Raw genomic sequence first — 101,463 nt, forward strand, 5'->3', positions numbered from 1 at the left:
CATTTTTATTAGATTTCGGTACTTAACGAACATTTAAAGGTAAGCAGAGAGATTTGCATCGCCTTAACATCAAATGAAAAGGCTTAGAAATCTATCTAGCTGCATCCCGACTGCAGGTGCACGGCTTCTCCCGCTTCTGTTGCTTTCTCTGGTCATCAATACCTTATTTATAGCGCACGCATGACCTCGATACAGAACTTGCGCTTCCCTCTCGCAGTGGCTGACATAAGCAGAGCTCATAGTGTCAGAAAGTGGCATCTAGCAGCTGGGGTTCAAGCCTTGCGGTGTAGTGTGAAGTTGGGAAAGGTAGTCTCCTGAGGACAGACGGACGCTGGTGGAGTAAACAAAACATCCATCAGTCCCGTCCTTCTGATTTCCTCCCTCTGTCTCTCCAGACTCGACAATGGGTGATGAGAGCAGCCTGTCGCGGCAGATAGGGAGCGTGGAGAGGAGCATGGTGTTCCTCAGGCAGGAGCACCTCACTTTACTCCACGGCCTCCACCTGGAGATCCTCTCCCTGCAGAAACGATGCTCAGGTGAGGGACAAGCTGCTGCTGCTACTGTGTACGATGTGCGTGTGTGTGTGTGTGTGTTTATGTGATCCCAACGTATACTTAATGTATGTCACTAACACCAAAGACTTGTTAAATCATTTATTAATGCTTTACAGATAGATGAGCTGGAGGAATATATACTTTTACTGATTTGTCACCAGTTAAGAGTTGTAGCGCTGCACCTAAGTATTATCTGCTAATTATAATAAGTGATGTTTTCAGACTGTTTGTATTGTCCATGCAACACCCCAAAATCCAAAAATACTCAATTTATTAACATGTATGATGAAGAAAAGCAGAAAATCGTTGCACTTAAGAAGTCAGAACCAGATAATTGATTAGCATCATTGTTAAGTTATGGATCCCTTTGGTTGATCCTCTCATTGTCTTGCTTTCTCTTTTTTTTGCTGCTACAGTTTTTTTTATTAATCAGGACCCCAAGGACCCCTCTCATTGACCCCCTACCCTTAGAGAGAAGATTTACAAAGATTTCTAATTACAGACTTTTACATTATTGGAAAGACAACAGTTCCATGACCTTTAATTAATTGTTTTTTGTTTTGTTTTTTACTTTATAATAATCCATTAAGCATGCACCCAGATGTTCATATGATGCTACCCACGTAGAGCCTTAAATAATCTGAAGCTCATTTTTAACGATTTCGCCTTGTTTCGGTGGACCACGTGACCAATATTTAATTTTGGAGGGAACATAAGCAGCTGTTGTGACTGTGTTTAGTCACAATCAGCAGTGCAGTTATTGTCATTTTCATTTCAAGTACCCCATGAGCCTGCAGGCCTCATTGTTCATCTAATGTGTGTGTCTGCACCGTCAATCAATGCCAGACAATGACTACATGGTGATGTCATGCTACAATTCCTGTAGATTGCATCATTTCCTGTTTCGGCCCTAATGGATTTGCCGCCCATTTAATCAAGCAAGCGAGTGCATATGAGCACACACATGTTTGCATTACTACATTTGTGTTCTGTTTAATTTCATTTATTTCTGGCTGGAGGCTTTCCTTATCCTTTACCGGTTTTGTTAATGCCTAAACCGATCACTCACCCTAACCTAGGCCTGGTCATTATTTTAACCTAAAACCATAAAACCATGTGTTTACCTTAAAGTTAATATTTAACGTTGTAGGGTGCAGCTTTGTTTCCAAAGAGTGGAGGAGAATCCCCTTATGTGACTGAATAAAGCATTTTTGGGGAAAGAATAAAATGTATACACACACACAAACACATGTCTTAATTGTCACACTCACAGTAGCACTTTGAAAGATGCATATAAACATATCCATCATGGTTAATCCATAGATCCCACAGCTTTAGTAATCCATATGAATGAGATTGTGGTTAACAAATACAGGATGGGAGAGCAGGGGGGGAAGGGGTGCGTGTGTGTGTCTGTGAGAGAGAGAGAGACGGAGACAGAGCTAATGTGACCGGTTGTGTAGAAAACGACCCCCTCCATCACTTTGTAGCTCTATTGCATGATCACATCTGGTCAATAAAGCTATGCTTGATGGTTACTGGTGTGTGTGTGTGTGTGTGTGTGTGTGTGTGTGTGTCCATATATTACGTTGTGGGGACATACATCAGTTTATATAGTCAGATTATGGCAAGACCTCATATGATAAATCATTAATTTTAGGATGAAGACTTGGGGTCAGGGTCAGTGTTAGGCAAGTACTGGTTATGCTTATGATTAGGGAAATGAATGCATGTACTGTCCCCAAAAGTGATGGAAACATGCTGTGTGTGTGTGTGTGTGCCGTTGAGAGACAGTCAGAAAAAGACACTAACACACCAACAAAGAGAGTGTGTGTATTTCTCTCAGTTTACTCGTCCTCCCCTCCTCTCCCTCTGTGTGTGTGTGTGTGTGTGTGTGTGCCGTTGAGAGACAGTCAGAAAAAGACACTAACACACCAACAAAGAGAGTGTGTGTATTTCTCACAGTTTACTCGTCCTCCCCTCCTCTCCCTCTGTCTCCACAGGGTCTCCCACTGTGAAGGCAAAGGGCAGCCCAAATGGTGCTGTTACAGATTGTTTATAATTTCTTGCCCACATGCAGTTAATGTTGCATTTGTATGCCATCAACATGTGACCAAACCTTCAGAAAGACAGTTCTTTTCATTATGAAAACGATTTAATCAATAAAGAAGTCACTGCAGTCTCTCTATGGCAACAAACAAACATATTCCTTCCTCAGAACTCATCAACGCAAATGTAAATCTTCATCCTGCAGCAGCTGCAGTCATTAATCTACTCTCCAGTTTGTATGTGCCTATAATGCCGCCTTTCATTTCCACATTCCTCTGAGGTTTCTGTGGGCCTGCACACGCAGGGACATTATAGCACTACACTCACTACAAACACACATCTCTTTCTGCTGGGTGTCTTTAAAGCTTCTTATGAGTGAAAAATCTGTTAAAAGCTTTTTTTTTAAAGGCAAAGTAAGATCAAATGGCCACTAAGCATCTTCACAGTTGCCACTATGCATGGCAAAGCAAGGCAAGTTTATTTGTACAGCAAAGCAATTCAATTCAAAGCTTTACATGAGATATAAAAGGTATTAAGAAAAGAAATGCAAGGTAATATAAAAAACAAACTAAAAATTCACTTTTACATTTATACATACAATAGAAGAAACCCTGATTCAAAGGAATTGCAGACTTTATGTTCTCTGACAGTTCGTTCCAGATATGTGGTTCATAAAAACTGAATGTTGCTTCCCTGTGTTCAGTTTCGACTCTGGGGACAGTAAGCAGACCTGTCCCACACCCTCTGAGAGGTCTGGACAGCTCATAACATCAGTTCACCACATCAGAAATATATTCGGCTCCTGGTCTTAGTGAGGACTCTGCCATCAGCATTTGACTCAGCTGCAGCTCCACAGACCTGTAATAACAGCGTTACAAAAGTTTCTGCATCCTCCTCCAATTCTTGATGTATTCTGAAGGTGATAGTCGGCTGGTTTTTATAAATGTCTTAAAGGGGAATGTTGAAATTTAGTCCATAACAACACAAAGAAATTATGGCTCGGTTTGTGGTCTTTAATGTCAGCTGCTGAAGCTGAGCACTGACCCACGGCTGTGTCCTACTAAGAGCAGGGTTTGATGAGGCACTCCGACTGGATGATGGTGCAGGCCAGCCCGTAGCGCTGCAGATCTCAGCACACCGGGATCTGGCCACCACTAGTTTCCCAGGGAAATCACTTATTCTTAGGCTTTGCACCAAGAGAGGACGACGACTTACAGATTGACAGGCAGCACCCCTTTTTCGGAGAAGTCTTTTTAGTGCTGATTATCCCTGTGTTAGTGTCCTCTTGTTGTCCACTGCTTTGAGTCGGTGGTAAAGTGGCGTCACTCCCACATAGTCCAGTCATGTCAACATTCACCTCTAATCAGTGGATTTTGGTTTCAAGCACATGTTTTCTGGAGAAATTTGTGAAAGTCGTCCATGGAGAAGGGGGAACATCTTGCTGCTAATTAAGTAATTAAGCTAAGCTCCTGCTAAGTCCTGGTCGCTGTGGTTCAGGCAAATGGCCTATGCTGTTGGTTGGTCACGCTCGCGTAGTACTGAAGAAGTTATGAAGATAAAGTGTTGAGAAATACTCCACTGTCCTTTATTTCTAGCAGAAAAAAAATACATTTGATGAACAGATTTAAACAGCTTCTGTAACGATCCACAACAGACGCCTGAAATCTTTCTTGTAATTATCACCTAGCAGCTTGCCAGGCCATGTTTACACATTTTAGATCATTTTCAAAGACAGACGCAGAATCAAATTGAGGTGACGAAGAGTCTGGAGGATGGCTGTGAGGCTGCTGATAGGCTAATGCAGTTTGCAGGTGGGATAGGTGATTGCTGCCAGCTCACTAATGCGAAGCCTGTAAGGGCAGAGCAAGGTTGAGCTGACGATGCCGCCTTGCATATTAGCTCTGCCTTTTTACTGCCGACCTCTCTTTTATTGTCCTAAACTCTCAGCGCTTCTTCATCAGCATAAAGGCGCTTGCGCTCCTTCAACAATAAGCTGAATCAATGTCTCTGCTCTGTTTTTGAAATAGGGGGGTTTTCTGAAATATAATGCATTTACTGTGTGCCATAGAACTTAATTAGGTGTGTGTGTGTGTGTCCTTCAGGATATCTTTGCAATGCTCAAAGTCGAGCCATGAAACAAAAGCCTCGAATGCTCAGCGAGGCTGTAGGAGATAAGCCTGACCTACAAAGCATTACACATTCTGGATGTGCTGAGCTCCTCATTTCCATTGTTTGACTGTTGATTTAAGAAATAGCTCCAAGAGCCGAATCCCTGCAGTTAACATAACTTCATAAGTGCTTCTGGCTGTTGTGAATGAGAATAATGACTTGATAACAGGGGAAAACGCCCACAAGTCTCCCACCAATAGCAGTCAGCTCAATAAGCACTTTGAGCTACAGTGCTTGTATGGACGATGTTATACAAATAAGGTTTCTTCTTCTTCTTCTTACTATTATTATTATTATTATTATTATTAATACCAGCAGTCCTGTCTGGGGTTGCTCTATCCTTCCTTCCTTCCTTCCTTCCTTCCTTCTTTCTTCACCCCCTCTGTCTCGCTCTCTTCATGCCAGCTGCATGGGTGGGCGTGTTATGCTGACTGCAGAGGGAAGGAGAAAGGGTGTGACAGAGAGACCAAGAGGAGGAAGAAAGAAAGGCCAAGACTACAACATGTGCTGATCTTTTTTTCATCACAAAATGCAAAAGCTGTTTTATTTACAACATTAGCTTATTTTTACCACCACTGCTTCTACTTCATATTTTAACAGACATCTGTGCGAGTGTTATGAGACAGTTGCGCGGCTGAATGATAGCTTTCTCCTTTTTTAGAATTAAACTAGTTTACGATCATCACCCACGGCTGATTGAGCAAGCCCATATTTCTGGCTATGGGAAAATGAAAAAGGACAAATCTATGCCGCGGCCATCTAAAAATTATTGGAGCCACACATGCAGACACACACATTCCTGTGTTTGAGCGTGTGCTGAAAGCTGACTGTGGAGATTTATCTGCAGTCAAGCCTCCCTGAATTACCATCAAAGTGACTGACAATTTGACCCCCACAACCCCGCCAGAGGCTCTAAGCTGAAATATTTTTAACAGGGAAAAATCCAACACTGCTAATAACCGGTCTGATGCATTATCTCCTCAGAAGCATAAACCATTAGTTGCAGTGTCGCACTGACATGAGATATAATCCACCCAGTATCTAAAAGTGCCAGTGTGCCAGATATCATGTCACGTAATATTTGGATAATCCTAATCATGTCGGTGAAGCGTCTCCCAGTAACACCATTCAGCTCTATTGCTGCCTCCTAACACTAAAAGAAAGTCAAGCAATCTTGTTTGTGATCAGAACTGTTTATTGTCCAATAAAATTCAGACAGGCGAGCTGCTGAGCGCCCAGCGCCTGTTGTCCGTCTGTGTCTTATTGGCGCGAGACAAATGGATGTAAAGGCCATCCACTAATGCAAGGCATAAAAGCCATCTATAAAGTGATACAGAGAATATAATAGTTATGCAGAAAAAAACACAAACCACACAATACACACCAGAGAGTCAGCCTCTTTTAGGTAAATGTGAAAGGAATTACTTGACCAGTTCTCCAAACAAAATCACACGTCACCTTTATTACACATCAGTCTGCAGAATGTTACTGTGAGAAACTGTGAAAAAATCCATCTGCCAGCACGCAGGGTAAAGGGCTACCCAGCTACATCAGATGTCTTGATAAATGCAGCTCTGCTTACGTTGCGTAACGGCAAGCATTTTCGACTTTTTTGGGGCTTCTGCTCGTTTGGTTTGCGTCCCCCTCCACAACAGATTGCACAGCCAGTAGTTTTTAATTTAAGTGAATATTGATTTCAGTGAGGAATGCTAACAATTCTAATACATCTTATTGAGGTTACAGTAAAGGACGGTATAACATTATTGGCCGAGTCTCTGACACACAGTCTTTGATGTAAAGTTTCAGATTTTTGCTTCATAATTTATGTATGAGCTCACTGAAAATGTGCTAGAAAACTGCACTGAGCATCTGTTCTGTTAACCAGCAACAGCAAACAGAAAACGTCAGCATACAGCTTTAATAAGACATTTCAGCACCACTGAGCGTCTATACTGAAGCTGAACAATATGACGCCATGTTTTTTCATGTGTTTTTTGCTTGTGTCTCTTTCACTTCTCTTTACTGTGTTTTGCCTTTTGTGGTTTTCAGAGTTGACAAGTGAGCTGAAGGTGAAGCCTCCAGGCAGAAGCCAAATAGGTATGTTAAAAGAAACCTTTCAACGTTCATATCCTCCTTCATAAATCTGTTTTTCTTCCTCACCAAACTCCATCATGAATCAGCTCTCTGCCCGGCTGTATGAAAGACAGGCACGTCCACCACAACTGCATCCCCCTCTGCCTCCCTTTGTCCTTCCTCTCCCTCAGGGGGATAGATCCCCATCAGCCGCCCTCTTCCCTCTTCTCACCCATACCTGCAGGCCTCCAGACCACACAGGCCACATTATGGGTGCAAAGTGTACCTGTATGTATTTTCCACACATGTGTGCAGTTTTCCTGTGTGACAAGAATTGGCCACAGCTGTATGGGCTAAGATACTAGCACTGCTGCAAAAGCAGCATGCCTCAACATATTTGGCTCATAGCTGACAGTTGCAGACCGTTTGCGCTGCCTGGATATAGTGATGCGGAGATAGGAAACCATTTTGTCACAGCGAATTAGAGACAGATCAGGCGAAGAGAAGTCAAAAAGCTGTGTGAATTTGTGTTTGTGCATGCAGAGAGTAAGGGGGGAGTCGTGCTTGGTTGCATTACTCAGCCATTAGCCCTCATCTCCTTTTCCAGGACAGGTTATCCCCTGATCCATCAATACGGCACGGCCCCCTGTTCGCCTCCCACCCTGACAAATTGATCCATCCCCATTTGCTTTTCCTGCTCTCGTTTTTCCCTCGTCGTCCCAGCGGGGGTGTCCACTTACAGACTTTGCTGAGAACAAGCAAGACGTAGAGCCAGGAACAGGGAGAGAGGGAGGAAGAGGTGGAAGGAGAGAGGTAATGAGAGGTAGCAAAGACAGCGATTAAGGGGAAAAGACAAGGCGGCAGGATGCAGTCAGCTGCAGACATGGAGGAGAGGAGAAGGCTATGGAAGGGTATTAAGATCACATTAGGTACTGTAGTCTATAGTTAGCATATGAGCTCAACCTGGGCGTGGTGATGGGCGACAGCAAACCTGAGACTGATCGGTCCTCGGAGGATCCATCCTGGAAGACAGAGGACTGAGGAAATAGAAGGAAGGGAAGAGATACTCGAAACAGAAAATCACAGATGAAAAGGAGTTGGTGTGATGAAAGAAGTGTTAGTGGCAGAAAAATAAAGTGAAAAAGACGACTAATTGGAGAGAAAGCTAGAGCAATGTAAAATGTGGGTCATAATAAAGCGATAAGATGTATCAGCTTCAGCCTCAAACCCAAAGCTTTTATCAATGTTTCAAGCACCCTATTACATTTAAGCCTTATATGGATTCTAGGCTTTATAGTTTCACCTCCAGGACTCACCAAACCTCCCTCCGCCCTTTGGGATTCTCCTACCCAGCTAGTCTGACCTATTTCTATGGGCGGAGGCATCAGTGCCGGCCTCTGTGGACGTAATCTCCTTCTCCTCTGGCAAGCTCCAGCTCAGTCAGCCCTGAGGCTGCTGCGCTGACTTTTCATCCACACCTCTCTCTCCTCTGGGGAATTTCACTGGAATGAAATAGTGCGAAGGTTGTCTACAGAAGCAAAAAATAAAATAAAATAAATTAAAAGCAGTAAGCAGTATACTGCATTAAACCTGACCTTGGCAGAGAGGTTGAAGTCCATGTGGAGGGGAGACCTCAAGTCATAGTGTTTTATCTCTTGGGAAAGAACAATGCCTAAATCAGCACTAGCTGATATTATAGAATTTAGCCAGTGGACTGTTTTGATGTGAGAATATATCAGATTGCAAGGACTGGCTTTGTGGACAGTGTATTATGTACCTGCCGGGCAGCATGACTGTGTCTCGCTCGAACCAGTAAAGGAGGGTTCAAATCAACATTGTTAAGTGATCTGGGCTCACTAGTTGTCTCTCTTACATATGTACGTACCGATGATTGATTAATCTATTAATCCAGCCTTCTAATGTAAAGAGTTGCTGCTTTTTTTTGGTCCATATTAAAATAAATGGACATGTCATCCCCAGCTACTGCCTGGACCAGCTCTAAAGCCACCGCACTGTACCACTTTCTAGCTCACAGATTATCCTCATCAGACTTTGAAAGAAAACTGGCGATTTTCCAGATACTCAGACGTGGTCTCATCACCCACTTTCATATCTATTTAACTGAGCGGATCACAGCCTAAATGCTGAATGATCAGCTCGATCCCTGAGATGTACCTCTCTGGTCATATGTGCTGAGGATTAGAGCTGGTGTGGCCCAACAAAGGCTCAGCTCTGCTTAAAGGGATGAGATCAGCCATACTGCCTCTATGGTAATGCATAGTGTGTATTAAACTGTGTGTGTATGCTATGTATGGTTTATAGTCTATTGTAAGAGAAATGGTATATGTGTGCTGATTTTGTTGAACAATGTAAATGTGGAAAAAGCATTCAGATTATTTGACTTATTACCCCTACAGGTATGTTTATACTTAACACTTGCACTTTTCGTCTCTGTTTCAGAGTTACAGGAGGAAGAGGAGCTCCTGGAGGCCAGCTGTCGGCACATGGAGAAACATCTGGCCGAGCGGGACTGCACCTTAGGAGAGCTTCGCAAGGAGCTGACTCACAAAGGGGCTTTGGTGGGAGCCCTCAGAGCTAATCTCAAGGAGAAGGAGCGCCATTTCCTGGAGGAGCTCAAACGCCGCAGCCACTGTTCCACCATCCTCAACACAGAGCTACAGAAACAAACCGAGGCAGCAGCATACCTCTCCTTCCAGCTGCATGCTGCCAGGCAGAAACTGCACCACCAGCGGATGCAGCAGAGGCAGGGACTCCTTGCCAGAGCCAACAGTCAGGGGGCCCAGTATGGTGCCGAGCAGAACTCGGTTTCTCCACAGATGCCATCAGGAGCCTCGCCTTCCTCTCCAGTGGTAAAACCCAAGCGCAAAAGTGCTCGGGCCTCTGCGAGAGTGGAGCGGGCGCGGGAGTGTGTGCCCATAGAGAAAGTGCTGGGCCCTGCAGAGCCCACAGCGATGCCGGACCCTGCGCTCTTCCTCCACCCTCGACGGCACAGGGCTCGTTCCAGGCAAGCTGTGGTGCAAAGACAGCCTCCGCTGGGCCTGGAGAAGGAGGATGAAGAGGACGGAGGTGCAGAGGGGCCTGTGGAGCACCAGGACGAAGCTGCCAGACTCATATCTACAGCTGCAGCGCCCCCTGCTGCTGAGACGAAGGCAGATTAGCGACTACTGTGACCTCTGCTTTTAACTGCAGTTTTATCACTCTATGATTATCTTCTGTCAGACTGTTAATGCTGTTAACTGTTGTTCTGCACCTTGACTGAATTGATATTGAGACTGGTTTTAGCTATTGAACTATATTACACTTATCGTAGATACTTTTTTAATATGGACTTTGATATAACCTTAAATAACTTGCAAAGCAAAACTCAGTCAGCGTCACTTTAAGTCAGTCTTTAATGGAGTTAGATAAATTATCTGTTTACACTGGTGCCACAATATACTGTGGAGCCTTATCTCAAAGCGACCCCTGTTTGGATTCATGCTGAGGTTAGGGATGGTAGCGGCCATTTTGGGTGGATCGGGAGCACTGCTGCGTGCCCCCACCAACTGTGACCTTTCAAGGCCAACCATAAATCAGCCATGTGACCAAACGTTTGTGTGGCCCCTGACTGAGTCACATCTGAAAATATCTGAAGTGGTGTGCAACGTCTGTGTGAGTCCTCCGTATGAAGAAGTATAGGTTGGAAGGTAGTGTGCTCCAGTTACTTTGAGGTAATTAAAAAAACAACAACAAATTTAGAGAGAATAACTTCATATCATTGTATTTTTTGCCAGAATTTTAATCCATGACTGCTGCAAATCACTGTCTGATTTGCTGGAAAGTGTCCATGGAACTAATTTTTTAGGACACTTCTGTGTTGTCCCCCACTGATTTGTGTTACCTTAAACCAGAACCCAGAACCTCAGCCAGTTATGTCTGCAACAACTGACCGTATGACCTGACCCCAGACAGAGGGCAGCACCTCAGGAGACACTATTTGAAGGGGAAATAGACTTTGACACACGACCTGAAACAGAAATAATGAAGCTTCAGTTGAGGTTCCCTGGTGCAAAAAAGCTAACCATGGGTGCAATTGACTAAACTTTAGAATTAGATCACAATTTGAAGTCTATTAAACTACATGCTAATCCCACTCCATGTTATGTATTAATGTAAAAATAAAACCGTTTATACATCCAAAAGGAAAATGCTCAAGATAACACACACACACACACACAGAGAGAGAGAGAGAGAGAGAGAGAACGCTTTAAAAATATAAATACATATCACAAGAAAACTTTATTAAAACAGTCAAGTCTCCACATCTCATTATCACTTGCAAAACAAACATGCTGGTGATTATCTTAAGAATACATTGCAGCCTAACTTGTGGTTAAATAAAGCAGCTGTCAAAGAGAAATAACTTCAAACTGCAGTGTTTGCTGTTTGATAAATGCCCGTCGGAGGTGGAGGACAGACCAGACAGCAGGACTGTTGGCAGACTTCGTGTCTTGGAGCAAACAACACAATATTTAGTGTCATGACTGCTTAGTTTTGACTTGCGTCTTGGACCGTGTGTGGGTGTGGTTTGCGTACTAAACACACACACACACCCACGAGACTACTACAGCTTCAGCTGACTTCTGTTTGAGGCTGCGGTGTTGGGGTTTCTTTTCACCTCAGGTAAAACGGACAACCGAGGACACGACCGGAGGTTTTGGTGTGTTTTTAACTGAGGCTGGGTCTGATTTGGGGGGTGGGCTGGTTGCAGTGTTTGTTTTTCCCTTTTACTCAAATTCCCAAAGTAGCTGTGACAAAGTGCACACCGAGACAGTGACTGTGTACTGTAAATGACAGGATGGTGTGCTCAGCAGAAAGCTGTGTTTGTGTGTGTGTTTGTGTGTGTGTGTGTGTCTGTTATCCAAACACATGCACATGGTGGCCCCTAGTGTAACAAGCAGCAAATAGCATCTTAAAAAAAGCAGTAAAAGACAGGTCACTTTAATTGACTATATTTTAATGCAGGACTCCCTTTTTGTGTTACTTCTTTGTTACTTTTACAGTAATTGCTGCCTTATGATAGAGGAGGCGTGGACATGAGAAATGCAGTGTGGAAACTTAGGACATTTCTTTACTAACGTACTGTGTCGTTTTGTTTCTGAAACACTTTTATAAGACTCGATTTGCATATAAAGGTATACTGTTCGTAACTTGGCACCTCAGTTATTTTTGATTCAAAGTCGCGTCACAGTCGGCGTGTACTCGACGTGATGTAACTGAGCATCAGTAGCTGCAGCCCTTGTCTTTGAAATTAGCCTTCCTGTAGGACTGAATTTAACAGTGATTAGCTGCTGTGAGGCTTTTCTCTCCTTCTGCAGCTACCGCTTAGAAGTTTAGCGTTAAGTTTTTCCCAGTATATCTTCAATAAAGCAATATATCGATATATTTATACGTTATTAGTAGGTCATGTCAGCTGGGTTAAGGACACTCGAGGTGTTTAAATAGATTTTATGATTAACTTTGTATTTTGTAAATGTTGAGCTCAGTATGTTTTGCTTAATATTTTTCTGAACTGTGTAATGGATTTGTTTCATTTTACAAAGTTCTGTTGTCCCTGAATCCCTACATGATTAATTGTTATGCTATGGTTTATAGGAAGCATATCCCAGTGAGGACTGGATGACATGGGATGCAGCATGAAGCAAACAGGCATATTATTATGCCGCATGAGACTGTTGGGATGAAAACGAACTAAACCTGTCTTCTTTTTTAGCAAAAATGCAAATGGGATGAGGGTTTTCATTCACCTCTCAACTGGTAAGCCATTAGCATGACTGTGTGCACTATTCTTCCTCAAGTTTCATGAGGCAATAGGGGATAAAAGTACAAAGCTGTCTTGTTGAGAACTGTTTTTTCCCCCCTAACAGGAATCCTGAACTTAGACTGTTAGACTTCATGTCTTCATTTCTCCACATCCTCCAAATGAAGCGGCAGGTAGATTTAACTCTCCGTCCACCTTTCATAATCAAGTTAACATCCTGCATACAACATCATAGAACCATCTCACATTTTAGGTGATGTATACTCTGGTATTATGTAACAACTGGGACAAATAATCAAATTACTGCTTGTCTGCATTGAGGGAAAATGCTAATGAGCCAAAGAGGCCCACCACTAAAATTAACATGAAGTCAAATGGTGTGATGCCTTAATGAAGATGTCTTTTCATGAATATTTCAGCTGAAGAGAGTAAATCTTCACCGCCCGATTCGCTTTTTCTACTTTACAGAGCGTACAACCAGTAAATCTCGCATCACTCAAAACATAGCAAGAGAGTACCCAAAGGCAAGTGTCTTCCATCTTTCTCAACGCCTATATAATGACCCAAATCCTCATGATAATAATGATAAGAAATGTCAGCGGCAGCCTTGCCTCGAGGTCTCATCTTTGTGGTCAACCCTGATTGAGGTCAAAATAAGTTTCTTCAGTATCTCAGAGGGACATTTCAGTGGACTACATGTGGCAACGCTAGGCATCTTGTTTGACATGTAATGTGGTCTGTAGCAATAATGCTGCGTGGTACTCAACATGAGGATGTTGCTCTGGGTTGTTGTCTGGTTTGGTCCTTGGGTGAGCATAACCTACTGACTGATTACCGCATATACTGTGTTAGCTTCCTGTAGTGATCTACTGTACACATAACTGGAATAAAATGAAAGATTGTCCAGTCCGCTGCCTGCTCCTTATTGTTGCTTGAAGGTTCAATAATTTGAAAGAAACAGAATAATTGATTAAATGATTATTCTGATTATTTTTTTCACCACTTTTTATGGATGAGGAGCCAAAAGTTCATGTGGTTGGAGTCTATACTATAATATCAACAAATGTTACGGGAGTAATACATAGTTACGATTGGTACCAACATTTATTCATCAAGATCTTTCCTTACATAAATTACATAAATTGCCGAACAGTAATTCAGTGTGAATGATAAAATATTAGTCAGGCCATTTAGATATGTACAATTTACCACTCCATAACAATAAAAGTAAAAGTAAAATGCACTGGTTCCTTCTGAGAAAGTAGAAGGACCCTCTATTTCCTAAAAGACCCTGCAGAATTCTTGTTTATAACTTTAAGAAAAGTACATTTCAAGCACACACTCACTCCACACTCTACCTCACTTTCCTGGACCATATCCTGTCTGACAACTTGCTCCTTACGACATACATATCCTGCATAAATATCCTCAGGGACCCACAAACTGCTTTTACCGGTGCTGCTGCGCTACCTCAGATCTGAGACAATACAGTCCCTCTTATCTCTTATCTTAACAATTATAAGACATAAAGATCTCAGAGCCAGTTCTGCTATATTGCCTGATCTTGAGGCTGCATGCTGAAGAGGGTCTCAGTGTTGTGTCCAGATTTTATGTGTGTAATGTGTGTTGATGTGTTTGATCACACTAGCACACAGCAAATCTAGACCTAGTTAGTGCAAAGAGCAGGAGGAACAGGGGTTTAATAAGGGCCATAGAGCCCCATAGCAGAATAGTCCAGCCATGGATAATTATCCAGAATTTGCTCATGTATGAGTTGTGTGCAGGCCGCTGCTCTCACAGTGTGGGGGTGACTGACAGGAGCTGATGACATCTAGCCAAACTGTCAAATATCACTTAAGTCAAAGTCCTATCTGTTACACAGTAACAATTTCGTGACACTTTGGTTCTCCACTCAGCCATTGTTCCCATTTTATCCTCCAGTGCAGTAGAAAACAGACACTTTCTTTTTAAAAAAAAATGTCCTAAGAGGAGTTTGTAAAAAGCGATTTGTCGCACTTGGCTTTCCGTAGCGCCACGCTTAGTGGGTGGGGAAGTGCAACGCAAAGGCAAAGAGGTCAAGAGGAGGGGAGGAGAAAACCACGTGTGATCACCACCATGTACAGCACTGTCCTTCCTCGGTAGACTTGTTTTTGTAAGCTTGTACCCTTCGCATGTAGCCAGCTAGCCTGCGTTAGCCGGAGAAGCAGACTTTTTTGTATTTCTTTTACTGACTCGTGTATTCAAGCAAAACTGGTGGAGGATTTCTTTTGCCACACTGACTGCCGACCATGGTGAGCAAGACAGATGACATCCCGGCGTCAGTGCCCAACTGTAATCCGGTTGATCTTGCGGAAGCCGGGGATGGAGCCCAGGACAGCAAAGCAACCAGCAAGACAAGTCTGAAGGAGTCCTGCGGCTGTGGTGAGACTCTGCAGCAGACTGATCGTACCATGTCTGCTGTTATAAAACCTAACGTACATAATAAATACACTGATTACACCGATCATACACACAGCACCAGTACAGCTTCATATAACCAGCATCCCTGTGCATTAACTGTTCAGTGTGGTTTTTTTTTTAAATGTTTTGTTGACTTTGTCTCTGCATAGCATCCACTAAACCTGCTAACATTTACCTTCATGCCGCTTTATGTGACTTAAAAGTCCTCAGACCCAAGGTGGTGGTCTGTGGGGTTTACCCCCTCCTCCTCCCTAACATCTCCTTGGTAGCCTCTCCAAGTCTAGAGGGTCCACCTGTCAGCATCTGCTAATTAAACTAGCTGCCCAGGGTCAATTATGGGATGTCTTGACTCGTCTGAGCTAATTGGCACGCTAGCAACCTCCGCAGTATCAAATTCATTTCTACATCCATGAAGAGTTAGACTAGTCATAGCTTTTAGCATGTAGCTTAACCTGACACTGCAGGCACTCAAGGCTAACCCAAACAGCCGGTATGCTAACATTAGCCTCCTCAACGAGTATGCGGCTAGTTAGCGCTCTGCTAAATCAGCTAACTAGCAAGTAGCCGCTCCCGTCACTGTCGGCGTGTCATGCACAAACGACGAGCACAATAAACGGGTTTTTGTACATAAAATACATCCGAGATGTGTAGCACATGATTTGTTCATTTAGCACAGTGCAACAGCTTGTATTGTGCTCACTTGTATTGACGCACATGTTCGGTAACAGCATGTCAGAGGACTGAACTGAAGGTCACCTTCAGTGGAGGAGCACACTGCTCCCATGAACACGGGGGGTTCGCACACATTGTGTAATTTTATCTCGGGGACACATGTCCCACACGCTATGTTAAATATGCATTACCTCGTGTTTATGTTTATAAAAGTGAACTTTTGAGATGACAGTTGGATGAAGTGCCCGGTGGTCGGTGGTAATACTCCAAGCGGTCTTCCTCTTCCTCCCCGCCGTCGAAGATTACATCGAGTGTCCCTACTCGACCGGGAAGCGGAAGCTGGTTGTCGTAGAAAAAAAGTCATGATGGTGCGTGCACAGTGAGAGGGAAGGTTACGCTAATAATACATGAACAGACGTGTAAGCTGGTGAGTATACTGTGAGATAAAAGAAGTGGTAGCGGCTCGCAGCGAAGTGTTGTCGGCGGAGGAGGATTAAACGGAGACGCGGACTGTCAGCCGGTGAAATTAACGTTACACAACTTAGAGAGCACCAAAAGGCACCGCTGCAGCCCGTCTCTGTGTCACATGTGGGACCTTGAATTGTCTCTGCTTGTGTCATTTCACTGGGAAACACAGGCGGGAGTGCTGACTGCTTTGGCTGTCAGAGGATGAGCTTGTGCAGCCTTGTCGTTGATCCTCTGTGCTGATCGCATGCTTATTCTTCTGGTTATTCAGCTGGATGATGACTTGGGCATGTGCTGCCCAGTCTTTCAGTCCTCCCACAAGCCCACGTAGAACAGTGGATGCTGCATTTTGGAGCTGAAACATATAATTGATTAATTGAATAGTGAATCCACAGAGCAGTGATTAACATCTGTTTAGATAATTGCAAAGTATCACATTATTTAGTTCCTGCTTCTCTTTGTCTTTATTTGTTCAGTATTGCCTTTGTTCTGACCTATGTGTCTGTTCATGTGGTGCTACATTGACAGCAATAAAAAAAAAAAGCAGCCTGATTCCTTGTAAGTGTACAGATACTTGGCCAATAAAGCAAATCATGATTCTTTTGAACACTTTTTCCGGAAGAGAATAAACTGCAGATGGACTAAGGGATTAAACTCAAATGTATTTTATCTCAGAGCTGTGTGATAAAGCTGTAGCCTCATATGCTCTCACTGCATATTATTTAGAGTTGAGGAATGTTGTTCGTCATTGCTGGCGAGTACTAACTGATTCATTTATAAAGTCAATCTCAGACAGACCTCATGTTCAGTCTTTGTTGCCATGAATTCCATTGCAGATGCATGACTCAGGGCCTGTCTGTCCACCAGGAGGTTGCCACCTTGTGGTGCAGCGATCATGATTACAGACAGACCTTGTCAGTTGTTGTTGTGTTTTTATTTTCAGGGTTGTCTGGCTGGTTAAAGTTGCCATGGCAGCAGCCAGGGTCCCACTGAGTGGGACTGGCTGTCAACTGGATTTGTTATTTTGTTGTTATCAGGAGAAGTGAGCTGCGTTAACAAAGTGAAAATCTTATGAATTATCACCATGAGTTGGCAGTTTTGATCCAGAGAAAAGTTTAGTGGGTCAGTGTTTCCATTTGTCTGTTTTTTGCTTCTCTGCTTTATCTGATTGGTGTCCTTGTTTCAGTGATTGCTCACTTCACCTCGTGCCCTGCAGGTAACTGTGCAACCACAAGTGTGTGTTTGTGTGGGGTCAGGACAGCATTCACCCCGCTGTTTAATGATTTTGTGTTGAAAGACTCTCTCAGATCTGCTGTTTTGTGTAAAGGTTTTAACTGTTGCTAACATTGGTGGTTTCAGATGTGAGTTACTGACAGGGAGTGGGTCTAGTTTTGGTGTGAAGAGGAGCTGGCCAATTGGGTTTCAAACTCAGATTTAAGATTGCAACATGAGTTAAGTTTGTGTAAGCAGAATGGCTGATACTTCAGGCCCTAAAAGTCTTTGCTTTGAGTGAGATAAAATTAGATATTGATATGATGGCAGTAGGGGTGGATGATGCAGAAGAATACCTTTAGCAGAGTGTGTGGTTTCAAAAATGTATGTACATCATGACAGACAATCAAGTGACATATAAACTCAACTGATTAGTGGTTTATTGATGGATAAATTGATAAAATGGGGGGATCTGTTTGAATTAATTACCTGTGATAACTGTGATCAAAAATCCGATATTACCTTAAAACAATTCTGGTCAATAATTTACAACATCAGCCCAATACAGCCAGATGTTATGGGAGGCCCCCTCAGTAGAAACTGTATGTGAAATTGTTCCTTCAGAAATCTATATTTGCACCTTTTAATAAAAAAAACAATACAAATAACTACAAGAAATTAAGTTCACAGCACTCCTGCTTCTCCCGTCAAATGAGATTAAACTGCTGTGTCACCCAAACGTTCACCACCAGCATATAATTATGTCTCACCTCTGTATGTCATTTCAGCAGGAAATGCATGGAGGGAAAATTTGGATGCCTCCTAATATCTGCTTTCTTCCCCTTAAAGCAATAGCAGACATGACATTTGTCATGTTTAGGTTAAACTGTAGCCTTACCAGTCACTTCTCTCCTCACCCCCTCTCCCTGCTGAACTGTCTTAGTTTCCATTACTGTGGGGAAAATTGGGTCAGTTTTGTAACACATAGGCGACTGGATTGCCTCATCAATCACAGTGCATCTGGCACTTTGCCCTCCTCCTTCTGAATGAATGAGTGCTACTAGCTAACAGCTTGGAGCCACCTTTTTTGGATGTTCCTCATTAAACACCACCTCCACACTTTGTTGCTTTATAACTGAAGTACAGTTTGTTGGAAGGAATTTAAATTAAAGGGACTGTCCCAAAAAGATCACTAAAGTATGGCAATTTTGTGTGGGAATCAAAGGTGAAAGCGGTTGCTGGCAGTGATGAACCTACAGGTAATTATCACCTGGATCCTCTCCACATTATGGAGCTTTTTAGTGAGTTGATGCTCATGGTTTAGCTGTCCTGCTGCAAATTCACTGTTTTGGTTCACTCTCACAGCTGCTTTAAATGAAATATCTTTTAAAAACCACCTGCTCGCCACCAAACGGCAGACAGACACAGTTGGCGAATAGCTGGTGAACACAGTGGAGCATTTAGCTGTAAAGAGTCAGGTAGTTCCCCCGGCAGCTGGGAGAGATCAACTGATCAACAAACCCACTGTGACATCAGCCATTGGTTTGGGTCTGCAGTTTTGAAGCCATCTTGGATTTTTGGAGCCAGAAGTGGCCATATCTGGATGAGAGGGTGGAGCTGGGGAGGATTTGTATTGCTATAGTTCTATCCTGATCTAACAGGCAGCGTTAATTAAAATAGCAAAGGCAATGGAGTTAAAAAAAATATACAAAATATGAAATAAGAAGTTGACCGTATATGTACATTTTATACGAAGGACTATAGAAAATATATTGCCAATGGAAAGTACTCAAGAAATATTTAAAAATAATTGCATGAGGATTGAAAAAAATTGCATGTGGTTACGGATAAATTAAGTACAGTATTTGCTCTGTTGCACAGTAGATAAATGTAAATATATATGTGTCACAATGTAAATAAAAATTATATACAAACAGTTGTTTGCAAACAACTTATAAGGTGATATAACTTGTTTCCACTGCCCCCAAGTGGCCAAAAAAATCAGGTATTGCAGTTTTTAGAAGGAGAATTACTGAAGCAGCTGTTAACATTGTCTCGACCTGTCAGATCTGTCAAGAAATGGAATGTTTCCGTACTGAAAACTAAGACACTTAACACAGAGCCCGTATTGTGTTCTGGTGTGTAACATTATCAACTTGCGTGTCTGCTCTGCAGACGTTGTTTGTTGTTCAGAACGTGGCCATGCTTCCTCCACCATTTCAGCGTTCCTTCCTACCCGGGCCCGTGCTCCAGTTATGAGGCCCTGCCCCTCCCTTTGGCCCCCTTCTCTTCAGTAACCCTAACGCCGTTTACCCTTGACAGTGAGCAAGGACACGCTGGCTGGCAGCAGTTGTGTCCCAGTGAGAAAAAACAGGTGTCCGGCATCCACACACTCAGCCCTGCTCCTTTGAATTAATGTACCCAAGAGCTTCATTTTTATTCATGTCGTTTCTCCTCACCGTCGCTGTTGCCTGCTCTAGAAAAAGTGGGAGCCATAATGCCTGCATAGTTTGTATAATGAGTCCAGTTGTCTTGTATCTGGCCCCTCATTCATTAGCTCAGATTTTATGTCATGCTTATTTAATAAAGATAATGAGTGACTGTCATTTTTGAGAGCCCGAATGTGTATAAAAGAATAAGAGCAGCTGGTGAATGCTTACTCGCTAATTTACAGATATTATTTGCCACAATCAGTCATGCAAGTGAGCAATAATTCCCTCTTGTGAAGGCTGAAATCTTTTCTAATCTGTCTCTCAAGGCTGCCTGGCTAAACTCCCTCCAGTGTTGCAACAGTGTTGGTTTCAGCAGGTTAGTGTTGGAAATGAGGCACTTTCTGTCCAGATAAGGGTTACTTATTGTTTAATGTCTTGGTACAATCATTAGTGGTCTGTGGTTTGTAGTTTTGTGTTTGTTTGTTTTTTTTTTTTTTTTTAAAGGGTTTCTTTTGACAGTGTGTCCAGTTGATGATTGATGAAAGGCTTCAGCCCCTTGCTCATATTCTGTTGTTTGTGTTGAATTCATTTGTATTGGAATTAAACCACCACAGCACTAGCGTACTGTATCCAAGCTTTGTCCGCTCTGTTCACCCATTCATAAATGTTTCATGAGGTTACTGGTAAGGTCATCCAGCCTGTGGGTCTAAGTGCTTTGTTGGTGACCTGGCTGCTTGGCAGCATCTCTGTGTCTTTATGTTGTAGAAAACAGTCTGGTGATTTTGTTGTCAGGATGACTTGCTTTGCATGGCTGACTGTCTGACGCTGGTTCCTTTTTGAGCAGATTATTTATGAACAGGGCTGCTCGATTACGGTAGAAATTCTGATCGCGATTATTTTGGTCAATATTCAGAACATGATTATTAATCAGTTACTCTTTTAATATAGTAGGTGTGTTTTGTTTTTTGCTATATAAAATGAGAGAATCGGGATGTGCTGGATTTATAACACAAGACTAAACAAGAGCATCACTGCAAAACGAACTGAAGAACAATAATCATTTTATCTCAAATGTGTTGTTTTTATAATCATTGGAAGGCAAAATCATAATTAAAATTCCATTTGATTAACTGGCCAGCCCTGTAGAGTTGGAGAGAACAGAGCTGTTTGTCCACAACACATCACATCAGATAGTAATTTAAGAGTTTAGGGTGTGGCTCTCTGCTTGTGTAGCATCGTGGTTTTAATGCTTGTAAATGCATCTTTGTTCAGAGTTGTCAAATCCTCCATCACCACATGCCGAGCAGACTGATGACCTCTGTGTCTCATCCATCGCAGGGCACAGCGCAGATACAGCCATGGTGAATGGTGACGGGGCTCATGGGCACACAGAGGAGGCAGAGTCAAAGCAGGATGGCAACGGCGAGACAGACGGAGGAGAGGAGTCTAACGAACAGGAAGTGATCGTGATCCAGGACACAGGCTTCACCGTTAAGATCCAGGCACCTGGAACAGAGCCATTTGACTTGCAGGTAAGGATTGGTGCTTCACAAGCTGCAGCTCATTGGGAGTGTTTAGACAGATGATAGCACTGCGTGCAAGATCTGAGCGTGGATTATAGTATACTTGTCTGCATCATCTCATCTCATCTCTCTCCCTCCCCGTCTGCACCAGGTGTCTCCCCAGGAAATGGTCCAGGAGATCCATCAGGTGCTGATGGACCGCGAGGACACCTGCCACCGCACCTGCTTCTCCCTGCAGCTGGATGGAAACGTGCTGGACAACTTCGCCGAGCTCAAGTCCATCGAGGGCCTGCAGGAGGGCTCGCTGCTCAAAGTGGTGGAAGGTGAGAGCCAGAGGCTTTTCTTCACGCTCGAGTTTGTCTCGCTGCTCTTGTGGTGCAAAGAGGAAAGACAGAGGCAATACGTTGCAGCTTACTTCATAGTTAACAGCTTGGAAAGGACACACTGTTATCACAATGCTTATTGTTTGTGTCTGGCTTTTACCTGTGTTAAGAGCCAGTAGTCACAGTAATTGGCCTCACCACAAAAGAAGAGAGCTGGATCAATTAATAGTGTACTAACCTTCAAATAAGTAATGCCAAAAGACTGCAGATTGTAACCTTCTACACACGGAAACTAAAGCAAAGACGTCAAAGCATGTAGTGCTGCATTTCACCTCATCCTTGTTGCCGTGCAATGTATATGTCTTTGACTAACCTGGTCGTGTGAAAACAAACACACTGTTAATGAAAGTCAGACATTGTTGACAGGTGAAAGCCAAGAAACCTGATCGACATCTCTCAACATCAGCCACATGTACCTGCAGGCAGCGACAAAAGCAAACTGAGTTACAGTTCATTTCATGCAACCGTTAGACTCATCTGTTACTTGTCAAACCACTTGCTGCTCGCTGTTAATTTATTTTCTTTCCTTCCAGAGCCCTACACAGTACGCGAGGCCCGCATCCATGTGCGTCACATCAGAGACCTCCTGAAAAGCCTGGACCCCTCAGACGCCTACAATGGAGTGGACTGCAACTCCCTCTCCTTCCTTAGCATCTTCACTGATGGCGACCTCGGAGGTACGGCGCTGTGTGAGACCTTTAGGTTGGATGCACAGCCGTGTTCAGCCAGCTGGAGCGTGCATGTCAATGTGCATGCAGGTGGACCGCAGACTTTCACCTTGCTTGTTTTTGTGTGACTGCAGATAGCGGTAAGCGGAAGAAAAAGGGCAACGAGCTGGAGCAGATTGACTGCACCCCCCCAGAGCACATCCTGCCAGGCAGCAAAGAGCGCCCACTGGTGCCCCTCCAGCCACAGAACAAGGACTGGAAGGTGAGGAGCAGCGTAGTTTTGGCCTTGATATCTTTTTAAAGATGCGCCCAGTACTTGCAAACCATTTATAAAGAAAGCCAAACTCTAAATGAAAGTAGTCAAATGAGATACTTAATTTTAAAAATCTTTCCTTTGGATAATTTAACACCCCCAACAGCCTATGCAGTGCCTGAAGGTTCTGACCATGAGCGGCTGGAACCCTCCGCCTGGAAACAGGAAGATGCACGGTGACCTCATGTACCTGTACATTGTGACAGCGGAGGAGCGCCATGTCAGCGTCACTGCCTCTACACGCGGCTTCTACCTCAACCAGTCAGTCAACATCTTCGTCTCATATCCATGTTTTCACTGCAGCAAACTTGCTGTCGTTAAGCTTCATAATCTCTTGATGTTTGTACAGTTCACATTCAAGATGCCACGAAGTGAAGATATTTGGCAGAGTGCAAACTATTTAAAAGATTTCAATAGAACAGACATACATATAGTTGAGTTTTCTTTAAAGATATGATATGTGGCATTTCTACATTATAATGTGTAAAAATGACTACTTACGAGTGCGTATATTTACCCAGATGTTTTCATTTGGTCGCCTGTCAGTGGCAAATGATACTTCAGAGAATGAAGAAGGAAGTTGGCTAATGTGACTAAACATAACGTTGATAAGACTTTAAAACACTACCTCGTTAATGAACATCTCTACCTGAGTCCTGTCAGATACATTTTAGTGGTTGTTTAACCAAGAAGACAACAACTCCAGTGATCCCACGCTACTTGTCCTCAAACTGCAGGTCTTGTTATTGTTATAATTGAGAGACTCCTTCCCCAGCGGCAGAAATTACACACCGTGCTTTTAAATAGAGGCCAGTGAAGAGCTGATAGAGATGCAAACACAAGCAGTGGTGTATTCATAGTTTCAAAATCCTTTTTTTAGATTTTGTTTGGATGCCAGCGAGGACTTAACAGTCAAATTAATGAGGTGTAATTGGATTACATTGGAAAATAGAATTGGTGTGTGGAGCAGGCTTATCTTTCTGTTTCCAACAACTTGATCACAGCTGTTATAAGTTCCTTTCATGTTGTAGTGTCTTATAGGGCATCTGTTGGAGAAAATTTGGCATCTCCCGACAGGAAAACTACTTCCTATCCGGGTTTTAGTAGCCATTAAGGTTTTAAGTTTGTAGACTTTGGCAGTCGTGGCAATAGATAACTTCTGTCCTCCACTCTCCGTTTTCAGTGGCAGAGATATGTGATATTTGTTGCAAAAAGCCATTATAACAAACCATAGTGGTAATGTGTGTGTTTCAGATCTACCACCTACACCTTCAACCCTAAACCAGCCAATCCCAGCTTCCTGAGCCATTCACTGGTAGAGCTGCTGAGCCAGATCAGCCCTGCCTTCAAGAAGAACTTCACTGCCCTGCAAAAGAAAAGGTACAAGCGTCTCTTTGCCTTGAGCTTACCTCATGTTTCCCTTCACCCTCTGCGGTAGGATGAAATACCTCAGTATCTTTCCGCTCCACCACCTCTGTTTTCCTCTCAGGCTGTACTGTACAAAGGTTTCTTCTCTTTACTGTTTACCATTTCTCTAAGATCACTTTCTGCCACCATTCTGCTCTCTTTATTAAACCACATTGGTTTTTTTTTCTCCTGTTTTACTGTTTCTGCTGCAGAGTCCAGAGACACCCGTTTGAGAGGATAGCCACGCCTTTCCAGGTGTACAGCTGGACAGCTCCGCAGGTAGACCACGCCATGGACTGTGTTCGAGCTGAGGACGCCTACACCTCCCGCCTGGGTTATGAGGAGCACATACCTGGACAGGTGAGCACAGCTGAAGATGGCAGCACATCAGGCAGGTAGATATTGTAGCGTTTTGCCAGTATTAATCAGTGTTTTTCTGCTGATTTGTCTTCAGACCAGAGATTGGAACGAGGAGCTGCAGACGACCAGAGAGCTGCCCCGGAAGAACCTGCCTGAGCGCCTGCTGAGGGAGAGGGCCATATTCAAGGTACTGCCTCCTGGTCTTTGTTTCCTGTTGTGTGAACCGGGTTATAGCGAGATCACATGTTAAAACAGATGACGTTAGCTCAGCCTTCAAGCACCGAATCTGCTTTAACACAGTCTCAGTGAAGAGCAGATGATACAGCATTGTTTTTTTTCTCCTGCAGGTCCACAGTGACTTTGCAGCTGCTGCCACTCGAGGCGCCATGGCGGTCATCGATGGCAATGTAATGGCCATCAACCCCGGTGAGGAGACACGCATGCAGATGTTCATCTGGAACAACATCTTCTTTAGCCTGGGCTTCGATGTGCGGGACCACTATCGTGAGCTGGGTGGAGATGCTGCTGCCCACGCTGCGCCCACCAACGACTTGAACGGGGTACGGGCTTACGGGGCAGTGGACGTGGAGGGTCTGTACACTCTGGGGACGGTAGTGGTGGACTACAGAGGCTACCGTGTCACCGCCCAGTCCATCATCCCTGGTATCCTGGAGCGTGAGCAGGAGCAGAGTGTCATCTACGGCTCCATTGACTTTGGAAAGACGGTTGTGTCTCACAGCAAATACCTGGATCTGCTGGAGAAGACCAGCAGGCCACTCAAGGTCAGTAACACCACTATTGTCTCTACTCAAGGGATTGTTTAACTTCACTTACTGCACAGTACTAACCTTTTCTCTTATTTGACGAGTCTGGTGATATTTATACATTTTTGTATTGTCAATAACTCCAATGAAAAGACCAAATCCAATAATGAATTGACTTCGCAATCACAGTCTCAACATTACACTGGGCAACATAATAAACTACAATGTCCGTGTTCATGAGTCAATCCCACATACACATCACGCTGCAGTAAATACTCACTAGAGCACCAAATGTGTACTAATCCCCGGCTGACAATAGTCTGCAACAAATGAATGATTTACTCCTGTTGGAGAAAACTTTGCCCAGACCTCCAGTGGCCAGATAGGAAGGAATATTCATTGAATTAAAAATAAGTCTGTCTTCCAACAAGTATGAAAACAAGATAATCGAGACAAGACCATTGTTGTGCTTCATTCCGTTTTGCAATGATGTTCTTGTTCTCATGTGTTATAAATCCAGCACACCCCTTTCCTTTACAACAACCCCTCCCTAAAAGCCTAAACTCACTCCCTGGCCGGTTGTGGCCTGTTTAGTTCAGCTCACTGCGGTCAAGTTAATCATTGTTTGCCACTGCTTGGATTTTGATGCACGACTATGCTGTTATGATACTGGTACTTGAAGTGGCCAAAGAGGACGACAAAGCAGGATTTCAGCAGTCCTGTCTCACTTTTTATATGCTAAAATATAAACAACATTATAATACACATCATATATGAAGTCTTAGTATTTATTATGTGAACTAATAGTAAGAGGAAGATTTATTTTTCAGGTGAATTCTATTTAAAGTACAAGGAGATATAAAAGTTCTTTTTCAAAAGGTCAATAAATGCTTGATGTTTTCAAAGTCAACAAGTGATTCCCATAATCAATCAACCCAATTAAAATTGTTACTATACATGCTGTGTATTCTGATCCTTTGTCTCTGCGGCAAGTAACCTTTCCATATACTGAATGAACTGCAGGTCCAGAGGCACAGCGTGCTGAACGAGAAAAATGAGACAGTGGAGCTGTGCTCCTCCGTCGAGTGTAAGGGCATCATTGGAAATGATGGCCGACACTATATTCTGGACCTTCTTCGTACCTTCCCTCCTGACCTCAACTTCCTGCCTGTGGATGGAGAGGAGCTGCCTCCAGAGAGTCAGCGCCAAGGCTTCCCCCGCCAGCACCGCCACCGCCTGGCTTGTCTACGCCAAGAGCTTATCGAGGCCTTTGTTGAGCACAGGTGAGTGAGTGAGTGTGTGTCTGTCTGCATGCATCATCACACTTTCATCATCAGGAGGGTTTCTGCATGTGTTAACCTGATTTTGTCCCTCCCCCCCAGATATCTTCTCTTCATGAAGATGGCAGCATTACAGCTCATGCAACAGAAAGCAAACAAGGACACTAAAACTGACACACCTGCCATCACAGAAGCCTCTGAAACAACCTCAGAGAGCAATGCTGACACAGCTCAGACACAGACCACTGAGTCAGATTCTTCCAGTGCAGCAGAGGTCTCCACGGACAACACGAGCCAGACAGACAACAGCACCTCTGCTGCCTCACAGGCGGTGACTGACAGTGAAGAGAACTCCTCGAAGCCCACCACAAACGGGCCTCTTGACCTCACAACCACCCAGAACGGGGAGTGCAAGAGCCCACTGGAGGGTAAGGAGCTTGAGGAAAGTATTCCAGGATTAGCTCAGGCCAAAGAGCTGGCGGAGACCTTAGTTGCCGAAGACGGATCTTGTATTGGTATGTCCCAAAATACCCCAAAACAATATGACCAGGACGACGCAAGGAAAGCTACTCTGGTGGATAATAGCGTAGAAAATGTAGTTAGAGCACTAGTATTTGTGTCTGTCTGTAGCATTGCAGCAGTCAAGTACTGGGTTGTAGTGGCTTCTTTCCACCAGACTAGCTGCCCCTGCTCTGTCCTCAGCCTGCAGTGGGGGACAGTGTTGGCCCCCGATCAGCCCGTCTCTCACTGTCACAGCCTGCGGTGCCCTCGCTGTGGGATTTGACTCAACAAACTGACTTATCATTTGCTTGGGCCATTAATCCAAATGTGCAGAAATGTGAACGCAGAAATAATCTCCTGTTCACTGATTGGTGTGATGCTCCATTGATCCAAAATCAAACCATAATCTGCTTGTCTAACAGAGTGACCTAATCTGTGGCGTTTGTAGTCCTTTATCTACAGCTTTGAAATGGTGGTGGTGTGCTCGATTAAGGCCATGTCTACACTAAGCTCATCAGATCGCTGTTTTATGATTGAAGCAGTCTAGAATTACAAGATCAGTGATACTATCTGTATTGTTTGGTCAGCTGTACCGACTCATTAACTCTTACTGTTAATGTGTAAAATTGCCTTCTTTATATCATGGAGCCACAGCTGCATCCAAGCAGCTCTGTTTCCCCCAAACAGATTAAAAAGAGCAGCTTTGAACAGCCTGGTTTTTGGGAGGACTCTGGCTTAATGTGGACATGGTTTAAAGTGTCAAACATGATGCATCTGCTGTCATCACTTTTAACATTTTTGCATCTTTTCCTTGTCTGCGATCCTCATCACAAACAGACCCCAAAAGCCGCGAAGTGGTCCTCAATGCCTGCAAGGCAGTGGGCTCCATCAGCAACACATCTTTTGACATTCGCTTCAACCCCGACATCTTCTCCCCAGGTAAGCACGAAGAGGATGATTCATCTTATGTGGACTAGGAAGAAGCCTGACAGTCGCTTTACAGTGTGTGATCAATGAAAGCTATATATAACATTGTTGATATGAGCTCAAAAAGAGGAAGCAATCAAGAACCGTCATATGTTCGAGACATTTGGATTCTCATTCTTCACAGGCATGAAGGACAGAAACCAAAAGAAAAACCACTCTAATTTTAGACCACTAGTTTCGTTCAGTAGTTTTTGTAGATTATTGTGGTTGTTAAGTGATGAAATATGTCAAATATTTAAAAAAAATCCAAAGATTGTTTTCAGAGCAATGAATTAGACTGCTGACCAGGGCTCAGCAACAAACACTGTTCTGTATATAGAGTGTGTCTGTAAAACCATATGAAACTGCAGTGGATAACCTTAAAAAATAATTCAACTGTAACCCTTTTAGTTGAAGAGCAGCCAAGAGAACTGTAGTATTTCATCCATTTTCACTCCCTGAACCGTCACTGCCTGCTTTCCTCCCTGACTGTAATTATTTTTAGCACATTCGCCCCCAGATTATTTTTGCAGCAATAAGAGAGAGACACTTGTTCATAGGAAAATATAAGCACAGAACCAACTGTGTGTGTGTGTCGTTGAACCAGGAGTACGTTTCCCAGACGACAGCACAGATGACGTCCAGAAGCAGAAGCAGCTTCTCAAAGATGCTGCAGCCTTCCTGGTGTCCTGTCAGATCCCGTCACTGGTCAGTGACACAGATCCAGATCATGCAGCGGTTGGATTTTCCGGCGCTGTGTCTGAGTTTAAAGCAACGTATGTGTGTTTGTTCCAGGTTAAAGACTGTTTGGACCACAGCGCGCTGCCCATGGATGGAGTCACACTGACAGAGGCCTTGCACCAGAGAGGCATCAACGTCCGCTACTTGGGCTCTGTTCTGGAGTTTGTGGACAAGACCCCCGCCAAAGCCCAGCTGGAGCACTTCTATGTGAGTCGTGAATCCAGCTGCTGCCGTGGCATACTTTTGGCTCTCGTGTTTTGTCGTTCTAATATCTCCTTTTCCGTTCCTCAGAGAATAGGAATCAGTGAGCTGATCACCAGATGCGCAAAACATATCTTCAAGACGTACCTCCAGGTTTGTAACATTCAACATGCATCATCCAGCCTCTTTACAAGACAAACCCACATTTATTTTGATGTTCACGCTTTATATTAAGGTACACATATTTACCATTAACTGGCTGCTTGTTAGCATGCATATTAGTACCATATTGGCTCTTTATTAGTCATTATAAAGCACTTATCAATGCCTTATTCTGGGGGTTATTGAGGGTTAATTTATTAAGGTTGAATTCATGTACAGCACCTTCCTTACTTACTTTCAATAAGCAATAATTAGGAGGTTATTGAGGGGAAACTCTTAGTTAATGGCCTTGTAGTTGTAGAATATGGCCATGCAGAATAAGGCACTATCATGTGCTTTATAATGACTAATAAAGAGCCAATATGCTGTTATTATGCTTGCTGATAAGCAGCTAGTTAATGTGAATGTGTGACTTAAAGTGTGAGCATTTTAATTAATATTATATGATCTTTGTAGGGTGTGGAGTTGTCTGCCCTCTCTGCCGCTGTAAGCCATTTCCTAAACTGCTTCCTGAGCTCCTTCCCTGACGCCGTTGCCCACCTGCCTCCCGACGAGCTGGTGTCGCGCCGCAAGAGCCGCAAACGTCGCAACAGGGTCCCCGGCGGCGGTGACAACACGGCGTGGGCCAGCCTGACGCCCAGCGAGTTGTGGAAGAACATCGCCTCCGAGGCCCAGAGCTATTATCACTTCACCATACAGTGGTAAGCCCCCCATCTGTTAATGTGAAACTAATGTTACATTTCTTCTATTTTATTTTTTTTACTTTTCCATTTTGTGTGTTTATTGGTGGTAAATATCCTGTCTTGAAATGTGTTGTTGTGCAGTGAAAGCGTGGACCAGGTGGTGGAGAAATACGGCCTCCAGAAAACCACTCTGCTCAGAGAAATTTCAATCAAAACTGGCATCCAGGTAACGCTCACTTAGTCTGTAGTGCCTTCCCAACACTTCTTAACCAAATGGCCTTTACGATGTTTCCTTTATACTTTTCATTTGCCTTCTAGATCCTGATAAAGGAGTATAACTTTGACAGCCGCCACAAGCCTGCGTTCACAGAGGAGGACATCCTGAACATTTTCCCTGTTGTAAAGCACGTGAACCCCAAAGCCTCAGACGCCTTCCACTTCTTCCAGAGTGGACAGGCCAAAGTGCAGCAAGGTGAGACGTTTCAATAGGTTGAGTCACATAAACATTTACAGACCCAAACTCGTGAGTGTTTTAGAATGAAAAATCTGAACTTTCAGGCCTCTTCTTGCTGTTTTTTGATGAAATGTATCCATCTCCACTTCCTTTTCATTTGCAGGTTTCCTGAAGGAGGGCTGCGAGCTGATCAACGAGGCTCTAAACCTCTTCAACAATGTGTACGGAGCCATGCATGTAGAGATCTGTGCCTGCTTACGCCTGCTGGCACGCCTTAATTACATCATGGGAGACCACCCTGAGGTAGGCAGAAATATGGCAACTACTGCTTTGTCAGCAACTTGTACGCAAGCGTCCTATTGGTTATCTTTTTTTTTGTTGCTGAATGATATTTGTGCATTTACTCGCAGGCTCTCAGCAACCAGCAAAAGGCTGTTCTGATGAGTGAAAGAGTCCTTGGCATTGAGCACCCCAACACAATTCAAGAATATGTAAGTTACCACGCCAAATGTGGGAAGTATTTAACTCAAGCTAAAAATGTTTAATATCCCTCTGACCTGTTGTTCCCCTCACTTCTCAGATGCACTTGGCTCTCTACTGCTTTGCCAACGGCCAGCTGTCGACCGCCCTGAAGCTGCTTTATCGTGCCCGTTACCTCATGTTGTTGGTCAGTGGGGAGGACCACCCAGAGATGGCACTGCTGGATGTGAGTGCTGTCTTTGCTGGAGCATCGATACTGATTTAAGTTCATGGTAAAACCCAACCTACCGTGGGAACAAAGAAGTTTTGGTGTACAGTGCTGTTGACTGCTGTCCTTGCTCTTGCTTCTCTTCCCGCAGAGTAACATCGGGCTGGTGCTGCATGGAGTGATGGAGTATGATTTATCACTGAGATTCCTGGAGAACGCCTTGACAATCAACACAAAGTACCATGGACCGCGGTCCCTCAAAGTGGCCCTCAGGTGGGGAGAGCTTCTTCATCCATATGCATATAGTAGATATATTACTGATGACTTATGTTGTGCATGCCTTTTTTCTCCAGCCACCATTTGGTCGCCAGAGTTTATGAGAGCAAGGCCGAGTTCCGCTCCGCACTACAGCACGAGAAAGAGGGTTACACAATTTACAAGAACCAGGTGGGTCCTGAAGGACTGCTGGGAACTGGCACGCTTTTCTTCTTCAGTGGGGAGGAAGTGGCATCTTCAATATTTCTTTTCTTTTCTCAGATGGGTGAGGCACACGAGAAAACCAAGGAGAGCTCAGAGTACCTGAAGTACCTCACCCAACAGGCTGTAGCTCTGCAGAGAACCATGAATGAGATCTACAAGAACGGCTCCAACGCCAGCATCATGCCCCTGAAGGTGACTGCTCAGAGTTGAGACATGTTGTTATCCTTCCACCTGTTTCATCTCCAGCATTCAGCAGTGATGCTATGTTGTTATTTCCTCCTGTATTCCAGTTCACTGCTCCCAGCATGGCCAGTGTCCTGGAGCAGCTCAACATTATCAACGGCATCATCTTTATCCCACTCAGGTAAAGCTAGAAACCCGCAGGGACTCATTATTTTCAAACCCCTTGAAGTGAAGAAACACTGTGATGGACATTGTAAGCTTCAAATAGAAGCTGTAACTCCTCCTGGTCCTGGACAGCTTCCAGCACTGCTTATTTTTCCATCTCTCCCGACTCTGCTTACACCTGATTTAGAGCCTGATTCACATAACACCTGAAAAAGATAATTGGGTGTGGACAGAGCATGCAGAGATGAGAAACGTGCAGTGCTTGGGCTCTTTTAATAGATTTGAGACATGAGTGACAACATCTTTGAATGAGGAAATAAGTAAAAGAGTGGTCAAGCCATAGCATAAATCCCTCCTACACAAAGTCACGTTTTGATTTTATTCATTTATTTTTTTGGTAATTCCCTTTCAGCCAAAAGGATCTGGAAAACCTGAAGGCGGAGGTGCAGAGGCGGCAGCAGCTGCAGGAGCTGGGAAAGAGTGAGGAGCCCATTGAGGACAGCCCACTGGAACTAGAGGACAAAATTCCCATTGATTAATGTCTGAAGGCCCTCAACACAGCTACTTTCTGCTACTGGGGGGTAGGGAGAGGCTGTGACGCAGCAGCCATGTCACTGAGCCTGTGGGACCTGAGAACCAAGCAATTGATCGAGCATTGAAATAAACAGGGGGAGGGATGGGTCAGGGCAGTCCAGAGAACAAACTGTATGAACTGTAGGACGAAGGAATACAGAACGAGAGTTTCCTACAAGGTAGGAAGGGAGGGAGGAGAAAGTACAAACAACATAGAGTCAATGTAATGTGCAATCTGAAAAATCCCCAGCCCGAGAACCTGATGATGGAGGTGTTAGCTGCCTTGAAGTGTGATTGCATATGAAAGAGTGCTTGCAGCCTGGGGAGGGGAGACCAAGGATGACCATGACATTGTATACCAGAGCCTTATCCACTGTACCATAGTCCCCCAGTAATGCTTCTTCTCAGCTCAAACTTCCCACAGCACTTTTAGCCCAGGACCATTTTTTTTCCCACCATTCCCAAAAGAGCCTTGAAGACCCCCGGACATGTAGCCACCCCCGCCACTCCCCTCCCCGACGGTGCTCTAAATGACAAAGCACCTACCCTGTCCTAGAACTCAGGGGTACTTTCTACTGTGCACTAAGACCAGGATACAGTCACTAAATTTGAGATTTTTCAAGTGGGTCTTCAGAATGTAAATTCCCTTCTTTGTGGCTTCTTTGAGCCACTTTGCAGCAGTCGCCCATCATTCTTGCACAGCCCCCGTGGTTAATTAATGCAACCGTTCTATCATTTGTACTTACGACATCCCAGGTGGGTGCCTGCTGTGTCCTATGGTTCCTGTTTCTCCAAGCAAGCAAACAATACAGTGACACATGAGTGAGCTTTCAACCGGTTTGATTTCATTTGCTGGATTTGTTTTGTGTTTTTTTTGTAGTAAATAAGATGGATTTTGTAAAAGTGCACAGCAGAATTAAGAAGGTATTTTAGGCCTGTTGATCATCAATTAATTTAAGCCATGTCTGTTTTATAGAAAATGTATAGAAGTGGAAAAAGATGTATAAATCTCTATCGGATTTAGACAGATACTTGATTGATGTTAATGGAACAACGCAGATTTGAAACGTCCACCTTTAAGCAGTAGATTTATCTATCTATATACTAGCTGTGTTCAATCTTCTATTTTTACACATTGAAAGAATATGTGCATGTATGTTTGTATGTGTGACAGTGTGTGTGTCTTTGTGTAGTCCAACAGAAAATCTATTCGCCAGGCCTGTTGCTGCTTTTGCTGCTGCGTAGTTTGAATAGAGGCTATGCGAACATTGGCTTTCCAAATGTTTTATTTTTCTACTCATAGTAAACCTGTTGGATGGCTGATGCCTCTTTTCTTAAAACATTCATGGCCACCAATGTTGTAAATCTGTTTATGTATGAATTGGTACTGAAATGAAGCTCCTCTCACCGTTGGACAGGTGCTCAGCATTGGCAGTAGTGAATGATTTTTCCTTTTCCTTTTTCCATTACTGGTTTATCTTTTCATATGTAACTGAGACAAAACCCAGCCAGGAGTGTCTGTTCATTGAGCAGTGTTTAGTGCACTTTCTCATGCTGTTTGGGATGTGTGAGCATGTTCACAGCACAACCAAAAGTGAGCAAAAGAAGGGCTGCCTCAGTGTGATGTACCAAAAAAGACTGATAAAAGGTTTGTTTGCGCTTGTATACATGCAATGTATCCCTCCCATGGCAATATGTTACTTAATTGTTGCCGTGTCTAAATGTATGTGATTAAAGCAATAGAGAGATGGTGCTGGAACTGATTGTTTTTCGAAAAATGCTGTTTTTTCTTGGCACAAGATGTGCAAGATGGACTACTAACTGCACTGGCTGAAATGTGTGAAAATGCGAGCCATTTAGAGAAAGAAAAAAGTAAAGGTGCGCTCTTCAGACTGAATGATTCAGTTATTGCAGCGATTTTCCTCTTTGTGCTCCTATAACATGATGTCATAACATCAATAGCAGAGCGTGGTGTGAATTGTGCCTATTATTTATGCTTCTGAATGGAACCAGGGTGATAACTGATAATAACTTAAAAATTTATAAAGGTATAAGCTATGCTTCTTTTCTTGGTTTCTTGTATCATAATTTTTCAGTTTCTTCATCCCCTCTCCTCCGTAAGTGTTGCTCAACAGTAGTACCAAAAGTGTCCATTAGGTGGCACACCAACATTTGTCTCATTGTGAAGGATTTGCATTGCCCTAAATGACAGAAGACGTTGCAGTGCAAGTGCACACAAATAAACACCTGCCTCATTTGATTTAGATACATGTAAATTAGGGGGATTTATTTTCTAACATTTTTCTAATAGAACGTTTGTCCTGTGGCCCAAAATTACAAAAACTACTGTTGAACATTTTCTGAACCTGTTGAAATCCCAACAGTAACTATTGTTGGGGTATTTAAATAGTTTATGGTCTCGAATAAACTCACTGAGAACTATTTATCTGCACAGATACTCTATGTTGCTCTTTTATGCTCTTTTAACGGTGCTTCCGTATAGTTGGGGGCACTAATCTCACTCCACTAGAGTTCAGTGTAACATTTCTGTTTTGAATAGTTGAGCTTGTGCTTTATATGTCATTTCATCTTATTAGATGTTAGCATCAGAAGTGGGAAGAAGCAAGAAGATGTAATGATACAAAACGAAGATCAAAGCGTTTTCTTTCACACATCATTTGCACACATAACATTTGCAATTAATTTGCAATTTAAATGTATAACATGCAAAACGTGGTGTGTGTGTGGAATGTGAATATTAACAGAAAATTGCCTACACATACAGACAACGGTTGAATATTCATTTAATTTTCAGATATGGATCCTGTGCTAAATAACTATTAAAGGTATGAAAAGAGTAATATCTACCCCAAAATATTACGCATTTTGCTGTCCACCACTCATTTTGCATTTTTTGTCTGTGTGTCGCCTGAAATAATGAGAGTTTTGTGTTTTCTCAGCTAATGAAATTTCCTCTGCTCAAAGGCTTCTTATGCCAAGTGTTTGAGTCTGCTTCCCCCGATGATGTGTGGTATTTGTGTGTTGCTCTTTGCAAAATTACAAACTAATTATATTTTGGTCTGAGTATGTTTTTTTTTTACATTTAAATGAATAAAATTAAAGTATTGAAAGGTTTCTTTGGGGTTTTGATAACTCATTCAAGTAGCCAGTAGTGTAACAATTAAAGGTCTTTTACTTAAAGTAAAAAGTAGTAATACCAATCTATATAAACACTTGAATTAAAAATTTGATTTACGTGGAATTACAAAGTATAGCTGTAAAATTGATTGATTTAAAGTATTAAAAGTAAAAATACCATAGGTCATATGTTACATTTTTGTATTATTACTGATGCATTATTGTGTAAGCAATGTTTCATTGTTTTTGCTGGCTGAGATGGAGGTATTTTTAGCTACATGCTACTCTAAACTGTTGGGTAGTACACATTCTACAAGCTGATCACAAATTTTACCGGCAAATTATTCATTTGTAAAGTAGCTATAGCTGTCAGATTAGAGGATTAAAAAGTACAATATCTACTTAAGAAATGTAGTTGAGTGCAAGTATTAAGTATTATAAAATGGGAAAACTCAAGTGATATACAAGTAACTGAAACAGAATGCAGCAGTGAGGTACTCTCACCACTACAAATTGCATTTAGCATCGTGTTTATTTTCAGTATAAAATGTATAACCCTTATATTTTTGCTCATACAAAGATAGAAGTAATGCGTAATGTCGAGTCTCATACAGCATTTAATGTTGCCGTACTTAATTTCTGTAGTTCAAAGTGTACGAATGCTCGGAAGTCACAAAAGAGTTAATAAAACCACCATCGGGTTTTTTTTATTTGGTCGTTTTTGATATCAAGGGCGTGCGCGCTCCCGTCAGAGCGTGAACGCGAGCTTCGTGCGCGTGCCCGACCGAAGGCGAATGCGGTAGCCTACGAAAAAACAAGCAGGCGGCACTGGAGAGGCAAGACGGGCACAGTTTACCTCCACATCACAAGATCATATTTTGGAGCGGAAATTTCACGCCCTGTCGGGTCGTGTTACCGTTGGAGACGGCTGAGGCTATTCACGGGCATAAACAATAGGGTGAGTTGAAGGAGTTTTCAGTTGCGAAGCCGGTCAGGGTCGAAGGAATCTGGCGTTAGGTTGGGAAAATGACGATGTGGCTGTAATTTTTGCACCTCCTTTTTATGTCTCAAAATGGCGGACAGGCCGCTTGGACCGGAGCAGCAGGTACCTTGTCAGCGGAGTTTATCCTTGTGTCCAGATTAACAATCTTGTCATCATCATTTACAGTTTTTCAAGTCGGCAACCTTTAGATAACAGTATAATTTATTTGCGGCTAATTAAGCTTGATTGTGTATCATGAGCTTGTAGTGTGGAATGTAGTGAACGTACCAGCTAACTTTCTGGCTGCATCGCCGGGAAGCTAACTTAGCTAACGTTAACTTTAGCTAACATTAGCAACTGGGCATAGATAACGTTAAGCCACCGGCTGGCACCGTCGTCAGGTCAATCAAAATCATTAGCGTCCATGGTCGGGAAAACATGTCAGTGTGTGGGGTATGGCAAGGCCATCGTCAATTACAGTTACATTCAGCCTCTATCCCAAGTTAGTAATAACCAGTAATTAGCATAGTTTGAAGCAGCGTTAGTGCAGACACTCAGCTTGTTTGTACAAGAAAAAGAGTCGACAACAAAATCAAATGTAGGTCACACGACGTTACCGCTGACATTTAACATCAGCTCTATTTCGGTTGACTCGTTTTAATTATATTGCTATCATCGTGTGGATATATATTTTTTCATAAACCGGCGCAAGCGCTGCAGCTTCGCGTCATTGCTGTATCCAGTGTTAGCATTTGGAAAGGGCCTAAGGCGATATTCGTCATCTGGCTTGCGTTGTGTTTTGTTGTGCAGATACATTACAATTGAACACGAGACAGCCGTGTTGCAGCTTTCTAACACGACATGCTCCCCGTAGTATCTGCTCTGCTGTTTGTCGCTGTCATGCTGGCGGATGCTCGCTGGTGGCTGCTGCCATGCTCCGCTCAAGCTCTCATCATTTCTACGACTGTGTGCTTCATGCGGTTTGTTGGCACAGTGTTAGAAAATCAGGGTGGAGCACATCGGAGGCAGTGAGTTTGTATGTATTGCGTCGACCCAGTGCTCAAGTGTCTGCCTTGTTTTCCGTTGGTGCGTTTTCTCTCTCATTATGTGCATGTGTGATTGAGCGATTGGTGGACCGAGGCTTAACATTGGGATGAGCCCCAATCACGGCTATGGTGGCTCACAAGGTTGTGCACTGAGTCCGACAAGTAAGTCTCCCTTGTCCTTTTGAGCAGCATTGTCGTGATAGCTGATATAAAGCATCGGTTAAAGCCAGGATCCTTCGGTGAATTAACCTTTCCCAGCCACGCCTATAAGGACCGCGTTGCAGCTGATCAACTGGATTTCTAGGATATTGATGAAATTATCCACTTTTAAAAACGGTGTTCATCTGCAAACATAAACGTTGCTTGTGTGCTCTCCTCTCAGGTAAGGGGATTAGTATGTTTTAGTCTGTGACTTAACTGACTCAAATGCAACCATTTTGAAAAGCAGTGTGATCCGTGGATCATCTTGTAGTTATTTTGACAGCTAGAATCGAACAGATGTTGGGGCTTTTGTGAAGCTACTGTGCTAACATAAACACAACTTAAACAAATTAGATACTTAATTGATTCTACTCAAGTAGCAGTGGTACAGGCTTGATTTTTTTAAAAATCTTAGTGAAATGAAAATGCTATGCAGTTTGGATATACTGTACATTGTAATGAGGTTCTCTTCTGTAGCACCATTTGATGACATTTCACTTCTGAAAAGCCAGATTTACTGACTGACCATGATGTTGAAATGGCTCAAATGTCAAACTACCATGTACAGCACATGAAACAGACTCAAATTGTGTGTTGCTAGACATGCTTTCAGTGTGTTAAGCTACTTGGAATAAGGTGCACACACGAGAACAGCAGCTTTCAGTCTCCTAAAATACAGACATGCTTAATTTCTCTAACAGTAACAGCAGGAGCCAGTAGATGTTGTCTGCTGGTTTTTACTTGAAAGCGTTCTTAGTCAGTCCTGAGTTTTATCAAAAGTTGATTTGAATAAGTGCATCCCGGCAGCCAGGCTCTATTCGGCGCCGTCAGCAATGGAAATACAGCAACACCAATTGTACAAGCTTCATCCATTACAAGTACTGCTCTGCTGGCACTTGTTGCCGGTTCAACAGCAGTAAAGCAAAGGACAGTTACGAATCTTGTAGGGCGGGCACTCCTCTCTAATGTCATTTGTAGTTAAAGGTGGAAGTTTTAAAGGGAGCAAAATGTACAGTTTTGCCGAGGGGGCCTCTTCTTTATTTTGTGTCAACAGACAATGAGAGTGACACGCTGTTTGTCTTTGTGAATGTGGCAAGCCGAAGGGCAGATACCCATATTACTCTCCTTCCCTGAGCTGACAGTAGCACAGAGGTTGACCTTCCAGACAGGCTGCCCACCCGCTAGCTGACTTGTCATTACTGACCTGCTGCCAGCAGCAACTGCCTGTCAACCTACACATGACCACTTTGACACTGTTTGGACAACTGCTTTTTGCAAACTTCTGACAAATGTTAGCATGAAACTAACAGCACTGTCAACAAGCTCAGGAGGCTGTTGAATTTAGTTTTAGCAGCCAGTTATGGTTGTTGCCAAAGTAGCTTGGAAAATTGAAAGGTTTGATTTAACACATTTCATACTTGGCAGAATGGCAACAGCAACTGATGTACACAGCATACACCTCCAGTCTAAATTTGGAGCCATCATTATTTCAACCAGTAACTTGTTGGCATTAAGTGCATATCCTGGAAACATTCAAATCTGTCAGAGATAAACAAGTATCTAACGGCTGCCAAGTGTAACTTTGCTTGTATCTGCAATTAATTCAACCACGTATGAAGAAAGGAGGCTGGCTAGTCTTTATTGTGTTGCTCCCACCTGTGGGTGCAGGTTGGCTTAGGCATGTGATTGATTTGTTGTTTCTGTGTACTTCCTGCCTCTTCAGTCCCCTGTCCCTTTGTGTGGGCTTCCTCAGTGAAGCTGGGTACTGATCTACTAATCAGGCCTTGTCCATCAGGTAACAAAACTGTCAGGATAATGGCCTGGCAATTTGATTGGCAACATATAGTCGGTATGAGAGGCAAGTCGTTTTTCCATCCGTTGAAAATAGTGTTAGAAAAAAGGAACTGGCTGATGAAACTGAGTTTTGGTGTCCCTCACAATGACTTACATCTGCTGCTGTATTTTGTTAATAGATCCTACTTTTATTAGCCACTGAAGAAAGAGGTCGCTAGCTGTGTGATTTAATAATGTTAGCTGATTGTAACCAACCCACGTAGCTGACACAGGCACCTTGTGGGTTGTAAAGGCTACAGATTGAAAGCTGAGCCAGATGTTCACTCAGTTTCATCATCAGTTAGTGATAATGCCCTTTGGATGAATACTGTCTGAGTGCTTTACCAAGAACAACCATTCACAGAAACTGGAGCTGATTTACAGAATAATAAGCCTTTCATTAAATTCTCCCAGTTCAGATTATTTCAATTATCTGTTTTGTTTTTTCTGTTCTTGTTTTGGCTTTTGCTTATTTCTTGTACTGTACAATTAGTGATGAACTGGCTGCTACACAGACTAATGACAGAGCTGCACGTACTTTATTGCTTGACATAATAAATGTTCATGTTTCTCCAGCTGATACAGGACAGTGATGCACTGTTGGCAGACAGAATGATCTTAATAAAAATTTTAATAGTCTGGTTGTCACTGCTGAAACTGTGATGTTAAGTTACCAATCAAGAATAATCTCACTCCACATTTCAGTACAATAAATGATCTCCACTCATCTGCTTGTATCTACTTAAATAGGTAAACATGTCAGTTAAGCAGTGTTCAGATCACGATGACTGCTCTGCTTTTGTCTTGGTTAGGAAGTTTATGATATGTCAGCCAGTGTTATATCCTAATAACCTATATCACAAAAGAACAAGAATCACAGAAGAAAAAATATGAAGTAACTACTGCACAGCAACAGTTATTTCCTTTCCCTAATTTAAAATATTGTGTCAATCACAATTGCATATTATATATACTGTGATGAAACGTACATGGAATTCCCCCTTTTCTATTTATTTCATTCATCTTTTGGCAATTTTGCAGTCAGGAATGATACTGTAGTATTCTGAGGACACAGGTGACAAGAAGGTGAAGTCACCAGCAGAAAATGAAGTTGCTCTGGATTCCAGCTGTTTGAGAAGACTGCTTTTGAAAGAGGATGGTGACATAATGATGCTAGCAGAAGTGTGTGACAGTGAGGTGATAACTGTCAACATAGCTGTGATGGTATGTTTTGTGATGAGCTGCAGAGACATGGTTTCACACCAGCTTTTAGACACAACATAGACTCTGGTGATTTATTTTCCTCCTCTTGCACTGCATACCACAGGGGCGTGTTGCTTTGTACAGATTATCAAAAATGTTGTACACATACCTCGTCTTGTACACATACCTCATCTTGTACACATACCTCTTCTGTCATGGGCAGAAAGTTGGTTGTTATGCAGTAGAGCAGCGAATGGGAGATCAGGCACAGTCCTTAGTTTGCAAAGGTCTGACACACAGTGTTTGCAATGTGCTTGGCCCTGATGCTAAAGACATCTAGTTGTTCTTAGGGCTTTCCGCTGTGAGGAACACCATTTGCTGCCAGCTGGGTCGCAACAATGCCGGGCTGCTTGTACACTGCAGACAGCACTGCTTCACCAAGACTGTTCTCCTTGTGGTGGCAGGTGGTGTGATGCAAAGCTGTTGAATTTGTACTACTGTCTGACAGTGTATGTTCCATTTTGACCAGATTCCTTATTTGTTTGGATTTTTACAATTCTCAAAAATGGTCAGCTTCTGTGTTGTCACATTCATTTGCTATCAATTGAGTTTTTGAGATATTATCTCAACTGCTTTTGTAGTTAACAGCTTTTCTGTAACAACCTCCTTTTAAAGATTAGCTGACACATTGCTCTCAATTCTAACACGGTTTTTCCTGTTTTAGTTGCTTGGTTTGTTTTGACTGAAATCTTATGTCTAATGGTCCACATTTTAAAAATATTCAGTCCATATGCCGATATATGAAGACATCAAAACAGAATTTAAGCACAGGGAGTGATACAGTGGGTGTGGTTCATCACAGTTTGGACTTGGCACTTGGTTGTTGCATATTGAAACAGAGACAGACTTTGTTTCCCATTATTCATTAAAAATGTCATTTTAACTGAAGCTGTCGGCTATGTCCTGCTCCAAACTATCGTTGTTATGTTGGCCTTTATCAATCCACTGTCGGTCGACCTCTAATTTTTACAACAGATGACCTGTTAGGACTCATCAGGAAATTAAGCATCATCTCTCAATGCAGTCAGTGCCATGACTGTTTGGGGCCCATCATTGTGCAGTTCCTGCTGCTACACAAAGACACGCAAATCAATGGGAGGAAGACACATAACCATTATTAACCGTCATTGAGCAGATTTATGGAACGACTGGGGCTGTAGCCCATTCCCCCTTCCAACAAGACACAACCACATTTTGTGCTGAAGCAATTAGCCTGATTACATGATTGTTCAAACATTATGCTCAATACTGATGCCACAAATGAGATTTGCAGAGTGGGGAGTCTAGCACATTAATGGATACACACAGTGATGACAGCTGCCAACAGCACAGAGGGAAGTATCGGTATATAGTAGATGACCTCGTTTCACACACCACAGCAGTTGTACGGGTTGATATGGTGGGCGCATGTTTTTGGATGTTGAGTTATAGCAAGAGCCATTTTTTTTGCTTCATTGCAAGTGACTTATTCTTGTGTTATACTGCTGTGACCCTGAACCATGGCAGAGCAATGGCAGCAGCCAGAACCTCCCTGTGCAGTGTAATCCTCACACACTCAGAGGTTAGCAGACATTTTGACTGTTATCAGATGATGACATCAGGGTCCAGAGGTTAGCTGTTGCCTGTGTTTGGTTGCTCTATGTCGAGTAGTTTTTCTGCAGTGTCAAGGTGTTTAATTAGCAAAGAAATAAGCACACCACACCTTGTTTTTATCAGTTTGGCAGATCAATCTTACATCTGCAGGCTTCATGTTTCAATATAGATATTAGATCCCTAAGCTGCTGTGTTCTTTTTCTGAAAACAAAAGCAGGAGTTAAAAGGAAACATTTCCCATGTGGTAATGTCACTCCTGCATCAACAGCTGAAATAAAGAATGTGTGAATTTTCGGTCATTGCAGCTTCCTGGGTTGTTTCCAGTCCTCAGGATACTCCAGACGCATCACTGTTTCCTTCACTGCTCCTTTGCCATGCAGCAAACCTCATGTCTGACACACAGTGTCTCTTGTACATGGTTCTGGACATCTGTGCCTTGTTGTGGTTTTGTCCGTTTGTTGCAGGTCTCCAGGAGGAGGTAAATTGGCTTTGTTTGTTCCTTTGTTTACTGGTCTGGCAAAGATTTAGTCGGGCTGGTCCCAGTGGACTAAGAGGCTTATTGTAGCTCCCAGTTGATATTCTGGTGGGTACCTGCTTTTAGTAAAATGCTTTTCACAACTTTGATGCAGTGTAAAAAATAGACTTCATCATAGTATTCTTAGCTGCATTGCATTTTGTTGACATTTATTGTTCCTCACACCAGTACTGAACTTGACACTTTATTATTTTTCACACTAACACGAACAAATCTTTTGCTGACCCGAACGGCCATAGTGATTTCATCTTGCCATCAGTCAGACCAGCAAGCTCTTGAAGAGGTATCATAATGAGACGATAGGGTTGGTGAGTTTGACAAGAGCACTGCCGTTGCTCGAGCCTGCTTGGCTGTGTCCTGTTTTTTTTCTTTTCTGTTGGCAACCTGGGAGTACGTTGCTTGGAGAATGTGGGTCAGCTCTTGTACGTTCATGGAGAAAGGAATTTGCTGCAGCAGACCAGACTGGTGACATGACAGACGAATTGTCAAGGTAGATGGGAGTGGAGCTAAAAAGCAAATGAAAGAGTGGTTTATGGAAAGAGGTGTTTTTTCTGAAAAGTCTGATAAACAGGTTTATACTGTCACAGCTCTGCTAAGCAATTCACACTGTCTTTCTGGAGGAAAATAACTGTAAATTTATTTTGTGCTTCTGTTGTTTTTTCCATTATTGACAGATCCTTCAGCCATTTTATTTGCGTCTAAACTGGTGCAGACATTGATGCAGTAGTCCTCTGGCCTATAAACATTTTCATCCCCACCCACTCGTCATGTTATCTGTCATGCATACATAATGTTGACTTTTCCCTTTTCTCCAGATGCAGTGTAGACTTGGCTGGTGACTGGTCTACAGGCTCTCCACTTCTCTTGTCCCTGGAGTCAGGCAGTTGGGGGGCAGATTCCTGCATTCCCCTTCACTCAGTCTGAGTCTTTTTGTCTGGACAAAACCAACTGCCTGCCATTGGAGTACACAGCTCATCCTCGCCCGTGTTGCTTGGATCAGCACAGCTCATCTCCTGACTGAGGAGAGCGCAGCAGCTGCACAAGATTCACCTTCTGCCAACTGATCCCTCCCGGCCCTGCCCACACTACCCCGTCACCATGGTGCTGTCACAACGGCAACGAGATGAGCTGTAAGTCGCCAACACACCTTTCATAACATGTAGCTGAGATGACGATGTCAGATTTTAAATACATGGATTTCTACACTGTTGAAATGATGCGCATCTGTTGCTGTTTCATCATGGGATGAGACGTGTTTCATTTCACCTTCATACTAGATTCACTTTTATGTAGTCACACACTCTGACACTTGCACAACGGCCCAGTACAACCACATTCTTGTGATGTTACTGTGCAACTTGGAATGAGCATGGTTAGGTGTTTTTCTCAAAGACGTATTAAAGGTGTTTCTCCAAGGAGGGAAGAACAAGATTCATTTCAGGACTGCAACTAAGAATTATTTTTATCATCAGTTAACCTGCTGAGTATTTTCTCGATTAATGAAATAATTGTTTGATCTGTAAAATGTCAGGCAATAATGAAAAATGCAATGCACAGTTTCCTAAAATCCAAAATGAATCCTCACAAATGAGAACCTCGAACTGGGGAAAGTTTGGCATTTGTTCTTGAAAAATAATGCAACAACTTATCTATAGCTGTCCATTGTATTTTCTGCCAGTTGACTAATCTTTGACTCAACTAATTATTGCTCCTCTAATCCATTCAGAAATGTTTGTTTTGTATCTGTATATTTCATCCTAAACCAGACTGTTGGTTACCAGAAAATGAAATATGTCAGCAGTTGTTTCTGTATAAGAAAGCAAAAATGTTGGTTAAAGCTATTAGTTATACCAAATGCCAACAATTCAGGCTACGTTTATTGCCCCTTAATCAGTGCTAAAAACCTTGGCTAGTCAAGAATAATGTTTTTGATTTAAATATTTTGGGGGAAATTTTATACCCTTGTGTTAAAGAGTAGATAGTGGAGAGATAAGAGAAGAGAGAAGGGAACTATGTGCAGCCCCTGCCAGACACAAATTTCTCCATCTTCATAATCTGCTTGCTTACATTTTTGTTGATACGTTCATGTTTTTCTGACTCATCTAATCAGATGTGAGGGTCCAAGGAGCTAAAGCTGCATCAGATGTTTTTTGAAGCTGCCCACTGACATGATTGCCAATTGCAGTATCAAATAGCTCTCTAAATACAGGAGCTTAATGTGGGCCTCTTCCAGTGAGCACTGTTTATATGCCTAAAGCATAAAAGGAATATCACCTGTTTGAATTGTCCTTCCTATGACACTATAGTGTTTGTGTCCAGACAAGAATGTGTATTGCTTACTAGAATCAGTTTAAATGGGGAAATATTTGTTATTCTTTTGCTTCAGGAGGAATCAGTGAGTGGTTGAAGTTTCCTGATCTCCCCTGAGGTCTTGTAGCACACATGTACTGATCCTCCATCTATACTCCCCACCCATGAAAATGTTAAGTATTCACAATTTGCCCCATGTGGCCTTAGTAGTAAGCTTAAAATGTCACCTTTGGCCTCAAAATAAATGCAATGGGGAAAAAACCAGGGGTGCCAAGTGTTGTTCCAACACTCGCTTTGTGCACACTGTCAGTACTTAGTGATTCCTCAGGGAAACTATGTGCCCAAGATGTCTGAAATCTGCCTACAAATTGTCTGGCTCAGGCACAGGAGCGGCATACAGACAAAGAAATATCTGCACGTGTGCTATGTAGTATATTTTGAGCAAGTGGTAAAAGTGAGAGAGACTGCGATAATGGGGGAGCTGTAATTTGGCCCTGCTGAGTCTGTAGGTTTGGTAATTAACCCCTGAGGCGGGGGGATAAGAAGTTAAGGCAGCTCGATGGCAGATACAAGGTCATGAGAAAGAGATGAGATAATGTTTCTGAGCTTTAGTCCGTAAGAATTCCTCTTCACTTCAGAAGTATGTCAAAACTGCATATTTTAAAAAGGATATGGTCGAGATATTTGCCTCTGAGTTGAAATGAGATGAGGACTCCGTTGATTGTCATTTCACTACAGTGGCAGTGATTAGTCAATTAATAGATGAAAGAAAATGAATCACCAAACTATTTTGAAAATCGATCAATTGTTTCAAGCAAATATGTAAAGATTTGCTACTGTTCAATGCCGTTTATCATAGTAAATGATGAGTCTTTTGGTTTTGAACTGTTGGTTAGACAATAGAAAAAATTGAAGATGTCACTTAGTTCTCTGGGAAATTGTGATGAGCATTTTTCACATAGTTTTTTTTTCTTTAATTTTGCAGACTAAATGATTAATCGTTTAATCGTGAAAATAATCTGCAGATTGTGAATAATGAAAATAATCGTTTGTTGCAACCCTAATTTTTGTCCACCATCTGTTACTGTGTCGTTAAGAAATGCATCAGCGTTCACATGACATGGCTCTTAACATTCCCAACTATGTTTCTGTGTTTTTAGAATAAGCACTATGGGAGGGGTCTGTTGGTATGGAGAGATCTATTGGAATGCTAATCTTTCAAGCTATTTGCTATTCAGAGGAAGCTGCCAAGGTCCCCCCGACCCCCCATCCCTCTTTTCTCCTCTGTTGCACAAGTCTCTGGCCCTGTAGCTTACAGGAACTGGTGTCCCACTGGTGTGGGACCATCACACCATTTGAATCCCATTCAAGCATCTGTTGCATTCTTCCCGTTGGAGTTGTCGCTTGGCTCAGTTGGTACTCTCATTGAGTTTGTCGGCTATGAGGTGGCCCCAAGATCTTATTTCCTAACTGGCAGCCTCATTTTGGGAAACCCAGCGGCCAGTTTTGAATCGGGCAAAATGGCAGAGAGGGGGAATGGGAACAGTGACCACCTGACTGTCTGCTAGTCACGCTAGTTTTTCATTGGGCCCCCTCCTTTCTTTGTCAGAGTCTTGTTTACCATCAGCCTGCAAACAAATTTTGATTTTGTTCCTGTTGCATTCAGACTTCAACCTCCTCTTCCACGTTTTTAAGCTCAACTGTCAGAAGAGATCAAATAACTGCAGGGAAACTGTCAAATCTGCGCTAACTTTGCGGTGTGTTCACTCATCACAGTGAATTTTTTTGTCTGTTTGTTTTTTACGTGAAATCATGAAAACAGAAAACAAGAGAAGGCTTGTTGTTTTTGTGTTTCCAGCAGACATTGACCTGCTCTTTGACATCGGCCAGAAAGACAGCAAAACAGTTTTATTATACCAGTGTGGAAGAACATATTCTAAAAAGAGAAATAGTCTTTGTCCCCTAAACTGGCGCTATTGTGTCAGCACTGCAGTCAGATGCTGTGATTGCGTAGCATCTTCACAACAACTCTATTTTTATGAGCATAGCTGATGAAAAGCACATTTGTGCTTCTTTCCAGGGTCAGGGGACTTGTTCCCGCTGGCGGGTAGTAAAAATAGATACAGAACACAAACTATCTGCTCCCCTGAAAGACCTGCAGCCACCCATGTGCAGATGTGCCTTTGCTTTTCAACTCTCTCTTTGCTTTACAAAGTAAACCCTCTCATCCTTCTCCATGTCTTGGGCTACAAGATGGTTCATGTGATTTTTGTCCTTTTTCCATCGCCCCTTGGCTGTAATTGTGGTGACATAACAGATGAACTGCCAAGACTTCTGCCATTAAGAAGACTTAAAGGTGACTTAAACAAGGTACAATGAGAGAGTGCAGTATAGAAGGCACATAAGCAAAGCCATGACATGAGGAGTACAATGTTTAGTTAAATGTTTACTGTTTAATCCTATGGCCTGAAACACTTTCTTTCTCTATTCAAACATATTGTGTGTATCATCTTATGATATTATGATGGATGATATGCTGTTTACCAGTCCTCTAATATTCCTTTGATCATGCACATGCAAAGTTGTAAATTTATCTAAATCTAAAAAGACAACATATATTGAAATATTGCTGTTAAAGCAAAATCAGACATTGATTTGGTGTCTTTTTAAATCAGTCGGACAATTTCAGTGCGCATACCTTTATGAAGCCATGATTGCATCGTCAATTTTAAGTGTCAGTGACCAGATTTGAGGATTAAAAGGTCAAAGCTTATACCTTTTTCTTTAATTGCGCCGATTGCATCGATTATTCCTTAGGTGAGTCCAGAGACGCAGTATATGAAATGGTTGCTATGAATCTAGTAGCGCCTTAGAGGTTTGGTGTGACAGGTGCCTCCAGAGGGGGATTGCACACACATTTATTGCTAGCACACACATACAGTTGCATGTTCTGTTCCCGAGCCTCTCTGTTGGTGCTCAGGGTACTGAACATGGCCGGGTGCATCTGCAGGGGGTCTATCAGCACTGTGGGTCTGATTTTGCCTCGGGACGAACACACAGATGGATTGGCATGGTAGCATGCTCTGTGGTCTGGACCCATCATCCCATGTCAATCATGCACTGGCGACAGTGTAAAATGAGCTTTGTTTAAGGAAGAGGACCAGTCTTTTCATGTTTGACTGCTGCAGCTCTACAGTAAATGCATTTGTATTGTCAGCTGATTGACTAGTCGATGAACAGAAAAAGAATAAGCAAATATTTTAATAATTGATTCATTTTTGCAGCCATTTTTCAGGAAAAATGGCACACATTTATTTGTACCAGCTCCTAAAATATCAACATTCATGCTTTCTTTTGTGCTGTATGTTAGTAAACTGAATAGTTTTGGGTTTTGGACTGTTAAATAAAACAAGCTATCTGAACCACATTGGACAGTTGAAAATGATAAAATGCGTTTTTCACTATTTTCTGAGTTGATGATCATTATCAGTTAATCAAGATAATAATCCAAATAGTATAGGCAAATAAGTTTTAGTTGCAACCCATAGGTCTGTACTCAAGAATTGCAATAATTGATATATAGTTATATGGTTTAGCGAAAAAAATCTGTCTTATTGTCCCTATGTGCAATGGGAAACCCCTCTCACTTCTATCCTTGTTAGTGGCACGAGGCAATGCACAAGCCACTATTGTAACCTCTCGCGTTTTTTTAGTATCACGAGGCAACGCAAGAGCCACTCGCCTCTATAGCTCGTCAATAATTCGCAAAGTTATTCGCAAAAAGAAGAATTTCCCATAAGAAATGAATGGGGAAATTTCCTCAAATTTCAGCCTTTTTCAATCGTCTGCTGCTTCGCCATACTTTCTCCTAGAGACTTCATTCAAACTTTAAAACGTAGATAATTTTGTCGGGTCGAAATGAACCTTGGCACATTTTTTGATATCTCTTACGGTTTTCGAGATATGACCATCTCAAGACCATAAAGTTTGTCAAAACAATGCTCAGAATTTCTCCCCCTAGAGTGGATGACATCATCAGTTAGAGTGAAAGAGCCAGTGAGAAATCGGCTGAAATTTTTTTCTAAAATTGCCGTAAAATCCAAACGGTGAATAGGAGACACATAATTTTTGGATCTTTTTGTAGACAAACCTTTCTTATCTCATCAAAGTTCATTTTAAAGGGTTAGCCCCCACCAAATTTAAATAAAGAGGGATCTTGCACCAGCTGCCCTGCTCTGCTGCTCCATGTAAGCCAATACTCCATGCTCCATGTAAGGTGTGCTCCAACACACCTGATTCAAATGCTAATCTCGTTACTGGGCTCTGCTGAAGCCTGATAACGAGCCATTCATTTGAATCAGGTGTGCTGGAGCAGGGATACATCTAAAACATGCAGGGCAGTGGTACTCCAGGACCAGGCCTGAGAAACAGTGGTATAGATAACACCAGCAGCCCCCTTGTCTGTCAAAATTTTGGCGGCGCCGGAATTGTCTAGTTATCCTTTGTTTTTCCAACTTTGAATTATACACATTGTAATGGGATTTAAGAATATACACTCTAGTCTTTAAAGCTCTGGCTTCAGCTCAACCAACACAGCTTGGTCATCACTATGTCACAATAATATGTGCATGTTACACATAAACTCAGAAATGGAGTGTGACATCTTTCTGTAATTTGATGTGAAGACCAGACAACTGGTTTTTCAGCTTCGTGCTGCTTTTTGATCTGCAACTGTACTGCACACTCTCACCTTCTTAGTGGTTGTATTAAGCCTGAATTCAGTAAAAAGGCAGTCCTGGATTGGACCTTTCCTCTTCCGTGGATCCCAGTGAGAGAGAGAGGTTCCCCTTAGAGGTGTTCCTCTGGCTTTAGGGTTGATCCCCACTGCAGTGCTCATTACTTATCTGAAAGACAACTGCTTGTGTCCCTCACAGCCCACTTATTTCACGTTTGAAATTAGCAACATTATAATAAATGGCCCCCTAAGAGGCTTTGAGATGATTGAGGGTTGGGAAATAGGTAAAGGTGAGGAACTTGATGAACCAAATTCTTATTTTCAGCTTTCAGTAATTTTTCCCTCTGAAATCATGCGGTGGATTAATTGTCTGGTTAATCTAGGTTGCGATTGTCTGCTAGTCATATGCTTAATTTCTCCAGTAACCAGCAGCTTGGGCTCTTCCTCATCAGTCAAGCAAGAGAAATTATTGATTGGTTACATTTTTCATGGAGATCCAACTGTAATTGGACTGTTATGCAACCCTGTCATATGACTTTTGTGGTATGTTTCTGCTAGCAAGTTCTCCTTAAGAAGTTATCAGCTGTTCAGTACTCAGCTGTTTAGAATAAGAAGAATAAGCTTAACTTTTTTAGCTCCCTATGGGCCTCCCTTTTCGCTTTACATACTTTATGCTTAGCTAAATATATGTTTCTTGTTACTTGGACACATTGCACCTTGCAGTAGAAGTAGTAGTTTATGTTTTACAAATGTTAGTTAATAAATGAAATTTTTTCTACCCATCTGACAATCATTTGACTGTCCTGGACATGCGAGATGAGGCTTGATGTACCTGATGATTATGTAGCTGGTATTTCTCCTGCTGTTAATGACAAACTGACATAGTTCTTTCAGATGTCAAGCTTGAAAAATGCTCACCCTAGTGTTTTTTTTTTTTGTTCTGTTTTGGGTTTGTTTTTTGTTTTTTCGACTTACCATCAACTCCAAATTTCTGGCTTAGGTAAATTGCCATACCGATTCAACAGGTTCATATGTTGTCTGGCCTATGACTCATGTCTTGGCTTTGTAAGTCTGAGGCTCAGTAATTATTGGCCATTCAACTGTATGAGCATTGTATGAGATTCAGGCCTAGGCAAAGATAATTCAGCTGTCACTGACATGTATCATTATTTTTCACATTTTTTACACTATATAATTGTCTTATGAAAAATATGCATTGATACATTGGAAATGATTGTTACTACATCAAAGCAATTTTTTGTTTGCATGTCAGTTGGGAAGTTGGGAATCTTTTTGTGTTCTTGAAGCCAACAACTGAGAAATTAGCATGCATTGCTCATAATGTTAATTTCACATCTTGGTGTTACTGAAGTCAGTGTTATTGCGAGGAAAATAGTAGTTAGTTAGTGTGACTCCAGTTCTATGAGTATAGCCGTATTAAGACACATTATTTTTCATATGCTGAAACTTTTATTCTGGTAATGACTGTATTGCAAAATCCATGTCATGGCGCGAGGTAACACAGGTGATGAAACTGGTATATCACCTACCCCTACCATTAAATCACTATTACAGAAAAATGTTCATTTGAACTTGCAGTATTATTCGAGTGTGGCTCAACTGTGCGGTTAGTCATGCCAAAAAAGCACAAACATGGGTTAATGTTGGATCATAATCCAATTATCATTGAAACAGAATGGCCCAGCCACCACTAGGTACAGCTTATCCTGTTTTTGCACTATTTGAGATGCGCTTGACGTATTATGCAGCACATTTCAAACAGCTTTGCATAGTTAACTGTTTTAGTTACTAAAAATGATCACATTTGTATTATATACACAGAATGTATTGAAATCTAGGAAAAGGTGGAGGCCTTTTTTAAAAAGTGTTGCTGATCTCTTAATTGACATGAAAGTGAATGATCATGCAGCAGGAAGTGATGTCACTGGCAGACATGCTGGGTGGCCGACTCACCTCTCTTGGAAGGATGAGGTCATGCATCTCTCCCTCTCTGTGTCACTGGCTGCTCTTTCTCTTTCCCTCTGTTAAGGGTTTGTAGTCTGTGAGAGAGCAGCTCTGTACCAGGTCTGACTGACCGCAACATTAATATAACCTATGTGAGAACCCCTAATTATTACTGAATGACACAAGATTACTTGCGCTTTTAAAAAGGCATTACTGTTGGAGATTTTGAATTGTGATTTGTACTGTTTTCGGTAATGATGTCCTCACAAAGAACGCCTCTTGATCTCACTGAAATAAGCAAGTTTATAGCTACAATATGGGCTTGAAAGGCTTTCTATTGTTCTTTACCCCCTCTACTGTCTGTCCTCTCTGTCCACGTACTCGCCCTTCCCTCTTTATCACTATCTCCTCATCACGTCATCTAGCTGTGGGCTGCTAGTAACCATGGAAACCAGCCAGTTTGCTCTCCTTCTGTCGACATTAGTACACATCTTTTCCCTCATTTTCTTCCCCTTTCCCCACAATGTTTTGGGCTCTGGACATGTTCAAAACTGCATGTTGTTATGTGGCTTGTTTTTATTTATTTATTTTTGACACATATGGGGGGGCCAGGAGAGCAATGGGGACCTTGTCTTCATGTCAGGACTGAGGCTCTTTGACAGCTGTCTGCTCTAACAATATTGCACACTGCTGCTTAGCAATGCTTTTAAGTGCATCTATTTGAAACAGTATGCACTGAAAAACAGAAACAGGAGGAGGTGAATATAAATATTTTCCCTGATTTTGTTCACTTCTTTTGCTGTGTAGCTGAGCTGTTTCGTGCTAATGATATGGTGTGTGCTCTATTGTTCTTACAACATGCAAAAATACTCAAAACACATTGGATATGATTCATGATTACCAGCTCAGTCCCTGGAGCTACATAAACACTGCTCTGCTGTGTGGTTTGCATACAGCACCATAGAAACATAGAAAGTGAAGCATAAACCTTATATCAAAGTGTTTTTTGTCTACTACCATGTGCTCTCTTTTGCATTACTCTAATATTGCTCTGTCGTATGATTGTATTGCTGAGTATTTTCTTTTTTTTTTGTCTCACTCTTTCCTTTGTGGTTACAGGCTGTTCTCAACCCTACTATTATAAATGCATATTACACTGTTATTGGCCACCTGTTTCATATGTGACTGAAAGGAGACTAAAATAGAGTTGAACAAGTCCCAATTTGCTTGTATTCTCCATAGAGCTACACATGATTTGTCAAATTGCTGATTTTGTTCCTTTTTCACTTTCTAAAGATTTGGTTGATGCAGAGCCATCCCATACTTTCAAACAATCGTTTTAGTATTAGCAGCACAGAGTGAGTCTTCCTGATACTCCCATCCTCTGAATTAGACTATAAATGGCTAGTGTGACATGGAGTTGGTGGGTTGTTGGAAACACACCTTCTCACACTCCACTGACACACCCACACTACACCACATCAAATTGTCCTGTGTGCCTCACCTGCAGCTTCCCTCAGCTGCTTATACACTTTCTCAGACATACTAGCACACCCTGGCCCTCCCCTCTAGTTTTCTAGACTTACGGCAGGCAGACTGTCAGAGGAGTAGATCACCTCCTGCTAACCTTGAGCTGTAATAAGGCCTGCTCCTGTTGTCATGGGGAATCAGGTGGGCAGAGGCAGACGAGGGTTTCAGTGCTCAACACTGACCGAGAGGGCGCAGGGGGCACAGGCTGGGCTGACAGATTGTACCCCCCCCCCCTTCATATTGGCACCTCAAAGCCTTGCCTGCCTGACAGCCTGTCTAGCGTCTCCTGGCATTAATGGTGGGGTTTGCTATGTGCAAACACAGGAGGGCTGAAATCTAGGAAATATTGTATTACCATTAGAGGAAAAATAGCATTTTTATCAGCTATTCATGAATTCAGTGTCTGTGTATCTTCATGTCGTTTTCTTGTCTTTTTAAAGTCTGTTTTTGCAAAGTCTGGAGTGCAATAGCCATACTGAGTGCATAACTAGAAGAGTAAGAAGAAAAACAAATCCAAAACCAAGCCAGTGTTCACATGAGTTGTTTGGTCGTTGAAACTACAGGGTTATACTTTTTTCATGAAGGGGTGATTTATCATTGTATGTTGATAAAGGTGGGGGACTCAAAATAGATGGATTTAGGAAAGAAATGAATGGTCAAGCATTTCAGCAGCAGCAAGAAATCCTGACTTTTAGTCCTTATTATTGGTCAGACTCCAAAGCTTCAGTGTCAAGAAGACATTGTACAGCTGTTTTTACAGACCAAACAGTACTCCCTCCCTGTGAATATTGTAAAAGAATTAAGTTTCCTTTTCAGGATTACTTTACATGAGCATTTTTATCAAATACAGTATAATCACATTTTGTGTCTTGAAATATGCAGAACAAAAATTCGTAAAGTTTGAGGTCCACCTGGGGAGCTTTAGTAGTTTGCCTTTTGTTGAATATTACCTGAACCATGCTAATCAGGTTAGCACAGCCTGAAGAGTTCGACGTTTGACTAATATTGCCCAGCCCTGAATGAAAGCATTGCTTTCCTCTGCTTAGAATATAATTACAAGATTGTGTGAACTGTACATACGCTAAGTGGAACATTTTGGATAAAAAAAGGAAGTCAAATAAATTACTTTTCTGCACCCTCATGAGAATGTAATTAGATGGAGAATAAAAGCCTGAACCATTGAGACTAACTGACTTAAAGCTAATTAATAACTTGGGGTATATTGAACTGCTGCTGAGGCTACAGTCATAAACTAAACCTGTGCATGTGTGAGTGTGTATGTTGGCTGTGTATGTATGTGTTGTAAGTGTATGGGTGGCCTCCTTTCTCCTCACTTTCAGCTCTGCCTGTGTAGTCTATTGGTCATAGTCTATCTGGACATCTCTCTTCACATATTTGAACTAATAAGACAGCTACACACCTCTGCTACCATCTCCACCGTCTTTGTGTCAGCTCCCTTAAAGATCTGGTTGGTGTCTTTGAATAGCTACTTGTGTTTGTCTAAAATTTATGCATGAAAAATAGATGACCTGGAGTAAAACAGAAGTGTCCAGATGCTTCTCTGTGACTTGTCTGCCTTTCCTCTCTGTGTATATGTTGGTGATGGTGGGATGTACACTGACTCTCATTTTCCCCATATCAACACCATGGGGAGTCATCCTTCCCATTATTTGCCCACAGCAACAAGAGCTCATTAAAGAAGGCAGACAGATGTGTTCTCGATTTGTGTCAAATGGGCGGAGAAGGTTTTGTGTGTATGTGAGAGAGTAGGAGACTGTCTGTGTGTATTGTTATAGGTAGTTCTACGTGTTAAACTGCTTTTATGCATGGCAAGCATTTTTATTATATAGCTAGATGCGTGATAACAGTCTGAATGTGTGAAAAGCATGTAAAATGTACATCTTTGTCTGACACGTTTTCCTGCACATGCTTATTTTCTGTCTTTGTTTTACAGTGGTGAATACAACTCCATTAATCACGTTGTGTCCCGTGGCACTTAAACAACTATCTTGTCTGCTGATCAGGAGAACTAATTATGGGTCCTCTTTGTCTGTTTCAGAAATCGAGCGATAGCCGATTATCTACGTTCCAATGGATATGAAGAGGCATATTCCACTTTCAAGAAGGAGGCGGAATTAGATAATGTGAGTAGATTAAGGGTGGACACATACATCCGCACAGCCAATCAGACCAATTTATACAAACAATGTGCCTTGATTTCCACTTCATTTGTCATTTTAGTCAACATGTTCCCAAGTGTGACCGGGAGCACCTGCACCCAATTATGTTGATCTGTCTGATTCTGGGTCTGTGCTACATGCTCATGCTAACTAATCTTGAGAAAAGCTTTTATTCACTTCCATTGTGATGTGTATATATTTTTTTAAACATATTTGCTTTACTTTTTGATATATGAAATTTGTCAAAATACACTCAGTGGCCACTTTTATTAGGCACAACTGTAAAATCTAATGCAATCCACTACAAATGCAGGGGCTTTTATTGTGTAAGGTAAAAAAAATTGAAAGTGTGAATCTGTAATGTGCTTGGCAGTGTTAGAAGCAGTAAGGAGTTGTGCAGCCTTGGTTCGAACTACAGAAAAATAAGTTTCTCTCTTTCACTGAATTAAGACGATCTTAATTGCCTTAGAAACTCATTGTAATTCACACTAAACTCGACAGAAACAAAATGCAATTCATCAAAACCCTTTTGGTTAGTCTTTCCACGGTTCCATTACCAACCCTGGTTTGGTCCAAATAAATCCTGAATTCACAGTGTCAGATGTGAAAATATTCTTTCATTCATTATTTAAAGAACCATCACTCCTCCTCTCCCCAGTCAGGTAGTGCATGTTCAAGTGTTACAGTGAAGTGGCTTTGGAGGGGGGTCTGAAGGGAAAGGATGGGGTTTTTTGGTTTAGATACTTTCAAAATCTAGTTGACTCTTACTGGTTTCTCCAATGTTGCCAACTGCAGCTTCAACTATGAGCTTAATGATAAACACAATTGACAATTTACACATTTTCGAACACTTCAACAAAAACTGATCATTATAAACTTCATAAAGGTAGAATTTATGGCAGAGCTATTGTATTGAATTCCAATAGATTGTTCAGGTGTACCTAATGAAGTGGCCACTAAGTGTATTTTCCCTCCCTTCTTGAATTGTTTGCATAATACCCAAATGCAGCCTCATTCTGTTTTGCCTTCAGCCTCACTTCACACTGCATCTGGGCCATGTTCCTCTCATTTGTCCTTTTGTACGTTTGCTCTTCTTTTTGTCCCTAACTCTGAATTTTCCTTTTCCACCATTTTTGCAGCGTATAATCCATAAAAGAAATCAAATAAACATTGTATACCTAGCAGAATAGCATTTTTGTTGTTTTGGGCTCCTGAACATTGGATTTGAAATGAAACAATGGCTATGAAGTTGATGTGGCAGCATTAACTTTAATTTTAAGGCAGATTACACCCACATCTGGTAAAAAGTAATAAATTAAATTATTATTTTAATAATTAATATTAATCCTTTGCAGTCAATAGCTATCTGTTCTGTGCAGACACTGACAGACCGTTGTGATGCTCCACCATGTCTACTTTTTGCTGGTTGTGGTGGTTTTTAGGTTTCAATATGATTTTTAGTTTCTGAAACACTTGCTCAGTCAGATTGAGGTCACACTACTGAACATTTCACTGTAAAGCCATATGAAACTCCTTCATTGTCTTGTTTTCAATATTAAACGTCATTGTCCCATTGTCTTAAAATGTTGCATGCCTTCAATCACCCTTAAAGATGGAAGTCAGCACTTAACCTCAGAATCATTGTAAGATTTAATTTATAATGTTCTGTAGTAAAGAGTCAAAATGTGAATGAAAATGTTCCTTTGTCTGCACCCATCGAAAGTCAAAGCATAGATGTGGGAATGTTAAGTATTTTAACAAATTGTGCTCCTAAAAAGTTGATTCCTTCGAAGGTTTCTAGAGCTTCAGGGTTCATTTTAACTCATACTGCTTCTAATGTTATTTCTGATTCATCTTCTTTTCATCGAAGACTCTTTTTCATCTCACTCTTTTTCCTCTGCCTTTCTGGAGCACCACTTCTTCCACCTTGCTTTCACATAACACCCCACCCCCTTCTCCTCTGTGCCTTTATTCGCTCGTCTTCCAGACATTTTCTCTGTGGCAGCCCTATGGAATCAGGCTGAATAATAGATGAATGGCACGGAGGGATAGGTGCACCCTGTTGGGTATTAGTGCTCAGCCACACACACAACTTGGCAGCACCATGCTAAACAAACCAACAAAGTATTTTTAGCACAATTTCCCCGGGGCCAAAATGTCAGACTTTGATTATCAAGGCATTTTTAATGCCTGATAAATGTGGTTAGATTTCATTTATAGTGAATTTAGTTGGTTTTTTCTTGGCTACTTGGCTCAAGTAGCCACACTTGAGTAACAGTTTAAGTTAATGCTATGCGAGACGGTGTGCACTAGCAGGTTTTCATAGTAGTAGGAATAATTAATAAGGGTCAAGCTTTAGTTTTTCTGTTTGCCTTTTAAAAAATGTACATACCTGCATGTACACACACACACACGTGCGCCCGCATACTACCCACTGTCAAGAGACGGGCAGGCTGCGGTGAAGTCTGGCACTGTGTGTGTGTGTGTGTGTGTGTGTGTGTGTGTGTGTGTGTGTGTGTGTGTGTGTGTGTGTGTGTGTGTGTGTGTGAGATAGAGAGAGAGAGAGATGGGCAGAGGCTCCAGGCAGATGGCAGATTAGATGATGGCAGACTTGTCCATGCTGGCTTCCCTGCTCTCCCTCCTTGTTTTCTTTCTCCTCCATTTCTCTGCAGTGCCTCAGTTCACGTCTTTGTGTTTTTATACACCTCACATTATTAGCCTGAGGAGAATCACCTCTTGTCATTGAGCTGTGTTAAATACAGCCGATGGTGATGCCTGCAACTCTCCACACCTCTAGAATGTCTGTTTTTGTTTCCAGCCAAGGCTAAGGAGCACGCTGTGAAATTGGAACGCAACGCTAATTTTCTCCCTCACTGACACTCGTGGCTGTCAGTGTGGGTTTTTGATGCTTTGATAGTTAGTAACAGCCTCAAGGCATCATTACACACAGTGGCACCAAAACGGTTGAGTTTGGGGTATAGAATTATACTAACAAAACAAAGCTTTACTCTCCACTTTTTTTTCTTTTTGCTTGTGTATTGACATCTGAAACAATTAGTATATTACAGTTTTCGGACATTTCTGTGGACCAGATGATTACTCTGTTAAAAGAGAAAATAATTCTTAGGTTAATTGATCATGAAAATAATGATTATTTGCTGCCTTAGTTTTATTTTTAGTCTGTATGAAGTGACAGAAAACATCCCACCACACTATTTTGTTCCTTTCTTGGCAGTAAGAAACAGACTGTATGTGCCATGAAGTCTGTTATGTAAAAGGTAGTGGCCAGCTCCTGGTATTAGCCTGCAGGTGGAATCAGGCTTCCGTCTGCCAGGACTGCCACAAGTTAACGTCCACCGCTGCTTCCAGTACCGGGTGTGTGGCTGTAAGCTTCATAAGCCTTTCTTGTCTGGAGGAGATTAGCCTGTGTGAGAAGAATTAGGACTAGGATGTGTGTTTGTGTGTGTAGTATGTATGTGTTTGTGTGTGTGTTGTACAGTAGGTTGGCAGTGTCTGGCAGTCACTGTTGGCCTGTGAGGGGTGTGTAAATAATTCCCTGTTCTTTCTTACTATAGCCAAAGACCTCAGCATGCTACCCCAGCTGGCCCCCCTCCCACAGGCCTCACAGATTATGCTGAGCCCATGACTTTGATTGGCTTTCTTTGCATTTTTGCCTGATATCCTTTTTTTTTTTTTCTTTTCAATTCCTCCCTCCACAGAATGAAGAATTGGATAAGAAGTACGCCGGCCTTTTGGAAAAGAAATGGACCTCAGTCATCAGATTACAAAAGAAGGTTTGTGGGGTTTTTCCTCCTCTAAGAATGCTTGTGGGGATTGTAGTCTTGTGAATGGTTCATGACATTACTCCTGAATCCACTGGTAACACTGAGGCGAAGTCTACCAAGGAATCAAAGGCATCGATTGTCGAAGTCTTGATATATAATAATTAGTTTAAAACAGACTCCAGCAAACTTAGCACAATTAATAGCCTGTTCTTTGTTTTCCCTCTTCAGTGTAATTGTCTAAATGTGTACATATTCTACATTCTCTACATTCTTAACTTGTACCTGTAAACAGGTGATGGAACTTGAATCCAAACTGAATGAAGCTAAGGAGGAGATCACACTGGGTGGGCCCGTAAGTCAGAAACGTGACCCCAAAGAGTGGATCCCACGCCCACCAGAAAGGTATGCGCTGAGTGGCCACCGCAGTCCAGTCACCCGCGTCATCTTCCACCCAGTCTTCAATGTCATGGTGTCGGCTTCTGAGGACGCAACAATAAAGGTCAGTCCTGCTGGATGGTGGGAAAGGTGGGTCGACAGTGGATTTGTTGCAGAGCTCACCTTGCACCTCTTGGTGATACAGCTGTTTTTGAGGGTTTTCTTAACCGTTTTCAAATAAAAACTGCATCAGGTGGTTTCACCTAGTAGTTTATCGTCTTTGGGCTGAAGGTGTGCACATCAGCAGAATTGCTGCTGAAGTCTCTAAAAACCTGCAGGTTTGCACATTATCAGATCACTCTGATCTGTTGTGTGCATCAACTAATGTTTGTTTCCAGTTCAACACAACCATGTCCTGTATATACTTTATGTACATACACATCTCAGTACATTTCAAGCTTTTCCAAAGCCATGGTAACCTTTATAAGTCTTACGATGACCATGAGACATTTTACTTGTCTGGGGATGAAAAGCTGCCATGCTTATGACGTTTTTCGTTTTTAGAATATTATTCACTGTGGATTGAAGTTGCTCAAATAAAGTACAAATAAACAAATTACAGAATAAGGATGATGTTTCTATTTATTTATTTGCAAATGACCAATGTATAATTCACCAAAAATACTGTCAGCTAACATGTTGTCAGACATAAATGATAAGACAACAGTGTTGTTGACAAACTAAGATCTCAGTGGCCATCCTATGTTGCAGAGCTGGCTCTAGAATGAGATAATTCATTAACCAATTTAAATGATGAAAATACAGATGATGATGGTAAATCTCGTATATACATCTGGTAGACTGGGTCGAATACCCTGGTGATGGATACATAGAGTTGTCAAAATAGTTAGCAGGGAAAACTGACATAAATGCATTTCTTTCAGTTTCCCCTCATTCCCCGATAAATTGAAGAGTGCATTTTTCCTTGAATCTCCAATTTTCTACTTAGAGGATTAACTGACCACCTTCTCCCTCTGTTTCATCTTTTCTGTATTAATACAACGTGCACTGCCATTTCTTCCAGGAGATATAAACAAAACTCACAGTGCTGAATATCTAGTTGTTATAGCAGCAACTGAACTTTAAATACAATACTGTCAGCCCACATATTGTCACATGACTCTATAAATTAAGTATAAATAGAGCTTTAGTGTACAGCACGTAGAGTAGTTACATAAGACAAGGTTTACAGTATATCTTAAGAGTTAGCCATAATAACCTGTTTTAAAAGAAAATACAATTTAAATGTAACCTAATAGCGGCTGAGAAACAATTTCTACGAACCATTATTCAGTGCATGATGCCTTCCAGCTGCACACGCCCAGCTTGCACTGATAGCACAGCTGTGGCTCTGTATGGGTATTATTTGAGTATGCTAATGTTTACGTTTAAGATGTTTGGACTGAAGCAGACAAAAATACTTCATGAAGATTTATCTGTCGTGTGATTTTGGAGCTTCCTTAGTTCATCTTTGGATGTTGGCCAACTAAAAAACAAGATGCACTGGATGTAGTTTGAGGTGTTTGTTTGGGCATGTCCTTCCCACATTAAAATAATAAGATTCAGGTGTTTTGTTTTTTAAATGTTTAGTGCCAGCTTGGTAGCAGCTCTACTGCACACAGCTTTTTCTCAGTCTGTTGAATAGTGCTCTTCTCCTCCTTTCCATTTATTATGCCTCGCTCTTGAGCATTGCCTCCACTGTAATAACTCCCTTCAAGACACGCCCAGGATTACACTCTCTGTCTCTCTCTCTATTGTCTGTGTATCCCTGGATTCCATATATAAACTCCATGGTCTGTCTCTGGGCTATTTTTGCAGTAGAATCCCTCCCTTGCCTCGCTGCACAATGCCAATACTCTGTTGAGCTGTTTGTTCTGCATATTTTATTCATGAGACAATAAGAGACACATGTACATCTCCTCAGCTACACCCACCCAGTAGGGATTCCTCTCTCTGTTTTGGCAACTTCTTCCTTTCCATCCCCACCTCCCAGCATTCTGCCTCTTTATCTTCCACTTAAAGCATCAACAGCCCCACCATGACTGCCCACCATCAGAGCCATCCATCCCTCAGGAGGAAATCTAAAATTCAGCCCTGCTTTCTTGCACCTCTTCTTCTGGCTGCCTTGTTTCTCAGTGGCCTGGCCTCACTCCCCCTGTGTCCTACTTTTCTCCTTCTGAACAGCTCTGTTAAATTTTTAACTGGGGAGTAGACCTTGTGCTCCTTTTTCTCTGTCACTGACTGAAAGGTGCATCAGCTTTCCACCGCCTACCTAGCCTGATGATCAGACTGAACTGCTGTTTAGTTTAATTTCATTCATGCAGTCTGATATTGTGCTCATGTTAAACTATTTCTTGTTGAGAGGAGGGGTGTCAGTTTTCAGACAACACAGAAGTTGTAGCGGTAGCTAGGATCTACCTGGAAAGCTCAGCTAAACTCAGGTATACGGCCCGTGACACCATTTGATGTGGCCTGCGAGGCATTCATAAATACATAAATGCAAGTACTTTTCTCCAGCAATAAAGAAAATCCCGTAAAATGTGCATGATTTTTAAGCAGTCCCTGAAAGCACCACACATGGGGTTGCTGATATCAGGTCAGTGCATCACGGCGCCTGTTGAAGCAATTTGAAGCAAGACCACCTTACAATTGCTCCACCTCTCCACCCCCAGTGAGCACTCACGTCCACCCTGTCACATATACATAATAACCTTCTCAGGTGTTGCCCAATCACCAGTGACAAAGTTGTCGTTGGTGTTGTCCCTTACTCCTTTAATTTTGCCAATCTCTGGTCCTCATCCTCCCCCTCCTTCTGTCCTCATCCTCTCTCTTCTGCCAATGTGGCAGATTTTTGCATGACAAGATGTTACCTTGAGTTCAGCTCTAACCTTTCACAGTATGTAAATCAGTAGGTGCTGGGTGTTGTGCTGTGCTTACTCAGACATGTCAACCCGAGGCTAGGCTAATTTAAACAAGGGCGAAGAGCTTTCGAGTCAGCTTACTGATTGCTTCATAAATGGCATACACAAAGAAAGTCTTATCATTGTTGCTTTTTGAATGATGGATCCAAGCCAAAGGGGGCAAGTGTTTTAGTTTTCTGCTTTAACAGTGCCCTGGAGGCACACCAGCAGGACTCATTGGTGACACAGCATTGATTTGCAGGTAGTTAAATGGATTATACATGCTTCAGATGCTGCTGCTAAATACTGTTTTATGTGTGTAGACTGTTAAACCTGGTATACCTTCAAACACATGAACTGCATTGATATTCTCCAGGATAACCCCCAGAACCCCCCACCCCCCGCACTTTGTACCTTGTGGCCATCTGTAGCTTCCTTTGGGGAGGCAGAAGGACTAGAGGGAGGGGGGAGGTGAGGGGGTGGGGTCTCCTGTCACCGTCTGCCCGAAATCCCCCACCCCAAGAGGGGGACCAAGGAGGGTTTATCCCTCCGTGACAAACCGTCTGTCTGCTTGAAAGCCAGAGACATAACAGCTTTCTCAGGCTAGAAAATCAGGCTTACTGCTGTTCCACTCCATATTCTGTCTGTACTCCAACTGGCAGTGCCATACTCAATGCAATAAACGCTCTCTCTGTTTTTATCAGTCCTAACTGTAACCCTAATCGGCATCTTGGCACATGCAACCCTGCCAATAGCAACAGTTATGTGCCATAGATTCTGTAATTCAATTTACAAAGAGTGTGTGGTGTCTGCAAACTGAGGCATGTAATGAGCTCTTAGACGAATGCCATTGCAGTACAGTAATTTTAATCATTCTGCCATCAACATATCTTATTGTTTGGACTGTAATTTGACTTCTCTGGACATCTTGGCTCTCTCTTCTCAGCTTTGTGTTGGCTGCTGAACTGTTCAGCTGAGAAACGAGGTGATGCAGAGCCACAGATGATGTGACATTTGGGGGCTTTGCTTGGGTTTGTAAAGGGATTCTGTTTGAGATAAAGAGCATAAGTGCGTTTCTCAGTGATATACAGGTAAATGTATTGGCTATGCATGTTAGTAAAGTTTGTGTGTTCTCTTATATGTCAGTTTCTCTAGAGCTAATGTATGAATATGTTGTCTTTTGCAGGTGTGGGACTATGAGACAGGAGATTTTGAACGCACACTGAAGGGCCACACAGATTCAGTGCAGGACATCTCTTTTGACCAGAACGGCAAACTGCTAGCATCCTGCTCTGCAGACATGACTATCAAGCTGTGGGATTTCCAACTGTATGAGTGCATCAGGACCATGCATGGTAAGAACATAAAACTGTGTGTTAAAATAAATATAAAAAAATCTAACTTTGCTTTGTATTAGCACCTTTTTTTCTTTACCACCAAGAAAGGGAAAAAAGCAACCTGAGAGATGAGCAGTGGTAGGAATTTGCAGCTGTGCATCACAGCTGCTACTGTTATCTGTGTGAACGTGTTCTGTTATGGTTGCCACATCATTGCTGTATGAATGCAGCTTGTGACTGTACGCAGGGCTCAGGTGGTACAGACGCTGTTCGTTATCACATTTGATGCATCTGATGACTCTCAATCTGCTCCAATTCCCTTATGCTGAGATTCATGACCAGCTCTGACGAATGGACTGTTTTAGCCATTTTGTCTCTCTTAGTACACACACTGCTCCCCACCATAGATCCAGCTCATCTTTTAATATAATCATTTACCATCATTCAAATTGGTTCAGGTTTTTGTAAAAGCCTATCTACATTCTTTTTGACGAGAATCTGCTATGCCATTGGTCATGTCATCACCGAAGCAGCAGCATACACCCCCTCTTTTACACCCTAATTGCCGAGTAAATGATGGCAGTGTAGTCTTCCCTCAGGCTCTGCTGATTTTAAGAACCAGTATTTGAATGATTTTTTTTCCCCTTGTTTGAATTGTGAGAAGGCCCCCCATCAACCAACCAGCAGCAGCCCAAACAATATGAAGCCTCAGCATTTCTCATTTTGTTCTCCTCTTTATAAGTCTGTTAGAAGTGCCCATTATTGTCTGACTGTGAAGGAGACATAGATGAATATCCATGGAATAAATAAGCCTGCTTGGCACACAGACAAGAAATGCTCTGGCATTCTTCAGTTAATGCTGGAGTTGTAAATCCTGCATTTTGTGCAAGTGAGCAACAGATTTCACTGGTTGCCAATCTTTTTTTTTTGTAAATGAGGGTGTGAGCTCCTGGCACACTTCCTCAAGCAGACGAGCTGTTTTCACACTGTGCAGAAAAACATGCAAGTGCAGAGATCACAATCTAAAACCATCCATTAAACAGCCTGCTGTCTAGTTTTCCTCCCCTATTTCCTCTCCATCCTGCTTTTTACTCTTCAATTCACTTTTAATTCATCTACTCAGTCTTTTTTCATCCACTCCTCCATTTTTTCACATCTTAGAAAAAAAAAACATAAGGCCAACTGGTGAAGTAGATTAGTGCCGATTTGGGCAGCAGTTTAATTATCCTCTTCAGCACCAGATAGCACTTTTTTGTGTAGCTGCCACCCATTATTATAGCCTGATGGCATGTGTATGTGCACAGACACACACACACACACACGGTTAAGCTGGCCTTTTAGAGTATACTTACTGTTGTCTTCATCTGTTTAGCAGCTTAAATATGGCCCAGCATCTAGGTAATTAGGCATCTCTTATTCTCCATGGAACAAAGTAAGCCCCGGCAAATTGGCTGCCTGACTTGTCATTTAATTGGCTAACCCATCATTTTTTTAGCGCTGTTGGTGGCTAGAGATGTATTTTCAAAAAAAAAAAAAAAAGTCATTGCTGAATTTTGATTCCTATAATTCCTTCCTCTGTTTAAAGGAGGACAGATTAAAGGGATCTTGTGTGGCTGTCTGAAATGTGGAGTTGGTCTGCTCAGAAAGCTTTATGATGCTTCCTTGCTCTTTTTGAGATCTCCTTTTTTGTCTGTTTTCCAGGACATGACCACAATGTTTCGTCCGTAGCCATCATGCCCAATGGAGACCATATTGTTTCTGCCTCAAGGGACAAAACCATAAAAATGTGGGAAGTGGCAACTGGGTACGCAGCCTCTTTACACATCCTTAAAACAATTATGTTGCTTTAAGTATGATACTCTGTTTGATCACATCCAACATGATAAGGCTTTACTGTTTTCTGTGCATAGCTACTGTGTGAAGACCTTCACAGGCCATAGGGAGTGGGTGCGTATGGTTCGGCCCAACCAAGATGGAACACTGATTGCTAGCTGCTCCAATGACCAAACGGTGCGTGTGTGGGTCGTGGCCTCCAAAGAGTGCAAGGCTGAGCTGCGAGAGCACGAACATGTGGTGGAGTGCATCTCCTGGGCACCAGAGAGCGCCTACCCCGTCATCCTAGATGCCACAGGCTCTGAGGTAAAGGACCTCTCAGACCTTGACAGTTTAGATAAAATCTCTAGATAATATCTCTAGATAACTCTCTTCAGCTCCGCAAGTCTTTTTGTTAACACCAACTAAAGTATATTCTTGTTCAGCCACATACTTCATTATAGGTTAATGTATAAGCAAGGGTTGACGGTAGATTTACATTTACAATAAGTTATACTAAAGAGTTCAGTGTGAGGATTTCAGAGTAATGTTCAGGTGTTAAGTGTGATTAATCATGAAGGCACAGCAGAGCAGTGGACCAGTAGCACATCAGTTTAAGTGTGCTAACTGGCCATTCGGAGAGAGGAGAAGAGGAAACAGAGGAGGCAGAAGAGGCTGTTTCCACTGTAGAAAAATTCTTGAAGACCTCTCTCCAGTTTTCCTTTGGAAATGACTAAGGCAGCCGGTTTTGTTTCCTCTACTTCTTTGAGGTTTACTGGCGAGTTTGTTTCCGGCTCACTATGTCTACTTCTTCTACTCTGTTTGTTACAGCCATGCAATAGCATAGCCTATCTACCTTCTGACGAAACTGTGTTTTGAACCAGTTGTTCCAAACGCACAGAATTGGCATTTTTCTTTTCTTTTTTTCTACTTCTTTGCGACATTTCAAAAGTTCACTTCAAATTCGCTTGACAGTTATATGGAAACACAGCTAGTGAGTCTCCTACGTCACTGCTCAGACTCTCAGCCATGTGAACAGACCAGCTTGAAATGAGGAGTGTGTGCACGCATACACAGACGGAATATCAGCATGCCCTCGAGTCAGCCCAGACTCCCTCCTCATGCCTTGTGATCTCAAGTGTATCCAATTGTAGCCTTGTCAGATTAAAACAATATTTGCCCCCACAGCAGTTGTCCCAGTCTAACCTGTGTGCAGGGAAAAACAGTGGTCCTCTTGCAGACAAGCTGATGTTTTTTTGATTCTTGAAATATGCATAGAATTTGTATATTATTGCCAGATAAATGCACTGATGGAAACCTGATGCCAGAGAGACAGCTGTTGTTATACGGATGTACGTTTACCTGATTTTTCCTTTTTTAAGAAAATTCAATTTCTTTAATCAATAATTTAATTTTTATTTGTTATAAGTTTAATTAATGTCTCCATGCTGGCAACAGCTAAGGTACAGTGTTATGTTTTTGGGTTGTCTGTCCATCCCATTCTCATGAACGCCTTGAGGAAATTTCTTCAAATTTGCCACAAATGTTCACTTGGACTCAAGGATGAACTGATTCAACATTGGTGGTCAAAGGTTAAAGGTCACTTTGACCTCACAAAAAAAATTGTCCCTAACTCAAGAATTCATGTGTATATTTGGACAAAATTGACAAATGTCTCATAAGATAAAATGAGGAAGTGGTGACATTTTATATCCCAAAGGTCAACTTCACTTCATAATGTTCTGCAAAAACTCTTTTCTGGCCATTATTCAACACCATAACTCAGGAACAGAAGGGGAGATTGTGACCATCTTTCACATTTGGTCAGATCTTGAATTGGTGACTACTCTTCAGTGTCCATGTTGAAACTGTGGTGATTGTATCGATCTTTTGTGCTACCGTGTTAAAGATGTGTGTGAAGCATCCGTGTCTGACAATTTGTAGCTTCTCTGCGGCAACATCCATGTTTGAAGCATTGTGGTCCATCACAAGGTCACTGATTTTGCTCATATTGAGCTTCAGGTGATTGTTGTTGCACCATGTGACAAAGCTCTCTATTAGTCCTCTGTACTGCTTTGTATAAATAGTCTTGATGTGAAGACAGCTTTTTTTTTGTCTGGAAATGTTTTACTGGAATCATACCTGTTAATATAGTAGGAAAATTACACATAATGCATTTTATCATATTCCTTCAAAGTCTTCACTGCACATATTATATAACTCAGACAAACATGGATGTAAATGCAATTTGACTGGTTGGCAGAGGCAAACAACCATGAGGCAGCAATTCTAGTTCACTTCAACTTTATTTATGGCTCAGTAACACTGCAAGACAAACAAAGACAACTGTAGAGACAAGGCTCCAGACTCACTTTTCTACTGGTTGCACTGGTGCTGTCAACTTTCTCGTTTGGTCGCATCCCTTTTTTTGGTTTGTTTCTTCGTAATCTAGGCCTTCCTGACTAGAAGTATTTTTTAAAAACTGAGCACAAAAAAGAAATGAAAATGTCTTTTTCATTTCTTTTTTGAGCAGTTAAAAAAGCAGCGTCATTGATTCTCTGGTTTTTGCTTAGATCCACCTGCCAGCCTGTTTGAATACAGTCTCCACTCATGCAGTTAAAACTATTAGGCATGTAATGACTGTAATGACTGTTAGTGCCGGTGTGCTTGACACAGCCTTTAAGTGTCTTTGTTTTTGTGTTAACAGTACTTCATGGTAAATGTAGCAGCTAATTAATTTATTTAAGGTAATCTCTTCCCCATGGTAACGGATGATGCTTTTTTTTCTGGTGAAGTAGAAATTGATGCAAAGCCCCAGCACAGTTCCTTAAAAATTGGTCTTTGATTTTACTTTTAAAATATTTTGGGGAAACAATTTTCAGACTTAACGGTTTTAACAGAAAGACTTGTATTGAGTGTTCTTTGCTTGAGCATGAAATGTTTTTTCAAAGTATAAATAATGAATTACATGTGTTATATTAGTTTTGCAACATTTCACTCCATACTTAATGTTTTCCCTCTTTTTGCCAAACCAGACCAAGAAGAGTGGTAAGCCAGGCCCCTTCCTGTTGTCTGGCTCCAGAGACAAAACCATCAAGATGTGGGATGTTAGCATTGGCATGTGCCTTATGACACTGGTGAGGACCATCTAAGGCTAATAACCTTTAAGTAAACCATTTTATCATATGTATGTGTTTCTAAATGTTTGGGTAAAATGTCTACAGTGAAAGCTTCATATGTGGAATGAATTTGTTTGTAACTGGTGATTTTATCGGCCTCGCTTTTATCACACAGGTTGGCCATGACAACTGGGTGCGTGGTATCCTCTTCCACCCTGGAGGCAAGTTTATTGTGACCTGTGCAGATGACAAGACCTTAAGGATCTGGGACTACAAGAACAAGCGCTGCATGAAAACCCTGTGTGCCCATGAACACTTTGTTACCTCTCTGGGTAAGCTGCCCCTCACCTCCCGAGAAAAAGCTTCATTCTTGTTATGCTTGACCAGTTGATCTCCTGAGGTGCAGTAGGACCTATTTTTCCATCCTCATTGGACAGTGGAGCTGGTTCCACAAATATATGCTTCAGCCAAGAGTTGAATAATTGTAAAGAAGCCCAGTTTCTCCACCGGCAGTGTGTTGAGCGTCCTGAGGGTTGCTGGCAGCTGGGGTTTAAGAGGTAGACAAGTGCTTGAGGATTTTCCCGCCTCCCCCTCCTTGTATCTGCAGCTTTTTAGCAGATCAAGGCTTGAGAACTCTCTTGAGGAGCTCTTCAGCCAACTTTTCCTTGGCAAGCCGTTTGAAACCCAGTCCTCTTAAATCCTGATTCAACCAAAGAGGATATCGCTGTGAGCTATTGATGTGATGAATCCTGGAGCAGTGTGGAAAAGACAAAGCACCTTTGTTTGAAATCACAGGTGGAAAAAAGTGTTATTTTCCCCCCATTTTCTAAAAAGTATTGTCCTGTCGTTACACCCAATATAATACCAAATGCCTTTCCCCCAAATTGCTTGCATCCTACTTTTAAAGGACCAGTTTGTAGGATTTTTTTCATCTAGTGGTGAGGCTGCATAATGCAACCAACTGAATACCCTTAGCCTCACCCCTCCCTATAGGCAGTGTTTGGTTTCTCCGTTCTGGGCCACTGTAGAAACCTGGCAGTGCTACATGGTGCACTCTGTGGAAAAGGACCTGTTGCCTCTGTAGATATTAAGAGCTCATTCTAAGGTAACGAAAACCCCACAATTCTTCCTATCAAGTGATTGTACGCATATGAAAATATAGTTATGAATATTATATTCCATTCCTGCTAGTAGATAGTCCCAAATCATATCAAGCTGCACAGAGCCAATCAAGCCAAGCAGGAAGACACACAGGAATAGCATAGACAATCTGGTCAAATTTCAAAATAAAACACCCTGTGCAGACTCCCAATCATATATAAACAATAAAAATAATTAAAACAGACAGAAAAAGAAATGATGTAACTACATAGGATTTTTACCGATGGTAAAAGCACAAAATCAAAGAAAAGTGGCAGAATAAGCAAAAACTGAACAAATCAACAAAATCAGGCAGGCAAAACGCTAAACTTCTGAAACAATCCCAGTGGGTCATGAAGCCATATGGAGGATGGAACAAAACCACGACACAGCCGTGCCTGGTGGGATCTCCGGTAACCATTCAGCAGTGAGTGCTGTATCAACGCTGCCGGCGTCATTTTCACCATCTCGAAGGAACCAATGCTGTAATTGCGTTGTCAGCATCTTGGCCAACCAGGCGCCCCCACTAAGGCTACTTACACATTACTCCATCGATCTCATCGACACTTCTCTGTATTTTGGGGCATTTTTCTGACATTATTTTCAATTAGTGCAGCTATTTTTCTGGCTCTGGAACAGAAAAATGATCTCCCCATTCTTAATCCCCCCTACGAAGCTCTGATCAGTCACATTTTCTCCAACCATCAGAAACAGTTGTCAATGACTGCTATTTAAGTTGCTGAAAAAAATCTGAGATGAGGGCAATGATTCAGAGGTCTGAAGACAGTATGCTTTCCAGATTGCCTGGAAACACTGAGAAGTGTATGCAGTGCTCGTGTTGCATGAATTTTTATGTCCTCCCTGTTTCTTTGTTCTGATGATCTTTTGTCTCTTCCACAGATTTCCACAAGACTGCTCCCTTCGTGGTCACTGGGAGTGTAGATCAAACAGTAAAAGTGTGGGAGTGCCGCTGATTTGGACCTTTGGAGGATTGGACCACCACCCCAATTACCCAGGCGCTCCTCTGGATCCCACCTCCCCTCCTGCCTTCCCACCTTCCTTTTCATCCCAATGCCCCCTCACCTAACCTAAACCTCACCCACATCATCATCATCATCTCCTCCGGCTGCACTTAACCACCATGGTTATTTACCCATCATTCTCTCTGGTCCAATAACTATTGTCCTTCTATGTAAATTATTCCTGGATGTAGATCGAGCTATTAAATGTTACACAAAAAAGTATTCTTGCATGGTAATCCAAAATTGTATACTGTAAATTTACATAACGTCTAGAAGTACCATAGGTTTACCACGGGGCTGACCGTCTGTCACGCAGCCTTACCGACCAACTGAAGGCAGATGTTTTTGACTGGGTGTAAAATGTAGGGCACTAAAAACCGATAATTTAAGAAATGACAGTGTCTTTATGTGTAAGATTTATTTTTGTCTATTTTTTTATTTAGGATTTTTTTCTCTGTTATTTCTCTCCTTCACTGTCGTAGTCTGTTGGTGCCTAGCTTGGTGAAACTTTTGAGAGATAAGGCAGGAAAAGCATATATGATGCGATAAGATATGATTGTCTGTGGGGCGTTGTTATTGAAATAATCTGTAGCTTTATAACATCACTTCTCAAGTGTGCATACCATTTCTCTTCATGTGGAACTAGGTAATATTTTAATGGCTGTATATACGAATGTTTCAAACTGTTGTCCTTGGACCTTGGGGGCTTAAAAACAGCTTTGTACTCTTGTCATGGTGGCACATGAACCACTGCTAGGCTTTAGATAAATTATCCCATTTAATGAATCTGCAGAGAAGAATAAGAAGTTGAAATGTTTCAAAGTGGCTTTGTGATTAACCGTACAGAGTTTTTCACTAGAAGCCCAAATTTAGAGAGCAGGTTTGTTGTCAGTGAGCGCCCTGGGTCACAGTAACACCTGAGCAGAGTTCAGGGATTATGCCTGTTTAATCTCTAGCACTTGATAAAGTCCTTGGGTGTGTCTCCCTTTAGGAGACCATTTCCTGTGACCTGACTTTTATTGAACGAAAAACCTCTGTCCACTACTAGACCCCTGACCAGTCAGTCTTGGCAGGGTTTGGTGTGCCATAGGAATTATGTAATGTCAGAAGATGCTCCATTGTCCCATGGCGCATCTGAAGACTACAAAAGAGCCTTGTGTGAAATATAACCGCTAAAGAGAAAACATACGGGCACGATGAGGAGTCGAAGTGAGCCCCCCTGGGTTTGATATCTGGGATGTGCAAAGATCTCTAATTTCTGAGGGGTGAAAGTATGTTCTGCTTAATAAAAATGCTTTTAAGTAATAAAAAAATCAGTTTTCTGTGAAAATATGAAATGTAAATTTAGCTTGTTATTAAGAGATTTGGCAATTTTGTATTATCGCACTAAAGGATGAACTGGATGGGAATTTAGGATTAGGGAGGAAATGCTAGCAGTAGACATGCTAAGTGATTTGTTGGTGCTGTTTTCTCTGTAGAGGGGTCTGATGCTGAGGTTTTTTTGTTGCAAAGAGCTCTTCACTGTAAAAAGAGGCAGTGACAGCTCCTGGATCAGATATGGAGGAGAATGCGAAAGCCTGAGCAGCGAGCATCTCTACAGACAAACCTCACAGACCACTTCATACAGTGTGCGTCTTCTGAGTGGCTTTCCTCAAACTGTAAAGCAGGAAGGTTTTTTTTTTTTTTTGGAAAGACTGGAAAACAATTAAACCAGTCCATGCTGTAGAAACAACCATTCCACTCCCCTTGGAGGACAAAAAAAATGAAACATCTTGCTTCGAACTGTAGTTGACAAGGTGATTCATTAATCTTGCACATCCCTGTTTTCACTAAATCTTCGGTCGTTTAATGATGATCAAAGACAACATTTAAAATTTAATGATGTTGATACGTGCATAAACCTATAATTTCTGATTAGCCTTTTCATTCCAATGCATACTTGGCTAATAAAGAATTCCACTGCTTAACTGATCTTCTTATCTTTGCTTCTTTGCCACGTTTTTCCTCTTCCTGTGTGTTCTGGATGTGGTGATCTGCTGCTCAAGCTCCTGCTAGTGGCTACTGTGAGCCTAATGTGACCTGTTGATGTAGCACTGCTGCATGTAAACCTGCACCAGAGGTGGAGCTGTCAGAACAAAACTCTTTAAAAAGTTAAATACAGGAGCCCCCCTATCAGAGACCAATTGGTTTGAACAATAGGGTGAGAAAGTGTCCCTGTGCACTAAAATGTAGATCGATATTTGGGAAAATATGCTTATTTGTTTTCTTGCTGAGAATCAAATGAGAATATCTATACCGCTCATATTTGTACTGTTAATATGAAGCTACAGCTAGCAGCTGCTTAGTTTAGCTTAGCATAAAAGCTAAAATTGGGGAGACAGCTAGCCTGGCTCTCTGCAGTCTACCTGCACCTATACTGAATCTTATTTGTTTAATCCAAAAAGTGTAACCACAATATGCGGTATCCTGAGGGAATTTTGTGCTGGAGGGCAGGACCCTCTGATTGGTTTACCCTGATATTTTTCCGATAAGCCTAACCAGTCGCCACTCAAGCGTACTAGCCAATCAGCAGCAGAGTTTGGACGGGTCATGCCTTTGCCATGGTAGGATTCATAATATAGATTTAGAAGTGCAATTTAAGATCTCTGAGATGTTAGTTCTGTTTTAATGGCTGTTTATTCAGAAAGACCCCTTTCCGGTCTTCTAAGCTAAGCTAAGCTAAGCAGCTGCTGGCTCCAGCTACACATTTATCATACAAACATCACTTATTAATGTTCTCATCGAACTCAGCAACAAAGTGAACAGGTGTATTTCTCCAAATGTCAAACTATTCCTCTTACATTGTTGTGTCTTTGGTTGGCTTGCCTGATGAGTTCAGACAGCTCTGTTCACTGGTTGTAGAAAGGCTGGTTTTGTTGTGTGTGCGATGCTTTTTGAAGGAGGTTCACCTCCTCTTCTGTAAATGCATTGGGATTGTGGCAGACTAGGATGTCCCAAAGGAGAAACCCTCTTTTTCAGGGAACTCATGTCTCCCTTTGGTGTGTGCCCCCTTTACAAAGGTCTTTTTTTCTTTTTTTTCTACAAGCTGTTTTCTCTTTCCTAAGGCAAAAGCTCTGGGTAGAGAATCAGCAAGTTTTGTAGTACAATTTGGCATGGCTAATGAAGATGCCAATGTGTTAAATGTTCTAGCTGAAGCCAAAAATAGAGACAATTGTCAGTACAATCTGGTTTATCTTGATAAATCAGCCTCCCTTTGTTGGTCCAACACTATGTGAGCAACTTCTGAAAATGATACTAGTCTCTGCAGGATCACGCTATGACATGCCAGACCATTAAATGTAAATCAAAAACTTTTTCCCTTCCTTGGTTTCACTCAAGGAAGGCGATCAATCAAAGGTCAGGATGATGTGTGTTCTGTTTCTTTTGTAAGAATCAGTGGAAAAAGATACAACACAGTTGCTGGTGTTGTATGCAAGTGTGTGCCCTGTTGAAGAAAATCCCCTTTTGCCATTCACAGGTCCCAAGCAATCCCCATGCTGCTCTGGTCTGTTGTGTGAAAAGACAGACAGACAGAGTTTTGACTATCTGTGGGTCATTTCTTCTGGTCCACCTGTCCTCTGTAATCTGCCCATGAACCACATCACAGGGCTTCAGACTGCACAACAAGCTCCTACAGGAGAGCTCATGATGTTTTTCGCCACTATGGTCTCAGTCTTCACTCAACAAACTGTTAACAATATACCTGGATGTCATTATTGTTTGCAATATAATAAAATAAGAAAATCTGCATCTGTGTTGTCCTGCTTATTTGTTTAGAGCTGTTATTTATTAAATAGAAGACCAGTGTATTTTAAACAACAGTATATTTGAACAAACTAGAGCCAAATTTCAAAAGTAAAATGATGATTGGCAGTTGACATACACACCCAGAGGCTTTATTCATGGTTTTAAGTTAATTTGATTTTACGTTTTCTCAAAATTTTATGGATCAAACACTTTTCCATTTATCATCAACATGTTAATTTAAGGGCAAGGTGTAGTTAAAGTTTGTATATGTCAATGAAATTAAACAAAAATATAAAGGACAAGCAAAAATGTATTTAAAAAGTGAAGTAGATTTTAAATTGTGTAAAATTACAGTATGTTTATGTAAGATTAGTGAGTTCAGGAAAAATCTAAAGCTTTGAAGGGAAATAGTAAACATGGGTATGTTTATAGAAAAACTAAGTTTGCAAATGAGGAATTCCCAGTAAAATCACGACATTTTCAATAAAATTCATGTTTGGTCTTCACATTCGAAATCTGACATCTTAAGCAGACAGGTTAAGTAGTATTTATAATGTTGAAAAACGTAGATTTATTATTGTAAAACAGACAAGTGAGTGATTTTGTTTTTGTTTTCCGAAGATTTAATTTCATAAAACTCAAAACTGTTTACATGAGGTTTCTTGATGACGTCGACACGCATCGACGTAAACTGTGACGTCGCGGGCATCCCGGAAGAGAGTTACAGAAAGTGAGCAACGTTTGGACAACGTGAGACGCGCGAGCGTTTTCTGCACAGTTGTTCATTCCTTTAAAGTCATTACCAGCTGGAAAATATTAACAGGCTTCATCACGACACGAAACACTGCACTAAAGGTAGGCAGACACAGGTACTGGCGACACATTAGCTTAAAAAAGTTAGCTCAAAAATTAGCTCCGCGAATCCGCTAGTTTTTACTCCCGTTTGAAAGATAAAAATGAGTTGTTCCCCACGGTAAAGCCCAACAAAATCCAGTCATTTAAAACACAGCTTAAAATGTAGCATCAGTGAAACCATGAAGAGCAGAAAGTTACCGACAGGCGCAAACTACTTGCCCTTGTTGAAGATCAAAGTTTTATGTCAGTATGTAACATAGTTTCATTCGTTCATCAGTTTTTTTTTGTATTCCTCAAGTTGGTTGGTTGAGGTTGGTTCATGGCCATGTCTCCTTCTTCCCCCCTCTGAAAGCAGTGTGCTGGTCATGGCTCTGAATAAGTCCATGCATCCCCGGAACCGTTATAAAGACAAACCACCGGACTTCGGTTACCTGGCCTCCAAATATCCTGACTTCCAGCAGCACGTGCACACCAGCCTCACCGGAAGACCCGTGTAAGTACCTGAGTGTGTATGTAAAGAAATTATTCCTGTCCACAGAAGATCAATTAATCTGCTGTGTGTTTTATTGATCGTTCGTCCATGATCTCAAACCATCATCATCAGTTAATCTTTGAGAGGTAGGTGGCCATGATCACATAGCAGCCCTGGTGTCCTGTGGCTTCTGATTTATTGCACATACACTAAATACTTCCTGTCTGTATACTTTTGGACTGCTTCATCTTTGATTTTGCATGGTTTGTTTTGATTGAAATGGAAGAAGTCCTTCTTGGTAGCAAGGAAAAGAATATATTGTTTATTATAATGTTGTCTCCTCCTCGTTATGATCAGACTTTGGGACAGTCTCAGTACCCAGTTATTATGTTAGGTGTTCTCAAAGCCTCACCAGGTTCTTTGACCATGCATAGATCGTCTCATTGTGGCGTCCATGTCCAGAACATTGATGACATCATTGATGACATCATAAAGCCATCTTCACCAACTTCAGTCTGATCTTGGAAGTCATCCTGATGTACCACACGACAGTTGGGCAGGTTCTTGATCAGTCTGTTGATGAGAGTGGTTTTCCCTCCACTGGTTACGCCGCCGATGCCATTGATTACTTCTTGTTTTCTGCAACGTTTTCAGAGAGGTCCAATCATGTTTCAACCTGCCCCAGATCCATAAAGAAATGGTGTTCTTAATGTGTTGGGGAAGAACCTGACTGGGCTACATAGCTCTCACCTCAACCCCGTCCGACACTTTTGGGATTAATTGCAATGCAGATTGGGGACCAGGCCTTATGGCACATTCATGTTAGCGATACAGTTTTTAAAGGTGTTGGGGAAGCACTGCTATCAGATACCCTGATTTGAGGTATCAGAATTGATATTGAGAAGAAAAAAAAGTTGGATGCATCGCAAGCAGTTGTGACTGGGGAGCTCAGAGTTGGATTTTGCTCTTTTCAGTGCCAGAGTTGTGCCCTGAGGATCCCATTCATGCCCCAGCTGACTCTTTACTGCTAGTTCAGCTTCTGGCAACAGCAAAGAAGAAACCTGGACAAATGATTAATGGACCCAACATCAAAAGATTTTTTTTTTCTTTTTCATTTCATCCTCTGTTTGCTGTTCTCTCTTCTCATTACAGAGACTTCACAAAGTATGTGAGAGTAACAATTCAAAATAAACCCCCAATTTAAAAAATAGGTTACTCTGTCAATCACTGCCTTGCCAGCTTCCAGTGTTTCACCTTGTGCTGAAACTGGAGCCAAATTATCGGACTGAAACACCACGTTTATGTGTGTGCTTCTTCCAGCGAGATGCTGCTGAGAAGTCATGATGTGAAAAAGTCCACGCAGGAGAACAAAGGAAGAATATGTCTGGTGGGATTAGTGGTGTTGACGGGGAACAGTGTGAGCTCATGATTGCTTTTTTGTTCTGTATGGGTGGAAGTTCTCAGTGGGTCCCCTTCCCCTGTCATGCACTTAAGTTGGATGTTTGGGCTTCTAGTGTGGCAGGAGATGAGTTAGAGGAGGGTATTTAACATTGAGGCAACAACCTGGATTGGGTAGATGGATAAAGTCCAGTGGCGTTATTAATTTTGTCATTGCAGTTTGTTGACATATTTCTTTGTAGCGATACCCAGCCTTTTTTTTTTCTAGTTGAAAACACATTCAATATAGCATTTGCAATGTATATTTTGGTTAAGTAGGTTCTTAGCAAGACATGTCAGCTTGTCAACTTTAATTTGGAATTATTTTTTTTTTTTTAGTCTTCTCAATTGATGTAAATGTCTGTCAAAACAAAGCAAACTCCCAACGAATGTTACCGCTGACAGTTATTGTGGGACTTGTATTTGAAGTCTGCTGTTCATCTGTCAGGACCGAGACACTCTCCTCCCTCTTTGTTTGTGTTTTTCTGAAACAGGTACCACGTCTGCTCAGTGAGGAAATCTGTTGTTATTGTCTGTGTTGTGCAGATGAATGCAGACGTGGTTTCACTGCAGCGAGCCTGAACATCTGCACGTGACTGTGAACATATTGGTGTGGGCTGATCCTTTGTGGTTGTGAGGTGGCCAGTCAATCATCTTATGGCGGAGCGAGTGTGCATGTGTGGGCACGTCGTAAAGCTCGACTTGATGTCCGTCTGTGACAGGTGTTAATTATGTTTGTAATGTCTGAGTATCTGTCTGTGGCTCACCAACAGACAGACAGATGACAAACGATGGGCTGGTAAGGACATCCCACGTGGAAATTGGAAAGACAATGGGGGAATTGGACAAGTAGCCAGTCGTTATTTGTGTCGTTTTTGTTTCCAACAAAAAATGTGAAAAGACACAGAAATGAAACATTGGTTACTAGCAGGAAAGCATGACATGCTTTCATTGAACGCGGGTCTATTTAGTGATGGAACAATACAAGATTTGAGTAGCTGAATGACAGAAAATTATTGAAAAACAATTTTGATTGATTAATCATTCGTCGAGGAAAAGGACTATGGGTCTACAGCCTTGCTAACAGTTCTGTGAGGCTGTACTTTGGCACAGTGGTGCTTTTTAGCTACGTGCTAATGATAGCATGCTAACATGCTGATGTTAAAGGCATGCTATGCTGGAATTGCCAGTAACCATTTATAAACACAACATTCAAGCTTGTCCTCTCCAGCTCAGCGCCATCAGAAGCACATGCCCCCTGAGCCTGACCACAGTTTACAGAGCACACACTGCCCAGTGTACCACCTGCAGCATCACATACCCTCATAAGGCAGTGACTCTAGGGCAGTGTACCTGACTACCTGCAGGAAAATGAGTGATGAGGTATCTTGCAACTATTTAATCAAATGTGTTTATCATGTGTTAATGGCATTGTTTGTGCAAGTGAACTAACAGCTGCATGAAGTTAGCAAAGCTTCCCAAGCTCCAGACGGCACAGATCAAGGTTGGCCTGGTCGCTACCTGACCTCACCTGTGCGCTGTTATTGGCTGAAGGCTACACACCCACTGTCCAAAGGCTCCAGACCAGAAATGTCCCAACCACAGCAAGATAAGAAGAAAATAATAGAATAAAAGCAGAGAGCAGATAAATACACCAACACACACTTTTAGTGGGTCATAAGCGATCATTGAGAGGGATTAGTTTTACATGAGTTTATACATTTTTTAAAAGAAAATCCTGCAGAGTATACCTTAAGCAGGTGTAATGTTTACTATGTGCACCACATCAGTGTAACGAGTTAGCAAGCTAACATCAGCACTAAATGCAAAGTAGCTGAGGTTGATAGGAATGTCATTAGTTTTGCAGGTATTTGGATGTAGACTAAGATGCTGGACAAATTGAAATTATGACCTGATGATGGCACTAGTGGAAAAGTCAAGAGAGTCACTAAAGTAATTGCTGTTATTCCTGAGGGGGACATGAACATCTTTACAAAATTCCATGACAATCCATCCAATAATTTTAAAGATATTTCAGTCTGGACCAAAAGTGGTGGATTGTCATGCCCATCCCTGGAGCCATGCAGGTACCATGGCAAGATATATTAAGATGGGTTGTGAACATTCATATCTTAGTACAATAGTTGCCAGCAGTACATTGCACAATGATCAGACATTGACTCAGACTGGAGTTAGTTGCCAGTTTATTCTCTTTGCCTGCTACATGAACGGCTGTCCAGGATTTGCGTCTCACTTTGTGTGTGGCACCAGCTCTGGTTAGCCGTCTGCAGAAATTTGGCTCTCCTTCCTCGTCAGTCTGTCATTCCATCAGTGGAGGGATTAGTGTGGTTTTGTATTTCCCAATGAATTCATCCACTGGGTTTTTAAGTATTTAAGCAGTGGGTCGGGGATGAGAGTAATCTTGGGGAGACACTCACTCAATCCTCAGGGGAGATATGTCTCCCTTCATTTACGGATCGTCAGTGGAGAGGACTGATAGCGGTGGGCCAAGAGTCGAGCTCAGACCAGAGGCAGCAGGAAAAGAATCATGGGGGATGTAATTGGAATTGAGTGTGGAAGAGATAAACCCCAAAATAGTCCGAGTGTTGGTTTGTTTCAGTTTTTGGGAAAGGGGGGCTCAGATCAGGCAGATAGAGGGGTGGGATTAGGATGCATGAATGGGTATTAAAAATGCAACAGCCTGGGTGACATTTAATTTGGTAGTCATATTTTTTATGGGCTGCGAGACCATCATCTGTGGAAGGATTTTCACTTCTGTAATTAATGAAATGTTACATTTTCTCAGCATTTTTTTTTCGGATATATATTATTAAACATGTCCTGAGCATTAGTGGAGAAACGAATGAATAATTATAACCTCTGATGCTAAATTTTCAATTGATAAATGTCAGACTCTTAGCAGAGCTATTACCATACAGGCATTTTTTATTACCTGATTTGAGAGAGATAAGGGAAAGTCGGTAGGATAGGATATTATTTTTGCGTATTTCACTTACTAAATCTGTGAAGAGGCAGTCATCTGCAGTGTGACTATGCTCTAAATAACCAGGCATAACCATTATCATACTCTAAATCGTTTATCTGGATAGCGGTTCATAATGAATTATAATTTGGGTTGTGTTGGGGCTGGTCACAGGGTTTCTGGTGAGCAGCTCCAATAAGCTTTCTGGAGCTGACCTGAACAGATCCCATTTTATTAGCTCGCACAACGAGCAAACTTTTGATCACGTCTGTTGCTTTTCGTTTCCACAATCGCTCAAACACTCTGTTCGTTCTGTATATTGAGATAATCATTTTGTTGAGAATAGATAACTTGAGTCAGTGAAATGCTGTTTTCTCTGCTTTTTGTCCTCTTCTTTCAATACTTGGGTCGCAAATGCACCTAAAGTCATGCGTAATGAAGTGAAAATGTGTATTGTGTGTTTGTCCTTGTTAAATTGACAGCCTGATCCCAGGTTGTCAAATGGGGCCTCATGTTCTTATTTTGTAGCTTTTGTTCTCTGTTAAATTTGAAATGATAGAATAAGTTTTCAAATAAAGTAAACAATGGAGAGGAGAAAAAGATTTTGACAATTTGCAGAACTCATTCGCATTTTATTCATCAAATCATGAACCCACGTAATCAGAATAATAATCCCGAGCCAACCATCTAGAAACATAATCACTACAGCCATAATTGTTCATCATTGTTATGAAGCTCCGAAACAGCACTTTTTTTTCTTTCTTTTTTTTTTACAGCATCAGCAAATCTGTTAAATATCAGTCAGTGAGCTCAGAGATATTCAAAGAGTCAGTTTAGCTTTAAATTTGGTGATTTATAAGTGATGCACTCATTTCTGCTCCTGTGTGGACACAAAGTTGATTTCACTCAATGTGTAAAAAAAAAAAAAACACCTGACAAGAGGGAAGAAGTTGCTGCTAATCAGCACAAATTTTCTCCCAGTGCACTCAGAGTGAAGTAGATGTACCTTGAAGGTCGGCAGAGATTGCAAGAGTGTGTGTGTGTGCGCGTGTGTGTGATCATGTAGCGTGGAGGTGAGAGCGAGCAGTTTGTCTCAGCAGTAAACTCCCCTCTGGTCTAATGATGTTGTCCTCTTCATCCATCTCAGGATTTTTCTGCTTCTCAGCACTTAAACCTCTTCTTCTTCACCTGCAGAGTCTTACTGAACACTTTTTATTTGCTGCTTCTCACCTGGGCCAGTTGTTTTACCTGAACATGAGCTGGAATCAAGTTTTGACTCTTGATACGTTTTCTTGTCTACACAGTATATTTAGTACCATCCCAACTTTTTTGTCCAGGATTGTCCCACACTGTTTCCCGTCAGCCACATTAATGTCGTAAGCACGCAGCGGTGCACCTACGTGGCAGCGGAGGCGTAAATCGCGGGCGCGGGCACGCTCACGCTCCGTCTGGCGTCAGCCATTGCTCCAGCGTGGCCGGATTTGCGTGCTCCCCTCATCTGTTCAGTCGGTGGGGTTGCCATGGCGATGTGGCATTCGCAGTGCTGCTGATGGGAGTGATTGGTCTGCATTGCACACACACATGCTGCCATACACACACACACACACTCATCAGAGGCTAAAAATAGAGGGCTGGCCTGAGCAGCCTCCCTCTCTGAATATTGATCCTTATCTAATGGTGCCTCTGAGGAGAGAGCTGGACAGATGCGAGAGGCAGAGCTTTCATTTTGTATAAGAGTGAGCGTAATGCTGATATATCACTTCTCCCTCATTAGCCTGATTCCTCCCCAAAGCTCAGGCCATTTTTAAAGTGCATATTTCTTCAGCGGCTCGTCTTTTGAAAACACCTTGTACGTCCTCAAAGGAGCCAGGTGTTTCTCCAAGAGGTCACAGTCCTTCAGCCGCTGATTAACCTGGACCATTAACCTAATTTGTTTATTAGTTGGGGAGACACTGGGTAAGATTGATGTCAGACTCTGCAGGTAAATCACTTCTCATTTGTATCCGTCTCGCACCTGGCTGCTGGAGGGTCATTTGTCTTTGTTGTCACTCCTGAATGAAGATGCAGAGTTCAGTGGTCAGAGTCACCTCCAAAGCGCCGCTTGGCCTCTGTTTTGCTCTCAGTCAATACATTAAATGTTTTACCTCATCGGCTTCACTGATTTTTGTTAATATTATAGATAGATAGATAGATAGATAGATAGATAGATAGATAGATAGATACTTTATTCATCTCCGAGGAGAAATTTGCAGATATCTGCTATCTGCTTATTCTGAATTTGAGGACAGCAACACATTTCAAACAGGTTGGGACAGGAGCAACAAATGAATGGGAAAGTTGTGGAACGCTTCAAAAACACCTGTTTGGATCATTCCACAGGTAAACAGGTTGATTGGTAACAGGTGATAGTATCATGATTGGGTATGAAAGGAGCATCCTGGAAAGGCTCAGTCATTCACAAGCAAGAATGGAGCGAGGTTCACCACTTTGTGAACATATGATTGTATAAAGGAGATTAATACAGGGGCTCAGGAACACTTTGTAAAACTATTGTTGGTAAACACATTTTCTTTGCAAATGACTGCATTCTGTGTTTATTTATGTTTTACAAAATGTCCAAACTTTTTGTGAATCGGGGTTGTAACTTGCTTTTGCATCTGTAGTTCAGTGTAGTCAGTCTGGACTAAGTAGTACACAAACACAACACACAAACCTCCTTTCACTCTCTGATCAGGAAAATATTCTAAACACTCATGCCCTGACCTGATATGTGTTACAATTACATGACAAACGTTGGCTAAAATCACATGTACTATCATTGAATCTGTGGTTGGTCTGCTTTGCTGTAACACCACAAACGACCTGCTCCAGGGTCCCATTGGAATCAGACTAAGACTCAGGGCCGGATTAAACTGCCAGGAGATCCTGGGGCAAAAAGAAGCCATGGGCCCTCATTAGACCCCCAACACATGTTCACACAGCTCATTTTGCCCGGAGTCCAGTATTTCTCCACTTCTGTATCAGTTATTCAGTGATTACTTGATTAAATCTAAATATGTTTAAGGATCTGCACCCATGTAATTAAAATATCTGAAATAACTGGAAGATTAAAGGCATTAATACTGTTTGTTGACACAGGACCACTCGCGATAAAATTGGGATTTAATGTCAGGTAATATTGCAGAATCTGCCTGAAGCCTCTGACCATTTCAGTTTTCAATTGTGCTTAAACTGGTGGTCAAACCGCGTTTGACCCTAACGTGATATCATCCAGCATAATGCTGAATTGGCCAATCAAAGACAAAATGATTGCCACCATGATAACTTTACACAGTGAAATCCTTCCTCATTATATTCTAAACCATGGTGCAGCATTTTGGCCTCTTGTAAACCTTCAAACAGTTGGATCTTATATTCAGACTTGATGTCCTGGATAGTATTTCATGTCCCGATCATACTTGAAACAACACAGAACTGAAAAAGTAATTTAGGATGCACTTGTTTTTGTTGTGCAGTGTCACTGAGGAGGAGCTGGATACTGAGAGAGCAACAACATTTATCGTTCATGCGTAATTGATTTGTGAGATAAAACTATAAGAATAAAAAAAAACAGGTCAAACGCTTTGGATCTCAGAGTTGTACCTCCATCTCTGCCAGGAGTAGAATGAAAATATGCTCACACAAAGCTCGTGAGGTGCCAGACACTCCCATCACCAGGATGTGTCTAATTACATCTGCCAAGGTGCGAAAGCACTCGTCGAAGCTTTAATTATACGTATCTCGCCCACTCGTTTTGTCTGCCACACTCGTGCCGCTTGTGTGACAGCTGAAATCATGAAACACGTCGAGAGGAAAAGACGGGAGAGCGAGCGGGCTGGACTGAGGATTGGGAATAAAAAGTGGGAGGTTTTTGCAGTGCTGTAAATGTGAATTTCATTGTCATTAGCAGTGTATTGTGAATTGATGGGTTGCTTATCTCTCTATTGTCCTGTGTGCGTGTGTTCGTGCATGCATGTGTGTAGTAATGAGGTTCAGTGCAGAGGGTTAATGAAGTGCTGCATTAAGAGCAGTTTGGTAAATTGCTGTCGGGTCGCCTCATTGGTAAAACACTGAGGCTGAGCAAGTTGGTAAATTGAAATCATCCTTAAAGGGAAACTCTGATTTTGCTTGGTTTTATTTTTGTAGCTTTATCCACCATTCCTATCAGTGATAATAACATTGTATTCACAGTTCATCGCTGAGATCTGGGAACATAGTAACATCTTTAAAGCAACTACAAGGAATTTTCATTTTGTGTTGATTGATTTTGGCGGCCCCTGTGGTGAAAAGCGGTAGTGTTTCTGCTGCTTCTTGTCATGAAGATTTTGATCTGCTAGCTTGTGCATTTGTTTTGGAAGTGTGTAAAAGAAAGTTGCATCTTTTATTAACACAGCTCTTTGCAAGATGCATAGCGATGAGGTAGCGTATCTGTTTATGGCTACAACTCGATTTCTTTTAAATACTACTACTTAATACTTCTTAACTTTGACTTAGATAAGCATGTTTTTGATGAATATAATACTGTCATAACCAATACAATAATGGCTGAAACTACAAAAATAAGCTAATGGATTTTCTATTTCCTATACAGCTCCGTTTTGATCCAAGTGAATGAGTGGTTCTGTAAGAATTGAATGCTGCTGTGAACTCATTCAGCCATGTTTGTTTCCCCTTTAGAGTGAATTTCAAAGAACCGGAGGCGGTGCGAGCACTGACCTGCACCCTGCTGAAGGAGGACTTTGGTCTGACCATCGAGATCCCTCTGGAGCGCCTCATACCCACCGTCCCCCTCCGCCTCAACTACATCCACTGGGTGGAGGACCTCATAGACGGCCAGAAGCAATCACGAAGGGGCATCGACATCGGTACTACCATTGCTGTTTCTGTCAAGTGCTGTACATCTTACAGTGCGTGCGATAGGTATCACTTTCATGATCACGTGGTGAGAGGATGCTCCAGATAGATTGAGCTGACATTACTTTTCATAAATTTCCTGAAGTGTTCAGTTGTGGCCTCTGTAATTTAAACAAGAAGGTAGCTCAGCATTGCAGTTGATGACAAAAATACCAAAAAAAACAACAACAAAAAAAAACATCTTGAGAGTGTGTGGCCCCCAGTTAATTAGAGTTTGAAACCCCTGCTCTTGTTTAGTCTTGATGTGGCTGCCAGCAGCTCAGACGAGCACACGAAATGTCAGTTGTTGCTTCCAGCTGGTACACATGAGCCCAGTCATTCCCAGTGTTCCCAGTACTTACGACCCAAATCCCCATCCACATGTCACAGCTTGTTTGCCGTTCTGTCTGTCAGAGAAGAAAGTGCGTGTGTCTGTGTCTGTGTGTGTGTGTGCCGTCCCCTCAGGTCACTGATTGGTGGCCCTGAATCTTCTTGTAAGCAGATTGAAGACGTCTGCACTCTGATGGATCACCGCTGAGAGTTCCCTTTACTAACGAGTGCCACCTCTGTCTGAGCCATGACTGAATTATGCAGCCTGTCATGTGTGAATGATTCAATAACAGCTGCTGGAACTGACATTTGTTGTCCATTATGGCCACTAATTTAAAGATGATGCAGTCCATTTGCCATTTACTTTAAACAACATGTTTCAATATTGGTCAATAAAAGTCATAACTGTTCCTCATCCTATTGAATACATGTGTCTGTGTGTGTTTGGTCAGGCACTGGGGCGTCTTGCATCTACCCCTTGCTGGGAGCCACAATGAACGGCTGGTACTTTCTCGCCACAGAGGTGGACGACATCTGTTTTGACTACGCTACGAAAAACGTGGAGCAGAACAACCTGTCCGACCTCATTAAAGGTATGTGTGGTCCACTCACCCAGAAGAAGTGTGTCTCCAGACATTAGACCGCTGCAGCTGAACAGCGGTCTTTCACTGTAGTATTTGGACATTGTCTCGCCTAGTGTTTCTTAAACGGAGGCTGTGTAAGTTTGGCTGAACTGTGGCTACAAGTAAGAATTTACGTAGGGTGGTAGTGGTGAAAGCTAAAATGTAGAGCAAGAGAAGAACGAGTGGAGAAGAGTGAGAGATGAGGACGGTCGGCCGACTCAGTTATATCAGCAATATCTATCTAAAGTTTGCTAACGTTAGCCACCAGGAGCACCTGGTTATACCAAACCACATAAGGCTGTAGCAGCAAAACCACAGAGCGAGGTTGTTTCTTATTGCTTATAAATTTAACATTTCATTTGCTCCTTCTTTTAAAAAGTTTCGTAGTCTTGCTCCTCAGGCCCCTGCACAGTAACATCAGTCTTGGTTGTTAGTTGCATTTTGATAATTAATGATAACTGCAAAATAGTTTGTGAGGGTTTTCTGCCTTTCTCTGTCTTTTTTGACAGTAAATTGAATATGTTTGGGTTTTGAACTGGTGGTCAGACAAAAGAAGTAATTCTGATCCCATTACAGTTCTCCCCATTTTCATACATTTTTTAGATCAATTATCAACAGCTCAATCAATAATAAATGATCTCTAATTGTTATTTGCTGTCAGCTTTGAGGCATTTCAGTTGAATAGAAGTTGATTTGTAGCTCTAGATGTAAAAGAAAAGCCTTCGTGCTTACAGTGTTGCATCAGCCAGCGTGTTCTGTGTCATTTCATGCCATATTCTGATTGGTTGGTTTGTCACAGATGTCTGATCGTCTATCTTTGGTCAGCAAGGCTTTAAATTGCATAGTGTCTCATAGTGTGATCCAAGGTTTTGGACTGAGAACCATGTTTCTCCTTTGTTCCTTTTTGGATCAGCCTGACGTTGCACATTGCAGGAGCCTTTAGCCTTGTTATATTTTTTCCAAGAGCTCTGGTGCTAAAACATACAACTTTCAAAACCCTGCCTCATCTCTATTCTAGTTGTCAAAGTCCCTCAGAAGACTTTACTGATGGACGCCTTGAAAGAGGAGACAGGAATTGTCTATGACTTCTGCATGTGCAACCCTCCTTTTTTTGCCAACCAGCTGGAGGCAAAGGTAAGAGTTTCCTAACATTTAAAACTTTTTCCTGGTGTCCTGTCTGAACATTTAAATTAAATAAGGACAGACTTCTCTAACATAATGTTTGGCTCGTGGAGAGTAAACACACTGGTTGACGGGCCAGAGCAAGCCTGACATGAGACGCTGTCTGTTTACACGATAGTAACTGACTTCTAATAGGATTTCATCCTAATCTCATTCTTGTTGCTCTGTCCAGGGGGTAAACTCCAGGAACTCACGGCGACCTCCTCCAAGTTCAGTGAACACGGGCGGGGTGACGGAGATCATGGCGGAGGGCGGGGAACTGGAGTTCGTCAAGAGGATTATTCATGACAGCCTGCAGCTCAAGAAACGCTTGCGGTGAGGAAAACAGCAGGACAAAATGACTCAAACGTGACTTTTTTCGCCCCTGGTTGCAGATGTATTTTTGTGAGTCTAAACCAGATTTATCAAGCCCAATCATAGACAGACGCTGTAAGTATTCATAGTTACACAGCAACATAATGGATGAGCAAGAGTGCTGCAGTTTTGTCCTCTTTGGAGGGGCTTTGAGAGGTTTAAATGGCTGCTGAGAGCACCAGTGGATGGGAGACACCAAGAGGTGAAATGGGCAGATGGGTTGCTGCACATAGATGGAGCCGTCACCCAGAGTTGGTATAATGATTTTGGCACACACTCGCCCTGTGCTGTATCCGGGAACCCACAGGGAACAGCTGTGTTTGGCTGGGTAGGTGGGGGTGTCTCCAGTGGCCGTCACTTTACCCTCCCCCGTTACCAGGGCTGTCACCGGGGCAGCAGAGTGAGACACAGATAGAGGGAGCTGCAGAGTGGTGCTATTAAAACTGATTAGACATGCCACACCTGCTTGGCCTACAGGGGAGCACAGTGTGTGTGTCTGTGTGTCTGTGTGTCTGTGCACTGCATGCACCGGTGTATGTTTGCATAATATGTCACTTGAAAGACGAGTGGCCCTAAGAGGGATGTGATCTTAACACCTGCCTGCTCTTGTGCAGCTCTGTGCCGCCTTCATGTAGCGAAGACAGGAAGTGAGAATGAAACCCGTCTTATTGAACAGGTTTGAGGCTTGGGCCAAACCAACCACAGCCGGCTGTCACTTCTAAACGCATGCTGGGACACCACAGCCACCAGGTGTCCATGGAAACGCTGCCAGCTTCACCGATTGGTCCTTTGAGACACCCCGCACCACTCCGCCTTGCTCCTCTTTCCCTCTTATTTCCACTGAAGTGTAATTACTGTCAAACAGGGGCAAGCAATCTTAGTTCCCAGTATAACACACATCCAAATGGCCCAAAACCACAGTTGGAATGAGGTAATACTCCTCATTTATCATGCCATTGATATGAAAATTACCATCTCTGGTAATAAGATTGTAATCATGCGCCTGTGCTTCAACATATGAAGAGAGACGGATGAATATGGATGCTAATGCAGCTGCACACTTCGGGACGTTTGAAAAGCCGCTGGAGGAGGAGGGAAGCCATGGAGCTGCTCTGGGTGTTCCTCCCCACTGTGACCAAAAGTGGAGGAACATCTGTGAATATTAGAGCTGCTCAATATTTCATTCTGTCAGCTGAGGCTGACATGTTGCTCTCTCCTCCCCATCACCCCTCTGGGCATCTTCATACCTCCCTAACCTCATTCCAGTCATCGTCCTTTCTCACTGTCATTCACAAGTTAAAACGGCTTTTTAAGGTGTGATTTTGTCTGCAGTAGTTCGGTGTGACTGCATCTTTGCACATTCAGGGATGTGGCTATTTACAAGGGCTTTGAACACAAGTCAGAGATCCTTCAACCGAAAGAGAAAAAAAAGGGAACGCATTTCCTGGTCTTGTATATATTTATATAAATCTACCAAAAACTTGCATAAAAAGTGTATTTGTATTTGTAAATGACTGTATTATTAATTTATTAACCCAACTTAAAATCACATATCGTATCCTTGATGTGATTGTGATGATTATGTTGTGTTTACATCTTTACCACAAAGAACACCATTATTTATCTTTGACTGAGGTTCAATTCTACAGCTTTCTTAAGAAGATATTAACTACTGCTGCAACTATTTTATCATCAATTAATCTGCCAGTTTTCTTCTCAATTAATTTATTAATCCTTTAGTTTATAAAATGTCACACAAATGCCAATCAAAAAATTTCCAGAGCCCAAGGCGGCGTCTGAATCCGTAACGGGAGATATTTTTGATTGATAAATGATTGAAGTTATTAGAGACTGTTGCTGATTAATTTTCTGTTAACCGATCAACTAATTGTTTTAAAAACTGATTATTTTCCCCAATAATTAGGCAAAGAAACCCTGAGTAGAGTCTGCAGTCTTCCCTACAGGCTGCATACAACACCAGTAAAAGCCAAGAAGTGGAGAATAAATGTTAAATGTTACTTCTCACACATTTAATTTCACTTAATATCAAACAGTCATTCTAGATCCACGTTAACGCAAACCAGCTTTGTTATTTGTACTTGCACTTCCATAAGCATCTTTTGATTTGATAACTCAAGTCTTAGATCAAAGTCTGCTCAACATTTCATCAACACTTCCTCACCATCACCTTCCTCACCCCCAGAGCGCAGAGGAGAGGGCCAGACTCACTCTGACAACAGGACTGTTTTTTTTCCATCCACCTTCACACTCATTGCATTAACCGCAGCACCAACATGTTGACACTCGCTGTATTTTCTTTTCTTTGTTTGTCTTCTGTGGCCGCCAAAAAATATGTTGCTGTCTGATCTCCACCTCACCCACGAGCACCTCAGTTTCTGTGTCTTCAGTTTTCCTCTCAGTTGTTATTCACCATAACTTGCCTAACAAGCCAGTGATCAGCAGGCTCATTTATATCCATCTACATTCATGAGGTGGACTGTTTTGCCTGCAGGTGTGTGTATGCAGGGCTCTTCATTCCATTTACAGCTTTTGTGCACATGTACTCTGTTAGTATGGATCCTGTGCAAGCTTTCATAAATAAGACCCAGCTTTGAAGTGAAACTTTCAGTCCTAGTTGGTCAGCACCTTTGGTTACTGGTGGAAACAGCAGTTGCTACTGGTAACAGATGCCACAGGTCCCAGAATTCTGGGGGCAGCAAAACAAACTATTGTCGTATTACTAAAGAAGTGAGGCACCTCACAGAGAAGTTGGAGGTGCGCAGCCTATTGCCTGCAGCTCTTCATGTAACAGCTCACCGTGGCTGCTCCTTCTTGTTCCATTACTCCCTGCAATATTTTAATCTGATCCGCAGTCAAAAAATGCCAAAAATGATGTTTTGGTCTCGATTTGTAGATAGATAACAATAGCGGTACATGCTAATCTCACTGACGAACACATTCCATTTCCTGTGACTCCTTCATGATAAAAGTCAGTTCGTGTTTTGCAAGTTGAATGCTTTTAATGTGGAGCTGCAGCAGTAGGAAATGTTCGGTTTGCACTAGCAGACCTATTTCATAATAATGCAAATCTAGAAATATTTCAATATTTTACCTCATTTGGCGATAAATAGTGACTCAGTAGACATTTATTTACATGAAGCTATTCGAGATTATCTCTTTATATAATCTAGTGAAAACTAAGCAAATCCTGACTGGGTTTGTGAAAACTGGACAGTCCTCCTTCCAGTCTGACTCCCTGATGTGTTTATCTTTCCTCCATCTTCCCCAACTACTTCTTATTGATCAACACCAACCTCATCTCTTTATTGCACAGCAGAGATTATCGATCAGGCCTCCACCAAGGGATGACTTCAAAATATCATTTTTTTTTCTCCACTGTGGACCAAACTCACCCGGATATTTTTCCTGTCTCTCATGTTCTACTCAGTGTTTGTGTTGCTCCCAAGAGCTCACCTCGGCTCGTTTGATCTCTGCTTGGCAGTTGCGTGGGCCAGCAGCCACCAACACACACACAGCTGGTTAATATGGATTCTTCTTTCTGCAGGTGGTACAGCTGCATGTTGGGGAAGAAATGTAGCTTGGCACCTTTGAAAGAGGAGCTGAGGAAGCAAGGGGTGAGTACCAAACAAGGCAGACACACAAATGCATCCTGCATCCACAGCTTTTGATCTCAGTTTGTTCATGCAGGAACGAGCCCCTTCTGTGCATGGTCAGATAATAGCTTGTTAAAACAATCTTTGCCTCCCCTCTCAAACCAACGCTCTTCTGGGACAGTGTATTGACGTTAGAAACAGATGGTTTTAAATGACAGGGCAGCAGATACCCAGACAAACATAACACATCAGCTCTTTCTAATATATGCCAGCTAAGCTGCATCACAAATGAGCCATGAATGAGCTGATTTCTGTTTGCAGTGCATGACTGGATCACATGGCACTCTGTAGCTAACGTGCCTTAGCCTAACTAATAACCCGGCACATGACTCTGGTCCTGTGCCAGTCACTTCCCTCACATGCTCAAAAAAAAAGAGGAAGAACAAGAAGCTCGTGCCTCCACCCCCACCCTGTCTGCACCTGCCATCTCTTAAACCTCCTCCAGAGGTTTTAGGGTGCTGTCGATGCTCATCGCAGTGAGTGCAGCCTTGGCTAGCGTCCAGAGAGGAGACTGTAGCTCCATTTTAAAGTGTGTGTAAACAGAAACCTCACCTGGTTAATATGCTAATGCCTTTATCACCCATTACTTGATCTTCTCTCCAGCGTCTCCTCATCTCTCTTTGTCTTTTTTAATTTAGCAAATGCACATGTTGGTTACTGAGATACAGAGCTCTTTGACCTCTGACCTTTTTATCTCTGTGACCCTCCTCTTCCTAGTTACTGAAGCAGTCCTGAGAGGCAGTTAAAATGCTCTGTTAGCACAAGGGTTTTCACACTTTATTTTCTCACCCATGATTAGAGATGCAGGAAAAATGTCTTGAGTTTACATCAGACTAGTTCACTCAGCTTTACCAGCCTTGCAGACTGAGCATGCCCAGTTTACGTTGCATCACACTGTCAAAGGTCGTCACATATCGAGGATTCACTGAGCGTTTTCGAAGACGAGGCTTCAGAGTACATTCTGTTGAATGGTATTTGGTTATGTTGGGCTGTTTTACATTTTATCACATGTTCATATCATAAGGTCAAATCTCTGCCTCAATCAGAGCAGCCAGCTGCTTCAGCGGCTCCAGCTGTTAGATGGTTTAATGATGGAATATAGTTCCATGTTATTTATATCTACTGCTTTTATGGATGGATCTTATGGATTTTTTTTGTTCTATGGCTTTTCCTTCTTGATTTTTTGTTTTGTGGTAGATATACACTGCTCACAAAAATTAAAGGAGCACCTTAAAGAAACACATAAGATACATCAGATCAAAATATGAAGTTGGATATCTATACCAATAATGACAGGGCACTGTTTTAGGAACAAAAGGATGCCAAGTCTTTTAATGGAAATAAAAGTTTTCAGCTTACAGAGGGCGCAATTGTGTAGACACCGTAAAATCAGAGTGAAATGAAGATGTTAAGGGCTAGTCCATTTTTTCCTAAACTTAATTTTTGCCACTCAAAATGCTTTTCAGTATCTTGTGTGGCCACCACGAGCTTGTATGCATGCTTGACAACGTCACGGCATGCTCCTAATGAGACGACGGATGGCGTCTTGTGGCATTTCCTCCCAGATCTGTGTGAGGGCATCCCTGAGCTGTTGTACAGTCTGAGGAGCAACCTGGCGGCGCCTAATGGACCGAAACATAATGTCCCAGAGATGTTCTATTGGGTTTAAGTCAGGGGATCGTGAAGGCCATTCAATTGTTTCAATTCCTTCATCCTCCAGGTACTGCCTGCATACTCTTGCCACGTGAGGCCGGGCATTGTCGTGCATTAGGAGGAAACCAGGACCTACTGCACCAGCGTAGGGTCTGACAATGGGTTCAAGGATTTCATCTCGATACCTTATGGCAGTCAGAGCACCATTTCCTAGGCAGTAGAGGTCTGTGCGTCCCTCCATGGATATGCCTCCCCAGACCATCACTGACCCACCACCAAACCTGTCATGTTGAACGACGTTGCAGTCAGCATAGCGTTCTCCTTGTCTTCTCCAGACTCTTTCACGTCTATCACAGGTGCTCAGGGTGAACCTGCTCTCGTCTGTGAAAAGTACAGGGCGCCAGTGGCGGACTTGCCAATTCTGGTGTTCTTGAGCAAATGCCAGTCGAGCTCCACGGTGCTGGGCAGTGAGCACAGGGCCCACTACAGGACGTCGGGCCCTCAGGCCACCTTCATGAAGTCTGCTCCTGATTGTTTGGGTAGAGACATTCACACCAGTGGCCCTCTGGAGGTCATTCTGTAGGGCACGAGCAGTGCTCAGCCTGTTCCGCCTTGCACAAAGGAGCAGGTATCGGTCCTGCTGAGGGGTTGAGGTCCTTCTACGGCCCTGTCCAGCTCTCCGAGAATAACCACCAGTCTCCTGAAATCTCCTCCATGTTCTGGAGATTGTGCTGGGAGACACATTAAACCTTCTTGCTGCAGCACGGGTGGATGTGCCATCCTGGAGAAGTTGGACAACCTGTGCAACTTCTGTAGGGTTAAGGAATCGCCTCATACTGCCAGTAGGGATATTTACGCAAGCCAAAATCAGCACGAGTGGAAAACCAGCCGAAAAAGATGAAGAGGGAGAAACTTGAAATGACCTCCACATTTAAAACCAGTCCTGTTTTGAGGGTTTTCTAATTGTTGCCACTGAAGTGCACCTGTTGTTTATTCCATGAACACCAATACAGCTGAAATTGATTAACGAGGCCCTCAGCTGCTTAACCAACCAGAAAATTATCAGACAGGTTTAATTCAATTCATGCCAGGGCCAATGAAAAAGGTGTTCCTTTAATTTTTGTGAGCAGTGTATATAAAATTTGGAGTACTGTGACACAGCTGACACAAATAACAGCACAGCCAGAAACTAAATGTAATTAGCTGAAGAAGAGAGAGAAGGAATCATGTTTTTGACCAAATGTGATCAGTTTCCTTGCTATAATTTCCATAGTATTCAGTGTTTTTGTATTGTAGAAAATTCAATTGTGCAGTAATCTGTTGCAAGTACCTAGTGTGACTGTGTCATTGTGTTTTTTTTTCTCAGGTGCCTAAAGTGACACACACAGAGTTCTGCCAGGGTAGGACCATGCGGTGGGCGTTGGCCTGGAGCTTCTATAATGATGTGACTGTTCCGGTGAGTCTGTGCAGATTTAATTTCTGTCCCCCATGCACTCCTGCTGCACTCTTTAGACTCAGCAGATTGTTTTTTGGTTATTATGGCTGAGTAATGAAATTCACCACCTTCATTGTACCACCCAATAAGCTTCAATACTACGTAATATTGAAAAATAGACTTGACATTTAGCACCTTAAATCAATGCACAGGTAAGTAATCTCAACGGTTATTTTGCTGCTTGAGCAGCTCTTCTGTTGCTGGATGATTCCAAAACCCCAAAGCCTCCACCTCAATAATGCACCACCTCTGTCCTGCTCCATCCTCTCGCCCCTCACCAGACTGTATTCTCTTTCCCTGCAGCCCTATTCCATTAGAAGCACTTATTCCTTCCTCTGGGGAGATGTTTATGTGATTTTTAACATGCTGTATCCAGGCAACAGTTACCAGGATGGGGCTGTGTGCATACAACACTGAACCATTGTCTTGTCTGGACTGTGAGAGAGTTGGGGAGACAGCCAAAACAGTTAAAGGACTGAGACTGATGTTGGAGTGATGGCAGGTTGAAAATAAAGGCTGGTGGGAGGCAGTAAGCAGGTGCAGCAGAGGCTGTTTGTGTTTTGCTGGACTCGTCTCTGTTTTGGCCTTTTCAGCAGAAAAGCATTTGAGCAGAATAATTGGCCTACATTTCCTCCTTCAACACTCCTCCTCCACCACTTTCACGCACATCCACCATCATTTACACTCATGCTCGCCGTCATTACAAGACACACCCCCCCGAGCATGTGTGTTTAGTGTGGGTGTGTGCGCGCATGCGTGTGTCGACAGAAATTTCTGCATGTGTAGTTCCTTGCATGGTTGACTACCTAATTCTACCCCATGCGTGCGTTCCTATGGCCGTCTGGTATATATGTATGTACAATGTATGTGCATGGGGGTGCTCATTAATGTTACATATAGACTTTAACATATGTGACAAGCATGCAGCGGTGACCTACTTAACCCTCTTATTACCAGGTCAGCTTGCAAACAGCAACTACTTCCATTACTTTACATCTACTCACTCTTCTCCTGGTTTGTTTAAACTGTATTTATCTGTGGATTCACGTTTTAACTTATATCTGTTGACTGTGAAGCTTCTCCCTGTGTGTGACAGAGCATAACAGAAAACATAATTGTTGTAGGTGCTCAGACATGCATGAACATTTTTATTTTCAGTTATTTAACAACTGCTTATTCAGCATTTGGTTTCATGTAAATGATGGAAGTGTGGGGAACAAAAAGGATGTCTCTTGTTCTGCTGCATCGATTTTGATCTTGATTGTCAATACGACAGTGTTATAGGAGTTCAGAGCATAATGATTGCCACACAAAATCAATATCTCGTTATAGCATTCTTTTGCCGGTGTCTGCCACTTCCTTGTACAGCCTCCTTGGTACATGACAGCACAGTTGTTTGCCGTGACATGTCCCATAATGTCTTTTATGGTTGGCTTTTCCCAGAAAAGCTTCTGTTTAGTGCAACTGCAGAAAGCATGAGTATGGTTTGACCTCCAGGTCACCACACAGCCTCCAACACAACCGTTGAGTGCTTAGATTTCGACCTGGGTGTCATGAAGAAAATGGAACTCGAACTCTGATTTTTAAAGATGGAGTAATACACGTGAGCTCCTGACGTTAGAGGTAAGGATGCAGAGGATGGATTAAAGGGAGAGAATGGATGTATTGCAGTGAAGAAAAGAAGATGCTGATTTAAAAAAAAATCCATCAAAAACAGACAAAAGGATGGAGAGTGTGGATTGTGAGATTAGAGCACATGCAGACGGAATAAAAGGACTAGAGATAGAATAGACTGCTCAAGGCTGCCAGGCTTTATCTGAGCCCTGGGGTGTGTTGTTGATGCTCATACAGGCTTCTGACAGGAAGGGGGGTTCAGGAAGGTCCAGAGGTCAGGAGTCCATGCAGGGGTTTGGGGACTTGACTGAAAGGAAATGGGGGCTGGTAGGAGACGGGTGATCAGAGTTTACAGTGTTTTGCCTGAAGATGAAATCTGTGTGTGTGTGTGCGTGTGTGTGTGTGTGTGTGTGTGTGTGTGTGTGTCAAGATGGATGATTGAATGACATTATATCTGAAGAGAATAGCTCTTATTGGACTTGTAGGCTTTTACTCTGCCTGGTTTTTAAAATTGGGGCAGGCTTTTATTGTGAGGTTGTCATTTACTCATACTGCGCGTGTGTGTGTGTGTGTGTGTGTTGGTGTGTATGTGTGTGTGAGATAGGTGAGAGTAGGTAAGTGGGATTAATAATGGAGTGAAGGAGCAGCAGATTTAGAAGAGGATGAGACCCAGTGGAGAGGTGTGTATGTAAAACTGTACACATGGATTTTTCACTTTTTATGAATCTGTGTGTGTGTGTGTGTGTGTGTGTGTGTGTGTGTGTGTGTGTGTGTGTGTGTGTGTGTGTGTGTGTGTGTGTGTGTGAGAGAATCTATGTCAAGGATGCTCCATAGAAAAAGATCGGTCTGGCTTGATGGATTTTATTGATTTCCATTCCTTGTACAATGAGCTGCAGGGCTCGCAGAGCGTGGAGAAAAAGGGGGAGAGACGCCTGTGAGAAACAATAAGACATCCACCATCATTTATAAAAGAAGCTCTAACAAGCAGCCAGACACAGCAGCGTCCATCATCAACCCATTAATTATTTCCAGCTCTTCTAAACATGCATCTACATGGACCATAATTTTGACTAAAATCAATCAATAGATGTTCAATCAAGATTGAAAAACCTTTTACAGGAAGGAAAGCTTTTTGTCATGAAAATAAAGCTAATGCAGGGAAGACACATGAATGAATTAATTGTACTTGATCTAATACTGCTTAACAGCAGCAATGGAAAATGAAATATGTAGAAAACACACATATATCATGAACTACATTTAAAAAAAACAGACTACAAAGTCTTTGGATGCACAAAGATGAATGAGTAATCCAAACTTGACTCTCAGATCAGTGTAGCAGTGTGAAGGTCACAGTCTGCTCCTGCCCTCTGCTGTTTGTAGGTCAGTCGGCCATGCTGTCTGCTCTGTCACAGTACAGTGCAGCTGCAGACCCCTGCTGTCTCCCCACTTTCAGTCAGCCTGCAGTGACTTTGCTAGTGCAGCGATGACATATTGGCTGCAGTGGATGCGTAGGGGAGGATCGTCTGAAGAGCGTCTGTTGTGTTCAGACACAGCTGGGTAATGACCTCCACCGCCATCACAGCGTGACATTAGAGGGGATTAGAAATAAGGAGCAGTGTTTAATTCGCAGCAGGTTCAGGATGCGCTCATGTGGTGTGAGCGCCCTCTAGTGGTTTGTAGTGAACATGCATTGATGCAATTAATGTTTGACTGCAGATACTTGTCACAGCTTTAAGTATTGACTCATAAGGAGTAATGATGTGTATCTCTTGCTTAGCAACAGACAATTAACTAGGTTCATTATTCATTGCATTTAAACTTTATACAGAAAATAGTTTAAAAAAAGGCAAAGCTTTTCACGTACAAGCGCTACATACTTTTCTATTTTAGTTTACTTATTTTGTTAAATTTATCTTACTTTGGTTGTTACTGTATTAGGCACTGGTGTTAGTATTTACCCCGTATACCCTTTGTATTTATCACTTTGTTTTTATTCTTATGTTTTTAGGTAATCTCTGGCATTTGAATTTCCTTCTGGATCAGTGAAGTTCTATCTTACAACAAAACAGATCAGAGACAGTAACAGTATTGAAGTTAACAATATGCAGCCAGATTGTATCTGAAGTACGACATGAATGAAGCGATGAAGTCAAAAACACGGTCGGGTGGGAAACAACATGAAAAGAGCTAGAGCACAGTAAATATTCCCAAATTAAGGGGGCAGGATACCAGTGGTATCTAATCTTCAGGGTGTGATATTGTGTTTTCTTTGGCTGGAACATAAATTCCCCTCTATTGTCATTTGTAATTATTACTATCTTATTGATCTAGAATCTATATTTTCATGCATATTTCAGAATGAATCATGTGCTTGGCAATCTTGTTGACTATGGTACCACAGGTATCTTAAACAGTGTTGACTTAACCTGCCTACATATATGCCTGTGGTTTGTCTGTCTGACCCTCTCTTCCTGTATTAAACTATACCTTTTGGAGCTGTTTTAATTTGTGTCCTTTGTATTTTACATGTCCAGAACACACACTGCTACGGCCTGTTAATTTTCTCCTGATCGCCCTCTTTTTCAGTCTCCTCCCAGTAAGAAGCGTAAATTGGAGAAGGCACGGAAGCCCCTGTCGTTCACACTACCAGAGGCGGGACTGAAGGCACTCCAGGCCAAGGCCTCGGCTTTAGGCTTTATTGCACACAGCCCTGTGGACAGCATCACTGCTCTGCTGGAGAAAACGCTCACTGACCTGCGGGTAAGCTTTAGGGCTGCTCTGGCACAGTTAGACGAGGATTATCCCAGTTTCACCTTTGCTGAAGTTGTAGACCTCGGGGACATTACTGGTGCTTAGATATTCTGTCAGGACCTTTGTGCTTCTTGACCTTGTAACACTAAGCTTTTACTCCTGTAAACCTCATCATTAGTCTTATCATCTTCTTTGTGTGGCTCTGCAGGTGCTGCACAAACGCATCCCATGCAGCAAGCAGGAGCATAGCCTCTTTCTAACGGCTGTGGAAAACACTTGGATCCACGGACGTCAGAAGAGACGTGAAGGGTCCCGTCAGTTGCGAGAGCTTCCCAGAGCGCCTCACTGTGCTGGAACCAGCTCTCAAACCACTTTGGTCACATCTGCTCCTGCCACAACCCCAGTAACTCAAAACCTGTCTGCCTCTACACAAAACAGCAGCGCCCAGGGTGACAGCGCTCAAAACGAAACTATGTCTGCACAGGAGCTAACTGGGCAGCAGCAGCCTGCAGAGCAGGTGGCCAACGGCGCTTCTTCAAATGAGACAACTAAAGATGTAACACACAAACCAGCTGGAGAGCAAACAGAGGTCTTAAAAGCTGTATCAGGGGAAGATGTGGACATGGAGTCTTCTACGTCCACAGAAGCAGGTCAGGAAACTGGTCCAAAGGAAGCACCTGCTACAACACATGAACCACCCCCTAAGCAAGCCCTGAGCCATGGTGCAGTGGAACACTTCCTGTTAAAGTGTCTGCTGAATGTGATGCTCGAGGAGAATAACGCAGTGATTGAGATGCACTGGGTCGAGGGTCAGAATAAAGACCTAATGAACCAGCTGTGCACTTACCTGAAGAACACACTTTTAAGGTCTGTCACAAAGTCCTAAATAACAGATCTTTTAAATAGTCAGGTGTAAAAATACAGCAACTAAAATTTTACAAGTATTATTTTTAGAGATGATTATTGACTGCTTGTTTCTTTTTGGACAGTAAAAATTATTCTAATGTGCAAAAATGTACACAGCTTTTGAGAAGTTTGGGCAGTGTTCACTGTGATATCTGGAGGTTTATTCCAGTAGATAGTCACACTGACGTGTTGCCATTAATATCAACTAATTTTCTTGTACTTTGCAGTTTACATACCTTTGTTACCTAGTACATACTCATGCTGTACATTGGTATTTTTTGCTCAAAAATTTGCAATAAATGTTCATTTTTCTAACATGTTTTCTGCTTCACGATACATCTTTTATATGACGTCATGCATTTTTGGTCATGATTTCTTAAATAATCCAGTACCTTAAAATGGCCACAAGAGGACAGTATGTGTTTCTTTTATAAGGGACTGTCCTTGTCAGGATATTTTGTATTAGGATTAAATCCTTTAATTGCAGCTTTATGTGACATCATCTTTATGAATGGCTTTGGAATGACACATTGAACCCAACAGGGTTTGATAGTTGGCACACCTTAAATTCACACACAGCCTGTGTAATACAGGATGTTCCTGGAGTCCCTCAGTCTTTCCTGTGCCTTGAGAACCTCCAGTATTGTGATCCATTATTATCACTCTGTTGTTGCTGACATACTTCCTGCCTGGAGCTGAGTGAATAACAGGAAAAGAGGCCTAAATATCCAGGGTCATGTGCATGCACATGCACATTCATTGTTGGCGTGTTGCAAGCAAAGACACAGTTCCCACTTGTACTACATGTCCCTCGGTTTTGCCAGGACTTTGACTCCACCAGCCCGTGTGTGTGTGTGTGAGAGAGAGAGTCATGTGAGAGCAACATCAATGTTAAAAACAGGGACCTGGTGTCCCACTGTTTGGTTACTGATGATAAGACTAATGATATGCAAGTTTAATGCTGTTTTCAAACACTTTGCTTATCTGTACTTATTTGTTCATGGTTAGATGTGCTGCTTTGTCAAGAGGAAATTAGTCTAGGTATTCCTGGAATTGGTCTGATGTAATAGTAATTACATGAATAAGTCAACTAGAGCTGAAATAATTAACTGATTAATCAACTAAGTGACAGAAGATTAATAAGCAGGAC

General features: G+C 42.2%; 4 protein-coding genes across 9 annotated transcripts; all 4 read left to right on the forward strand.

The window, feature by feature from the left end:
- Nucleotides 1–403: 403 nt before the first annotated feature.
- si:dkey-54n8.4 (coiled-coil domain-containing protein 92) lies at nucleotides 404–10,024 on the forward strand. Its single transcript, XM_041941415.1, has 3 exons — nucleotides 404–536; nucleotides 6,822–6,869; nucleotides 9,306–10,024. The coding sequence occupies exons 1-3, from the start codon at nucleotides 404–406 to the stop codon at nucleotides 10,022–10,024; spliced, it is 900 nt and encodes a 299-aa protein (XP_041797349.1).
- A 4,755-nt stretch (nucleotides 10,025–14,779) lies between these two features.
- On the forward strand, nucleotides 14,780–35,479 carry cluha (clustered mitochondria (cluA/CLU1) homolog a). 3 transcript variants are annotated; one of them, XM_041940942.1, is made up of 27 exons: nucleotides 14,780–15,087; nucleotides 21,246–21,439; nucleotides 21,582–21,753; nucleotides 22,347–22,490; nucleotides 22,616–22,743; nucleotides 22,901–23,055; nucleotides 24,049–24,174; nucleotides 24,414–24,561; nucleotides 24,656–24,748; nucleotides 24,909–25,343; nucleotides 26,349–26,608; nucleotides 26,708–27,120; nucleotides 27,944–28,045; nucleotides 28,680–28,780; nucleotides 28,868–29,020; nucleotides 29,105–29,167; nucleotides 29,633–29,877; nucleotides 30,001–30,085; nucleotides 30,178–30,331; nucleotides 30,477–30,616; nucleotides 30,724–30,804; nucleotides 30,894–31,019; nucleotides 31,153–31,274; nucleotides 31,355–31,448; nucleotides 31,539–31,673; nucleotides 31,772–31,845; nucleotides 32,242–35,479. In XM_041940942.1, the coding sequence occupies exons 1-27, from the start codon at nucleotides 14,955–14,957 to the stop codon at nucleotides 32,366–32,368; spliced, it is 4,203 nt and encodes a 1,400-aa protein (XP_041796876.1). In that variant the 5' UTR covers nucleotides 14,780–14,954; the 3' UTR covers nucleotides 32,369–35,479. The 3 variants fall into 3 exon arrangements, with proteins under 3 accessions (XP_041796876.1, XP_041796877.1, XP_041796878.1); XM_041940943.1 differs by having other exon boundaries at nucleotides 26,708–27,033; XM_041940944.1 differs by lacking the exon at nucleotides 14,780–15,087 and adding an exon at nucleotides 16,158–16,225.
- Nucleotides 35,480–36,336: 857 nt separating this feature from the next.
- On the forward strand, nucleotides 36,337–75,046 carry LOC121609010 (lissencephaly-1 homolog). Of its 3 annotated transcripts, none has more exons than XM_041940508.1 (11): nucleotides 36,337–36,498; nucleotides 43,809–44,123; nucleotides 55,593–55,677; nucleotides 59,433–59,507; nucleotides 59,791–59,997; nucleotides 64,020–64,188; nucleotides 65,872–65,974; nucleotides 66,081–66,309; nucleotides 69,018–69,119; nucleotides 69,277–69,433; nucleotides 71,142–75,046. In XM_041940508.1, the coding sequence occupies exons 2-11, from the start codon at nucleotides 44,092–44,094 to the stop codon at nucleotides 71,213–71,215; spliced, it is 1,233 nt and encodes a 410-aa protein (XP_041796442.1). In that variant the 5' UTR covers nucleotides 36,337–36,498; nucleotides 43,809–44,091; the 3' UTR covers nucleotides 71,216–75,046. The 3 variants fall into 3 exon arrangements, with proteins under 3 accessions (XP_041796442.1, XP_041796444.1, XP_041796443.1); XM_041940510.1 differs by lacking the exon at nucleotides 36,337–36,498 and adding an exon at nucleotides 36,556–36,645; XM_041940509.1 differs by lacking the exon at nucleotides 36,337–36,498 and adding an exon at nucleotides 37,636–37,730.
- A 726-nt stretch (nucleotides 75,047–75,772) lies between these two features.
- Nucleotides 75,773–100,632, forward strand: mettl16 (methyltransferase 16, N6-methyladenosin). Of its 2 annotated transcripts, none has more exons than XM_041940956.1 (10): nucleotides 75,773–75,904; nucleotides 76,257–76,397; nucleotides 85,513–85,700; nucleotides 86,511–86,651; nucleotides 87,700–87,815; nucleotides 88,036–88,178; nucleotides 91,783–91,852; nucleotides 94,911–95,000; nucleotides 99,243–99,416; nucleotides 99,616–100,632. In XM_041940956.1, exons 2-10 carry the CDS (start codon nucleotides 76,270–76,272, stop codon nucleotides 100,291–100,293), a joined length of 1,728 nt encoding a protein of 575 aa, XP_041796890.1. In that variant the 5' UTR covers nucleotides 75,773–75,904; nucleotides 76,257–76,269; the 3' UTR covers nucleotides 100,294–100,632. The 2 variants fall into 2 exon arrangements, with proteins under 2 accessions (XP_041796890.1, XP_041796889.1); XM_041940955.1 differs by having other exon boundaries at nucleotides 75,774–75,904; nucleotides 76,260–76,397.
- The last annotated feature ends 831 nt before the right edge of the window (nucleotides 100,633–101,463 follow it).

Source organism: Chelmon rostratus, chromosome 7 (genome assembly GCF_017976325.1).
Source record: "Chelmon rostratus isolate fCheRos1 chromosome 7, fCheRos1.pri, whole genome shotgun sequence".
Lineage (NCBI taxonomy): Eukaryota > Metazoa > Chordata > Actinopteri > Chaetodontiformes > Chaetodontidae > Chelmon > Chelmon rostratus.

Bases quoted from the DNA above. Each gene is read 5' to 3' on its own strand.
- mettl16 (XM_041940956.1), top strand. From the start codon at position 76,270: ATGGCTCTGAATAAGTCCATGCATCCCCGGAACCGTTATAAAGACAAA. The intron at 76,398-85,512 runs GTAAGTACCTGA...TTTCCCCTTTAG, and splicing joins AGCCTCACCGGAAGACCCGT to AGTGAATTTCAAAGAACCGG. The intron at 91,853-94,910 runs GTGAGTACCAAA...TTTTTTTCTCAG, and splicing joins AGGAGCTGAGGAAGCAAGGG to GTGCCTAAAGTGACACACAC.
- LOC121609010 (XM_041940508.1), top strand. From the start codon at position 44,092: ATGGTGCTGTCACAACGGCAACGAGATGAGCT. The intron at 44,124-55,592 runs GTAAGTCGCCAA...TGTCTGTTTCAG, and splicing joins CAACGGCAACGAGATGAGCT to AAATCGAGCGATAGCCGATT. The intron at 59,508-59,790 runs GTTTGTGGGGTT...ACCTGTAAACAG, and splicing joins TCATCAGATTACAAAAGAAG to GTGATGGAACTTGAATCCAA.
- si:dkey-54n8.4 (XM_041941415.1), top strand. From the start codon at position 404: ATGGGTGATGAGAGCAGCCTGTCGCGGCAGATAGGGAGCGTGGAGAGG. The intron at 537-6,821 runs GTGAGGGACAAG...TGTGGTTTTCAG, and splicing joins CCTGCAGAAACGATGCTCAG to AGTTGACAAGTGAGCTGAAG. The intron at 6,870-9,305 runs GTATGTTAAAAG...TCTCTGTTTCAG, and splicing joins TCCAGGCAGAAGCCAAATAG to AGTTACAGGAGGAAGAGGAG.
- cluha (XM_041940942.1), top strand. From the start codon at position 14,955: ATGGTGAGCAAGACAGATGACATCCCGGCGTCAGTGCCCAACTGTAAT. The intron at 23,056-24,048 runs GTCAGTCAACAT...TGTGTGTTTCAG, and splicing joins CGCGGCTTCTACCTCAACCA to ATCTACCACCTACACCTTCA. The intron at 25,344-26,348 runs GTCAGTAACACC...AATGAACTGCAG, and splicing joins AGACCAGCAGGCCACTCAAG to GTCCAGAGGCACAGCGTGCT.